Source organism: Melitaea cinxia, chromosome 10, assembly GCF_905220565.1.
Source record: "Melitaea cinxia chromosome 10, ilMelCinx1.1, whole genome shotgun sequence".
NCBI lineage: Eukaryota > Metazoa > Arthropoda > Insecta > Lepidoptera > Nymphalidae > Melitaea > Melitaea cinxia.
In genome coordinates this window covers 13418267-13544771 of record NC_059403.1, presented here as the reverse complement: position 1 = coordinate 13544771, position 126505 = coordinate 13418267, and the positions used below count along the sequence as shown (strand labels likewise).

The window sequence follows — 126505 nt, the reverse complement described above, 5'->3', positions numbered from 1 at the left end:
GTGATCTATGGACCGCGGAACCTGAGTGTGCAATTTTATCTATGAATCGCTTTTGTGTATCCGTCAAAATTGGAGGGATGTAAACACTTTCGACGTGATTGTATTTTTGTTGCATTAAAACGAACTTTGTTTTCTTAATACTTAAGGCGGTAATGTGTCGTACTCGATTTTTGAATCGTAACTGCAGCGGTATACCAACATGAGATTTGTTATTAGAGATATAAGATTCAATGTTGGCGGAGATACTTTTTAAATTAACTTGGAGGGTTCTGGTTTTATGGGAAAAGCAAATTCGGCACGTGTCAACCGATGGAATTAGCCCTAATACTTGCATTAATAAAGTGTGAAATTGCCACCGACGGACCGTGTTTGTTATAATTTTCTTATTGGTCTTTTTAAGCCCCCTCGGAATTTCCTCGAGCTGATTTAGTAGCATGGTTTAAATCTAATAAGATTGTTGAAGTGAGCTGTCATCTGAAATCACTTAGGTGAATCATATATCGTTGTTATCTTTTTATCAACAAATAATTACACCGTAGAATGCCTCGTACCGGAACGATAGACCGGCCTACAATGAACGTAACGCCGTATTTAATTCCGAAGCGGTTTTACGCTCCAGCATTTAACATTTTATTGATTGCCCCAACCAGTCAGCCGCGACGCGGGCTGGATAAACAAGGGCTAAAAAATAATAAAATAAAGATGGCCGTCCAAGCACCGCCCCCTGCTGGGCAGCCGGCTACCGTTTCTAAATGTCATTCTTCACTGTTCCACCTGATTGTAGCTATCGACTATCGATATCGATAAACTATAAATCATTTTCGTTTACGTAGCAAACTTCGTTTGTATAATGTGGAATAAGAGAATATGGGGACAAAATTAAACAGAAAACGCAACTTAATAAAAAAAAACTTAACGAGTCATCATATAATCTATCACTTTTTTAATCGATGAAAAGTCTTAATAAATTACTTCTCATATTTGTATTACTTAGTATACTTTTTAATTAAAGATCAAAGATCACATCACTACTGCCAATCATAGCCAGGAATCCAAGCAAAGCAATGAATCGTAAAAAGGTTTTTTAGTGGTGTCTTTTAATTCGAGCATTGGTAATATCAACTTATTCAATTTCGGGAGCTCATCGCACTGAAACCATTTCCTTTGGATTCCTACTTTTTATTCGATTGTCGATACCGTGACCGATTCGATACGCGCATTTCTACCGTTTCTTACAAAATATTCGAATTTAAAACAATATAATAGATTTTAATAGGATACCGGTTGATACTCGATAAGTATATATTCATAATAACTATCATACTCATATCGTGTCGTAGGATGGAGTAATAGACAGTCCGTCGTAGTCTTAAACAAACGATCAGTTCCAATTATGTCCTTATTTGTTCCACCTGTTCGTGGATGCTTTCACATTGTACTCGTATATACAAGATGGCACCTACTCTGCGAATTTAGCTATCCATCTAATACCTCCCCCCCCCCATTGATCAATCTGCTCTGGTAGCTCTGGTAGTATTTTTGCTTACCACTTGCTGACAGCAAAATCTTTTTGTTGTCAACTAAAATAGACACTCATAAGTGTAGATTGAAAGATATGGAGACTGGTCTCGGTAGCAAAACGACAATATATTTTTATCAGCACATATAAGGTGAATGAAAAAAAGCAAAATACAGCAGTGTAAAAGAAACGAAAACCATATAAAATTATCGTATTAGCAGAGGCTTGAAAGTCGGCAGCTAGATATTGCAAGAAAGATGATGTAGTTAAGAGACTGAGAAACGACGACTGATGTTTTTGTGTGTACAGCACAATAATTATGGTTGCTCGCAAACAAAAAAAAACTGACTTCAATTACTTGGACAAGTAATAAAACGTAGGTAAACGATACATATTCAAGTACTCGTGCATTACTAGAGATAATTCGAAAAGTACTTGTTAGATCTAGATTAAGTTTTAATGGGACCACATGACAAGTACCACCTCTTGATTTAAAAAAAAATCATCGAAATCGGTTTACCCAGTAAAAAGTTACGAGATACCACACATAAAAAATACAGTCGACTTGAGAACCTCCTATTTTTTTAAGTCTGTGAAAAAGTAAAACTACTACAGCAGATATTAAATTATTAAATATCATTCATGTAATATATTCTATAACATATCTCTTATCCAATAAGATTATAAATTAAATGATTTTATTTCTAAAGTTGAAAACAAAACACTATCAGTAGTAAGTAATATTAGAATTTTCTCTAGTGAAATTCACTTTTTAAACAATATATTATAATTAATTATATTCGCTTTAAGTAACCTGATAATTAATACAAAAAGTAATATTAAAATTTCAAAGAAATGCACAATAAAAAAAATCTCTAACCATTATTGGATTCTGTAAAAATCACAATCACAGACGCCGCGATGTCTAACAATTCCGCGTACGATTAGTACTGAGTCATTCGTATTGAAACTATTAATTAATATTCGAGATATCCGAGAGAGTGACTCGGATCCTTTACTCAGTATGGGGTCTAGCAGGAATCGACGAGTAACCCTGCTCGTATGGCAACCATCGCTTTTGATTTCGTAGGATAGTGAAATTCAAAATATTAAGCACTTTTAAGACAAATAAATAATCAACAAACAAGAATGGTACCTGACATCAAGTGACGCAGAAAAAGAAGAACTGCAAATGATTGACGAGGAAAATATATGCATAGGTACATAAATATAATAGCTACTCTAGCCTGACTTTCTGTAAAACTGGACTCTTGTCGACTCAGCTGTGTAAAATTACTACGCACTACTACAACATGCTAGCCATTACCAGAATCTATCTTATTTTAATATGCTATTAAGTGTTTTTTTTTAAATACTTCAAAGAACATAAAAGAAAAAGATATATAGATTATTTAAGAAAGAAAGAATTGGACAGCTACTGACACTACTTATTGAGAACTTGAAAAAACAACTTGTCCTATAAATTTATTTTCAGAAGTCCACCCTACCCAGGGTCGTTAAAAGATGTCTTTCCTAAATCCAACAAATTGATTTAAAATTTATTTGTCCGTATCGAATCAGGATTTGTGTGGATGACTAAAAGACATTCCTGATTCCAGTGTGTCATTCAAGTTGAGACTCTTTTCATTTATAAATAAATAGGAATCATTCCGTTTAGGAAAAGGAGATGAGATACTAATTGATTTTTTACACGTATATTTTTTTTTAATTTACTCTTAAGTAGTCAATAGATAAATGAGTTTTTTTTTTCTTAAATGTATCCGATCCATTTTGTAATTTATTTATATTTCTATTATCAAACTTTTGGTATGACGAATACCGTCCTCGTTGCACTATTTAAGACTATTTATATATTAAGTATAGTTCAAGTCATATATGTAATTCAAGTCATATATTGTTATAATGAATTAGAACCTACGTAATGCTTAATAACATAATTTTGTAGCAATTAAATAATCGTAAACTTTTTGGTAATTTAAAGTTTATAGATTACAAATAATTATAATAGTCTGGCTAGTGAACATTTTTTTTTAATTTTAGCAAAAATTATTATATCTTCCTTAAAAACTTTTTATATTTTTTTTAGTAATTATCATATGTACATGTATGTAGCCGTATTCGTCAGCATATTGGTTAGGTATGTGATAACCACATCTTCGTTATGGGATTTCAGGAAAAGTGAATTAAATAAGTTAACGTTGTCTATAATCGATAGTGTTTTAATAATTATGAATGAGTCGGTACTATCAAAGGCTGTCAGACCCGAGTCAATAGAACGGAAACATAAGGCAGGTCGTGACTCTAGAATAAAATAGGACACACACAACATGCACTAATATTCAACACTAGCAAGATATTTTAAGCCCTATATAGTTAAAATAAAGTTCGGAATCGATAAAAACAAGGAGTTGCAAATCAATTCAATATTCTATTAATTTATCTTATTACCATATCATAAGAGCGATTATTGAATAACATAAATGAAAGTTTATATCTGTTCCGCGGCGCTTTTGAGTTGTTGACAATGTGTAAATTAAGTTGTGAGTTATGAAATAGTTTGATATAATTTCGATGATAAAGATTAAGTGCAAAATACGAGCTTATTTATTGAATGATAAAATGTATTCAGTTGTTATTAATAGCTTTTATGAAATCACCAGTGATACAGAAACTAACAAGTCATGTTTACCAATACTAATATTTTTATAAGAAAGTTTATGAGGATGGATATTGTTTACTCCTTCACGCAAAAAGAACGATAACGATTGGACGATAATTTCATGAATAAAATAATACAAACTTTATAAAAATTTATACAGTAAACATGTCAAGTTGTCATATCAAACACAAAATTACCAAAAATCTAACATCTCGCTTGAGCTGAAATTATACATAAATTTGAATTGCTTAGTTTCAAGAAATATTTCTTATTTTATTTCACACTCTCAGAAGTGAAAAAAGGGTGAACAAAATGGATGTTAACTAGAAACAATATTTTTTTTGTTTAACAATGATAACTATGACATAGCAGTATAAAACTTTACCCACTTAAAGAAGAAATTTTCGAAAGACAACGTAACTTTTTCTTGTTGTAGTCTATACATATACATAATAATTGCAATGAGAATAAAAAAATGCTTATATTAAGGTTATTAATAAATATATATATATTCTACAGAAAAATATATGTTTTTATTAACAACCTTAATAGGTAATGGACCCAGGAGACTCTGGAAACAGTACAATTATGTATCTATGGAGTTTGGTTGTAACTGAGTGTTCTTGCGATTTACGTGTATAAGAAGAAATATATATTTTTCTGTAGAAAATATGGAGCAGCTCGACTGGGGTAGTACCTCGACCTTACAGAAGATCACAGCTAAATAATACTGTTTCCAAGCAGTATTGTGTTCCTGTTGGTGATTAAGGTGACCAAAGCTCCTGGGGGGATTGGGGATTTGGTCGACAACGCGCTTGCGATGCTTCTGGTGTTGCAGGCGTCTATAAGCTACGGTAATCTCTTACCATCAGGTGAGCCGTACGTTTGCTTGCCGACCTAGTGATATAAAAAAAAGACTATATATTTTTTATTAATAACCTTAATAGCTTAAATGTTTCTAGCGTCAAAATGAAAATGCCAGTTATTTCAGCCACTAAGAGATTTACGGGACAGATTTGACATATTATTTTATTTCGGCAGTAGATAGGAAAAAAAGTAATTGTGTCTCAAACAATAGGAGCAGTAGTAATGCATTTGAAATCGTGCGAAAATTCTAGTTTATCACAAAAATATCATCGGTAGCGACCATCATCAATCAACCCTTAATTAACTCATGCACCCAAAACACATTCGCACTGCCTCTCAATTAAAAGGAAGATCCATAAAGATGATATGCAAATTGTAAAGACCACAGCCATCTTTTATTTTACTCTCTCCCTCTCTTTTCGACACACCAAAATCGCATACGTCTATCTCTATCTTTCTTTTCGAGTATGACATCCTCCAAAACGAATTATTTTAACGTAATGACATCTCTCTCACACCTATCTACATATCACATATTTCTTTACTCTTTTTAAATAATTGAACGTTCGAATAAATAAAGTGTGAAGTTCACTCATTATTTATGTTACAATGCCGGTCATTTTTTGGCGGGAATTAATCGTTTCGGTTATTTTTTAATCTGTTGCTTATATTAACAACAAGCTGTTGAGATGTGTGATAAAAGAAAATTGATTCATAAATCATAAATGAAGCATGATATATTAAATATAATTTTTCACGCTATGCAAATTTCAATTGATATAACTATATTTCTTTACGCTTCCATTTTGAAAAATGTTGTGGTGTTATATCTGTACGCATTACGCAAAACTGATTTTGCTATTGTTATAAAAATAATAACTATAAATGTATGAAAAACAAAAACTAAATGTAAAGTCAAAAATAATTACTATTTTAGAATTTATTTTGAAGTTATTTGGAAAATGTTTATTGACGTTAGTAGTAAGTTGTACCTAAAATTTATTTTTCAAAAAAAAAATAAGTGTATAATTTAAGAATACGTAATTTCCACCAAAATTTTAACTATGTAGTTTAAACATGCCACCATGTGCCTAAATGTACCTACTTGAAAAAATGGTAGTTATAAAATTTTCCCTTTCCTAAACTTTTTCATTGGCAACATATTCAAAACGCAATTTCTCGCTCGGCGTCAAACAGTAAATGTACACCGATAAATATACCAAAACTGTTGAGGTGTTAGTCAATCCATGACGTGTTTTTTTTTTTTTGTTTTTATTTAAGAACTAGCGATCCCGGCTTTGCACGGGTGCATAAACTATCAGTGGTCCTCTACTATATTATGCATGTATTTTACATACAAACCTTCCTCTGGAATCAATATAGAGAAAACCGCATCAAAATCCGTAGCGTAGTTTTAAAGATGTAAGCATACAGACCGCGGAAAGCGACTTAGTATTATACTAACTAGTGATGAAACAAAAAGTCAATATATCCACACTTATTTTAATTTCACTATATAATAAAGAATCATATTCATTTACATTAAATAAAAGTAGCAAACAAGGATACAACATGTATGGTCTAATTACGTTTCCTAAAATATGCTACAGAAACCTTTAATACCTCCGAATTGCTATTACGTCTCAAAAAACCGAAAACTAGCCATTTTACAGTGATAGAAGTAGAATTCTAGGTCTTCAGTTTGCTAGACAATCCTGAATAATGAAATCTTTAAAATGTTCTTTTATTTTCCTTTTAGGCGCGACGGAAGTTGAGAGGGATAGAAGAGAAGAAGAAGAGAGGAGATGTAAGTTAGATGGAGCTAAAGAACTTTTACTTCAGTCATGTGGTCTAAAAAATACTCGTTTTTTTATTTATGTAAATTTATCACTTACTTCCTATCGCCAATATCGCTGCCTATAGCATTCCATTAAAAATGTTGCAAAAGAGAGGCCAGCCGGAGAAGTGTGTACAAATATGTAATCAACGTTTCTCCTGATTTCCTGCAGACGAAACTGCAGTGCGGAAAGCTAGTTAATTATAAAATGTACCACCTCCATTTTCTTTGCACAATTTCTACGACCTAAAGGTTGCCTCGAAGAGATCGCTAATTAGCGATAAGCTTTGTAAATCTGTACTTCAAATGATTGTTAGATTTAAAAATCTTTTCAAAGTGGTCTGTACTAAAGTATAATCTATTATATTCTAAAGATCTGTCTAAATTTGTCATATTTATTAAGTACCTATAAAATACACACTGCCATTAAATAACGCAGGCTAGTTCTAGAACACAATATTTAAATAACAATCTAGGTCGCAGCTCATTCAGCGAATGCAGTCTCAATGGACCGCGCTGATAACACAGATAACTAATAATGATGTTATTCAATGAACGTATTATAATAATTAATATTACACTATCGTCAGCATGCACAAATCGAATCGTGTTTATTGTCCAATTAAAACACATGGGACGTGTTTATGCAGTATAGTTTCTGTAATTTGTTTCATTTTTTTTTTTACTTTATTTCGGAAGTTAATATCGTTAGGTGTGTAAAGTTCTAATAGATTCGAGATATGGTTTAAAGTATATGCTATCTTTAATTTGTTCTTTTGATATTTTTATACAAATGAACCTTTGGGTGAGGTAAACGAGTAGAGCGCTCCACCTTATACACGTAGTAACTATTTAGTAATCTGTGCTTATGCTGTGTTACTACCGCACATGGATCGATCTGCATCACTAAAGGAGTTGAAGTCACCCGTGTTGCGTTGAAAAAATAATTAAGTTAAATTATTTGATTTCATATCTACACCGTATTATAAAATAATAGAAAAAGTAAGGAAATAGTAGGAAATAGGAGAAAATAGTAGGTATGTAATATTTTAAAAATAAATACATAAAGCATTCACTAGAGCTAAACTGTTTACCTACAACCAAAAATGATCGAATTTCTTAGCAAGACTTTTCTAAATCCGTGCACAGTACACGCCACTTACCCCCTAATATACCTTTGTGTATTTTCGTTTATTGTATATACTCGTACTATAATATGTTAATATTGCATAAAACCGTCCAGCGTGAATGTCAAAGGAACTTGTAGAGCCGCCATGTCATAATTTCGAAGACTTGCAAAAGGTTATCTCCGTGTTGCCAACATATACATCGGTATAACACCACATCCGTTTTGAATTGATATTACTATCAAATATTTTGACTATATTTAATTATAATAAACTAAATTCAATCCAATTTCTGTTTTTTTTTTGTTTTTTTTTTTTTTAACGACGTAATGAGAAAAATTATTAGATATCATTCCAATGTTTACTGATAAAATTTACCTCTTCTGATAGGCTATCAGAGATTTTTTTGAGCTAACAGCTGGCCTTTATAGTAGATGTTAACAGAGCTGTAAGACTATAAACTAGTATCAATTTTTAGTTTCACAGCTTGCGTATAGTAGATTACAGATCTTTATCAGAAAGTTCATCATGTTTCTACCCGCTTCAAATTTGATGTATCTTATGAATTAAGACAAACGAACAGTGTAGTCTGCGTGAAAGAGTTCTATTGACATCCTTTGATCCTAATAGACTATAATTTTAAACAATAATATATTGCTTGAGATATTTTTCTAAATCTTTAGTTACGTTTTACTATTGGAGTTTTACAATATTCAACTAAATGTTTTATTAAACAAGAAAGGTACATAGTTACAGAAGTATAAGTACATAAATCATTTGAAAACTGATCCTACTAAATCGAAATTCGATCGAAATTAAATACTCCATTTAAAGTTTTCATGTCAAATGCACATCTTACGATCAGACATATAATATTATTCGAATACTATGCATTTATTAATAAAAATACTATTAATGAAGGGTATTTCTACTTTTTTTTAGTTACTTAAATGTTACGTACCTACCTGTTGTTTTAACGTTATAAAAACGCATACACTTTTCTCTACCAAACAAAAACTCTTAGTTTATATCGTTGAATAATAAAATAAACAAGTGCCCGGTAATATTCCGACGTATCATACATTGAAGCTTCAATGGCCCTATAAAGTCGTAGGCCATTATTTTTCACTACAACCGAGTATCGTACTATCGCATAGCCTATATAAATCGCGCTGTCCATCGCCTCCGGCACTTTTGATCTGGCACGTCCGCTTAAGTTATGGGCCCCTGGTGGCTGTCCTGCCTTTTGGTGATACATGCTCTGTTTACATGCTTTGTCCGATCGACGAAAGCATTGCCTTTGTTACACAAGATGTATTTATTACCTTTAAATCTCTGTTCCATATATTGTGGAACTTTTTAATTACTTTTGAAGCAAATATACGCATTATTAATTTCCCTATTATGAGTTAACCGATTGTGTCGCAAATTATATCGATTGTATAAAGTAGTATTTTATCGTCTTATTGTATAGAGATAAAGAGGGAGAAATAAATACAATTTTAGAATTTACGTAGGTATCATTCGCCTTATATAACAAACAAAACAGTCACAATAAATAAATTTTCTGACAAATTAGTAATTGTACGGCAATTTATATATTTATTTTACAAGAATACCTTGAAAACAAAACGTAACTATCTTTTAATGAAATATTTTGTAATATAAACCCTATTTGGAACAATATACTACCGTCTTGAGACCTTACCGAGCGCTATATATCAGTGGATCGCCGAAATATACGGCGAAATGGTCCATAAAGATGACACATCGCGCTGGAATACACCAATAGTTTTAATATATTACTTAAGATCTGTTTTATGCGGTAAAGACATTTTATATGGCTATGAGTGGTGGGAAATAATTGCATAATCGTTTATCAATTTTTTTTGTTGTCATTTTTTTTATTTCACGTAATTTTGCTACAAATGCATTTAGGTACTAATACTGGCTGAAGACATACAAATGTGAATGTCAAATGTTTTTTTGTTTTTGTAAAATTGATCAATTTTTTATATATGCTATATATATTTTAGAAATGTGAGGATGCATTTGTAAAAAACTGGCAACATTACGATCATAAGACGAGATGAGCTGACCCGAGATGACTTTTAATCAAATGTATATTACGAGTATGAGGAACAACATCATAATGAATTACGATTTCATTGTATTTGCTTACATTATTAAAACAAGTTAGAGATAAGGAAACAGTTTTACAAGTAATCTGTAAAAATAATTAGCCGCTAAAATCAGTAAATACCTAACTACCTAGTACCTACTATGTATATTTTGATACGAGTAAAGCTTTTGAAATATAATTGTGTTTGCTCGCAAACGAAAAAAAAACCGACTTCAATTACATCGAACAGTAATACAACGTAGATCGACGAAAAAATTGTCAAGTAACTACGGGTTATCAAAGATTACTCAAAAAGTAGTTATCAGATTTCAATAAAATTTATATGTGACCATATGATAAACATCAGCTTTCGATTAAATTAAAAATTATCAAAATCGGTACACCCAGTAAAAAGTTATTGAGGATTTTCGGGAGTTTACCTCGATTTCTCTGGGATCCCATCATCAGATCCTGGTTTCCTTGTCATGGTACCAAACTAGGGATATCCCCTTTTCAACAAAAAAAGAATTATCAAAATCGGTACATCCAGTAGAAAGTTATGCGGTATAATACAACGTAGGTCGACAAAAAAAGCGTCAAGTAAAAACGCATTATTAGATATAACTCGAAAAGTAGTTGTTAGATCTCAAATACATTTAAATAGGACCAATTGACACACACCATCTTTCGATTAAAAAAAATTGTCGAAATCGGTCCACCTGGTCAAAAGTTCTGATGTAACATACATAAAAATAAAAAAACAGTCGAATTGAGAACCTCCTCCTTTTTTGGAAGTCGGTTAAAAAACAGTTAAATAAAAACAGTACATTAAGGTGAGGCATAGCAAAGGATAATCCGCTCAAAATCTGCAGCAGCACGACTGGAGCAGTAATTCAACTTTATAGAAGGTTACAAGCTAAATAATACTAAATTAAGGTAGCCAGATCTTCTCTGGATGTCACGATTGAGCCGCTACGGTGGACTCTGCCCAGCACACCCTCGAGGTGTGCTGGGTCGCTGGAGGGATCCTGTTGCCTGCAGATCCGGGACCCTCCAATTAAATCGGCTGAAGGCTCCCGCAGGGGTTATGGGGTCGGTATAGCACCCCCAAGTGCTGAAGCCGACATACGTTCTAGGAATGCCTACCCGGGCATCCTGGATATCACCCGTAAATGGGTTACCCTGCGATAACAAAAAAAAGAAAGGTAGCCAGATATTCTGAGGATGGTCAGGTGTAGAGTCGGCAACGGGCTTGCGATGCTTCTAGTGTTGCAGTCATCCATAAGGTACGATAACCGCTTGCCATTAGGTGAACCGTACGCATGTTTGTCTTCCTAATATTATAAAAATATAATTACTTATTTAAAAAATAAAGAATATGAAAAAATTCATATAACACAAAGATGGACTGATACAAAACGACTTTAATATACATAGGTAGGTACTAAATTTTCGTCACCCTAAAGCCTACAAGGGCCCGCGAAGATTTAATGACTTTGGTTGTTCCATTTTCAGCTTTTGACATTTTTATGTCATTTTTCCAGGTATTTTTTTAAAATAGATTCAATAGTTTTAAGGTTAACTCAATTAACCGGTACAATTACAACCGATACGATTAATCATTATAAACAAACAAACAACGAACCTAATCCTTTCTCTTTGTTATTTTAGTATATTTCAAATAATATTCAAAAAGGGAGCATTCTATTTTTATGCAACAAGACTGTGATAATGTAAGCCGACACCTTCGGTCATTCGGACGAATAGACGTCAAGAGGTCATATTATGATGAGCAAAGTCACACGCTATCGAGAATTTATTTCATCGACTTTTCGGCACTTTTTATGTCCCGACACGCATAGATAGGAGAAAATAATAAAAAATTGACGTTTAGCCCTTTGTAACATATTTTTTATCATTAATCTATATTTGTTTGTCAATAAAATTTAATTTTATTTCCGACATTTCTGAATTTACTTTTATGCAAAAACGCACAAACAACACAATTATTTGTATATTTTTACTAATCTTACTAAATCTTATTTACAATAAAACTTAATTAATTAAAAGTTTAATTAAAAATACCTGTTTGTCGCTTAAGTAACTTAACGTTCATAATCTGACCCATTTTAACTTCCAATTTACAACGTTTTTAATATACCAAATTAAGAACAAAATTAATAAATAAAAAAATAATTAAACGAATAACGATAGAAGTGACGATAAAAAAAACATCTTGTTCTATTAACATAACAACCGAAACAAGTTGAGTGCAAAGGTTCTAAGATAAAACATTTGTATTAATTTGCTAGTAGGTATGTACTCGTCTGTTTGTAAGCACAGATAAAAAGAAGTTACAAGTAATTTAAAAATAATGATGAGTTTAATAAGAATCGTATTGTTGGCAATTATAAAGAGTATTCTGGGCGTTGTATTTCAGTAATTTAGTTAATAGTTTCGACATAAAAATATGATTGTTATTGCTGTTGTAATTATGTGATACATCAATAAAATTATAAAATTAATTATTTTTTAAATGAAAGTTCACGTACGATTCACGTACTTGCCATAAGAAAAAATATTAAGTGAGAAATTACATTTTTAATTTGGTAATTTTTCACATCAAAATAATCTTTATTTATTGATTGCGGAAATTGGAAACAGTAACGCAGTCGACTCTGCCTATATTAATATAACAAGCGTTTTATCTTCTGACGTTTTACCACCTTTGGGTTTAATTATTGTGCACTTACTGGTTGACCCGGTTAACATCGTACCGCCATACACACACGTATATATATATATATATATATATATATATATATATATATATATATATATATATATATATATACTTAGTTACAGTTCAACATTAAGTCTTTTCTATTTCCAATAAACTACGGGTTTCATATTATTTATTTAACTTGTATTGAATTACACGCTAGAATGAATCTGAAAAAACCCGAACTCTATTATATTTGCCTCATTGTTTTAGACAGATTGTTTAATCACCGTATCTTATACATAAAAATTTCGTATCACAGAGATTGTTATCGAATTCCTCCTTAACAGAATTTTTGTGCATTTTTGGTAGATCTGAGAATAGATCGTAGGCTATTTTTTATACCCCTAGGTGATAATAATTATAATGGTATTACAATCCGTATAACATATCAACGTTTGACTGGATTTGATATCATTTTTATATTTTCTAATCTAGATTAGAAACTAAAAAAGTTAGCTTAAAACATAAAACAATATCATTTCAAACAACGAAGGGAACATAACTAGCTGGTTGGCGCATTTGCTAGTGACCCAGCATTCTGTTATAAGTACATCAGTCGATTCTTACGAGTACCAAAAATACGACATTTAAGGTGCCTATCTTAGAAACAAATGACCGTTTATATACCTATATATATTAAGCCTGTATATAAGAAAGTAGACACCTGATAACCTGATTCCGATATTATCTCCCACATATAGACGGTCTCCTCTCGTTCTTTCACTCTTCTTAATATAATTACGCAATTAACATCTTATATTAGAAATATATAATATGTTTAACAGCTAGATAGTTAAAGCGGTGACGTTTACTGCATACGTAGTCGCAACAGCGACGCGATAAGATTGAAAATCATTGGTTACATTTATTGTTAATTGTTAGTCATTTTTTTTTTCGGTCGTCTAAAATACAGGGGTTATCAGGAACGGCTAAATTATAACGCTTCGTTTTTTCAAGTCACCGCCTCTGATAATGTTTATTGAAATATGAATATTAATCTACAAACGCAATTAAAAATGAGGTTGGACGTTTTGTCAATAACGATAACGTTGTTGTTTTTCTATTCGTGTTGGTTTATTTTATTTCGAACATTAAAATGGGTATGTAATGTGGGAATGTAAAATAAAGTATATTAAATATGAATTATATTAAAAAATTTTTTTTTTTTTTGTTAATAATTTCATTACAATAAACATTACAAAATTATTTTTTTTACTGATATATGCAAAGTAGTTTTAATATTTCTAATCTTTAAAAAAATATATCTACACATTTTATATAACAAATGCAAAAAACCGCGTGTATCAGCTACTTCAAAACATAACCGAAAGCTTATATTCGTAAAATATACAAACAAGTCATCAGTACTTAAGTAAGAAATATGAAGGATAAAAAGAGCATGAATACAAATTGAACACGTTACCTAACAAGCTCGTTCACGTACTGCGGATGATTTGTTGCCCTATACTGTTATACTCCATTGTGAACCATTGTTGCTACTGACGGCCCTACGTCGTTCACGAACTAACATTATGAACGGTGACGATAGAATAACCACACGAATTACAACATAAAACATATTTGAACATTGTAGAAATGTGTTTATTTAACGTTAAGAATAAGAGGTTTACAAATTCATCTATTGAGTTAAGGCAAAGCAATATCTTGCTCCAAAGTTGGAGCAGCTCGACTAGATAAGTACATCAAAATTACAGAGGCTCACAGGTAAAATAAATATTACCGCTCTAAAGTGGTGTTGTCCTGTAGTGAATAAGATATCCAAAGCTTTTGCGGAGGTCAGTAATCCGCTGGCGATGATCCCTGTATTGCAGTATTGTAGTATATAAAAAAATATTTCGAGTCGGGTTTCGAAGAAAAATTTAAAAAAAGGAATTTTTAATTTTATTGTAAATTTGTCTTATTCATACAAAGTCGATTAAAAAAGGAAAAAAAAGCTTTTCTCTAAATAATTATAATGGATAATTTCATAATTTATGCAAAAATTATAGTTATTTGTAATTATCGTGGTGTAATATTTTGTTTTTTTTTTACTGAAGATAGTAGCTTATAAAGCGCGAACGATGGGAAAAAAAACTACGTCATCAAGCTATAAAGCAAATCAAATTCATGGGACGGATGTAATAATTGCTGAAAAGTCCATGTTGACATTACGCAAAATTTATCATCGAAGAAAAAATAATAATTGTACAATACAAAACCCTTCAATATAATCTCCTAATACCTAGTTTAATACAAGTTAGTACAATGTATCATAAAATTACGATAGGACAGAATTAAAGTCTGCAATATTTATGAACACGATATACCTACAATTGTTTATAAACATAATTTATTTGACTAAAAACTTATTTTAATCAAAAAGTGTGACTATAGCGTTTAAATTCCAAACGAACATTATGTATTATCTGTAGAAAAAAAAAAACTGAAAAAGGTTTTATAAATTATTTCCGTAAAATTTAAAAATAAACTATTTTCACAATACAATACAACAATGTATCGTAAGAATAATATTTTTAAATAAAGAATGTACATTGCAGAACATGCAGACGCTCAGAAGTGCCAACCAAATAAAAATAAATCACTCGTGATTTATCCTAGCGAAGTCGTTCCGGGCCGTTGCTGAAGCGCAATGTATGACGCCTCTGCATTTTATAATTCTACTATTACTACAAAATGTACAACTGGGTAGCGTGTCTTGAAACGAAAATGTACTGTTTTATAATAATAATAAGAAAACTTACTGAAAATTATAAAAAAAATTGTACCTTTGAAGTCTTTCTTCCATCGTTTCTTCCTGCATGTATTAAGAAAAAGTACTGCAATAAAGCTAAGCTCTATTTTTACTATATTATAAAGTTTCGGTTTGTAAAAGACAAAACTATTTTATTTTCTTTACAAGTTTCCCTGAAGTTGTGAAGTTCCGTCATTTGAAAGAAGTCTTATATAAAATTCATATAATGTGTGAAGTGACAAAAACTCAATAAATCAACATTTATTCTACTGTTTATAGACTACTTTATGACATCGCAATATTAAAATTTAAATCGTGTCGCATCCCATCCCCGGAAATTGAACTCCGTGACGGTCGCTTGACCGCGAACCTAGGACTGACATCTGTCAAAATGTTCAGCCATTTCGAAGGACGTGTTCAATCACGATGATGCCACTGTAATTTTTCTAACTATAAAACATTATTTTAATGTTCGTTGATTTTGGTGTTTACTATATATTTTTGTATAAAATTTTGAATCCTGTCCGTCTGTCCTAGTGTTATTAGTTTGTAATAGTTTAGTTACTATTAGCTTAGTTACGAATAGCTGCAGTCTTAGTTTATCATTAAATGTTTGTGCTATTATAGGTTAAGGTGTAACAATGATAATCTGACTATTTTGTCTATTTTCAAAATAAAATTGAGATTGTTATCTCAATCGCATTGATCAGTCGATCAATCTCATCCGTGTATTTGATTCTACGAGACATTGGCAGAATTAACCGTGCTCCACTGGCACAACGGAAACCATTACAACAGTTGTGATGATTGTGAAGTCCATCAAAATATCACAACACACAGCATAAAAATCCCACAACACACTGGGGAAATTACAGTCTGTGCTACTTTATCTGTGACCTAATGAAATATTTTTAAACATGTAAAATTTAAAGTGTTTAACAATTTTATACATAATTATGTAAAAATAGAGTATATTACACTCTATTCATGTATATTAAGTAATTATTTACAAATGGCATGTTACTAAGAACTCAAAAACGAATAAAACCAATATTTTATACGTTAATCATAGTTCAAACTTACAAGCACAACACAGATACTTAATACATAAGTGTGTGTGGCCAGATCGTAAAATAGTACCATAAAAATCAATTCATGACCCACGAGGTCAGTTTAAGCAGAGATCAAAGAAGATAGTGCTTAGACTATGGCTCGATGCTGGAAATACTCAGTAAATGCCCATCACGACTTCGTATCGATATTGCCGATAAATTCTTTGCTGTATTTCCCAGTGAGATAGTACCATCGGTTACCGCTATGTGTGCGCCACTATCGCGGCTAAATTGGAATGAATAGGAACCTTAATATAGAATTTTAAATTTTGCCAATTAACAAATAAACGTAGTGCTTATTCACTTTAATAGGTTTATAACAAGTAGTTCGCGATTATTGTATATGATGTAATCGCTCCTGGTAAATCTTAAATAAATGAATAAAATAAAATTTTACACACGCAGACTAATTACGTATTAATTTATTTTGTCTGATAGCACAGCGGTTTTTACCAATATTACTCTACGCGAAAAGACAAGGTGTTTAATCTTTGGCAGTGAAATTAATAAAATCAACAATTAATAACACCCCACTTACCCTCCATTACCCTTCGATTTATACAAGTACAAAATACTGACCATATTTTTTTTTTCATTTGTGTAAATGGTTTTCCTAGTGTCAAGATAGCGTGGATGATTCCGTTAATGTCACCAAAAATGACTATATTTTTACAAATAAAAATACAGTCTTGACATTGTTTTCTTTAAAAACTATAATTAATAATAGTAAGCACAACAACAAAGTGAAAAACCAGACAATATTTATGGGCATATGTCTATTAACAATGTTATAATAATTGAGAATTTATTTAAAATATGGAGATAAAATCTTTTAAATTTTACAACTAATGTTAAATTAGTTAAATTAACAACATACTTTGCTAATTATACAACTTATGCAGTTTTTTTTTTTTTTTTTTTTTAGTTTCACCAAGCAAGATAATTAAAAATACATATAAATTAGATATAATATATTTATTTATTTGTTTATTTATTTTTATTATTGTTGTTTCGACTTTGATATTAAAACATACCAATACTAGGTACATTAATTTACATAACAATTTAAAAAATGACATAATACTTAAGAAAACCATATTATAAAACTCCATTTCCATACAAAGCTATCGCTTTTAATGAAGACATAGCGCAGTGCACCACGCCTCCTCTAAGCGGATAATTGAGTCATTACACTGCGCGCGCGCATACTCGATCGAGATGACCGACCGATATTGATAGAGCCTCGGGAACTTGAATAGATGCTAGTTCTGTGATGTGATCGAGAGATGATATATTATTTATAATGGAAGAGAATTTCAGACATTTACTTTTATAGTTTTGTCGACAATGACGCCATGGTTTTATCCGTTTAGGTACCGATTCGACATGATATACATAAAGATATAATCTAATATGATGTCTAAATTAAAAATACGATTCCACGTTAAAATAATCTCATAGTCTATAGTTGTCGGTTGTCGATTTGTCGTGTTTGCTATCGGTTGTCGTTTGTCATGTCGGTTACTAATGTTGCCAACTCCATCCAATAACTACAGCAAGCGGTTATGGCTGTCAGCTGTTGGTTTGTCGTCTCAGTTCCTGGTGTCGTAAGTTACAATAACCGCTTTCCAATCCTTATTTAGAAATACGACATATTTCTCCTTACTTATAATTAAGCCTGGTCAAAAATAAAGATTTAAAATAATTCTCGATATGAAACAAAAACATATATTTGACATTTCATGAGGTCTATCAAAAACATTTAAACGGAGTAATTAAACATTGAAAAAGTACGAAAAAAATTATATTAGTATGTTACAAATAAATAAAAATGATAATGAAAAATATGAAACAATCGATCCTTATATTAGACAGACGCTAAAAGGTAATAATATAATTATAATATAAGTAATAATATAATAAAAATAGGTAATTATTATTACATTCCGCCAACACGCAGATGAATTACGTGGCGTATTAATATCCAAACTATTCTTTCGTGAGAGAAAAACCATGAGCTCGCTAATTGTACCAATTTTTACCATGTTTATTGTTGATCTTTTCGAGTTTCCAATATTTGGATACCGATTATATTATTATTTACTTATGAAAACGTAACTTTATATTATTTTTTGTTTAATGGCTATTCATCATTCATCATCATCATCATCATTTCAGCCTATTGCAGTCCACTGCTGGACATAGGCCTCCACAAGTTCGCGCCAAAAATGGCGTGAACTCATGCGGGTTGGTGACCGCAGGGCTAGCTTTGTCGCACCGAAGACGCTGCTGCCCGTCTTCGACCTGTGTATTTCAAAGCCAGCAGTTGAATGGTTATCCCGCTATCAGTCTGTCTTACAAGTTTCACGGTGGTAGTGGAACTGTGTTATCCCTTAGTCACCTCTTACGACACCCACGGGAAGAGAGGGGTTGGCTATATTCTTTAATGCCGTAGCTACACAGTTAATGTGGCTAATCGCTTTTAGTAGTACCGAATGAGCACAGAAAGTATCGCCGATTTCACTTAGAAACATCATAATCTTGATCCATTAAAGTTTAAAAACGTATTTCATTTATAGTAATAATTATAATTTTCGTAATAATTTTCTAGTTTTATTTCTGTTTGTTTAGACGTTGGTATTTTGGATTACCGTCACTACCAAGAAACCTCAGAAGGGGAACTCGAAACTCAGTATAAAGATTACGAAAACTCCCAATATGATGTGGACAAACTTCGCGATAAACGTCAGGCTGACGCACCAGGACAGCAGGAGGACACGCCAATTGTTTATGAGAAGTTTCTTACTCCGCTCTACGTCATCACAGCCTTATTCGCCGCCATGTTGATAATTGGCCCCTTTTTAGTGAAGAAAGGGCCTAATCGTGGGTAAGTTACTGTTTTAAATGGCTAACCCCTTGGCGCAGTTTGCAGTGAACCCGCTGTCTACTCCGGAAGTTGTGGATTAGATCCCTAATTTCAAGTATCAAATCTGTAACAAAAAGAAAAAAGCATCAATATCAGCCGACTTTTACCTAAATCACAGGCATAAAAAATTAAGTAACATTAAGATCAGACGACCATGTGTCTTTATCAAACATATTTATTTGTTTAAAAAATTGTCTCTCTATCTCTCTCTTTACTCGTCTCTCTTTATGGTGTGACGTTTAATTGACGTAGTAGTCATTGCCACTAGCTATAGCATTAGCGGTCATGAGTTCGGTGTCATGGACCCATAGTCAGGAATCTGGTCTGGTGTAAGGCTTGCTAATGACTATTCTTTGTTTGTATTTGAAATACAGGCATTTGTCGTGGTTTACATAGATTATGTGCTTGTTTCAACTCCTGTCACAGATTACTAATAACCTGTAATACCTACAGAATTAGAATTCTGGTATAAGAATGCCTCCAGCATTTAAGATTGAGGCATTAAAACATTGACTTAAGATAACTAAAGTTCAGAATTAAGAAGAAAAATTGTATCGTAAAATAAAGTGGCCAGCAGGCCTATGTGATTGTAAAGTTGATGGCATGCATTCTTGGTATTTACGATACGAAAATAGCTGAACATATACTTATTTATATTAGACTGACGCGATAGTTCGAAGGTTAAAATTTATCATTAATTTCGAATTATCAAGGAAAACCCAAAATAAATATCTTATTATAAAACAAATATAAACAAAATATATAATTAATAATAAAATATTCGAATATATAACTTTTTTCGTATCTTTATAGGATCGTGCAGGCGTGCATAATGCTTTCGGCGTTTTGTATGTGGATCTTGTAAGTAAAGCTAGGCGCTTACAATTATGTTTCTAATATATTTATTTTCTAATTTGACTCGAAAATGAATCATATCTTAGGTAGGTATCATGGTAAATTTGTAATCTATATAAGAAACTTATGTCAGTTTATTTTTAAAAAACTATTCACAAAATACAGGTCTTTTGACCTGGCGATTTTGCTCTTACATCAATTTTAAACTTTGTCTTATTTAATACCTTACTAAAAAGTTTCTTTTAATTTTATAAGCTGCCTGTTAGAATTTAAAAAAAAAATTAAAGTCTTTATAGATAGTGGTTTATTAAAAAGTCTCTGTTAGTATAATTGGCAGTATTTGCATATAAAATTATGCCAACACAAAGTCAGGAGGGTAGTTAGTATTAATATAAATGCAATAAAAATGTCGTTTACAGCTGGTTCACAATTTACTTCGGACAAATGAATCCTTTAATGGGTCCTCGCCTCGAGAACACTACTGTAGCTTGGATTGCATACAAATTAGTAAGCACTTTGTCATTTTTAATAGTTTCAGCACTAAACTACTGCTATAATATAATTTATCTCTTTCAGGGCAATCCTTTCGGGAATACTTCTTTATAAATAATCACATTAACCTAGTTTTTATGGAAAATTATTATTTTTTTTTTTTCGTTCAAAGTGGGTAACTTATCTACATAAATTACTTGCACTACATTAGTAACTAATGTGATATGATAGCGTGTGCCAATGATATTGAATGTTAAGAATAGAAATGTTTATTATTAATTATATAAGAATGAATCCTTTTTTTCAGTTCTCGAATTTGTAAAATATAAACGAAATAAAAACAATATTTTTTGACATTTATCAATTTTTTTCCTTGGGTTATATTTGACTACCATTTTGATTCTGATGTAGTGTTGATGAAGTATTTACTAACTCCAACAGTTGCAAGGTCCGATCGGAGTGCAAATTTGTATTTGTACTAATGTTTATTATCCTGGCCTGTATATGAGTGTGGCTCTATCAACCTAGGCCAAAAACCTGTTGGTCCCAGTTATCATAAAACCCTTATAAAGATGGTTAGTCTTGGTAGAAAATTATCCGCCAATAATGCTTCACTCATATAGGTGCTTTGGTCAGCAGTAAGTTTCACTGTTTAAGCTATTTTATATCTACTCCAAATATTATGGATCAAAAATATCGATTTTATTTCGTATATAACAAGGTTTAATAATAGCTTAGTTTTAAATATACACAAACACAGTAAAATATAGGCTTCAATACTACTAAAAGCTATAACCAATTCGGTAACACTCATTTCATATACGTAATTATTTCAATCACATAACAACAAATAATAAACGACTATTCCTTATAATGATCGTTAGCCATCAAAAAATATTCCACCTTTCAATAATAAAATTAATGACTGACTTCCCAAACTTAGTAGCGTTATACCAAAACGAAAATAGCAATTAATTGTCCGATCACGCCATAAACACAATGCAATCAAAAGCCGAGCAGTCTGAACGCCCCCGCACAAATCCCGCGGTATCGCTAAAGATCAAAATAACATTTGTTCCGAAATCATTTATCAGGACTGATTCTCTTTCCATTTGGCGTCCCCAACCGAACTCAGCCAAAAGCGATTATTAGAATTTGGTTTTATTCAATGAGCGTATGCGATTTGATGTTTTGGTAGGCTGGTTTAGTTTTGCTGGATATTGTAACACAAATCTTATAGTTATATTCTAGTTAAAATTGTAAAACTGAAATGGCTATTTAATTGCTTAAAATTACTTGTATTAGGATCTTTGTTCAATTTAAAAATTCTTTTGCTATTGTGTTAAAGGCTTAAAATATTATAATTAGAAAGTAATAGGTGTGTACAGAATAGAACAATTTACTAAAAATTGCGAAAACAGCAAAAGTACAAACTGCAAGTGCATCATAAAATATTACGGTAAATAATTTGAATATTTTGACAATAACAACGTATTGACAGCACACTATAGATTGATGTGAATATATATACAATTTTACGTGACATTGGTGAAATCATCTGGGCTAATTTGGCGCTATTGAAAGCCATTAACCCTAAAGAAGAAGAAATATATACAGAAATTTATTACACATAAATACATTACGTATTCAAATTTTGTATGCCTACATTATCAAACCTCGAAAAACTTTTATAAGTATACATTAACCAAATTTAAATGTTTAAAAAAACGCCGCTAATGAAGTTTTCACTTAAAAAAATATATAAACGTACAAAAAAAAGTATTTACCTGAATAAATACTTGTCGCTTCCGCTAACGGCTATAAACGTGACCACGGTACAATCGGACTAATGTGTTTCAGGGGAATAGCTTCTTTGTGGGGAGATTGTCATTAATACATGTTGGTGACGACACTTAGTTTAAAATTTAATATTCATATTAAATCCCGACACTTGCTATGAATACTCAACAAGCTAGAACTAACTATCATATTTATTAACGTTTACCCTTAACTTTTAATAAATTACGACGAAGTTTAAGAAAGAGTATCGCAAATAGTTCTTTTTTCGAGACACAACAAATATGCTATTTTATAGGTATAGGAGATTTCAAAAGCCAGAATACATTATTGTTCAATATTTATTCAAAGATCCATGTTTCCAATAAAGACAATCAACCATGATCCGTGTAAGTGCGGAGCAATTTCAGAAAACTAAAAAGGTCACCCTAACTGTCAGTTGACGCTGCGTCTATCTGTATTTTTTTGGCCCCGAAACTCGCGCCATATTGCGGACTACCCCATCTAAATGATAATTCGAGGGCGATCCTTACAATAAAAATTATTGCGGCCAGTTTATTTTATTACACTTTTTATTGTATTCAAATACCAGCCAGCAACGAATTTCTCCCTTTCGTAGATTTCTGAAATATAGACCCTGGAGATTTAGTAAAAAAAGTGGTATCTGAATTGAGGTGTTTTATCATTGGTTGTTTTTATTTCCACACCCTTTTCAGAAAAACTAGTGATTCGAAGACCTTTGTGTCCTTCGAACGATTTTCTCACAGTTTTTCTTTAACATCTTGTAAAATATCAAACCGTTTGTCAAACTAGGTTTTGATCAAGATTTTAATGTCATTGGATATTGCAGGTTTGTTAAACAACCTGCATTTTAGACGTGATTGGTGTGTTTACTTTAAACATTCTTTCACATCTTTTGGGAGATATTGTTTGACAAAAAAGTTAGTCAAACAAATGTAATTGTGTTATAATTTTTTTTTTAATTTCTTTTTCTAAGGCTTACAGGGTCAAAAAAAGAACAAAATTGGAACGAGGTTCTGGTTTTTTTTGTCACCTCTAAGTTAACGTCCAAACAACGAAAATGTCAAACAATTACACAGTCTGTTTGGATAAGGCTTCAAAATAAGCTGCATGATTTATAACTTTAGAGCTTGTTTCCTTAAAAATGTTAAAATGTTAAAATAATAAATATAAAAATGTTAAAGCTGTAAAGTTGTAAATCTTTAATTTAGCAAAACATTTTTTTATTTAAATAAATAATAATTGCACTAGAGAATTTTTATTTCTATATTATTATAAAATATTTTAATTATTTTTTTGACATTACACAGTATTATTCATTTTTACCAATGATATTTTTTAATTTTACTATTTATTCTAGAACTATGCCTTCGGTTGTAATGTATATTAAAGATTTTATTATATTGTGAACAAAAGTACTCGCTAATGAAATAACGATGCACACAAAAGCTTGCATGTTTTTCTCTTCATAAAAAGAAGTACATTAGCAATCAGTTAAACTCTCATAAGCTAACAGCTTTTGCTAATATTACGAGTTAATGACTGAGCCATAATTGCTAAGCCGCAATCAGCTAAATACACAACATTAACACCTACAAACTGTGCAAATAATCATTATAATAACAGCAGATGTTTGTTTATTATAAACCTACTGTTATAGTCATCAGGCGCAAGACAAAGCTAGCCACCCCATTCTTATCTCTATTTCAGATCGCAATCAGTGCCGCCATGTTTGATGCCATTATGAATCAAGTTCCCGCCTTTTTACTTTTTTCCATTCGCTAGGCACCGGCGTCAGATCTCACAGCCGATAAGTTCTTTATTATCCTGGATGATTTTTTAATCTGTTCCTACTGTTAGCGGTCATGTTTCACACATTTTACTATTGTGGCTTGTGAAATGTAATTTGCAGTTGCAACAATTAATACGACAGGATTGAAAGTAATGTGATTTGTCGCGCGGTTTCTAGTTTTTTTTTTTTTTTTTTAATATGTATATTTTTTGAATAAAGAGAAAGATATTCCTAGATATGAATTCCGTTTAACGAAAAGAAACATAATTATAGCACAGATAAGGAAGCTTCTTACGGATTTGTAGAGAAGAGAAAATTGGAAAAACAAGGGCGTGGAGGCGAGTTACGAAGTTGGTCTCTAAGTAGATTTTCCAATTTGAAACTCGTTACAGACGGAAAGGAGTTTTCAAAGACTACACTAAACGTTACACAATGAGATAACGATACGAGATGTGTCAATTATAATTGATTTCAATATAAACATATACGTGTAGATATGTTATATACAACTTATATTTATATTGTATAGGTATAATAAACTGCTATGTGGGTACGGCAGTAAAGAATATAGCCACATTCTCTCTTCTTGTGGGTGTCGTAAGAGGCGACTAAGGGATAAAACAGTTCCAAGGTGGTATTGGAACTGTTTTATCCATCATCGGTCATCATCGGTCGGCTTTATTTGTTATAAAGCTGACAGATGGCAGGGTAACCCATCCAACTGCTGGCTTTCAAATATACAGACAGCACGAAGCAGCGTCTTGGGTGCGACAACGCCAGCCCTTCGATCGCTAACCCGCCTGCCAAGCGTGGTGACTATGAGCAAAACACATGAGTTCGTGCCATAATGTCTGGCGCGAACTTGGGGAGGCCTAAGTCGAGCAGTGGACTGCGATAGGCTGAAGTGATGATGATGAGCTATAAACAAATTTTAAAACAAGTTTTTGTTTTTTGATAAACATTTTTTTTTTTAATATTTTTTAGCAAATCTAGTATACGTTGAGTTAGTTACCGATAGCTAACTTAACGTAATAAAACCTCTTTGAATGTCTATCTTCTTATATATAAAATTCTCGTGTCATAATGCTAGTTACCATACTCCTCCGAAACGGCTGGACCGATTTTTATGAAATTTTGTGTACATATCGGGTAAGTTTGAGAATCGGCCAATATCTATTTTTCATACCCCTAAGTTACAAGAGACGGTTAATAATATATATGGTAAAACAACTTTATACTAGCTGTATGTATATATTTTTATCAATAAAGTACATATTTATGTTAGAGTTTCACTTAAATGAAATGTGTACTCATACATGTAATGTGTGTAATGACATGTGTATGTGTAATCGTAGATTGTATCGTGTCGTATCCGTATCGTAACCGTTAAACCGGTGAATCTTTTTCACTTGAACTCAACCCGGGATTTATTGGTGAACTTCACTGAACTTTCAAAGAGAGACGGATGAAAATTGTCAGCGCAAGTTATTTATTGTGAACTTAGAAACTTTAAAACTGATCTGAAACATGTAACTGTAATAAAAAAGTAATCACAGAATAAATAAGTCTATATGGACACTTGGCAATAGATGAAAAAAAAAATACGTTTAAAATAATAATATAATAATTAATAGTAAACTTTTTGTAAGTATATATAATAATATCAATAATATGTTCATTCGTTACTCTTATTTTATTTTCTATACTTTATAAGCGTGTTTGTAATCACAACATAAAACACTTTATATCGTCGTGTTTTCCACTTCTGAAGTACGCAACCGATTTTAATCCATTTTTTTATTTACAAATAGAAATTATACAGTAAATAATATTGAATTTTTTTACTAACAATAACAATAGTTTTTGCTTTCTCCTTCAAAATTCTCTTATCCTCCTTATCCGCCTCCGATTTCCTTAGTAAGCGAAGAACGAAACTACTATCACTTACCTATAGTTAACTGTAAAATATTTAAAAAAAATAAAGATATTCGTAAATCTATTCTATCTATTAAATAAATTATTATTAGTTATTATAAATTCTTTTTAAACTTAGTCTTATTATGAATTCATTCAATTTAATAAATATGAAACTATATTTATGTCATTAATTGAAATAAATGTTTACGTATTTACCGCATATACCGCACTTAAAAATTACGCTTAGCCAAAAAAATTATACTAGAAAACTATAAGATCCAAAAGGAACTTCCCGATCCGACTTTGCCTATCCGTTCGCGACTTTTCTTTTAATATACTAAAGTAGATATAAAAGTAAAATAATTTATGGTAAAAAGACAATAGGTAAAAGTCGTTTCTAGTTCAGAATTTAGACTATTACAAGCTGTGCCACGCCAAGAGTGCTCACGACTATGTCCGTATACGGAATATTGACTTTGGACATCATTTTTTGGATAGGTATATCTTTTGGTTTATTTTGGATTATAAACACCGTCGTATTTTTATTTGCGTGTTCAACGTGATTCTTTGAATTGGCATAACTTTTTTATTTATAAACCGAATGACATGAAACAACTACTAAATGTTAATTTAAGCTTACCATAATATATTAGTGAAAACCACATCTAAATCGGATAAGACGTTTGTGAGATTAGCGTGCACGAATGAAATATGGACAAAAATTCTAACAAACATTGTTTTGGGTGCTATTTGCGTTGATAAAGATTTATGGTGGCCATACAGTGTAATGTATAGTCTTGTTATGACTGTTATTATTATTGTAGTTTGCTATTATTATTATATCATTCGATAATTAATATATATTTTTATAAATCATTGTAAATAAAATGAAGGTAAAGTAGTTTTTGGAATTATATCGATTAAAAAAAAATAAAAAACGTATATCCGAATAATTATTTTCTTAATACCTCGAGTGCTGTGTGGCTACGGCACTAAAGAATTTAGCCACCCCCTCTCTTACCGTGGGTGTGGGTGTGGTAGGTGTGTCGTAAGAGGCGACTAAGGGATAACAAGGTTCCACAACCATTTTGGAACTTAAGAAGCCGACTGATGGCGGGATAACCACCCAACTGCTGGCTTTGAAATACACAGGCCGAAGACGGGCAGCAGCGTCTTCGGTGCGACAAAGCCAATACTGCGGTCACCAACCCGCCTGCCCAGCGTGGAGACTATGGGCAAAACATATGAGTTCACGTTATTTTTGGCGTAAACTTGTGGAGGCCTATGTCCAGCAGTGGACTGTATAGGCTGTAATGATAATACCTCGAGTAGAACTTGAAATTAATATTTTATAATAAGGAACTTCGTTCTTATCTGGTGTCTCACAACACCACGAGGTTTTTCTCAATAGTAGACACAATATAATGCCGTCGTGGCCAACTTGTACCAAGTCCTTATGTGGACAGGCGAATACAGATTCAGAAGTTACACTGCGCAGCACTGCGCAAGAGTCAGTACTGCTGACTACTAAAATATTAAAATAACTGTTTTTTTTTTTTTAATTTGTTGTTGCGTAAATTATTCATTTTAATTTTATTGGTTTTCTCATGGTCATTACATGTTTGCATGAAAAGTTGTTTAGAAGTAGCATATCTGATCTGTGTCTAGTGAAAAGTAATTTTTACATCTCAAAACAGGTCATCTTTTCTTTTCTTTCTTTTGTAGTGAATGTTTTTGTATGTACTTACAGATTATGAAAGGAGTTAGATATATTATTTCATGAAAGATTAAAATCTAAACTTTAACAAAATAATGGATTAAGTTTTTTTCATAACCGTCATACTTATAAAAAAAATCTGAATGATTACAGCTTTGTACTATGATGTTTAAAAAAGTACTCAATGTTTACAAAAGATCGATATTTTTATCCGATACATCGAAAGACTTCGATGTACAGTTCCAATTTATCGAATCGAAAAAAACATCGATGTTTTTTCACAGTGGACACCCCTAGGCGTTTCTGTAGTCGATACTAAGGTCAATATAGTATTATTTGTCTATCTTTCTGTACCTTGGTTTTCTGTACATTACGCTGAAACAATTGAAAAAATTATATGAAACTAGGACACTTAATATCTACTTCTTACCCCGAAATTGGCGGTTCGGTTTTCTTGGATGACAGAACGAAAGTTAAAATAAAAAGTGAGCGAATAATGAAGAACGCAAAAAGCTTACAAAATATATTTAAAATACCTTGTATTTAAAAAAATACATATAAACCAGTATAATAAGTGCCTAAACCTAATAAAAACTTATCTATTTTTATTAAAGCTTAACGGCGTCCTAAATTAAGTGAACTTAATATCTGTTCTAGTGGCTTTACATTTGCAAAATAAAACTAAGTAATTATTTGATCATCACTAGGGCGTAATGGCGTCGCTTCCGGTGCGGTGGCCATTAGTGGCCATTTCCTGCCGGCTTCCGCTTAAACAGCGCCGCATTGTGGCATTTTCTAACAACTTTGAGTGTTAAGTGCATTTGTTAATGTCTCATTGGAAATACACTGATTGGGCTTTTTAAATTTTGTTGATGTAGTATGTCATGTAGATGTTTCATTATCCTTCATTCATTCCTCATCTGCTTTGCTTACTGCGGGCTGAACTTCATTAAATTAAACCTGTAGAGGATTATATATTGATTTTATATTTACCTTTATGCTTTTTTACTTTAAATGAAATATTTTGTAGATGTCAAACTCCTGGACAAAGACTGTATTTCTAAATAAGAGATCGTACGAGATCCATCTACTATGGAGCACCATTGCGGAATGATGAATATTTTCACAGCACTGGCTTGTGGCTGTTGCGCTGGCGGTTGCGGGGTCGATCCCCGCACATGACAAACATTCTGTTTTTATGTAGTCCTTGTGGGTCTCCCCACCGTGCCTCGGAGAACACGCTAAGAGGAAAGGGTACCTGAGAGATGTTTAAAAATAGGTATTTGAATAAAATGTTCCTATCTCGCTGTATGCCTCCGCCGCGCCCCGAGCCAAAAAGGGACAACTGCAGCTCAGACTGTTTTCGGTAGATAATTATTAACGAAAACAGCATTTCGCTGTCGACTATTTCCTCCCCAAACATGCCACTTTTTATGTAAACAAAAAAAAGTTTTAGCTATGTACTCGGTTTTTTGTAACAATGCGTAATTTTTTTCAAATGAGTATCTGAAAATTACAAAAAATTAAGCAATATTTCTAGTGTTTGAAGACTCTTTCACTACTCCCTATGATAATAAGAATATGAAAAAATCCAAGACATAGGGGCATGGCCATGGTAGTCAAGGGTTTTATGTTACAATAATATTTGATCTAGTATCATTATCCAGGGAGGAAACAGTCGACTACGTTTGTTAGGAGAAAGAGCCGGTATCCTTTCGTCTTAAGCCGTCGGTCCCGGTTGTTATCATGTACACCTAATAACAATCTGTACTCATAAAAACTCATAGTAGGGAATATATTGACCAAAACGCATTGGAGCAGCGTGTTAGATTAAGGCTCTGATCCTTTTCCTACATGGGGCGAGAGGACTATGTCCAGCATATATAGAGCAGTAGCATATTACAGGCTGAAGCGTATTTGTTGTGATTATAAACTGGACTTATTACTTTGCGTTCTCTTTGAGGAATATTGGAAATAAGCTAAGCCCGAAAAATGTGAGTAAAAATAGAAAAATCCTCTATGAGCGGACATCAAACTAGCACCAATTGGTGTTAGGTGAACGACACAATTATACCAAAATATCTTAAGTTATTTATATAACAATATCAAAATATTATTGTAAAAACTATCTAATAGTCTAAATACTATTGTAACTATATTTTAAAAATTTTAAATACATTAAAGCTAGTATAAAGCTACGATCTACTCAGAATTTTAATTCTATATAATATTAATTATGATATGTATCGAAAAATATTAAATTAATCATATTATCGTGATGAAGATTGACTACAGATAAAATACATTGATTACCTGTCAAATTATTATAAATCTATGTACATTGCCACATACAATGATGAAACATTCAACCCTAAGTAGATTAAGCCACTTCCTGCTTCTAATGGAGATATATAAACACGCTAAGTGGCGGAAGTCGACTTAGATCGATTGTCGATGACTTGTAACTTAGCTACAGCAAATCATATTAGATTGTCAATATACTTACAGGCTTTAGATTACGTAGCTGTATTAACAATACATAAATTCAAGTACTTCATGCTTAGTTACTGCGACAAATCAAATATGTTTTGTTCAAGCACGCATACACTAATGTATGGAATGATAGGTAGGGACAGTACTAGGTATATAAGAATTGTTTTTGCAATATAAATAATGCATTATAGGCTTAAAACTATTAAGTATTCGGTTAAATATATAAAAGAGGTGTAAATTCTAAATTTCCTCTCCATTCTCCCGGAAGACGCCCATGTAAATAACCTAATTTAACATAAAGATTTTAAAGGCGTAATAAAGTTATAATTAACTACAAATTTGTAATAAAAAGTACTGGACAAATAATAGCAAAAATTTATAGGTAGTTATGTAATAGTTTTGTTTTAAATAAATTGGAAATCTAGAAACTTAATCCTTCTCCTACATGGAGAAAGAAGCCTTTGTCCGCAGTCGGATGTTACAGGCTGAATCGTATAGAAACATAAACTAAAAACTTAAAGTTAAAGAGAGTAATGAAGGTACTATAAGAATGCGGTTTGAGTGTCCGATATTCTGAATTAGTAACCTACAATCAGAACGTTTAACATTGGTAGACCTTCAAATGCAACCTCCAAGGTGTATTAACAATCTGTAAAGATAGGTATAGTGACTGGTTTTTGAAATATAAATACAATACCTAAAATATTCGAAATATTTACGGAAGACGTACTTTGAAGAAAAAAAAAATGCCCTAGTCCTTAAATATAAAATTGTCGATTTTATTTGGGTGTTTGTTTTTTTTCATTACCAGCTATTTTTAATTTGTTTACAACAAAGATTGATTAATTCCGAACCAGGTTGAAGTATAGGGAGAGGAGAAACTTTTTAAAATTCCGCTGCGGATGATTGGGCCGCCCGAGGCAACTTTGGACTTTTTAAGTGTTGCTGAAAAATGGCAAGGACATCTCACCATACATAACAAATTATTGTTTATTATTCATTTCCATGCCCCAATATTTACTTAAAAATTGTATAAGTGTCTATAAATATTTTTCTAGAGTGAAACTATTGCTCAAATGTATGTTGAAATTATACTTATATTTTAAAATGCAATAAAGAATATGCCTATAAGTATGTGTATGCCTAGGAGTTAAGAAAAACAATAGACATTTGACAAAAACACACTAACAACCTTACAATGTTACGTAGTTATGAATCAACCGTTTGGATCCAAATATAAATTGGAAATGTTATTGAAAATTCGTAAGCGTAAAAACAAACAATATAATTATATTAATCGGCGCGCTCGGTTAAGCCCAATGATGTTAAATGAGCAAAACCACAAAATGCTAAAATGGCGCTGGCCGCTTCACCATTATATTGATTTCGACGCCATTAAAGCGAACCGGAAATTAAAAAGAAATAAAAACATATTGCTTTCCCGCGCGTTCCGAACTTACCCAATTTGTACATTGGAACTTCGGTATTTTTGGATAATCGAATACGTCCGACACGATTTAATCTCCACAAGCGATTTATAACCTTATTTTTTTATGATAAAGTTCAATTTATGTCACATTAAATTTGATAAAATTCGTACCCATTTCGATCGGAATATAGGGTAGGTAGATTTTATTTGGCATGCCATTATTGTCAGCGCGATATGATTATTATATTATCGGGCGATAAACGAGCATAAAAAAAGATATATCGGTAATCATCTCGCAGGGATTATGACGTCATTACACATGTTACGGAGTTTCGTATGTTTTTATAGACATACTAGCTAATTAGGTATCTGATGCGTTGGTAGACCATAAATCACGTGTTTTGAGTCTTAGCAGAACGATTGACTTATATTTGTGCAATTCGTAAATTATCTTTCATAATAATCAAGAAAGAAGAAGAAGAAGAAGAATCAAGTCGTGTGTCAGGATAAAATCATATTTATTTTTTCCTTTTGAATGTTAATTTTTTTGTTAAAGACATTATTCAACAAATGTTTTCAAAAATTGTTACCTGTTATTAAAGATGGACAGAAAACATTACATTTAAAAAAAAAATTATAGTTTCAAAGTAAGAAGACATATACGAGTGCATAGTAACTCTTTTTTTATAAATGATATCTGGCGAATAAATTAAAGGAAATCTTTAGGCTTCACGACAATTTTTAGGCACCTATTCAAATAATATATATAGGTACTCATTGTTTGTGTATCTGATTCCAAACCAAATAGAACTTTGTCTAAAGTCCGTTACTCCTGAAAATGAATTAAAACGAGCAACAGAATGTACATATTGTATAATAAAGTAAAAATATTTTAATTTTGCTTGCAATGTTTGATGTCAAACCTCCGACACTCAACGTCATAAATTAGCCAACATATACTCGTATTAACAATACTTTCACTAATCTCTAATGTCACCGTTAATACACGACACCTATAAAAATTATTAGTGTATTTACGCGTCAAAAAGATATAACATTTTTAACGCGACATGATTGTTTTACTCGCTGATTGTCGACAATTGATCGCTGAAGAGCTACATGCGAAACGCATTAGCTGATAAATAGCTAGCTAATGGATCACAAATATTTGTGCAAGCCCTCGATACCGCTAAGTACGGTAGATCTACTATGAAACTCGTTCATATCTCATCCATTTAACAATCCATTTGTTTCAGTAATCCTTTTAATAGATGATTGTTTTGGTTCCTATCTCCTATTATTTGCTGTAGGTATTAATGGTTTTTACATATAAAAAGCTATCTTATAAAGATTTATTTTAGATGCATCAATATATTTATTTTTGAGTAGCTTTTTCTCGCCACTTCGTCCGCGTGAAATAGTTACTTGAAAAAATACCCCCGATTTTGAAACATTCTTCATTGGTACTCCGCTCCTGTTGATCTTAGCGTGAGGATATATAGCCTATAGCCTTCCTCGATAAATGGGCTATTTATTATTTATTAATTCCTGAGATTAGCTTGTCAAACAAACAAACAAACAAACTATTCAGCTTTATAATATTAGTATTTATTTTTGATAAAGGCAACTTATGCATTTAATATTAAATATCTTTATTTTTCCCTGTGTGGCTACGGTAGTAAAGAATATAGCCACCCCCTCTCTTCCCGTGGGTGTCGTAAGAGGCGATTAAGGGATAACACAGTTCCACTACCACCTTGGAACTTAAAAAGCCGACTGGTGGCGGTATAACCATCCAACTGCTGGCTTTGAAATACACAGGCCGAAGACGGGCAGCAGCGTCTTCGGTGCGACAAAGCCAGTACTGCGGTCACCAACCCGCCTGCCCAGCGTGGTGACTATGGGCAAAACACCAGCAGTGGACTGTGATAGGCTGAAATGATGATGATGATGATGATGTTTATTTTATTAACTAAAGTATTTTAACGTTGATTACACGTTTCTATATATTGACATGTGGTGTTTAAATTAGAAATACTTTTTAAAATAATAAAAAAACATATGTTTTTTACATCTGATTTGTAAGAAGAAATTGTTTTATGAACTTAAAATAATTTATTACCTATGAAATAGAACTACCGAAACCACATTTCGCTAAACTTATCTTTTAAAATAAAAGGCGACGGTGCTTATGTTCATCAGTTCATGTACTACGAAAACAATTTCAACATACGGTTAATTTCCCGCTTCGTTCGAAGCGATGACTTCGCCGCCTGTGCCATATCATAGCATTCATAGCACACTTTTAGACTATTTTGTTTAGACCTCCATAGACTAAATTATACATAAATATATTTGCTACAATCTTGCCCGAACTCGAACTTTTAATCAAAAATCAAAACCTTAAAGTGAACAAAATTAGTCGCAGTTTAAAAAAAAACCTTAAAGAATATTACTTAAGGATTTAATTTTCCATTTCATTTTTTTTTATACCTCTGAGGTATTAACCCATACACGTATTTGTGTGCCATAACATATTTTGTTAAATGCATTAAAATTATTCTATAAACTTTGTTTTATGGTATTAAAATTTTTATTTATCATTATAATTTTTGTTGATACTTTTCTGCACAAATGATGACCTCGTTGAAATCATAAGAGATTTTAAATTATTAGAATCTAAAATTAAATAACGTACTCGTAAAAACAGCCGCCATCTAGCGGCAAAAAGTTAGAATATTACTTTTACTACTTGACAGCAGGTGGCATTACTATTGTTAATATACTGTGTTTTTAAGATAAAGTTCTACGTATAGACAGTAGATGGCTCTGATAGCCATAAACGAGGTCATTGATATTTATTGCAACTATGTTCACTGTGGTTTAGTCAGTATTCGTTTTTTTTCTCACGAATCAGGTGTACATATAAGTTCGTTGTAACCACAATAAACTTTGAATTGTCTACAATAACAGTATTTATATTTATTCAATTAAATAAATAATTTATTCGTAAACGAAATAATTGTATTGCAAGAAAATATTGTATTAAAAAATATCTATTTTTTGCAAAAATACAGAAAAAACTTCTGTTACTTAAATGAAATTTGTGATTAAAATAAAAATAAAGATAAAAATAATTGTGGAATAAAGTGTGACAAAGCAAAACTTTCTCGCATTATCAATTTTGCGGTATTTAACCAAGTTCTTGAAAATGAGTTGAACAAACTTGCCCAAGTTTTTTGAGAAGAATAAAAATACAGTGTAAAAAGGGCAAAATGACTACGGATAGGTTTCACAAGTAAGTACGTGGACAGTACCTAATTTAGGTATTTCGATTACTATTCCTATTATCTGACCAGTTGCAAAGATAAGATTGTATTATTCATCGATATGTCTAACAGGTATTGTAATCGAAATGATGAATTTTAGACCTCTATATGAAAAAGAAAATTGTATTCCCATTTGTAATATACAACAAAACCATAACTCAATGTAAATTAAGAGAGTGAACTCGTATATTGTTTCTATACGTTATTTTAAAATGCTCCAGCGCCTTAGTCGTATTACTTATTCATTGAATTAAATTAAGAAGATAGCTAATTAAAATAATTACTTCACGCTAGTTCACATGGCGCATGGAATTATTCATCTAAATTATTTAAAAATAAAGGAGGAAATCTTATTCCATACAAAAAGGCTTATCACTTCGCAACAAAATATTTAAATTTTTGTAAAACAACGATCTCGTTTATAAGGAAATTCCGTTCCTTATTTACCTTGAATCTAATATTATTATAATACTTATAAAGATATACAAATAGACAACAAATTATCAAACCACGACTAATTTCTAGACGTAATAAATCGAAGTGAATCTATTTTCTATCCAAAGATTTGTTTAGAAAGGCAGTTGTGATAAAAAAATGTAAACAACTAAAGTGTACTGGAACAAAAAGCTTGTTTCATACAAGAATAGGCCTTAAGTAGATGTGTTAAGAATAGTTCTCATTTAATCTCATATTTGAGTGCGTGCTAACTAGAAATCGGATAGTCTCTACTTCTCTAGCTAAGTACTGGAAGTGATATCCAATTTCTATAATGAACGGACTGTTCCGACAGGCTTCTTCCGGATGCGTGCGAAGAACGCAAGTGTAATTTGAAAAATTATAAAAGCATAATGATAATTAATTGATATTAAGTATTTTATAATAATTAATAGAACTAGACGTAACTCGCGGTTTTACGCGTCTATTACGTAAGATTGCTCAACACTTATGGTTACTACTCGCTCCCACTACTGCATTACCGCTAGTGAACGAAGTAGATCTTAGCTTTTACAAATTTAATGATAATCTTAGCTTTTAAATCCGTCACCCGAGTTAAAAAAAGTTAATGCTTTGACAACTTCTGATTAGTGTATAAGTACATTTCATCATCACCATCACTTCAGCCTATCGCAGTCCCCTGCTGGACATAGTCCTCCCCAAGTTCGCGCCAGACATCCCGGTTTTCCGCAATCCTCATCCAGCCTACTCCCGCAATCTTACGTAGATTGCCGGACCAGCAGCCGTGCGTTTGCCAAGACGCGGTCTCCACTCCAGGACACGTCTGCTCCAACGGCTATCGGTGCGACACAGAGGACCAGCCCACTGCTATTTCAATTTGCTAATTCTGTGGACTATGTCGGTTACTTTCGTTTTCTGGCAGATAGTCTCATTTCTAATCCTATCTTGAGAGAAACGCCAAGCATAACCCGTTCCATTGCACGTTGAGCGACTTTAAACTTGTGGACACTGACAAGGCGACTGCCCTTGTCAGTGGCCATGTCTCGGCTCCGTGTGGTAAAACAGGCAGGATGCATTGCTCCAAGACTTTTGTCTTCAAGCATTGGGGAATTTTCGAAGGGAAAACTCGAAGAAATTTGCCAAACGACGCCCAGCCCAACCGAATCCTCCTATCGGCGTTCTTCTCGAAATTTTTGCGGCCTAGATAGATAGTATGGCCTAAGTATAGACTGCTACGTTGATTTCGTCGGCGGAAAATGTCTGCGATCCAGTGTACACACCGTCTTTTTCACTATGTTGTGTTATATCTATATGCCTAATTTAGTTACTTTCGTTCGTTGTTCGCAACATCAAAAAATAAATACGAAAAGACAGTTATCATTTATTTTTGACTGATTTCAACAAAATTTTAAGTATTACTTATTGTTATTATATTTTAAAACAATTAACAATCATACCTATAAATCAAATGAGTGATAATCAATCCGGTTAGTTCGTCAGAAACAGGGCGTTGAACCTTTTGGGAGTGCGCGAACCGTGTTTCTTACAACCTTACATTTCCGTAAACGTCACTCATTGTGAACTACCGGCCAGAGAGCCCTGATCATGAAATGTATTTTTTTATATCATATTGTTAAAATATTAAAACGCTTATCAATAATTTAATATGAATAATTATAACATTTAAAGACATTTAAGGTTCTGCACGGATTAAATTAACGGATTCAACGGGTATTCCGATTAAACATGAAAATGATGCCAGTAATCTTGTCTTATCAATATTTTTCAATATTCGGACGTGAATTCTGCTTCCGTCAGCAATATTGAATTTTTCAAATAATCTATTTAGAGGGGTCTTCTAATAATAACGTGATGTTTTTAACAAAATTTAGCCCCCTATTACCTTGGTAGTATGTGGTGACATATTAGACTGAGACCCCAACCAAAAAAAAACACGTGTATTTTTTTGCAAACTAAATTGAAATTATCAGAATATTATCTTTAAATACAGGTATAATGTGACTAAATTTTGAAAAATTCGGCATTGTGGTACAAATAGAAATTTCAATATCATTTAATTAATTTTCAATTATTTCGTGATGTTTTTCCAAAACCCTTACGAGTCTCACGTGATTAATGGACGACCCCTTAGGTAGTTTTATTGAGGAAGAGCAGAGCAAGAAATACAAATGACTGCTCAAAATGTGGAGCAGCACACCTGAGTTTGCACCTCAACCTTAAGACGATCAGAGCTAAATGAGACTGATCTGTGTAGTGGACTGTATTCCTATGGTGAGTAATGTGGCGAGAGCCCCTGGGGAAGGTTGACCGTAAGGTTGGAAATGTGCTTGCGATGATCTGTTATTCCAGGTGTCTATAAGCTGCGGTAACCGCTTACCATGCAGGTAACAGTCAGGGATAAAATTTGTACCTCTAACAATGAAATAAAAAAAGCAACTTTGTCAAATCTTAACGGACAAAATCAACTTTTCAACGAAATATTACTTTATTTGGCTATCGGCTGCGCACGTTATATTACTCGTTAAGCAAAAACAATTATTAACAAATAAAATAACTTTTTCAAGTTCAAGTTCAGTACTACTTTTATTACACGTCAGAGTTAATATCTTATCGTTCTGACAATATATTAAACTTTTATCTATATATATTAGTCTTTTTTCGTAATATGGATTAAAATTCTTTATTGGTATGGTGTAATCTAATTTATCTATTTATTTATTTATTGGTACAAAAATCCACAGTTATATTTTATGTTTCTTAAACCAATACAGAGTATCCAAACAAAAGCCAATTTCGGATTTTACATTATTTAAATTACACAGTTGAGGTAGTCAAAGTTGAGTTGAGGCAGTAAAACACAGTTACAATAAAAATGAGAAATATATAAAATGTAAAATATCCGTGGTCAATAATGTGCAGATGTGTATGTGTAATTTTGTGAGTGTGTATACCTTTGTATTTGTATGTAAGTGGATGTGGGTATGGGTAAGTGACTGTGTAGATTATTCATACTTGCTAGCAAGTTTCTCTATTACAGCCCTTTTAGGCACTTCTAGATGTGGAAAAAAGGTCAATCTCAGAAAACAACTTGTTATACTGTCGTGACAGTCGACATCTTATTGAATTCCTGCTATAGTTTGAGCCACAAAGGGGAACATGAAAGAGATTCGTGAGCTTGGTACGTCTGCTTGGAGTATAAAACTGTAACATATCTGATGTTAACTGAATGCAATTAATAGAATTAGAACAGATGTCATGTAATAACATAATATCCGCTACGTTACGGCGATCTTCCAAGGTGGTCTTTTTATAATGAGCACACGAGGTTTCATTTCGAATCCCTATGTCTAATGCGAACATTTAAATATTGAACAAATTTACGTTGAATTTTTTCCAAAACCTGAACATATGTTACATACTGGGGATTCCATACGGCGGAAGAACAATAATCCAGGAGACTTTGAACATAGCAAAAATAAAGCAATTTTATTGTATTTATGTTATTAAATTCTCTCGAGACCCGCATCACAAATCCCAGGGCTTTATAGCTTTTATCTCGTGTGCGGTCTATGTGTGCAGAGAAAGTCATTTTTTGATCCAACGTGACGCCCAGGTCAACAACAGAAGAAACCTTCTTGATTGTAGCAGCTTTAAATTTGTAGGTACCACAATAGTCGGTTCTATTGCGTGAAAAAGTAATGTGAGTACATTTGCTTACATTTATAGTTATACGGATTTCCCTACAATATTTGCTTAGTCTATATAAATCATCTTGAAGTAATAAGCAGTCCTCGATTGACTGTATTCTTTTGTAAAATTTGGCGTCATCGGCATATAAAATGAATTTAGAGTTCTGGATACAATTGCCTAAATCATATATGTATATAGAGTACAACAAAGGCCCAAGCAACGATCCTTGAGGAACCCCAGAATCAATCGTAATATAATTAGATTTGCTACTGCCAACGACAACTGCTTGAGATCGATTGGTAATATAAGATTTGAACCACCGATCCAAGTCTCCACAAATACCTAAAGAAAATAGCTTCTGAAGAAGTATGACATGATCCACGCGATCGAAAGCCTTTTCAAAGTCTGTATAAATTACATCAACCTGAAAGCGATCACTCATAATTTTTAATATTTTATTTGTGAAGACCGATAGATTGGTGAGAGTAGAACGACCCTTAGTGAACCCGTGCTGTTCCTGCGGAATATCTGTTAAACAATAGGATACAAAGCCCTGTAAACAATTTTTTCTTGAACTTTACTAAACGTATTCAGGATCGAAATCGGTCTATAGTTTTCAATTTTAGTTTTTAACACTTAATTGTGTATTGGTACAATGTAAGCTTGTTTCCAAACAGACGGAACTATATATTCCTTAAAAGATTTGTTATAAAGTATACTTAATGGGTAGGCAAGAATATCTGCACATTTCACAATAAAAGATGATAAGTTAAATAAATAATAATAAAGAAGTCAATAACTAAAGTTCACATATTTATAAAATTATAAATATGTGAACTTTAGTTATTTATTTCTCAACTAATGTTATAGAGGAAGGATTTGTATTTTTGGATGTTTGTGACTGATAAATTGAAAAAGTACTAGAATGATTTACGACAAGCTATATTTTAACGAAAAAAAAAAAAAAAGGAACAGCCAATGTTGTGTAAACCAAGCGGTTGAAGATGCGAGCGGGAAGCTAGTACATTACTATACTACCCTCGGCGTCTCAAACGTTCGTTCTATCCCTACTTGTATAATTAAATATTTCCAAATTCATAGAAGTCATAATGTGACTGATGCTTGAAGCTTGAACTTCTAGATAAACAGACTTCCAAACAAAGACATATTTTGAAATCGGATTAGTAACTTTTAATGAGATGGCCGACAACGTGTTAAAAACGGTGTGTACACTGGGTCGCAGACACTTTACGCCGACGAAATCAACGTAGCAGTTCAAACTTTCTCCCGAGGTCTTGGATCTGATACGGTTGAGGCGCGAGTTACCCGCTGTTTAAGTAGCTTCGCCAGAACCGAGGGCTCTTTCCAAGAGCATACGGAAACTTGTACGCAGAGACCTCCGCTGCTCTAATACGAGAGACATTACTGCTCTTATAAAGCAGAATATAAGTATAAAGTTTTCCAAAGACCATTAGGGAGAAGCCTTCTTGCGATGCTCAAAACAGTGGATGGCAGAACCGTTTGCTCTCGCCCTCAGATCTGAGAAGAGGTCGAGAAATTGTATAGACAGCTATACTCCTCGAGCGCACGCAAGCCTAAAACTCGGGACACCGAAGATCCACGATCCACCGAAACTATTTACCACTGCGCTGGAGGATGTCTTTAAAACCTTGGATTGGGAAGAACGATGCATCAACGTCAACGGCAAATACATCTATCACCATTTTTAGGCAGATGATATCGTCATCTTTGCGGAGACGTTGGATGAGCTAGGCCAAATGCTGAGTGGCTTAAACGAGTCCTCCCGACGAGTCGGTCTCGTTATGAACTTGGATAAAACAAAAGTTATGTTTAACAACGAAGTCATACCGAGAACGATATCGGTCGATGGTATCTTTCTCGAAGTTGTTCAGGATTATGTGTACCTAGGCCATACCGCTTAACGTCTCACAACGTGCAATGGAACGGGCTATGCTTGAGATTTCTCTCGAAGATAGGACTAGAAATGAGACTATCCGCGAGAGCACAAAAGTAACCGACATAGCCTATAGCATGGCCGCTGGAGTAGACTTGTCCTGGAGTGGAGACTGTGTGTTGGCAAAGGCAATGTGGAACGTCCTCCGGCCCGCTGGACCGACGTTTTACGTAAGATTGCCGGTGGAGGCTGGATGAGGATTGCGGAAAACCAGGATATCTGGCACGAGCTTAGGATGACCAGCACTAGACTACGATAGGCTGAAAAGATGATGAACTCTTAATATGATATTTCTGTGACAGTGAACTAGACTTACTTATTTCCTCATACTTTCTATATGACTATTTTGTTTCTCTCTCTCTCTCTCTCTCTCTCTCTCTCTCTCTCTCTCTCTCTCTCTCTCTCCTTTGTTTTTCCCACCCTCATACCTTTCTTCATAAAATAGCTTTTTAAACCGAATGAAAAAAAAACACGCGTATAACATACAAATAAATACTATTTAAAAATTAGTATTTATCTGTATATATTTAATAATAACTTTAATATTTTTTCACACTGCAAGAATCTTCTCCAAAGTGTTTGAAAACATTGAAAAAATCGATTAGAATGGATCCAGTATTTCTCAAATTTAGAGCACAACTAATGTTTCATTTTAATTTACGTATATAAATTCACTTTTAAGTAAATATTATGTTAAAATATATACAGACACTCAAATTCCAATATGTTCCAAAGGTTCCAATAACTTTTTCGTTTATAAAAACATCGGTGGTATGAAACTTATCAGCGTATAACCACAATATTTCACCCTACTCTTGTACGCTTCAGTGAGTCCACTGTATGAGGGATAACATTTTATATAAACGATTTAAAACCTAACGTCATGAGAATTAGATGCATTTACGTGTAATGCCATTATGAGCTTATCGATTGCAGGTGTCGCGATACTATAGCAACTGTGACAGCTTTAAATGTAAATAATATGCACACAAATAGTTAATGAATGTTGAGTTACGTTTGTTTTATGTTCTTATCACATACCACAATATATGTAGTCATGTGAATTTGTATGTACCTAATTGTTCGTAACAATGAACTCCAATTTACCTATAAGTATGAAACAATGTGAATCTGCATGAACCGACAAGTAAAACTTTAATTAGAAAGAGCAAATTTGGGTTGCATCTAATACGCTTCTCGATATTTGCGTTTCTAGATTTTAGATGAAACAACCGCTTATTTTGTTATTAAATGTTTTAGCATGCATTGTCTGAAAAAAAAATCTTTTATCTGGCACACAATTCACCTCTAATAAATATTTTGGAAAAATCTGTGCAGTAACTACAACATTTTTTGACAACATATTTAAAAAAAAATAAAAAGCGACCGACCGCAATACACAGACGACAGACGACATAAAAATACGTAACTGTGAAATTGGTTCGATTTTTGTCAACATCACCGCGCTATAACCGTAGTACGGATTTGTATGATTATTCACGAGGTGAATAACCACTCATACCTATTAGTCATGTCTTTGATCTCATGTCAATCACAATTAAAATATTTTATAAAATAGGATATTTTTTTATTTTTAATAAAATAAAAAATAAATTCATTACAGCCTATACAGTCCACTGCTGGACATAGGCCTCCACAAGTTTACGCCAAAAATAACGTGAACTCATGTGTTTTGCCCATAGTCACCACGCTGGGCAGGCGGGTTGGTGACCGCAGTACTGGCTTTGTCGCACCGAAGACGCTGCTGCCCGTCTTCGGCCTGTGTATTTCAAAGCCAGCAGTTGGATGGTTATCCCGCCGTTGGTCGGCTTCTTAAGTTCCAAGGTGGTTGTGGAACCTTGTTATCCCTTAGTCGCCTCTTACGACACCCACGGGAAGAGAGGGGGTGGCTAAATTCTTTAGTGCCGTAGCCACACAGCACCAAAAATAAATTAACAGAAAATAATTAATATTTGACATTAAATATTAAGGACACAATGAAAAAGGATGATGAAACAGGACGTTAGAATGTTAAAATAGTAGGTATCATTACATAGTAAAATTAAACTAATCCAATCAAAAACATAAATGTGAAATGACAAGAGCTTAATTAAATATTGCATTATTCTCGTATTCGACTAAAGAATCGAGAACCAAGTTATGACTTCACTCGGGATATAATTCAGGTTCAAGATTTGACTTGGCTATTTTTCACGTACCGGTTATATGGGCTTCCAGAACCGGTCTGTTTTTGAGAACCGGAATTTTCGGTACTTTGTATTAATGGAACCGGGATTTCCCAGTACTTTCAGTTCTTTTCAGTTTTTACTTTATAAAATAAGTATTATTCTTTAAAAAATATACTAAAACCCTACATTTAAATAGTTGTCGTTCAATTTTAAGTAAGTTAACAAAAAAAAAAATTAAAATTAAACAAATTTAATCACTTAGACTTCTCATCGCCATTTTATTATTTCTCTATTCTCGATTTTAGTAGTAATAAATAAGTCAAAGATTAGTAAGAATCTTCGCACAGCTACATCTTTTAGGACAGCGGCACTGATTATCTGATATATATTAAGGGATATATTATCCCGAAGAAGAAATTCTAAAAAAGAAGTAATGTTTACTCTAAGTTTTGCAAGAAGTAAACTGCTGAGATAAATTTTAAATATTTATGCAGATTTGTCGTGCTACCATAGGCTTAGGTGTCTTTCCAAAGTAGTAGTAACCTAAGACACTAAGCAATGCAAAGTGGTAGTTTCCAATATTGCGTCGAATGAAACGATTAACAGTGACGGGAATGCTCACCCAATCATCCTCTTACAGAGTCATATTGCCGATGGTTCATAAAATTTCGCTTATCGTTTTACATTTGTGTTTCCGATATAATTATTTGCTACAACAATTACGTCGATCGATTACGTACAACCGATAAAATCCATTCTTATTAGTAATACACAGTTAATTTACGATAATCCTTAATAATGTCTGATAAGTTTATCAGTTAAAATACCAGTCAATTGCTATGAATAATAATAATAATTTCAACATATCGTTGACGTAATTTTACCATAATTTGCTATTAGGAAATTAACTTTCATAAATAAAACACTCATTTTTTGATTAGATGTGAATTAGGTTTTTTTTTATATCACTAGGTCGGCAAACAAGCGTACGGCTCACCTGATGGTAAGAGATTATCGTAGCTTAAAGACGCCTGCAACATCAGAAGTATCGCAAGCGCGTTGCCGATCAAATCCCCAATCCCCCCCAGGAGCTCTGGTCACCTTACTCACCAACAGGAACACAATACTGCTTGAAAACAGTATTATTTAGCTTTGATCTTCTGTAAGGTCGAGGTACTACCCCAGTCGGGCTGCTCCATATTTTGAGCAGGAAATTCCTGCTCTGCGCTACCTCAGTTAAGGTTTAGGTTTCAAACCTTAAACTCAAAATGCAAAGTTGCCTAAAAAGTACCAAGCAAGTTGACAATAATAATATTGTAATGCTAAAATGGAGATAAGATTTTGCGCTTATTTGTAACAGAATAATGGACTCTCGCGTTCTTGTTAGTGAACAATCGTGTTTTACGAAATCTAAGTAGTGTAATTAAAGCAAGTGATATTTTGCCTTAGTTTGAACTCTGCGTTACTAAGCTCGCACTGCTTGCTCGATCTCGCAATGTACATCATAATTACGTCTAGGAGCTGCGTAAGCAAACGTTGGGAGACTGTTCACACGGCGACATTGCCTCATCACGGTGAAAGTCATTATTAACTATTGTTACCTGGTCGTGACACGCTTCACTTTTCATTGCTTCCGGTCGTTTGCATTTATACTATTGTTATAATTTTATGCTTATTATAGTATGTTCTATTTAGCGGTACAATTGTTACATTATACTTTATTTTTTTAAACAAAGTTAAGAAGTCTAGTTTTTTGTTTTTGCTCATTTGGAAATTCTTCGCTATAAGTAGATATACTCGTCCAATTGGTTTTATGGATTATTCGATGCTCCTTGTCATGGTTAGATCTCTTGCACTAACCTCGATGAACATAAGATTTAAAGGAAAATGGGTTTTTCTATTTGGACGTGCGGTTAAACAACAAACCAACTGTTCAGGATTTTTATTGGCGCAGCGGTCATAGCACTAGCTGTTGCGCTAGCGGTCGCGGGTTCGATTCCCGCTCACGACAGACATTTGTATCGGCCATATAGATGTTTGTTGTGGTCCGGGAGTTGTGCTTGTGTATTGTGTCTTTCCACACCCCCAAAACAGGATAAAATCCTACTGGGGATCGATGAGTGTGAAGCGTTTATTATTATTATTATTATTATTATTATATTATTTTAGGATAAACACAATGACTCTACTCGTCTATCAGCCAACGGTTTCACTTTGAATGATCTATTAAACATTGTTCTTTATTCCTTCAGAGCTGCCAAAGATGGACTCCTGGACGTACTCCGCGAGGCGACGAGAAAAGAATGCAACAACAAAGATGAGTCGGGTATGACGCCGACCCTGTGGGCGGCTTTCGAGGGTCACATAGAAGCATTGAGACTGCTGTGCGGAAGAGGGTAAGAAGTACTCAATATCTTGGTTTCATTTAAATGTGCAAATAATACTCAACAATATTAACAACAAACGGAAATAATATAAAATAATGCTTATAACTTAAATGTTATCTTGTATTTCAACAATAAATACTGTGTTATCTATTATTTATAAATATATCTAAATACAGTCGTTTTTTTTTATCAATGATATTGATTTGGTTATAAGAAAGTGTCAATTATAATTTTAATATCAATAATTTTCTATTTGCTTTCTAATGTTGTAAAAATATTATAAAAGTAATAATGTATGTTCTTTATTGTACACCAAAATTCCAGCACACGATAATAATAATAAAAAGATGTAGAAAGGCCACATTATCGCTAAAAGAGCAACTTCTTTTCAAATAACTATTCTACATATGATGTTTTATAAATTTTCTCTTAATTACTAAGTACAAAGTAGTACCTACGTAGTACTAATATGGGTGAAATACAATATTGTATTTTAAAATCCACGTTAGGTTAGCAACTCAAACATTAAAAGAATAATAGAAAACTAGTTCGAATTGAATTAAAAAAAAGTTTTATTTTTGGTTAGCCCATATATTGAAGAAGTCTACGTACATATAGACTACATAATATCATGATGCAACCAATAAGAGTGGAGCATCAATGAAAAATGTTGCAAAAGTGACGCCAACCGTTAGCGTTACAGACATACAAACAATATTTTTTAACACATTTTACTAATAGTCCATTTAGGTTGTTCAATCTGGACTTTGAATATTTTTGTGTCCAAATTTTTGCATTCTTCTCCTATGGACAAATGGGCTTATGCCAGCAGTGACTTAAATAAAATGTTTTTCCTGGTTTCGAACTGACGTGGAAGGTAACGAACTCCAAACATAAAATGCAAACATAAAAGTCATAATACTATCTATAAAAACATTTGCCATATTAAAAGGGGTTCTTGTCTATGAAGATTAGTGCACAATCATTTCATCTAGACAACTCGTTTTAACTATTATCGCAACGTTACGGATAATGTATTACTAGCTAATGTATTTCTAGTTATTATTAGTTCACGTATAATGTATGTAGGTATATCTAATATACCTAAGCCTGGTTTAGTACCAAAAACTGATTTCTAATATTAACACGTGAACAAAAAACAGAAATCAAGAATTATAATGAACAACTTTTTCGGATTTTACGCGATTTATTAAGTTTTTAAAAGCCCGAAAGCGACGTTTTGGATATGGAATGAAATTCGCGTAAACATTAGAAAAGAAACCAAGAAATTTAAAAAAACCCTAAGAAAATAACATACTCATGATACGTTAAAAAGGCACACTTTATTAAATGCAATGTATTTTCAGAGGCGAACCTGACAAAGCCGATTATTTTGGTAACACGGCACTTCATCTCGCCGCGGCTAGGGGACATAAGGAATGTGTGACGTTCCTTGTAAACTTCGGAGCTAACTTGTATGCCATAGACGTAGACGGACATACGGCGCAGGAACTAGCTGGTATCAATGGAAGAGACGACATCTTACGTTTTCTTGATCAAGCGCAAGGGAAACTCGAGAATAGTGACAAGTACGTTTTTTATAACACCTAAAATTTAATGCTGTATTATTGTTATCAAATCAAGATGAGGATAGTCATAATTTGTTATAAAATAATAATGTAATATAAAAACATAGTTTTACATTTCGATCATTGAAATCAGAATCAGTCAAAAATATTTTCTACAAAAACGTTTGAAAATATTTAAAAATTTATTCAATTCAATTTAAAAAGAAATTTAAGTACTTAACAAAAAGTTTTTTTTAATTTACAGGAAGAAAGCAAAGTCACTGAAAGAAAAAGCAAAAAAGGAACATGAAAAATTACAAAAGCAGTACCTTAAAAGACAAAGTAAAGCAGAAGTAATGGCGGAAAAGGAATTGAAAAAATTGACTAAAGAATGGGAGACTGGTTACGACGACATACCAACGATGCCTCATAGACCCAGTAATGTGCTGATGGCTCTTAAGGCAAAAATGACTCGGTCTTCAAGTCAAGGTTTGTATAACTATATTTGATGTAAGATGCAATCATATGTAATATATAAATTAGATATACACACCCCGTCACACGAATAGGACCACCCTGTTTTTCTTTACTACCCAAAAAGGTAATACAAAATAAATATATATATATAACAATGGTATGTATAAACGCTAAGAAGGCAATAGAAGTTTTCAAGTATAAGCAATCGAACATCTTAAACATTAAGTCCCTGAGACAACGCATGTAGGTAATTTTGACGCGTCACTGGAATACGACCAATGAATTTCCTTCTCCTGCGCGCCCACAATTTTAAAACAAAATTCATTACTGTGCATTTGCTTTGCATTTATTTGAAATATTTAGTAGTGAACAATATAATAGTAACCCTGCAGTCACCAACCCGCCTGCCCAGCGTGTTGACTATGGGCAAAACACATAAGTTCACGCCATTTTTGGCGCGAACTTGTAGAGGCCTACGTTCAGCGGTAGACTGCCATAGACTGAATGAGTGAGTGAGTATAATTATAATAATATTTTTTTTTTTTTTTTTTATTAAATTAACACATAAATATAACCACACTAAATTCGTTACAACTATGACATGTTCATGTCACGAGATGTGTATATTTTTAAGTTGATCTTAAATTAATATTTAATCAAATATATACAACATAAACTTCAGGAAGTGTTTCTATAGTAGTTATTGATTATTTATAGTTAAGAATATCCCATGTTTATGGATTTGTGGTATGTGGTGTTTATGGGTCTATGGTTATTATTTGAAAACCCAAAAAAAAAATCTTAATGGGCGCAATATTTAAGGTACGATAACATAACTTTACTCAAACTGTAAAGTTATATGAAGTCTTATGTATCATTTTCCAGGAAATCTCTTAGATGAACAACCGCGACCTACGTACAGCGCCCTAGTGGGCACGGTGAACTCGGGCGCAAGGGGGCGCGGCGCGGTGTACAAGAAGGCTCTCGCCAGTAAACTGAAAAACGGTACCCTGGGCAAGAACACACCAGGGAAGGACGATTTTAAGGTTACTATCAAACTTTGAAATAAGTGTGATAATTATATTATCTATTTATATGTTTATAGTTAAGTGAAAGACATGTGAGGAAAGGAAACACCGAGCCCCTTTAAAAGTTACTCTGACATTTAATTTAAAAAAACAACCGCTCTGGTGTAGTGGTACGTATCGGCGCCTAAACACCGGTGGTTTGCGTGCTCGATTCCCGCTCGAAATCGATATTTGTATTTGTACAGAAGTACGACAACGGAAAAAAGCTTAAATTTTAACGATAGTTAAAATTTTAATTTGTAAAATGACGCTTCAAATGTGCTTTTGAAGCGTATTTGAATAAAGTTAAAAAAAAATTTAAGTATTAATTAATTGACAGGTAGGCGAGGTGGAGACGACGGGTCGTCGCTCGGTGACGTCACTGAGCGGGCTCCGACGTGACTCGGAAGTAATGTACGTGGGGACGTTCGGCGCCGGCCCGCAGCAACGCGGCGCCGTGGCTGACGTCTTCAGCGAAGCCGAGCCCAGGAAGCAGACCCTCACTAGGTACGACCTTATTTCTTTACCCATATAATAAAACGTAATGTTTTTTTCATGCGCCAACTATTGGCCATCATAGGGATTATTGATTAAATTGTAAGAAATAGTTTTGATGTTTAAATAAAAACATGGCAAAGAAAGCCCTGCTAGAGAGGTAGTGCCGACACGCCGAATGATAAGGCAGATAAAATGTACTTGACTATAGAAGTCGCCACTAAAGTCACTGTGTATTTACTCAATTGCAGCCCATTAGTACAATGCAAGATCGAACCACGTCAGACGCAGACACTTCTACACAAACAACTCTTATATAATTATGATTTATTAAAAAGCTTTATAAGTTGTACGTATTAATAATAATTTATTCTTCAGATCGGCCAGCCAACCCGATTTCTTAGCAGCACAAGCAGAAGACAGCGGTATTGGACAAGAAGTGCTATTGCAAGAGCCAGCTAGTATATTTGATAGACCGGGCTTCGGAAGTGTTGCATTCAGGTATACTACATAACAAATTTTAAACTATAAATGTAATGTTCTGCGTGACTCCTATTATAAAATGAGATAAAATTAAGTCTGGCATATGAAAGTAATCTAGTAATAGTCAGTAAATAGTTTACTAAATGTTTTTCATTAAAGAAATGTAATTTATTGATGATAATGGTCGATATTATATTAAAATTTTACAAAACCAAAATATTTACAATTTAACTTTAAAAAAAATAGTTGAATAAATTTAGTTCAAATAAAATTTTAACCGGCTTATAATGGATAGGTATATGTTTTAGTTCTATCAACGCTTTACGAGAAACTAAACTAAACTAAAATTAAATAAAATAAGTAATAAATATAACATATTATAACACCACACGTGGTTGTCTGTTCCTTAAGAGCCATTTCACAAAAATCGGTAACAATCCGCGAAATTGTAATATTTTGACGTCGTTAATCTCAGTGTTGGATGCAATAATGTAATTTATATTCTTGAAATATAATAGAGCAACCTTTGTTGTAGTCCATAGTCAGATCAGAATTTTGTTTTATATTATGTGTATAAAATTATTAACCTTTTCATCAGCCTCCTCCCTGGGTAAACGGTCGCAATGTATACTTTGAAGTCCTACTTTTCAATAACCTCTACGTTGAAACCATTTTTAAAAATTTCATAATATGTGGAATATAATTTTGTTGTCCACTATCATAGATTTTTATTCCATTTGTATCTCTGTTAAACGATAAAAAAAATTTAAAGTTACGAATATTTTCCAAATAAGTACAATTTTAAAAGCGATATTTCTCTTAGAAAACTAAGAAATTTTAACGAACTATCTTCATCAAAGTAAACTTACATCATTAGGGAATACAAAAAAAAAAAATAATTAAAAGATGTAATTATTTTTAATACATTTTATATTAAATAATAAAAAGATAGTATATATTGCCACGCATCAAGCCCGGTAAATCAGTCGAGCGCAAGCGCTCTTAGAGGTAAGGTCCACGCCAAATTCTGCGCAGCCGTCTCTTTCGCTCACACGCGCCAAGCGCCTGTTGTTATAGCGGATAAAACGCATTTGATACTTTCATAATAAAATATAAATAAAATAAACATATTACGAAAATGACTGTAAAATAATATAATGATAATTTCTGTAAACAAATGTATAATTTAATTTTCTTTTCTCACACTATCAATAGAAATAGGCATTTCAATCTGTTTGTCTTGTTATTTGTTAATTAATATGTTTGTCGGTGTCGATGTCATTAAATGCTTTTTTATTCATATCGTAAATATTAGATTCATTCGTAAACTGAAAAAAACTAAATCAATTTAAAAAAATTGTTTCATAAAATTGATTTTCTTATTTTATTTTAAATTTATTGACTGTTGTTATATAACATACTTGAAATTTTTAACAAATTAATTATGTAAAAAACATTTTATACCATAGTTATAATTTTTATTATACATCAGAAAATGATCACGATGGTCTTTTGGTTGTCACACTATACGTACTAGCACAAAGATCGCGCGGCTCGTACGACTCGCGCGATGCGACCAAATTTACCTAAACTTGCAGAGCGTAAAATTGTGAAATGGCTCTTAAAGTAAGCAACTTAATGCTTGTGATATAGGTAACTGCCGACTGCTATAGCTAAATATTTTTTTTTTATAAATGGTACAATGTACATAAAAAAATACATAAATTATATATATTTGTATATTACACCCAGACTCAGGCGGGAATCGTACCCAAAACCCGCGGATCAGAAAGTATGACCACTACAAACTACGCCAATGGGCTAGTCAATAACAATTTATTTATCATATTAGTTTAAAACTAACATGCTATAATAAAAGAATGATTATTAAAAATACTTAAGTAGTAAAGTAACTCTTTAGTATAATTGTATTGCGTTGTGTTCTTTTATTATTTCTTATCATACCACCTAGATCAATAATCTCCTTACATAAGTTATAATAATAAAACATATGGATACAAAATGAATGCTTGTTAGGTAACAACTATAAAAGTTCAAGGTTGCGTTTCTTTGCTTTAATTTTTTTTTTTTTTTTGTGAACTTAATAAAGTGTCTTCTAAATAGTGTATGCGATATAAATGATCGAGCTGTTATTATAAGCTGCTCTTGTGTTGATGGTCCTTGTGCCGTGTCGGAGGCGCCTAAACACCAGCGGTGGCGGGTTCGTTTACCATTCGGTGTGGATATTTGTGTTTATACAAATATTTATTTCTGGTCTGTTTGTCTGTTCTTGTTGGTGCCCATCGTGCCTCGGAGAACATGGAAGCTGTCGGTCTCTCATCATATACACCCGATAGCGATTGTCATTCTAGTTACTAGTAGGGAATATATCTGCCAACCCCCAGTAGAGCTGCATGCTACTTGGTGGAAGAGGCCTATGCCCAGCAGTGGGATGTTACGGGCTGAATCGTAAATATTTATAAGTATTACAATTCTGGTATTTGACCTGATAATTTTTATATTGGGGTTTATAATTACTAAAATAATACTAGAAGAAAAAGGTGAGACGTACCATTTTCACGAGTTGCATTATCCTGCACGACCTTACTACTAACTCACCTCAACGAGTTGTGATGTTTCAGACGGTCAATAACAGCGACGTTAAGCGCTCTGCCCGCCAGCGAGGAGTTGTCGATAGGTTCGGCGGGCTCCCTCGCCGCGAGGCACGCCTACCAGCCCGCCGAGTGGAACTCCACCCAGTCTGGTAAGGACCGCTTTTACTTATTATAGACCATATAATATACTCCGTAGTACTGGCTGTTGCACGGGCGGTTGTTTGTTCGATCCCTGCTCACAGCAAACATTTGTGTTGACCATACAGACAGTTGAGTGTAAGGCTTTTTTTGTATTATTATTTAGTTAGCAACTCAATCTACGTCGTACTATTTACGGATTGCCCTAATTTTTACACCCGATTTTTTTTGACCAACTCCAATAAGATGAAAACAAGAATGTATTTTCATTCTATGTACACGTAGAAGAATTAAGAAGAATTATTTTTATTATTTATTTTGGGGTTAATGATATTTAAGGAACAGGAAACAGTCCTCGGTTGATTTCCGAACGTTTTTTTGTACCAGTAATAGCGGATACACCGATATTGTTCTTGACACACTTGCACACGTACGACTTTTTATCGGATGTACGATTTTCAACACAAAAATTATTTTTATCGTCTGTTTTACTTTTATCCAACAAAAAATCTAATACCGATTGTCGGACGCAGTCGGAAGCAGTTATTTTGTAATTATTCTTTTATGAATACTTTTTATAGCTAGCTACATAAGTTCTTAATTTAAAATCTTAAGTTTATAATATTTATGCAAATTCAGGAAGTTCAACAATAACATCGGACGAAGAAGCCGAAGCTGAAGAATCTGCTTACTCTTCTCTCGAACGCTTCCTTACTGCTTGGGGTCTTTCACAGTACATACAGAAATTTAAAGACGAACAGATAGACTTGGACGCCCTGATGCTGCTCACTGAAAGCGATATGAAGTCATTAGGGCTTCCTCTAGGACCCTACAGAAAGTTAGTAACAGCCGTCCAAGAGAGAAAGCAAGCGTTATCACACCCGGGACCTATGATCGACACCGCCATATAAAGTACAATATGAGCTGGCGGACAAAATTGGTTTAATCCATTCATTCAGATTAATGGCTTCCAACAGTGCTAAAGTAGCACGGATGATTTCGCCAACGTCACGTAGCATGGACATGCTCCACTACGAATTTAAAAAATTCATATTTCCTTTAAAAGTTTTTTATTAAATTCATATTTTTGTCCCGCTTTTTTATCTATTACGAACAATACATTATTTTTTTTTGTATTTTATATAAGAGCCATTACAGTAAAATTTGTCTTTTGTGGCCCATTTCATAAAACTTTGTAATGCTTATGCATTATTTTGTATATTAATAAACGCATTTAATAGGGACCAGTGTGATTTAAAATATTCAAATCGATTTGTGTTGTGATTTTTTTAGAATAAATATTCTCGTGCACAAGAACTATCTTAATGTTTAAAAACGAATTGATGTGTCTTGATTTTGAAGAAATGTTGTTGAAAAATTTTATACACTATATTTTTATTTGTAATTAAGAAAGTACAATTAAAATATCACAATTAAATTTATAAACAACTTAATTTTTTGTACAAACTTTATATATATTGTAGTTGTTTCTTTGTATATTGAACTGTTTCATTGTTTGTTTGTGTCTAGAGTGATAATAAGACAAGTAAAAATCATTTCTGTAATATTAAGTCTTGTGATGTGATAGACTTCATTCCATCCATACGCCATAAATATTTTTATATAGAAAAAAATATACATTTAAAACGCAATGCATTGTTTTATTAACAAATCAAATTAAATGGATAAAATTAGATTAAAACCAATATTTCAATTTTATAAATTTTATTTTCGATATTTTAAATACAAATTCAAACGGAAAATATACTAAAATCTCCAATAATAATACGTAATACCAAAATACATCTAAGTTGATTAATTTACAGTGACACTTAACTAGACAAATATTTAAAGTGACTGAAATATAAAATACACAATATTCGACGATAATTACGAATACAAATGATTTCTTGTAAATGTCAAGGACGGATATTGAAATTTTCAGTCATATTCAAATATAAATTTTATTGGATTGTAATAAAAAATCTACAACTATAATTTTTTATTGATAATTGCTTTATAATATGATAAAAGACTCAAAAAAAACTACATAGTATAAGATATGTTTTATTCTTACATATAATATAGTGATAAGTATAATGAGCATTTCGAATTCGTAAGGCACTTTCTGTTACGAAAATACGCATTCAAACCGATCGAGGAATAATAATTACATCTTAAGACCTTACGCTAAAATATTTGTTTTCCGATACTTATGGCGGAGTCGTGAACGACTTACTCCTAAATTAAAGTACCTACATTCATCTAACAAGTACTCGATACATATTATAACTAAATTCGTAAGTTTGTTCGAAAAAAAATGTAGAAACTCGTTAAGTTTCGAAGTGACGGTGGTGTTAGAGTTTCGTAAAGCCGTGCTCAGAGGAGAAGCAAAAGTTCATTCGAAGCTGAACAAATAAAATAAATAAATATCTATAACATACCCACACTGCTGCTGTTCCTACAATCAGCAACTTAATGCTAGTGTTATAGGGAACAGCTGACTGATATATCTAATTTTTTTTATAAATATACATAGAAATAATACATATAAATAAATATAATTTAATACACCCAAACCCAGGCGGGAATCGAATCCATTAACTCAGAGCAGAAAGCAGGGCCACTATAAACTGCTCCAATGGACTAGTCAAAATATACGTTTAAAAAGGTTAAAAAGGCTATCGACTTAATCTATTGTTTGAAAACGACGCAATCAGGAAGTCACAGTGTGACTTTGTCAAGAACTCAATGTAACTGTGTTGGTACCACTATAACTCAATCTTCGAACAACTTTTGCTTCTGCTTTCATAAAACGTGCCAATAAGAACTAATTTCTCTCTACCAGATTCGGGTCACCCATTATAAAAGCAGTGTATGATTGTTTCTAAAGTCTAGGAAGCAACTTTTACAGAAAAAAATATATGGGTGTGGCGTCATACACTGTACGGCGTTCGTTCGAAACTCGTAACCATTGTTATATTATGACTCCGTGCACACATCCGCGCTAATACATGAATGCTAGGAACAAATTATTATTTTTGGAAGACTGATTCCTGGTCCAGTTCCGACTCAGGCGACAGGAGTCGTCGTGGTAGTAGGCGTACTCGGGATAGGGGATGTACGCTCCCGTGGCGGGATCTAACGGAACCATTATGGGTAGGTCCATCATTGAGGCCGGCCTTTCGTCAGACGAGCCAGAATCGTAGCCCCTGAGTTCAGCGTACTGCGGACTAGTGCCCTCGTGGAGAGCTACTTCCCGGCTCAGCTGGCTCAGCTGGCTCTGGTCGCACACGGGCATGCTGCGGCTGCTGTCGGCCGACACGTGCGTATGCGATCGAATCATAGGCCGCGTGGACGAGAAGTCCATCGAGTGCTGGAGGCTTTTAGACCGAGGCCGGCTCTGAGGCGGGGTCTCGTCTATCCTGGACAGAGTGTGCCTCCGGACCGGCCGGTACACCTTCCTATCGCCGAGCTTGGGCCGCTTTATCTTCCTGTGGGAGTTGTACGTTTCGATGGAGGGGGTCGAGGGGAGTCGGGGGGGCTGGGGGGTGTTGCGCGCGGGTGCCTGCGGGGCGGGGGCGTTGGCGAAGTGCGCCGCCACTATGTCCCTCATCTGGTCGCTTGCTCAGTAGTTGTAGGGGCCGTATTGCGAGCCGTGGTAGTAGGGCCCGGCGTAGGCTTGCGGTGGCGGGTACCCGGCGTAGGCGTACTGCTGCTTTTGTGGGTACACTGAACACGAAAAATATTGTTTGATAAAATATAAATATTTAATATACTTATATATTTGTTATTTGTGTATTAATTTTTAAATTCATATTGCATTTTAAAAAAAGCATTAAATTTGAAAAACAAAATCTAAAACAATTAAGACAAGTACATAAATAAATAAAGTCATATAATTATTTAAAATACATTACTTTTAAAAAAATACTTCAAATTATCAACGGGGTTATTTCAGTTTGTTACAAATAATTAAACAACATGCACCCAGAAATCAGAAAAACAGAATTCGAAATTTCCTTATGTACAACAGAATAGAATTTATGTGCAACTTGAAAAGTATTCCTGTCCATTCTGATGTATTTTCGTAAAAATCAACGTAAGCTTGCGAAGGCGATGAAAATGAATGAGGTAAGCGTTTACCCGGCATGAGGTACTGCATGTTAAGAGCCTCCTCTCTCTCCCTCTCTCCGCGCAGGCAAATGGCGGCCGAGGAGAACAAGATGGCGGACAGCAGGGACAGGCCCACGCCGCACCACGCCACCATGTACGACCAGTCGTACCACACGCGGACGTTATCTCGCAATATCTGGTTTATACCGCAGCGACGTCGCGATACGTGAGCGTGCATGCGTGTACGTGTTTGTGTAAATGTACGTGAATGAATGAATGAATGAATGAATGAATGAATGTGTGGAAAATTACGTGTGTGTAGCGAAACAGATTTATTGATATTGATGAATGCAAAAACGTGGTATAATGTTCCGGTTGTGTGTATTTTTAGTTTTTAATTTAATATTAATAATTTTGGTTTCGATAGCAATAAAAAAAAACAGATATTTTATGACATTTATGAAGAGATTAGAACGAATTTGGAAATAGATATTAAAAGCAATTTTATAGTCAAATCAACGCGTGTTTTTTTAATGATTCAATTTAATTTCAATAGTTTGAATGTACGAGTGTAAAAGTTGAGAGTAATTACAGAAGAACAAATTGGTGTTTAAAAAACAAATGTGCATAAACAAAAGTATAAAACGAAGAAAAACAGTGTAAGTGTATGGAAGAGTCAATTATGTTCATTATATACATTCCCATATGTTAATATTATTCGGTAAGCGAGTTAGTATGGCGTTGGCGTAAACCAGATATTATGATAGCGTTTTTATTATAGTATTATGCGTTATTTTCGGTCGCATTGTCGTCGTCCGTTATACGCGGTAGCCACGTTTCAGAGAAACATGAAAAGAAAAAGAAAGCATTTTGTTAGTATAATTACTTACCTGTGTTTAATACTTATTCTAGGTTAAATCGGCCTTCTTTATTCATGTTGTGATTTTGTGTCTGGTGTTTTCATGTACTTATCATAAATAATATAACATAGTTATTTGAAATAAAAATAAATAAATATACTACTTATATTGTATAGATATAAAAAAAATTTTGTTTACACAGTATGTAAACGTGTGTTAAAATATATCCTTCTATGTAATTGATTTTTGTATCGAGTGTTTGTTATGGGTATATACGATATTATATGATTTACTTGATACAATATTATAAATAAACTCAATACTCGTATTAATAGGTATAGTCTATAACGAAGGCACGTAAAGAAATTTACAAAAGTTCATCACAACCTAAACCTGAAATCCTTAACCGACAAGCGTTAATTCACCGCTCCACAAAATGGCGGACGCGCCATGGAATGGCGTCCAAGATGGCCGTCTAACCTGGCATTATGTACTGCACGTTATTCTGTTGTTCGCGACGCTTCTCTTTGTCGAGGCATATCGCCGCCGAGAAGAAAAGTATCGAGCTCGTGAAGGATACACCAACGGATAACCATGCCAGGATGTAGGACCAATCGTACCAAATCGAAGAGTAGTCTTTTAATACCTGTTTTGGAGTCGAGTCAAGTACTTTCAAATTTAACATCATAAAATAGTAGAATAATTGTAACATCTATTTTAGGAACAAGTTTTCCTTGTGCGTGGTACGGAAATCCTTTAAAACAATATGTTTATTGCGCATATTGTAAACAATTATAATTAATGTTCCATATATCGCAAATGAATTTTTCATTATTTAACATAATGCGACATGGTTTTTGTAGGTACCATTATGAATTATATTTATGGAAACCAATTTGTATGTAATTTGTATTGTAATTGTTATCGTTACAAAACTTTCGATTCTTAATTAAATGTAAAGTACAAACAAGCAAACAAAGCAACAAAGGTGAAGGACTTCACCTTTAAAACAAAATAGAAGCTACATACGACATACGGAGTTTCACTATATTCGGTTCAGTAGTATTTTCTTGAAAAAATTTCCAATTTACAATTTTAGTATATATTTTTGGTGACGATGTCTCATTTTCTTGGAATAAACTATTCTAAAAATAAATTAAAACATTTTATGTCTTAGTACTTACATTAGGCCACTGCTGATAAAATTCTTCGCCTACAACTTTTTCCTTCTCGTAGAACTCCACTCCATGCCATAATGCCATAGCTCCGGCCGATAATAAACCTGTAATTTTATCAATAAAAAATCAGTCACAAAATAAGTATTGTTACTTTTGACAACGCGTTGGCGAAGCATTTACAGCAATAGCTGTTGCGCTAGCGGTCGCGGGTTCCACCTTCGCAGATGACAAACATTTATATTTGCCATATAGATGTTTCTCGTGAACTGGGCGTTTGTGCTTATATATTGTGGATGTGTTTCCGGACCCCTTAGGCGAAAATGCTACTGAAGCCGTTGAGTGTGGAGTGTTTATTTATTGATAATGGTAGAAATTATTTTATTATTTTAAACCTTTAGTTACCCTCTGTTAATAATTAACAGTATGTAAATGGTTAGCTAATATTACATTCTAACAGAAAATCTTATTAAACGTTTTGTTGCCTGTTCGATTACTTAATATTTCCAAAAAAAACAGGAAAAATGTGCAACAAAAAACATACAACGATTTCGGGCAAACTTAATTTAATTAAGCTATTTTTTAACCTTTTGATAATAATAAGGTATACTCACATGTAACTAGCATCAGTATGGCGGTGGCGGTGATATTGCCCGGACTACGCTTCCAGCAACCAACGACTCCGGTCCAGAACGCGATGAACAGCGCCAGGAAGGCCACGATGAAAAGTGCTACCGTAGAGCGCGCCATGTGCAGTCTGGAATTAGAAGAAATTTTTTTCTTTTCAAAATGTAGATACAACCGAGTGAAGAAATATGTATGTCAGGGTAGTATTTCACGGGTCATTGATAGAACCGTTTCACTTTTAAAGAAAATAACATTTTTCGAATTTATTTATTTATTTTTTATTATATTCTACTTATAAACAAAGCTGAAGTATGATAATAGACTGTGTAGTACCGTGAACGCCCTTATGGTTATTCGGGCAAGCAAACTTAAATAGGAATAAATTATTTCATTACAAACAAAATACACGTAACAAATTACAAACAAAAAACACGCGTTGGCACAACGGCCACAGCACTGGTTTGGCGCTGGCTGTTGCACTGGCGGTTGCGGGTCCGATCCCCGCACATGACAAACATTTATATTGGCCATACAGATGTTTGCCGTGGTCTGGTGTTTGTGCAGTCCTTGTGGGTCTCCCCACCGTGCCTCGGAGAGCACGTTAAGCTGTCGGTCCCGGTTGTTATCATGTACACCTGATAACGATCGTTACTCATAGTAGAATATATCCGCCAACCCGAATTGGAGCAGCGTGGTGGATTAAGCTCTGATCCTTCTTCTACGTGTGGAAAGAGGCCTATGCCCAGCAGTGGGATATTATAGACTGTAGCTATAAACAAAATACATAATCTAACCTTTGGTACAGACCTAAGGAAAGTCTTAATATACTTCAGTTTTCTCTGAAATTTGCCATCCTTCCTAACAATCAATTTTAAATGAATTATAATCAAGTATTCATATCATAGAACTTTGACATTACAATGAATTAAGCACGCAAAGACAATAGTTCAATTGGACTTATTCAATTGATCAGATTTGTATCTGCGGCCCGCTTCGCTCGCAAGGTCTTATTGCGTCGTACGATATATTATGACCGTTACTTTCGTGCTGACAATTTGTTTAGCTAAGCTTGTTCACATTTACAATATTCGATTCTAATCTTACTAAGTAAGATGAGAGCATCTGTGTTTGTATGTTTCACTCTCAATAACTATTTTTTATTCAACTGGCGCAATTTTTGTCATATTTAATTATGTTTTAATATTTTCTTTCACTAATACACAAATCAGTCAAATAATATCATCATGAAACCAATATGACGTCGTCATGATATGATTACACGATTTTGGCTGTTCCGTTTCCTCGCGTTACAATATGGCCTATGTCACAAGGAGAAAAATAAATAAGTTTTAAAATGCGGTCATGTAGATTTTGAGTTTATCCATTCTAAACAAACAAACAATGAAATCTTAAGTTTAAATCTACAATACGAGTACGATCTGAATAAGCAATCCATCCGTCAAATAAGCAACAACGTTAGGCTATAAAACATCACGCACGCAGTATACAGCGAAATAATTTTTAATAGGCTTTAAAAGTAGACATTCTAAAACTAAAACAAATTATACACTAGACTAAAAAAGGTGATTTCGATGAAAAAGTTGTGGTCATACCTTAACATATTAGCATTTATTCCGGTTTTGTTAAGAACGGACACGATACAGTTGTCTGACCCATAGGAAAAATATTTAGATAAATATTTTGATTTTATTTCCTTTTAAAAGTTATAAATTCTTAAAAGATTGTCTATATACTCAATATACTTTTGTTAGTAAAAGATAAATATGAATGATTACATTTATATCAACGGAATGTAGGTTGTTTAACTACCGGTTTCAATAATTTATCTATCTGTGGTTTTATCTACTAGCGATCGATTTTTGACACGTTTTGTATAGAGCATCCATCAAAATTCTGTTTCTAATAAGCAAATTCAGAGATTAATAGCATTTTGATACTGACCGTAACACGTCGTGCTAGAGTAAAAATAATTTCAATTTCAATTATAGTGGCTGTTATTGAGACTACTCGTTATAAAAACTTAATGCTATAGTTATTTTTTAACATCGCTACCTGGCAGTAAAAATATATATAAATTATATTTATTTATTTATTCATTTATTCTCTTACATCTAATATTACAGGCATAACTCAATTCATTAGACATAGTAAAGGAGACAAAAAGCAAAAGGAAAAAAAATGTTCAACTACAATTAAAAGAATTAGCTGACTTAAACAATAATACTAAAAACAAAACAATGTAGCATTAATAAATATAAAAACATTAAATTCATTTCTCATAACATATTATATACAAAGTAACTTTTGCGAATTCACTCCACGAACAAGAAAAAAGATCTAGTATGTCAGCCACCAATAAAATATAAAACCCTAACTCTCATAGATGGCTAAATTCCAGTGTCACGGTATGCCCAGACCATGGCAAGCAACTAGAGAAAAACGGTTGACCGCTCGTTATGACAACTGCATAAACTCGTCCTCAAAGTTAATTTTTTTCGAAATAAATGGGAACACAAAAACTGAGAAACCATTTTTTTTAAATGTTTGACACTTTAAAACGAGTTATTTTAATAAAAAAAAAGTCGTTCATAAAACACCTGATAGACATCTAAACTAAAAACAAGTCTTGTGCATAAACTACTTTTGCTATTTGTCTGTTTTTTTGTGTTGTTGTCTAAATCGATATAAATTATTATAATAAAATAATTACCTATTCATCGCATCGTCTGATAGTCCCTTGGTCTCGTTGTTCTCATCTGGTATGAAGTAGTCCACATTGCTGCAGTGAGTTTCAACCGGTGATAGGTATATTTCAACTGGAAAGAAGAAACATCACTATGAACAATTTATAATAACACTACAATAATTGTGTTTGCTCACAAACGAAGAAAATCGTCTGCAATTACATCGAAATCGATCCACCCAATAAAGTATGAGATAAAATACAAGGTAGATCGACGAAAAACAGTCAAGTAAATACGCATTATTAGCGATAATTCAAAAAGTACTTGTCTTTGTAGATCTTAATTAAATTTAAATGGAACCACGTGACACGCAACACCTTTCGAGTTAAAAAAATTTATCGAAATCGGTCCACCTAGTCAAAAGTTCTGGGGTGACATACATAAAAAATACAGTCGAATGGTGAACCTCTCTTTTAAGTTTATGTTACATGGTTTTTAATATTATACCTACATCAAAAAGTTTCCGACACGTATGATTAAAAAGTTGTTTCATATATTTACATGTATAATATATATTATTTTAATAATTATTGATAGATATTTTTCAACAGCTGTTTCATTATACGTATGGAATTAAGCAGAAATGCCAAACGCATTGAGTCACCGTATTCGTTCATCGGTATCCGTTTGTGACTAAAACTTAAGAACACGTATATTTGCGACCTTTATAGTAGTTCGTAGTAAGATCTTTTAGTTTAGTAAGTTTATGTAAGTTTTATGTTACTTTTTTTGTAGGAGAAGGATTAAAACTTAATCAATCAATAAGGTTGGTGGATATGTTCCATACTATGAGTACCGATCGATAATATAAGAATTTATGATAACAACCGGAACCGACGTCCTAACGTGCTCCCCAAGGCACGATGGGGAGGCCTACTAGGACAGACATCCAAACCGGAAATATTTGTAAAAATACAAATATCCATCCCGAGCGGGAATCGAATCCGCAAAACGTCGGTGTTTTACGCGACTACTCGCACCACTACACCAGAGCGGTTTTTACTCTATATATTATCAATTAAACTCATAGTACTGTGTTCTTGTGCAAAATCGGCCAAGGTTAGGCTTTATAAAGTCAGGTAAGTTAGTTTACTTAATTAAAATTGGGTGCAATTCCGGATAGCCTATCCCTTCCATTGATGTTATCTATACCTACTATGAAAATGGCAAAAACGGCCGCATATTTCATTGTCAAGGTCTAACCTTGAAAAACCACGATTTTATCAAGTTTTTTTTTCTTTATTTTAAAAATAATATTTATTTTAAACCAAAACCATGTTAAAGGTTTATAGCGTTTAAAATGTGCATAAACAGATCGTAAGAAATACTTTTAGATATATTTCAACATCACTGTTAAATAAATATTGTTGAAATTAATTTGAAATTATATATGAAGACCGTATTCATACTGACAACTATATATGAATCATAGTTTTCAAATCGTGACCTCTAAAAGACCTCTGACACTAATCAGACAAAATTATATATACGTTTCTAACATAATTATATTTATTTGTAAAGCCAAAAAACCTAGATAACAATCACATAATGACACCAAAGAAGATTAATGCAATATACTATTGTTATTTGCTCGCTTCCGTTTTCTCAGCACTTCCCGTAGCTTCATGGGAATTCTTGTCGACTTCTTCGCGGAACGATAGTTATGTGTGTGTAAGGGTAACGTTGACTTATCGCTTTCTTTTAAGACAAAAAAAAAAACAATAGTTTCATACAATTTTAAATGGGTCGTATATTTCAATCTACAATGATTTTGCGGTTCAGACACGATTCCAGTATCTTAGGTACAATACTCATGGGTATAACGCGTATTCTTTCAATTTTGTGCCTTAATTTTTTTTCAAAAGTGTGTTCTTTTGTTGAAACGCAATTATTTATTACTCAAACTTCAGTAAATAATAAACTTCACTCAAATGTACATATGTTATATACGTTTACATATAAATGATAAAAACTCGAATGCAGTTAAGATATGTCGAAGATAAAACCTAATACTACATAGGTACAGGAAATCATATTAACATTAGAAGGTAAGAAATGTCCGTAACGATAAGATATCACTTCATCGCTTCAGCCTATCGCAGTCCACTGCTGGACATAGGACTCCTCAAGTTCGCGCCAAAAATGGCGTGAACTCATGTGTTTTGCTCATAGTCACCACGCTGGGCAGACGGGTTGGTGACCGCAAGGCTGGCTTTTGTCGCACCGAAGACGCTGTCGTCTTCGGTCTGTGTATTTCACACTGTGTGTATTGTACGATAAAATAGATAGAGACAAAAGGGTAAAAAACTATGAAGTAGAAACTACTATAATATTAACCAGACTGTAACGGATGGTTTAGACCTACCACAGACAACTTAATGATTTAATTTAATTATTAAGACTAATAAAGCGTTACAACTTTTTATTGATAACACAGATACAAGAATGTTGGCACGCAATATAACACGATCAGTTTAGTTGTAAATCATTCGCAAACAATTGTGCAATCTGCGAACAATTCGTATCAATAAAGAAAGCGGTGATTTATCAATTGCGGCCAATGATTGTGCCAACAGCCAATAATGTGAAAAATGTTTAAAAGTATATTATAGACTTAAATTTAAGAACTAACAATGATGTCAATAATAACAGTTAACTGCAAATAAAATTCTACTGTTGGACAAACATCTGTTCCAATTTTGATTAACTTAGTCGAATTCTTTTTTGTTTGTTTTAGAATGTTACTGCCAAAACATGTCAAAAAGAATAATTCTCGAAATAACATATTTCTGTTTATATAAATATACGTTGTTAAAGTAACTCATAGTGATGAGTCTAGAAGAGAAGTGATTACAACTTTATCTGCTAGTCAATTAGAAAGTAGAGTCTAAAAAAGTATGTCCAGTTTTAAGCGTTATTTGAACCTACCAATTTAAAATATCTTTTAGACTTGATCCAAAGACAATAGATATAAATTTGATATTTATAGACTAAATTAGCAAAACCTTAATTAACAAAAAAAAATATTGTGACACAACAAAAGGATATTTATTAAAAATTAATTCTTTGAAGAATTCGTTCTCATGATCTTATCGAAATTATATTATATCCAAATATAATATAAATTGCGACGTCACAGCTAAACGGACACAAGGCTGACAACAATTATCGCGGAGTATTTTAGAATGAATATTCAATGACCGTAAATAATAAACAATAATAAACGTAGCTGGCATTGTTCTACCTACACACACATCTGGTGCTAAAGAAACAATAATAAGGTGACACTAGTACTAATCTTAGGAATCTGCTGACATGCGGAGTTTGTATACAAATGTATATTTATCACAAGCTGTGCCCGCGACTTCATCCGCCTGGAATTTACAAAATAGTTGTTTTTCAGTTCTCAGAGTTATAAAATAAATACATTTCTATAATAAAAGTAACCTAAGTTACTCCTTATTACACCAGCTATCTGTCAGTGAAAGTCCCGTCAAAATTGGTCTCGTTAGCCAGAACAGACGGACAGACAAAAATTTTAAAAAATGTTATTTTAACATATGTACCGTGAATACATCCACATGCATTTAGTAAAATGTGGTTATTTTAATATCACAAACGGTCACTCCAATTTTATTTATTTGTATAGTTACGGAGTTTACTTTGCCTTAATATACTACTAAGGCAAAGTTCTTCTGAATAACCGTCCAATGAGTAAGCACGGCTATAATCATTACATAGTATAAAACAAAGTCGCTCCCCGCTCTCTGTATGCGCTCTCTGTATCTTTAAAACAACGCTACGGATTTTGATATGGTTTTCTTTAGTAAAACTAATGATTCCCGAGGAAGGTTTATATGTATAATACATGCATAATATAGTAGAGGAAAATTGATAGTTTTTGCAACCGTGCGAAGTCGGAGCGGGTCGCTAGTTTACAATTAATAATGTTCTACGACGAAAATAATTATTTCCAATACACAGTTCCTTACTTGTATTCGGTAGTTAGTAATAACTTCCCTTTTAAAGGCTTGTTTACGTGCTCACGAAAAGTGTCACGCAGTCATATCAAAGTCAAATTTAAAAAGGTCTAGAATTTTTTTTCCACCCGGAAAGTGATCTACACCTACAGAATCCCCCATTTGAAGTAACGTAGTAAGGAATCGAACACTGTATATAAATTGTATATAATTAAATATTAAAATAGTAGCTGTATTCCAAATTCACCAGCTAAACTCAGATGATGTGTAAGTAGCAAACTTATGAAAATTAAGACGAGTAGACCGAAGAAGGCATAAAATTATTTAATTATTTTTTTTATTTTAAAGTAAATTTTTTTATTATTTTAAATTGAAACAGATCATGGTCATATACTTGACGTGTATTAACACGATTTGTTTTGTCTACCAAAGTTGCAACAAAGTTATCGAGTACAAGTGATCTTTAAGCTAAATGACAATTTAAAATTGACTAAACCCGTTCAACATAATTATGATATTAATAATTAAAAATTCCTAGTGAAAAGGTATTAATATGAGAACTTGTCCATTTGTGGTTTATAATATTATTTATGCGAAGTACTATGAATAAGATTTTTGGTACAAGAAGTAAAAATTATAAATGCTCAGTGTTGGCACATAATCAAAAGGGAATTTAAAAAAAATCCATAGAATTATAAACTCGTTTTGCTAAAAGTAAAGACTGTAATTTAGTTTAGTGACCGTTATGATCAGTTTAAAAAAATAATTGATTCACACAAAATTTCTCCAATAAACTCTATTAAATTTAGTTTAGTGACCGTTATGATCAGTTTAAAAAAATAATTGATTCACACAAAATTTCTCCAATAAACTCTATTAAGAAATTTTTATTACGACGTTCGTAATATTATTAACATAAGCGAGCATGAAAGTCGATATTCGCAGAAAATAAAATAAAAAGCGAAATTCCAATAATGCAGAAATCCAAGACTTGTCAGAAGACAATCGATTCTTAATCGTGTACACTTATGCCAGTCATCAATTTCCTATCTATATTTACTCATCTCTTTAAGACAAGTTAATGGACTTTCTTGCGATAAATATTTACTTCCTTCTCAAAAAGCAGTGATTGGAGTTATTATGATGTTGCATAACCCTATATACAGTACCTGTTATTTAATATTAATATAATATTTTAGTTTTATAGAAGATATTTAAAAATTGCATTTGTCTAGCGTACAAAAATTAAATCAGAATACTCATATTAGCGCTGTTCTAATTTTGAAAAAAATCAGAATATATTTTTTTATCTGTATTCACTAATAGAAAAAAAAAAACAATGATTATATGTATTTAAAAACGCTTCACGTTCATCACTTGTCTCGTTTCCAAATATGATAAGTGGCATGCAACAAATGGGTAACCCGGTCCGACGACATTTCAGATGTGCGTGGGCTCGGTTAGAGAAAGTTGCAAATTCGTACGTCCTTGTGCGCGTGACTGTACAACAAAGCAAGTGTTAGACGCGCCATGATTAATCCATCGACACGAGCGCGATGCAAATTACAGCCAACATTTAATTCAAGCCTTGCGAGTATTCTGATTTTCCTCTACGCGTACTACTTTTAGAATTTAGCTCTGAAAGCGCAATGAACCATTTACCAATGAAGTCTTAAATCGCTATATTTCTTGCTGAAAGGGTGTACCAAGTGCTGACACTGGCTTGACGTTCATCCAAAAACAAAAAATCATCACGGATTATTTTAATTAGATATACAACATAAAAGTTGCATGGAACATACAAAGTGCTAATCAGTTTTTTTGCAAACTAACACTCATGTTTAAGCATCGGCAACAACTCAATACAATAGCGATGAAGAGTCATATTTTAATTCTATTCGTTATTATTTATCTTTTTATTTGTATTCACCCTGAATGGTTTTTAAATAAAAAGAAACGTATTATGCCTCCTAAGAAGAAAGAAGATTATGCCTCCAAGAAAGGAAGCATTGTAAGCACGTTGTCGACTATCTACGTCTCTGCCTCCGCTGTCAACTGTATTCCTGTGGTGAAAAGATAGACAGAGCTCTTAAGAGCTCTTAAAAGCTATCTCTTCACCACAGGAATAGAACACTACTTGGGTGCAATATTATGCTGGCTCTGAATTATTAAATGTTAAATTATCACCATTACCATCACTTCAGCCTATGTCAATCCACTGCTGGACATAGGTTGCATGTGTTTTGCTCATAGTCACCACGCTGGGCAGGCGGGTTGGTGACCGCGGGGCTGGCTTTGTCGCACCGAAGACGGCTCTTCGGACTGTGCGTATTTCAAAACCAGCAGTTGGATGGGTATCCCGCCATCGATCGGCCGATTTTATAAGTTTCAGGGCGGTAGTGGAACTATGTTATCCCTTAGTCGCCTCCCACGACACCCACGGGAAGAGAGGGGATGGCTATATTCTATACTGCCGTAGCCACACAGTAGTTAAATCATGCTGTGTAATAAATAGACTTAAAGATGGTGGTGATATATACGATACGTATACTAAATCGTAACTAAATCGATTATCAACTATTACCAACTAAATTTCTATCAAAATCGATATGTAGTTTAGGTAAAGGTAAATATAAAATAATTCAAGTAAAATTAAAAATAGATAAATTATTTAAATCGTATGTAGGACAGAAATTTTCCTAATTGCCATAAAGACAAAGAGCCATTGTCATAAAGACAATTACCTTTACGACAACTTTATATAACTATATTCTTATATAATTATATATTTATACAATTTTTTATTAGAATAAAAGGTGAGTAAAATAAAATTACAAGTACACCTATAACCATATAAAATTTGTTGTTTTCTTTATTTTATAGCAAAAATAATAATGATTGTGATTATACTATTTATTTAGATGGCACTTTACAAAGTTTTATATACAGTTCAGTCAGTAGGAGAGCTCAGCCACTATGAAATTCAATTTGATAATAAAATTACTATGTAATACTATTACTGTCTAATATTTAACAATTTATTGCTTAGAAACATTACATCATTTAAGTAAATTGTACGTGATTATGTGATTACGCACTTCATAACCCGTTAACACAAATAATTGAACAAATACTTGTACATCTACCGATCCTCGCCCACCGTTCGCACGATCGGTAATAAGGAAGCGACCCACCAACAATATACACTCCGCGTCTTATCCAATCGTTATATAAAATAATAATTCATTCAAAACAATAGAAAACACGTGAATCTCAAATAAGATAATAGATATAGATAATAGATATAAGTTATTATATCTCCCTCTCAACTTCGGTTCGCCTCGCCCGATCACATTTATCGTAACGCTTTCGTCACGCATTAATAATAATAAATATTCTTTATTGTACACCAAAGAAAAATACATTATAATAATTAGTGTTAGCTTCGTACAATAGGCGGCGCATTGACCAGCTTACTCCCAAGTCAAGCGTACGTAATGAAGTTTTACTTCAAAAATATAAATTTTTCCTAAAAGACATCTCACGTACCGACAGCTCACAATTTTATTATTTGTAAAGGCATTATTGGTTATTGTCTGTTGAAAGTTGTAGTCTAACTACATGCATGACTGTTTACAGTTCCGTAAACTGTAGTTAGCAATCTCAGTAATCATTGAAGTGAGAAATATTGTCGGTTACGAACGCGTAATTTCATTGTAATAATACAGTGTGTGGGTTGTAATATTTGTACTATTAAGCTGTCAACCGTGAAATAATTTTTCATGCTGCAACATCGGAGAACACATGTAACTAACAGACTAAGATCCCGCTGCAAAATTTCATCACGTAGATAATCACTCTACTCTACAAGCGTTTATGATACATTGATAACAAGGTACCAGTCAAAAAGTGCTCGCAAATACTTTTAATTAATTTTCCAAAAAGAATTTCCTTCACTTCTTGATTAAATAAAATATTATTCACATGCCAGACATGTAGACAATTTTGAAAAGCCATGGGTGCTGAAGCCCACTCGGCCGCAACTACTTAACAGCCAGGTGTAAACAGGTAAAATTATTTTGTTTTATTTTCACGTTCATGACGTGTTTTTTATATCAAACATTTTTTTAATATGGTGATATACCGCTGCCTGTTAGAAAATGAGGGCAAATATGGGTTACTAGTAATTAAAAATGCTAGGTATTAAAGATAAAGCGAAAGAGAGTTACTGCACAACGCAACTCGTTAAACGAGAATGATAAGCTTGTACCATTTTTAAATTAACGTTAACTGATTGTTTTTCTGAAAATAACAATGTCTTATAAGATATATAAATAAAAATGTTAAATGAGAATAATATAGTAAGTACATTAATTATGATATCAGAAACATCGCGGTAACGAAAAATAATTATTGTAATTAAAGCGTTAAAACCTCTTTGCTCAAAACTTGAAAACTTGAATATAAGGAAAGAAAACATAAGAAGGCGACCTCGCTCAACTTTTCCCGCCATCTATGACTGGCGTCACTTTCACTGCACTTTTCCGATGTTTCGAGCACCTGTTGCTAATTGCAATGACGCATTTGGCATATTGAACGTGTTGTCTATACATGGTGAGAAAATTGTTCGGAAACCAGCTTGTAATTTTTTTTATTCGTAAATTACATATGCTATAGATTTTTTTTTGTTAAATAACCGGAAATGCATATTTCAAATTCGCAGCACTGGAATTCATTAACCAGTAATAAAATAAAATTAATGTAAAACAAGCAAACATTGAAGTACAAAACACGTTTTACCGTTTTGTTGCATTCCTTCAACAATAAGGTTAAATTAGACGCATAGACGGACATACATTCCAAAGTAAATCAAAAATTTGTACTCTAAGACACGAGTGTGTATATTTGCATTAAAGGCGCAGCTGATTACAATTTGTGACTTTTACCGCAATGTTTAGTATTCTTTTCGTTAATTACATACTTTCTCGACTTTTACGTTTCAGTATACAAAGGTCCCTATCACTGTATACCAATTCGCATACATACATACAGACTACTATAATTATAGTCGCTATATAAAATAGTAATGTTTGCCAATGTAACATATATGTAACAATACTTGACGACGCATTAGCGGAACGGCTATTGCGCTGGCGCTTGCAGTTTTGATCCCCACACTTGGCATGTATTTATATTGACCATACAGAGGTGCCGTGGTCTGGGCGTTTGTGCTTGTGTTCTGTTTTTGCGGACCCCCGACATAGGAGTAAATCCTATTGTGGGCCCTTGAGAGTGAGGCATTTTAAATAAATATATACACACACTATACATAGTCATATAAAGTAAAGCATTGCCTATAAACTCATAGTATAAATAATAGAAATAATACTTTAAAGGTTCCATTGTGCCGGGATAACTAACTAAAACTGCAGGCTTACAGATATACATAATAATAAATAATAAAATTTACAATCTATTAATTGCATTTTATTCGTATGTTCATAGACAAGAAAAATTCCTTATTATGATCGTTTTACAAAAGCACTAGCTGACCCTGCCGTTGTTTTGCCATTTATGTTATTAACCTCTTTAATCCCCCCTCCCCGCCCTTTATAGCTTAGGGGTATGAAATATAGATATTGGCCGATTTTCAGACCTACCCGATATGAACTCAAAATTTAATAAAATCGGTTCAGCCGTTTCGGAGGAGTGTGGTAAGTAACATTGTGACACGAGAATTTTATATATCAGATATCTATACCATTTTTATGGACAGACTTATATATTTTGTATAATAAAACAAGTCGCAATATACCGTTTTATTATTTAAATAAGCTTAAATATATATCGTGTTTGCGGTCAAGCAACGGTATTTATATAAGCATGCGCTTATCATATCACTGTTTGAAGAGGAACTAATACCTACTTGCTAATGAGGCCTATTCATTTACATAGTACTTACTGATTATTATTATTACACGAGTAAACAAAACTAACGTAGATATTAGACGGATTAAGTTATATAAGACATAGTGATTTATTATAGCCTTGGACGAGGCATTGGCGCAACGGTCACAGCACTGGTTTGTGACTGTTGCGCTAGCGGTTGCGGGTGCGATCCCCGCACATGACAAACATTTGTATTGGCCATACAGATGTTTACCGTGGTCTGAGTGTTTGTGCAGTCATTGTAGGTCTCCCCACCATGCCTCGGAGAGCACGTTAAGCCGTCGGTCCCGTTGTTATCATGTACACCTAATAGCGATCGTTACTCAGAGAATATATCCCGCCAACCCGCATTGGAGCAGCGTGGTGGATTAAACTCTGATCCTTCTCTTACATGGGTAAAGAGGCCTATGTCTAGCAGTGGGATATTACAGGCTGAAGCGATACACTTTTTTAATATACAAGCTATTTAATACTCCTACTTCGCTTATTTTTATATGAGTAATAAAGACGCGTCATCAGCTATGCATATATTTGAGAGATACAATCAATAAAATTAAATATATAATAGCTAAGTCTTTATAAAATAATCATTAAAATATATGTATGTCGTTTTTATTTTATAATTATAATATTCAAATTTTAGGAAGCGACCGAGAAAGTCTTTATTGTAAAAGAATTTACGTAACGATATAAAGATACACAATGGTAGTTACTTCTAAATTACATTTATTTACACATTTCTAAAATTAAGTTTTTTTATAAACTTATTTTATAATATATTCAAAAAACTTTTTAACTAAATATTTGATTATTGATTGATTGGATAAAGTTAATATCGTTATACTATAAGCATATGTTTACTAAGCACGTAAACATTATGTAAAGACTAAAGAGAAAAAAAGTAGATTTATTTTAATGTAATGTAAAGATGTCCTTGACAATTTACGATGAACGAAAACAACAAGCCGAAACGGTATTATATTATTAAATATTTTATTACATTGTTGAATATTATAGTATACACGGTATTTATACGTTTTGCGTACATTGTTTTTGTACAAACCATTTCTTGTACATATCCAAGGTTAGCTGGTTGAAAATACAAAGCCCAATATTAAACCCGCCTCTTATGTTTATAAGAGGTCTAATATGTTTATATATATGCAAAAAAGAATTATAAATAAGTAGATAACCGCTAGACCGACGACCTACGAAGATGCAGGTGGAGGCTGGTTGAGGATTGCGGAAAACCGGAATGTTTGGCGCAAACTTGGGGTGACCTACATTGTCCAGCTGTAAACTGCGATAGGCTGAAGAGATATCTAGAAAGAGAGCTAACCCTGCGATTTTCACTGAGCTTATTTTTTTAGATAATATGTCTATTTTTTTTTCAATTTCTCTAACGCAAACCTTGTCTTGACTATTAATAGAACACAAAAAAATAAACAATATATTTACAAAGACATTTGCCTGTGTAAAAAAAATGTGTGTTGCATAATCACGGTATTTAACAAGCGTAGTCGTTTCTTCTTCGTGATCGTCGGATTAGAATATCAAATAATATTACTGCGATTACATTTCAATGGACGATTATTTGAATAACATAAGACGAGTGGAGGCTCGATACGTACAAGAGATATGAAGTCACGCTACGTTCTTCAATGATTACTTAATGTCTTATATTAATATAATAATGTTCATGATATTAATGTTACTCTTATAGTCTGGAATATTTTTTCAATTTGAAACAATCTTTTTGGGTTTAAGAGTCTGCTTCGGAGGCACTTTTAGGCTTTTAACATCGGGCAATGTCTAAATTGAGATTGATTGGATTCGATTATTAACTTTAGAGATTTTAAAGGGTTATTTAGCGAATTTAATTTGAATAATTATAATTGTCATATCAGAATACGTAATGACATATTTTTAAAAACTGTTTATGATTTTCCTTGGAACCATTGAAAAATGCATGTAAAAGCTTTTTTGTATCTATTTCAGTGAGAATGCTATTTAACTGAGCAAGAATTATTAAAAATACTAATTCCTTTTATTTCTCTAACTAATAAATTAACTATAGTTGCAAAACATGTTCAACAAATTTTTTACTTAAAAAAACGAAGTTTACAATAAAACAATAAAAATTATTGTATAAAATTACACGTGCATACAAAGCCCGAGGTCTCACCTATCGCACATCCTAAGCATGAGTTGTATGAGGCCAGCATTCCTTCACGGTACGTTGGTCGGTTACAAAACGCCTGATATGGGTTCAGATTTGCCAGGGCCAGACTGTCGAAAGTATCGCCACACTCCTTAGTCAATCTTTGACACGAGATATTTAAACGTACTACTGTGTTAGTAATGTTTGGGAAATTGAACTGATAATAAAATTAAATTTCAACAATACAGCAATTGGAATTTGTTAATTGTTAGAACCGGTTGGATTTACGTAAGATGTTATTTATATAGGCTGTTTGACTCCGTAACTACATTCCTTCAAATGGGGGGTTTTGTAGGTGTCAATAGTTCACGTACCACGTGAAAAAAATCCTGACTATTTTTAAATTTTACTTTGTCTTAATATACTAGCTACTATGGGAACGTACTTTTGTATTACCGTCCAATACTATTTTTCTCAGCCCTTTAAAACGTCTATAAAGTGAAATATATATTAACTGCCGCATATATCTAAACAACCACATATGGAATCGAATTCTTTTTCTCGTAGATTGTTTTCCATTGTGATAGCCGTGTTTACGCGCTCACGCAAGGTGTCATGCGGAACGAGGCTCGTTCGAGGTTTCGAGTCGAAAGAATCGTTTATTTAAATAGAATTTAAAAATGGGCTAGGAATTTTTTTTTTTTTCGGAGCGTAATCTATTACACCAGAACCACCCATTTTAAGGAACGCAGTTAGGAGTCATGTTTATGTTTTTAAACTGTTATCTATTAATGAGTAGAAAAATTAAACAACAACATGTTACGTAACGTTACAAAAGTAATATGAGAAAAACAATTAATAACGTATTAGAAAAGACGATATATTACTATCGCGTGTAGTACTAATAAACGCAGTTCTGTGCTTATTACATGTTAAATTTAAAAATTCTGTCATTATTAATTCCATATTATGTTTCAAAAATATTAATTTCCGACTTGCGTTTTTAAATAAAACTACCCATAGCTTTATTTAACCGTCAATTAAACAAAGTACTTGTACCTATAAAATTACTTCGGCTCTTACCAATGGATCTTTTGTAATAAATATATAAATAATATAATATAATGCAAAAGTAACTTTAAAATAGGATTGACACGTCTAGAGATTAACGTGTACAAACTAACAAACTACGGCTTAATTATAGTTGTAAAGATAAGCATGACGCGGACAACGGATCATGACATCACGAAATAATTACTAATGTGTAGGTAAAACACGCACTTTACAAAGGATATTACTAATTTAATACGACCTTGCTTCAATGTTATCAAAAATATTAACATCATCAAAGCAAAAACTATTAATAAATAAATTAAAATACTTTATTAATAAAATAAAAATAAAATGCGATTTCGAAGTTTATTTAAAGAAAGTCGAGAAGATTTAAAGAGAAACTATGATCGCCGTTATCTAATTTTGAAAGTGAATTTGTCTTTATAATTTTTATTTCTTAATTTTTTTTTTTCAATTTTACAAAACAGTGTTACAGATTATATTACAGAGAATAAAGTTTTATAGATAGTAATATAATATTCAAGTATTATGTTCATTTATTGGTACTTATATATGAGGAAAATATAATTTATAATTCAATTAATTTCTTGGAATAATATTTCCTCACCACGGTTTTACAAGAAAAAAGCGTCATCTCTTATACATTTGTATATTTCACGTAATATGTATATTCACTCCTATATTTTAAAGCGTCATTACTTCTTTTAAAATCCTCATAAATATATGAATAGCATATATTTATTAAAAACTGGCTGCCCGGACAGACTTCGTTCTGTCCAAAGTTAATAGTAATTTTTTTTTAATTTTTCAGTATTATTTTTTTCACAATTTTTTGACAAAAAAGTTCGCTCTACTGTTATTAATTCCAAACCCTGTTTTTTATACATACACATATACTAAAAGGTCAGCAACAATGCGTACGTAAGTAATGGGAAGTGGCTAACGTAGCCTATAGACGCCTGCAATACCACAAGCATCGCAAACACGTTCCTACCCCTGACCCTCTCCAGAAGCTCTGGCCACTTAATCACCACAGGAAAACAATACTTATCGAGAACAGTATTATTTAGCTGTGAACTTCATATATCTGCCATTTATCGTGCGTTTTTTCAACTGATAAAAGTAGTAGGTTCTATGCAACATTATTACCTCAATAAAGTTGTAAAGCTTAATTTTAGGATCTTGTCAAAAGAGGATTAGTTTAAGATTTAGCCTCGGAATACTCGTATATCTTTATTTGAAAATACTAATCTAGCTATGACCTTAATTTTATTGGTTTGCTATTTCAGTCTCTAATGATTTGGCTATAAAGGTTACGATTGCTTAGATGTAATGAAGTATATTAAAGCTACGGATTTATATTATGCTTAGCCAACATATTTTAGATTAAGGAATACCTAATGTTAGGATAAATTAACTCTAATTTCATCAAGTACGTACCTTAATGTATGAATTACTACACAAATATAAAAGGTCATTAATTTAGTTAAATTAAAAGATAAAAGTGAACGTTTATCTTCAAAGCTATTCTTTTTTTTAAAACAGGATATTTTTTTTATTAAATAGACGCCTACGAATATTCTACAACAAAAAAAAAAATTAGTATTTATTAATGTTGTACTTTGATAAAAAAATAGTACGAAATATAATTGTGTTTCCTCGCAAACGAAAAAAAAAACCGACTTCAATTACATCGACGAGTAGTACAACGTAGATTGACGAAAAAATAGTCAAGTAACTGCGCGTTATCAAAGATTACTCAAAAAGTAGTTATCAGATCTCAATAAAATTTATATGTGACAACATGACAAACATCAGCTTTCGATTAAATTAAAAATTATTAAAATCGGTACATCCAGTAAAAAGTTATTGCGGATTTTCAAGAAGTTCCCTCGCTTTCTCTGGGATCCCATCATCAGATCCTGGTTTCCTTATCATGGTACCAAACCAGGGATATCCCCTTTCCAACAAAAAAAGAATTATCAAAATCGGTACACCCAGTAAAAATTTATTGCGGATTTTCAAGAATTTCCCTCAATTTCTCTGGGATCCCATCATCAGATTCCTTATCATGGTACTAAACTTGGGATATCTCCTTTCCAACAAAAAAAGAATTATCAAAATCGGTATATCCAGTAGAAAGTTATGCGGTATAAATACAACGTAGGTCGACGAAAAAAGCGTCAAGTAAAAACGCATTATTAGATATAGCTCGAAAAGTAGTTGTTAGATCTCAAATAAATTTAAATGGGACCAATTGGCACACACCAGCTTTCGATTAAAAGAAAATTCGTCGAAATCGCTCCACCCAGTCAAAAGTTCTGATGCAACATACATAAAAAAAAAAAAAAAACAGTCGAATTGAGAACCTCCTCCTTTTTTGGAAGTCGGTTGAAAATTCCAAAATAGAGATACAGTCTTCTATTTCTAAAATAAAACCATTGTATTGTAAATAATATATAAAATAATACAGGTATGTATTACCGTGTATTTTGTAAAACCTTCCATGTCAAAATGCTTATCTTTTAATGCATGTATTTTAATGCGTTCGGCGTTCCAAATACCAATCGTTTTACAAACAAAACGGCCTAAAGGTCCGATTAACTAAATACCTTACTGGAGCTAATGCGTTCCAAATTCTTCCACCATAATTCGTTAAAACTTAATTTTAAAGAATTTAGCAAGGACGTCGATTAACTGAACTTTAATACAATGTTATTTGGTACACAAATTAAGTGTGACGAAGTTATGAATGAAATAAACTAAGGTCAAACATTTGTCGAGTTGATTGAAAAAATATACATACTTATTTCAAGATTTTATTTGAGGATGTTAGTTAGCTTTACAATGGGTTAATAGCAACAAATGAGTGCTAAGGTTCTAAGGCCAGGTATTAATTGTTAACTATCATATTTGCGCGTATGTTTAGTATGTTTATCTCTATATGTTAATTTGATTTAAGATAATCATCATTATTATAGGACGTTCACTGCTTAACGTAGACCTCGTCCGAGTCGAGTGACGATTCATAATTGTTCTTTGAAAATAAACTGACAAATATATACTTTTTAAGTAAACGAAAGATTTTAAAGTTTCTCCATGACATTTTAACAAATAAATTTATCTTAAAATCTCTCTTATCTCATCTCTTCTCTCATACGAGCAAGAGGTGTGTCATATTAATCTCTCTCACGTAGGACCGGTCCACAGTCGGTTTGTGGAACGAAGATTTCACCTGTGATACTGGTGAGACGTAAAGATGTTTAAACTTAGTCATCCAGCGCATGCGTTAACTGTAAACGTTTAGCATTTTACTGTTGGTAACGCAATAGAACAATATATTTAAATATCGTATTGTCTATGTCTTGTTTTACTGAATACTGTTTCTTAAATATAATAGTTTGTTCGGTCTATTAAAAAAAAAAGATGCAATGAAGATTTAAATCTACATTAGTATTATATAAAGCTGATAAGTTTAGGTTTTTTTTTAACGCGCTAATCTCATAAACTACACGGTCGAATTGAAAAATTCTTATTGTGTTGAATAGCCCATTTACCGTGGAAGGCTATAGGCTATTTTTTCTAAAATTAACGCGGGTGAAACCGCGTGGCACGGCTGGTTAAATATAATTAGAAATTGGAACACGTAATTTTTTTTTAAAGTTATGAAGGTGAGAAACTTGTCTAAAGTGAATTAGTTTTTGTGTTCGTTTACATAATGCTTGAGAAAATACATAACAAATGCTACAAAAAAAATTACAATTTAAAAAGGTTACCCTTCTGATAATAAACAGATATTAACAATATTGATAGCAAATAGATAAGGTTGCATTTACAACTTGTCTAATAACGTACGAAGTTGTAAACATAGGTATACGAACCATATGTATAGCAAGTCCAGAGCGACAACAGTGGACGGCGAGCATGAGACGTAGTCTCCGATTATTATCGAGAAAGTAACGCGTCAATATATTTGTAACCGAGAATCACGCCGTTTTGCGATATTTACGATTAGTTTATTCTTGCTAATAAGAGTATATTGTCAAAACTTTCTTCCCTCGTCTTAATTTCCTTTTCAAATTGCTTCTTAACTATAACTTATGTTCATTTTTAACCGACTTCCAAAAAAGGAGGAGGTTCTCAATTCGACTGTATTTTTTTTTTTTAATGTATGTTACATCAGAACTTTTGACCGGGTAGACCGATTTCGACAAATTTTGTTTTAATCGAAAGGTTTTGTGTGCCAATTGGTCCCATTTAAATTTATTTGAGATCTAACAACTACTTTTCGAGTTATATCTAATAATGCGTTTTTACTTGACGCTTTTTTCGTCGACCTACGTTGTATTATACCACATAACTTTCTACTGGATGTACCGATTTTGATAATTCTTTTTTTGTTGGAAAGGGGATATCCTTAGTTTGGTACCATGATAAGGAAACCAGGATCTGATGATGGGATTCTAGACAAATCGAGGGAAACTCTCGAAAATCCGCAATAACTTTTTACTGGGTGTACCGATTTTGATAATTTTTAATTTAATCGAAAGCGGGTGTTTATCATGTGGTCACATATAAATTTTATCGAAATCTGATAACTACTTTTTGAGTAATCTTTGATAACGCGTAGTTGCTTGACTATTTTTTCGTCGATCTACGTTGTATTACTTGTCGATGTAATTGAAGTCGGTTTTTTTTCGTTTGCGAGCAAACACAATTATTTCTTTTATCTTGTAAGGTACATACTTAAAACTAAGAACAATTTAAAAAAAACCACCTGATGTTTTTAAAAAAATTTTTGTACACAATATATTTAGGTATAGTGCCAGTCTGGACTCTTAAATCTTTAAGTAACCCTTAAGTTAGTTAGCATTTAATATTAGAATACTGTCAAATTAAACTTAGAAATCTATATAATTATTAATACGTGAAGCAAAAACTTCGTACCCATTTTTAAGAAAATTGCGCTGTCGGAGGAGTGTGAAATTTCGTATATTTATAGTTTATATAGAAAAGGAGTGCGGAATCCTAATCAACCTATTATGTACTCTTAGGTTGATTGTCAGTCTTTAATCAAATTAAAAATTAAAAAAAAAAAAGTTCTTTATTTTCATAATTTTTTAGTTTTCTTTAATTTAAATTTTTAATTATGGTCGAATTTCGACCTTTGGGCGACCACTAGTTAGTAATTATTATGTTAAAACGAATAATGTCTCAAGACACAATCAGTATGTCGCGTTTTTATCTCTCGTGCGACGCGTTTCTTAATTCTACACTTACGCATGTTTCTTGTTTTTACATTATTCAATAATCACACGTTCCATTCAAGATCATTGCATGACTCGGTTGAATTATTTATGCCTTGCAACGAAATTGACGTCTTACACAACACGTTCGATTTGTCGCGAAATTGTACATTAATCAAGTACTTGAAAGGCTGTTATTGTTTCTACATTGGAGTAGTATTAATGATGAAACAAATATAGCCTAGTCTTATAAACCAAAATAAGAATATATTTTAGGAAGATAATTTTACGAATGTTTTTGAATCGTCATAAACTTGACTGGAATCTAAGAAGAGACGACAGCCAAACGCGCAATGAACAAAAGAAATGAAAATGAAATGAAAGAAATGAAAGAAAAAAAAAAAAAGAAATGAAACAACAATAAACAATTCTTAAACCTATATTATCCGTTAAATACTACTGTTTTGACATATATACATATAGTAAAATATACCAAAACGAAAAAGGTTTAATTTTTGCCTTTGAGAAGCAACCGTTATAATTGTTCATAGCAATTAAGAACATAGACAGGAAAACAGAATTTCATGAAAAGTATGTAAGGAAAATCAAGTATGTACGGAAAATTTCATGAAAAGGAATTTAACAAAGTAAAATGTCTCTCCTAAATCAACGCTACGTATCAAACGTATACGTTAAAATATTAATTTTCAATACTTCATATTAGCAGCGGAAATTCATGAAATCACATCCCGTGTCATGAAATAAAGTGGAACAACGAAGAAAGAGAAAATAATAATTTGTCAAACGATAAATCACAAACCAAAGCGAAATTTATTGAAATAAAAACTAAACCACAAAACAAATTGCTAGAAATCTATTATTATTTAACTTTTCCAGTGACTAACTAAAAAAAAATTAAACAAAATTTCAAAAAAAAATATTAAAAGGTCGTGTTAAATTCCTTAAACTTAAATTATAATTTTTTAATGACACAAAATATTTTTTCTTACAGTAATTAAATCTCAATCTTTCACATGATACTACTCGTATACCTTTATAGGAGACATAAGAGTAACAAGTATTAAATTATACATAGACCTTTTTTAAGATCAAATAAAAGCGCGAACTAAATATGAAAGAAAAAAGCTCTTTTTGTGAATTTACTACACTTTAGAAATTTAAAAATCATTGTAATATTTTTTATACGAGTATCATTTTAATCAATATAATAAGAATATACTACGTCCCATAAAGAATCATTGCCTTACATGCCTTTTTTTACAGATCAATGTTTACATGTCTAAGCAGATAGAATAAAAACGATGATGATATAGAGTCAGTAAATATTTTTAAGAATGTATCTATATATAACATATACACTGTATTATATTTGTGTGTATGTATCGTATGATGTATGAATATTATATTACATTTGCGCTCTCTTCCCACCACTTTTTCCTAAACTACCATCATTAAAGGTTGCCTGGAAGAGATCGCTATAAGCGATAATGCCGCCTTTACATACATTATTTGTTTTGTATCAATTATTTATTATATATTTATTTCTAATTATTTGTTATTGATTTAACAAATAATTAAAAATAAATATATACATTATACACAATGATAAACAATATCGATTATATTATTTCTTTCATCTAAATTGGAAACTTTGTCAAAGTGTGGTAACGCGTGGGGTTCAAGGCTTGACGCCTCGCGGTTCGGAAACCGTGAGCGAAGGTCTTAATATTTCCTTGCATTGTTAACCAACTTAACATAATCAATTTGGCGATAGCATTGATTCTCATAATAGGAACATTCTTCATACCACATAGTATTATTATAGATGCGTTAATTTGAATGTACGGATTTTTGTTAATCAACAACACCTAATCAACTATACGGATCGTAATGAATTTGCAACAAAGACAGGTTAAAGTCTAGAATAGGACAAGATTACTTATTTATCGTAGAAAATATACAATTCCACGCGAATGAACATCGAACACGAGTTGTATGAGTGTATGTCTAAACTAAGTATAAAAAATAAATCATCAATTTTCAGTCCAACAATTATTCAATTAATAAACTGAATAATGCACCTGTTTCAACGATTATATAACTTATAATTTTTTACCTTTGTATTTATAAAGGTTAGTTGCCTACATATCTTATATGTATAAAATACTGCTGAAAACATTTCAATGATAACAATATATTATAAAATGTATATATTTCTTAAACAAAATTGAGACAGGTTCGCCTGCAATATATCTATGTAATCACATTTTAATAACTCATAACGACCTCAAAAATAATGGAGGAAGCAATTATCAATAATAAATCTTACAAAACGTTCACATTCTTATAATGATATCAACCTTGATAGTAAAGTATGAAGACATGTGTCTTATCACTTAGCGTGGTAGCGACGATTTGAACGTGACCAATCTTTAAGCTGTTGCCTTGATAGAAAACGGTATAGACCTAGCACGTACCTAGTTGATACAGGTTTAGTTCTAAGGCTGCCAAATCACTAACTCTAAATCATATTTTCTGACTTTAAACGTTACACCTTTATAATTCCAATCAGTTCTTTTAGCGTTATTATACCAACGTCATTTAATTAATATATCTTCTGAAAATATTGAGTACGCACAGTAATGTGAGAGGATTGAATGTTACGTAATTTTATTTATATTTTAATTTTTTCAATCTTGGGATAGTTATACGAGTGAGATGACTAAGTAAATAAAATACGTAAATCGTTATAGACAGTCGCATTCAAATTCGAGCTAGTACCGTTGAGTTATACAATATTAAATTAGTTTAAAATTTATTCGCATTAAACATTGGATAGTGAAACATTACACTGTGAACTTTTTCGCTTCAGGAGAAATAATAAAGTATACTGTTTAAATTTCACTCCTCAAGAGTCGGTTGCCTAGCAATTAATTAATTCGCTTCAGCCTGAAATATCCCACTACTGGGCATAGGCCTCTTTCCCCATGCAGGAGAAGGATCAGAGCTTAATCCACCACGCTGCTCCAATGCGGGGTGGCGGATATATTCCCTACTAGGAGTAACGATCGCTATCACGAGTACATGACAACAACCGGGACCGACGGCTTAACGTGCTCTCCGAGGCACGGTGGTGAGACCTACTAGGACTACACAAACACTCAGACCACGGCAAATCCTGTATGGCCAATACAAATGTTTGTCATTTGCAGGGATCGAACCCGCAACCGCCAGCGCAACAGCTACAATCCATGGCTGTGACCGCTGCGCCAACGCGGCGACGTTAAATTAATTTATTTACGGGCTGTTACCAAGATTTAAACGTACACAAAATTTTTACATCATAATATGAAATAAAATTTTAAAACTTTGTTGGTTAACGATTTTGTAATATGAAGAGTAATAATAATTGTGAGACGTGTCTTATGTCATATTTAAATTGCAAAATTTATGTGAAAGTACGATTTAAAAAATGTGACGTAATTTCTTTTTTGCGTTTATGAAATGTCAACAACCCTAATATGATAGTATGACATAAAATAACGTTTTATGGCAAATAGTTCAAGCAACGTTGATCCTTCAATAGTAAGTCACGATTGTCGCGTGCAACGCTATATATCAATTTAATTTAAATTACTGTTATATCTTTGAAGTTAAACTTCTTTACGAACGCTTGACTTTGGGAGCTGGTGAATACGTGACGAGATCGTTATGAATAGTGTGATCGGGCGAGGCGAACGGAAGTTGAGAGGGAGATATAAGTTAGTGAGATAGAAAGATAGGGAGTTACGTTTCGTTAGTTTTACTTCAGTCGTGTGATCTTTAAGCACACTCGTTTTTTTTTCATATATTTGTCTTTTTATATACATTTTTTAATTCTCATACTGTAAATTAGTCAGCAGAACCTTTTTTTTACTATCAACACTACAATTTCTATACAACATACTTTATATTATACTAGCTTCTGCCCACGACTTCATTCGCGTGGAATAGCATGAATTCTGTCATTTTTGCGAAAGTTTTGTTTACGCAGTGGAAGCTCTCAAAAGGGACAAAAAACCCCATTTTAAAACATTCTTCATTCGTGCTCAGCTCCTGTAGGTCTTAGCGTGATTATATATAGCCTTCCTCGATAAATGGGCTATATAACACTGAAAGAATTTTTCAAATCGGACCAGTTGTTCCCGAGATTAGCGCGTTCAAACAAACAAACAAACAAACAAACTCTTCAGTTTTATAATATTAGAATAAATCAGCACATCATAATAAAGTCAAGGCAAAATCAAATAAACTAGCTCATCGGAACCGAAAGTTAAACGATTACTAAAATAACTATTTGTTTCTACTTTAATCAGAATAATTAATTTGTTACCAAACATAAAAATAATTTAATTTTAAATATGACCTCATTGTCTAGAATTAATTGTTATACAAACCACGTACAACCGCGTCCTAGACCTTCGAATTAACATTATATTCACACCGTCCTAAATACTTGACGGGTCTTGTATCGCTTCTTGTAAGGCGTGTCACTCAAACTGAATGTATGATGGGAAATTAGAGCCGTACTTTCGAAGAAACCTTCATTTGACCCGGAGGAAATGTCTGCTACGTTGTAAAAGGTCGCCTAGTATATAAAGGACGTAAGTCAATTAATAATATCATTAAATAATGCTCTTTATTTTATTAAAGTATACAAAGGCTACAAGGTTTTCGTGTGTAAAAAAAAATATTAAATTAATATATTATATAATATTAGGTTCTTTATCTGTTGACCGTGAATTAAAAAAAATGTTTTAATATAATATTGCGATCACCTTCCTCTTTTTTATACTTTTATCTTTATACATACGTATAAACGAGCTATATTTATTAAATAAATAAATATCCATAGAATACCCACACGGTCGTTTGTTCCTAAAGTAAGCAACTTAATGCTTGTGTTATAGGTAACAGCCGACTGGTATATAGCTACTTTTTTTTCGATAAACCTACTTGTAAATAATACATATATAAATATATAAATAAATATTTATATTACACCCAGACTCGGGGTGGGAATCGAACCCACAACCCTCGGAGCAGAAAGCAGAGTCACTACAATCTGCGCCAACGGGCTAGTCAAGTTATTATATACCTAAATTTCCTCTTTATTTAATACTGATACAACGATTTATGTATATTGATTTTCATTGAACTAATTAATTACTTAGGAATTAAGTAGTTATAATTTTTAATTGAGATGAAACATTAACAACATTGTTACAAACACAAGTTAAAAACAACACAAATAAAACAACTTGCACAACTACACTATCCAAAAAAATAAAAATTAAACTCGATGTCAATTTAATGTTTATAAAACAACAATCAATTAAATACAAACATGTCATTAGTGCAAAATTTTGCATATTGTACGTCTTACAAAACAATCATATTTGTCCTGTCAACTCACAAAGAAGATAAAATCAAAGATTGATGCCTAAAGAAACTTCGTCCATGGAAAGTAAAATTAATGATAAATAATTGTAGTGGCGATCTATTATCTATTCGTAATGCGTAACTTTCTAGGCTAAAGAGTCAACAGTGGAGCGCAGGTTAAATTCTCGAGAATGCCTTTCACACTGGTTTTCTGGGGTGATTATTTTACTCAACGCGCATCTAATTTTACTATTAATTTTAAATATTAATAGTCGACGATTTTGGATATTACATTTGATGTTTAAAAGTTTAGATGGTAATGATAATTTAATGTCTTATAGAGTTATGAAATAAATTGTTAGTGATACAAACAATTTCGGTGATAACTACATTATTAGTAACAGCTAATGAATAACTAAGGAAAAAACTTTAAAACGTTACATTTCGATGACTAAATTTTAAAATTCCTTAAGTACTTAAATCGGCCTAAAATTTCAAGAAAAATCATCACTGTGTGGCGTCGATATTCCTGTATTATCCGTTAAATTTTAGAAAATACTGTAACCCGGTTTCACGACGAATATTGAAAGTACAAAATTTAGTTTATAGACATATTTATTTGTGTATTTAATTGGAATACAAATAAAATAGATAATAATGTGCAATGAAAAGTATTAAAATAAGTTAAAACGAAATGAATAATTAAATTAGCACACATACAAACGTAGCCATACTTTTTCTATTAAAGATTCCATAGAAGAAGATAGCGAAAATAATGGTCTAAGATGATTTGAAAACGTAATGGTTACGCAGTTATACACCTTGGTACCGTACACTACACTACTATGCTACACTACTTCAACCAAACTATGCTTATAGACAAGCTAAATTAACCTATGTACGTAGGTGTTTTAGGGTCATAATTGCTAAGCTTTTACTTGTTTGCGCTCCAATAGCCTCTAATCATTACCATGAAACTGTGTGTAATTAGGATAAACACGATGATTAATACATTGTACTCAATTTTAATGTAGTGGTGAGTATTTGACGTCTCATTACTAGGATTGATTAAATTGAAACGTTTTTTTTTTTAAAACAAAAACAAGCTTTTGTAAAAAAAATATTTTAGTCTTTTTAGTGATGATATGTGCTATGGTTATTTAAATAAGTTTATTGAACAAAATTATTCTAAAAACCTGAGTAAATTTCTTTAACAGTTCCATGAATATTTATTAATTATTTATATAGCGTGAGGCAATTTTTATATAACGATTTGCAAAAAGCGTAATTCCATAGAACTGCATACCATGAATTGAGTTAATTATAGGATAAGTAAAGATAATTTACCGCTAAATAGTTCGTGATCATTTGAAAGAGTTTAAGCATGTTTAACATGAATTTCTCTTTATTTGCATTAATAAAAATAGACATTTCAAAACAGAAGAAAGTACATATGAAAAGTAATGCCAAATCACTTCCTATAAATATCTATGTACAAGGGAAAATGGAATCACGAATTGTAAGCCACAATATATCTTGGAGAGAAAAAAGAAATAAGAAGAACTTGGCAAGACTGTCCTTTATTCCTGTTTAAACAAACACCAAACTTGATATAAAATGGGACCTTAAAATGATTTTAGGAGAACTTATAGTTATTACTTGGTATATGTTACAATGTACTTTAGTAAAATTGCTTACCTGTAGGCGGTCGCTCCTTGGGATAACAGATTCGGAACAATCCCCGCGTCCTCGTGTAGAAGTAGTACTTGCTATTTAGGCTCTCTAGTATGGACTGCGAGTTTACATCTGTGTGATCCGTCACATAAGTCTGAAACAACAGAAGAGAGACTTAAATACAGTTTCTTCATGAACAATTCTGCTTAATCGTGACACACGCGTCTTCGTAATTTTTAACCGACTTCCTAAAAAGGAGGAGGTTCTCAATTCGAATGTATGTTACATCAGAACTTTTGACTGGGTGGAGCGATTTCGACAAATTTTCTTTTAATCGAAAGGTGGTGTGTGCCAATTGGTCCCATTTAAATTTATATGAGATCTAACAACTACTTTTCGAGCTATATCTAATAATGCGTTTTTACTTGACGCTTTTTTCGTCGACCTGCGTTGTATTATACCGCATAACTTTCTACTGGATGTACAGATTTGAATAATTCTTTTTTTGTTAGAAAGGGGATATACCTAGTTTAGTACCATGATATGGAAACCAGGATCTGATGATGGGATCCCAGAGAAATCGAGGGAAACTCTTGAAAATCCGCAATAACTTTTTACTGGGTGTACCGATTTTGATAATTATTTTTTTGTTGAAAAGGGGATATCCCTAGTTTGGTACCATGATATGGAAACCAGGATCTGATGATGGGATCTCAGAGAAATCGAGGGAAACTCTTGAAAATCCGCAATAACTTTTTACTGGGTGTACCGATTTTAATAATTTTTAATTTAATCGAAAGCTGATGTTTGTCATGTGGTCACATATAAATTTCATTAAGATCTGATAACTTCTTTTTGAGTAATCTTTGATAACGCGCAGTTACTTGAGTATTTTTGCGTCGATCTACGTTGTATTACTCGTCGATGTAATTGAAGTCGGTTTTTTTTCGTTTGCGAGCAAACACAATTATTATATTTGTTTTGAATTTCAAACAAGTTATTTCAAATATATTTCGTAAAATTATATGATGCTCATAAAATTAAAATAATAATTTAATGTAGCGGCTATGTTTTTTGTCAAAAGAACAGAGTAAAATTGTAGGTTAATAATAAGACTTATACCTATAGTCTATAAAAACAGACACAAAAAATGTACACTTCGCATGTGTTTAAATGTTTTTTACTATACATTAACACACCACACCTTGACTTGCCACACATTATATATACATAGATATGTAACTCGAATTTGTGCTTATTAATAAAATACCCACTCCTAATTCCAACAAGTAACTACGGAAAGATTTATATGAAAAGGTCAAAAAATTCAAGACAAGAACAAAATGAGAAATAAATAATGATGAATGAGACTATCCGCGAGAACGAAAGTAACCGACATAGCCCACAGAATTAGCAAGTTGAAGTGGCAGTGGGCTGGTCACCTGTGTCGAAATTTGTTTACAATGTCAAAAATTCACAACTAAAGCTCTGTTGTTTTCAATACAAGCCGAACTATCAAAGGTAATTTAATATCAAAGGTTTATGTGTGTGATCTTAAGTGAAGGCTACAAAACGAAAATAATACAAAAATTGAATATGAAGTTCGGGTACGACAACGCACGCCGCTGCACGATCTCCTTACCATGATAATACACTTTTCGCAGTTTGCGCTTCTTTATTTGGCGCCAAAACAAAAATAAATTTAAGTAATAAAATAACTAGTTGTCAGTTTGGACGGAAATCGTAAATTACACAGAAGTAAATAACATCACACACACGATAATATGATATACAAGATCGCCCCAAAAAGGTAACTGGTAACTTAGTTTCAATTAAATCAAAACTTTTTTTTTTTTATTAGATAAAATATATCTATACTAATATTACAAAGCTGAAAAGTTTGTTTAAACTAGTTAATCTAAGGATCTACTGGTTCGAATTGAAAAATATTTTTGTGTTGGAGAGCCCATTTACCAAGGAAACCTATTTCTACTATAGGCTTTACTACTCTGGCTATTTTTATGATCAAATGGAACCGCGGGGCACAGCTAGTTACATATAATTTAATAAAGAAACTATTTGTATTCACGGCACATCGGTCACTAGCGGTTGTACATAAAACTTAAAAATATTCTTTTATTTTTGTCATGATCTGGTGGAGATAGAGGCGGCGAACCGGTCTCATTCCTGACCATCACTTAGGGGCGGAGATAATTGATTATACACAAGATCAACCTGCGCACTAGAGGGAAAGGTAACTTATTCTACATTTAATAAGCAAAGGAATCTTTTACATTTACTTATGTTATTTCATAGTTTTGTGGTTTAATAATGTATAATTAAAATAGCTTAGCCGGGGAACTTCGTACAGTAAAATAATTTTTACTATTTGATGAAGTCGTTCGAAAGTTATGCGCGTACATAAATTTCGGCTGTTTTTTTTTTTTTTGTATACGTTTTAGCGGACCCGGCAGACGTTGTCCTGCCCGGAACACAGCTACCAAATTAGATTGCTGACATACCGATAGCAGCGCCATCTACCTGGTCGAATTGTGTTTTCATTTTTTCAAACCATCCATGAACACAAAAAATATACGTAAAATTGTTTAACCAAATCGGTTCAACTTTTTAGGAGGAGTACAGTCACAAACACACGCACAGAAGAAATAATTATATATATATTAGGCATAGGTGAACATAGATTTGTCACTTCTATAAAAAGTAAACCGAAATGAAACAGCGTATATCCACATGTATCCTCTTTACTTTCATATTAGGAATGTTACTTAATCCACTACACTGCTCCACTCCCTACTGAGATAAGTTATATTTAACGAAAATATCGGTACCAGGTGTCTATGACAAAAACCGGGACAACGGCAGAGACGAGTACTTGAACACGACCTACGATTACAAAAAACCAGAGAAGCAAATAATATTTAAACAAATATACGAGCTTACTGTAGTAGTAAGTATTGCTCTTACAAACAACATGTCAAAAACATTTAAGTAGAACATAATACATGCTTTTCCTAGATGAAAGCTATTTTATTAGATTCTTAATTATTGTTCATTTTTTCGTCTATTTTTCTTTATTTATTTATTTATTGTTTCGATTAAAGAAAAATATGAATAGTTATATAATAACAGTAACTAAAAACCCTTATCCTCTGTTCCCCAGGAGCTCTGGTCACCTTACCCACCAACGGGAACACAACACTGCTTGAAAACAATATTATTTAGCTGTGATCGTCTGTAAGATCGAGGGTTAAGATCTGCTCCATATCTGAGCAGGAAATTTCCTACTATACCTCAGTTAGTGATACAGTTTTAGTTCGTATTAAGGAAGTTCTTGCGGGACAATAAATTGATTTCATAGTAAACATGATTATTGTTTTATAGTACTATAAATAAATAATAATAAGTCGCAAATTTTCCGCTAGTGGAATTATTATTTCAGTGTTGCAAAGGGACTTTTAAACAACTACTTCTGTCTTACTATTAAATAAAATAGTTGGAATAAAAAGCGATTTAATGCCTAGTAGCATTATCTCCTAATTCAACCTTTATTCCAAACAGTAAAAAATATAAATTATTATCATAAACATCTAATAACGACCATTACGCTTGGTAGAGAACTTATCCAATAACAACATTTAGCGTTTAGAAGCGCTTTCAGTTTCGTTAAGCTCAAACAAACAATTCGATTGTAAAAGCTCTGTTTTTTCTAAACCTCTGGACAAACTTATCGTATAATCAATTCTATTATTTTTCACCTTGCACGCAATAAAGGTTATTTCCACCGGAAATTTAGATTTTGAGACTTTAACGGAATAACCGTTTGGAGTAAACCTTGTAACCATTTAGATTAGCAATGAAGCTAGCTAAGAATTTGAACAATATAGACAGCGTACACCGTCCATTCACACGATGGCAATTATTTACCGTCGCTTAAACAGTGGTTAAATTACATCAGTTGAAGCCACAGAGAAGCCGTATTAGTATGTTGGTGGATGAAGGGATAAAGGAGAGAGAGAGATGAAAAAGGAAGGGAATGTAGTGACTTCCGGATTTGTTATATACTGTACGAAAGTTAGATTATTCGCAACGAATTTCATTAGAAACCACATGGATGCAAGTCATTTGTATATAAGCTAAGTCATAGGTTATAAGATACAGTGAAATTCTTGTCATATTTAAAACAATTTTACAAGGAAATAAAATGTTTCAACACAAATTTGATCTTTATCATAGTATATATCTCGTATTTCCAGTTTTATATAGAACAAATTTATAACAAAGAATTAAATATATCGAAATATTTAAAAATTAATTTTATTATAAATTATAATGAAAATTGGTTATAGTTTCAACATTCCATAGATACAAACAGTTAGTTACAAAGTGAAATAACAAGAAAGAAGAAAAATGAAAGGGAAGTGATTGTAGGCTTAGATTAAATATTTAAATGAAATAAAACATGTTAGTTTTATTCATAGCTATGGCATTTAGGAGTCATAGTGACAAATTATATCCTTAAATGAAATTTGATTTCGATACATACTAATATAATAAAATAAAAATATATATTCATTTTATAACCGCTCAACCAATATCAACCGCTCTGGTGTAGTGCGTATGTCAAGTAATCACTTAAACAGCGGCGTTTTGCGGGTTCTATTCCCGCTCATCGAGGATATTTTTATTTCTGATATGGACGTCTATCCTTATACCCATAAACAGTACGTTAAGCTGTCGGTCTCGTTGTTGTCATAAATACATTATAGTGATCGTTACTCACAGTAAGGAATATATCCACCAACCAGCAGTGGAGCAGCGTGGTGGATTACGCTCCTACATTCCTACATAGAAGAAGCCTTATGCCCAGCAGTCAAGTGGTACAAACTGAATCGTGTTTATTTAAAATTGAGTCAGTTTAATTTTATATTTAGTACCTAAAGACCTTACTTATCTAAATCATAATAAGTCTATACTTATGAATGATTAATACAACAAAGTATAAGCGTCTCTAGCATCTCTAATTAAAAACTTATTTCATCATCCTCGATATTGAGATCAGTTTAAGTATATATCATGTATAGATAGCATTGTTTGCGCCGGAATTCCGTCAGATAGCTTTGTCATCGGCATTTGTGGAACGTAACAAACGAGTATTAATCGTGAGAAACCGGTAATACGAACGATTAGAAATTCTAGCAAATACCGACATCGACTTTGAATCATTTTCATTTAATGAACAGTTGTATAAAGGCAAAATATATCAATATTGAAAGCGAAATAGTTTTAATTAATATGAGATTTTCTGACTTCAATAGTAACAAAAATTTACGTACACGTTCAGTTAACTAACAGGTACACACATACACAAATGTGTTGTTTAGTTTAGTAAATAAGTATTTTGATAGTCAAAATACTTATTTAAGTTTTATTTTTAATATAGTATTTTTTATATAATTAGGTCGACAAACATGCGTTCAGCTCATCTGATGGTAAGCGATTACCGTAGCTTAAAGACTTCTGCAACATCAGAAGCATCGCAAGAGCGTTGCCGACAACTCCCTATCCCCCTAGGAGCTTTGGTCACCCTACTCTGCACAGGTACACAATACTGCTTGAAAGCAGTATTATTTAGCTCTGATCTTCGTGAAGATCGAGGGTACTGTCCCAGTCGGGTCGCTCTATATTTTGATCAGGAAATTTCCTCCTATTCCATAACTCAAGTTAAGTATAACCAAACATACAATATGCATAATTTACAAAAGGCGCATTAAAAGCGTGGTGCAAACAGACAAGTTAGACATGACACAACATATTTTATGTATAAATCTTTCCAAAGCATTCACTTAATACGGAAAAGAAAATATGGACGTGACTGAAAATATAAATGTAATAGTATCATCATATAATAATTGATTTTGGTTATCACACGATTCCAAGCTAACATTTGTCACGATCGGTAAACATACGTATTATGTATGCTGTCACGGCTTTTACTTGGAAAAGAAAGTGGCTGGCACGCGGCGACAGGTAGTCGACTGCTTGAGTTTTTAAATATTCATGTATACACTATAGCGACCCGACTTGACTCTATTCAGCGTTGTATTTGACTTCCCATCTTTACTTGTTTAAAATACTATTATTCGAACGCCGTAATTCCTAAGATAATGATAAGTTTACCCTTAGAGAATTTTACTATAGAATAATAGTCCTAAAAAAATACATTATCGTATGAAACAAAAATAAAAAACAAAAAGTCGTCTAAAATATACTCGAAATGGCTTTTAAGACTTTACTGATCAAAATTCTATGAATATTTTTGTAATTCTTTTCAACATAGGACTAGCCCGTTGGCGCAGTTTGTAGTGCCTTTTTGCTCCGGTTTGGGTTCGATTCCCACCCCTAATCTGAGTGTAATATATATTTATTTATATATGTATTATTTATATACGTATGTTTATTAAAAAAAGTAGCTATACCAGTCAGCTGTCACCTATAACACAAGCATTAAGTTGCTTACTTTAGGAACAGATGACCGTGTGTGTATGTGGTAAATATTTATTTATTATTATTTATTAGTATTTTTTAAACAAGTACTAGTATGAAACGCTATATTTATCTATATAGTAATATTTATTTTGGCTTGAACTTCTGGAGGCCTATGTCCAGTAGTGGACTGCGAAAGATGTGATGATGATGATGATGATGTGAATATTTATTAAAAAATACAATAAGTACTAAGCTTCAAGGTAATACTACTACGTTGTGGATCAACAGGTTTATAATAAGAATATCTACAGGTGCGTCTGAGAAGACGTAAACAGATGATTCGTTTAAAATTATAAATGCAAACATTCGTAGTTTACTCAAAAATTATATTATTCATGCTACGTACAATTACTTCAATACACGAAATATGAGATTGTCTTTCAGTATGAAACTTTTGTTAATCCAACATACAAAATAAATTGAGGTTTTTTTTAAATAATTTTTTTATCGGATTAATATATTTTTTGTTATTTTAAAATAATTTACCTCTAAATATAATTAAGTAATTTGTACACGGAAACTTTACTGATATATTTAAGATTTTATTGTGATTACTTTTAAATCTTTAATATTTTATTTATAAACATAGAATGAAACTAAATAATTTTTATTAGGTATTTCCTACGGTAAATGAAATTAAATAATTATATATCAGGTATTTCCTACAACAATAAGTTAAAGTATCAAGGTCAACTTGATAATATAACGATAAAGGCAATTTTAAAGGTATTTGAATATAATATAATTGAAAATAAATATAATCCGCAGGGACGAGTAAGTTTTATTAATTTTAATTAAATAAATTGATTTTATATAAAAAAAACTTTTTAATATTTTCTGAAGTACATCCACTTTCTTATCACGCAAGGATTGATTGAGCAATAATTTCGAACCTTATGTAGTGAACTGTGTATACAGATTAAAGGAAAGATGTTAACGAAAACGTACGAAGCAATCATGTCAGAAAAGAACAGCTAATGATAGAATTAAAACTAATTTCATCAGATTTATACCATACTAGCTGGTACACGCGACTTCCATCCACGCGGCTTACCATCAGGTTAGCCGTACGCTTGTTTGCCGACCTAGTTGTATAAAAAAAGTACCTAATATAGGGTCATTGCGCCTGTTCGCGTCCACCGCCCAATTCGCGTCCATTTTACGGATCTCAGTTTCAAAAGTCTCGAAATTAAGTATACTAAGACACCAATAAGTCGAAAAGTAATTACCGGCAATACCTCAATGTATAAGAGGCACGCACGCATAGACAAAAGTTCTGTGCGACCAAGCAATCCCGGGTAAAAAAAATAGTTGTTCAACAAGAGAGCGCGAAGGCACGGAATAATGAGAAGAAAATAGTGGGCAGCGGTTCGTTTGAAGGTAAGTCTTTTATTATTTTATGTCTATTTTGAATACATAGCTGTTTCTAGGCGTTGGTTATGATAAAAGGAATTATAATAATTATGAATTTGCTTATTTTTTTTATAGTTAACAGTTAAAATAAGGTGGACGCGAACTACTACACCGAATTTATAAAACTTCCACTTTGCGTCCGCAATGGACGCAAACTATACCTAAAGGGATTAATAATAAAACTAAATCGCGTCCATTTCTTAAATTAATTCTATAAGTTTAATACATAAAACTAATAACTACAAGTTAATACCTATTCTACTTTGAATGAAATAAGTAATTTCTTTCTTATTTTTTTTCTGTTTAAGATGAGTTCTTTGCAGATAAGAAGAAGAAAAAAAGAACATACACAGAGGAAGATTTAAGGGAAGTTTTGCATGACATTCAAGAGAAGAGGAAATCGGTAAGACAAGCACCTATGCAAAAAATATGCTATTCCGATATTGGACAAAATCAGTGGGTGCAGACCAAGAGGGTACAAAACTTATCTACACAAATAAATAAAATTGGAGTGTCTGTTTGTAATATTAAAGTAACAGCTTTTTACTAAATGCATATTGATTTATACACGGTACATATACCAAAATAAGCAATCTCTTTACTGTATGATGCCCTAATAAGAAGTCAGCTTGAGTATAATGCGGTAGTATGGTCTCCACATGAAGTCAAATACAGTCTCATGCTGGAACATATTCAAAATAAATTCACCAGGTTTCTTTACCTTAGGCTTAATGGCGTGTATCCCTTGTATCCCTTGATGTATTCAACATTGTTTGTATTGGGCATGGTTCGATACAACAAGTTGGAGACTAGGAGAGAGCTGGCTCTGGCAACTTATATTTTAAAATTATTCCGCGGTGTTGTCAATAATCCAGGGTTACTGCAGTGGATAGATTTGAGCGTACCCGATAGGTATCTACAACGAAAGCGGCGACCGAGCTTATTTGCAGTACCCCACGGCAGAACCGAGCTAGTTCGCAACGGACCCCTTGCTCGTTCAGTCAGAACGCTGAACTTGGTGGCTGACACACTAGACCTTTTTTCTTGTTCGTGGAGTGAATTCGCAAAAGTTACTTTGTATATAATATGTTATGAGAATTGAATTTAATGTTTTTATATTTATTAATGTTACATTGTTTTGTTTTTAGTATTATGCTTAAGTCAGCTAATTCTTTTTTAATTATAGTTTAACTTTTTTTTTTCCTTTTGCTTTTTGTCTCCTTTACTATGTCTAATGAATTGGGTTATGCCTGTAATAATAGATGTGAGAAAATAAAATAAATAAATAAATAAAAACATTTTAAGAATGTTTGTCTGTCTGTCTGTTTGCTCCGGCTAATCACTGAAACCACTGGACTGATTTTGAAGGGACTTTCACTGGCAGATAGCTAATGTAATAAGGAGTAACTTAGGGTACTTTTATTTTAGAAATTTATTTATTTTTTAATTTTACTAACAGAACAATATTTTTTTTAATTCCACGCGGATGAAGTCGCGAGCACAGCTAGTATCAAATAAAACCAAGTAACGAAGAAGAAAACATAACGGTATTATTAATATTTAATGCGAATGGAGATATGTGTCCACCTCGTATTTTGTTTCCATAATTATTAATCTAGGCTGATCTTTGTGGTTCTGTGTGCTTACGGCATCAAAGAATATAGCCACCCCCTCTCTTCCCGTGGGTGTCGTAAGAGGCGACTAAGGGATAACATAGTTCCACTACCACCTTGGAACTCATAAAGCCGACCGATGGCGGGATAACCATCCAACTGCTGGCTTTGAAATACACAGGCCGAAGACGGGCAGCAGCATCTTCAGTACGACAATGCCAGCCCTGCGGTCACCAACCTGTCTGCCCAGCGTTGTGACTATGGGCAAAACACAGGAGTGAACTTGTCGAGGCCTATGTCCAGTAGTCGACTGCGAAAGGCTGCTGTGATTGTAATTGCAGGCTGATCCTTTAGATTGCTTACATTCCTTTAAAATTCCTTTTATAGGTGGAATTATTATTTACTTACTAAATACATGGGTACCTAATTTGTTTTTTAATTTTAAGTTCTATCAATGTTTAGAAGAATAAATAGGTGTTTTATTTTCTTTATAGTGATTTATTAATGTTAATATGTTGATTTTTAAATAACTATAATTCTTCAATAAATAAATTATTAAAATCCAACCTCTCTTTACATTATCATAAAAATATCACCTCTTTATTTTTTTTCTAAGCTGGTGGACGCGAAGTGGTCCAGCGGGTGGACGCAAATTGGATTTTATGGACGCAAACTGGGTAAATCGCCTAATTCTGAAGTTTGTATTTAAATAAAATAATAACAAGACGTTTCGAGCAAAACTGAAAATTAATCTTTAAATAGACTATATAACGAACACAGTAAATAAATTTTTCATAGAAATTAGTGCGGGGACATTTTTATTTTCTTCTTCAAACTTGCCAACTGCACTAAGTGGACGCGAACAGGCGCAATAACCCTAGTTTACCGTACGCACAACAGCAGATACCGATCATTTTATTACTACACCTCGATATATCGACATGTAATTTGTAATTACCGATTCCCACGAGCAAGCATTTGTTTGTACTAGATTAACGTAAGTCTAACCCTTGTTGTACTCGTAGGCGACGTTTTTATATCACATTGTCGACAGTGATCGACCATCCGAGCGAGACGTTCCTTCAACTCGAGTTCATCGCTCGTCTCGATGATGTTTATTGAAATAATTGCCGAGAAAATATTCGAATCTTAGAAGTTTTACGATAGATTTATTGATAATAGTTATAATATGTATTAACTTCAAATTGTTAATAAATCAGATCGTGTATTTTTTAAGTGAATTTTGTAAATAAAGTTTTAATTAATTGGGAAACGCATAAAGCCTTAAATGCAATAGAAAGGTTAAGGAAAATTTCATGATAAGGTACAAAATAATTACAACGTTTATATACTGTGTAGAGCAGAAAAAAATAAATAAACATTTATAAACTAAACGTAAGGTCTAAACCAGGGATATTCCGGTATGGGTTATTTACCTTTATAAAACGGTACTTATCGAATCAAAATAACGGTAAGAGAATCATTCGGTAACCGAATCATATCGGTAATACAGTATCGAAATAAACCGGTAGTAGGCATAACGTTCGCGTCGTAAGTTTAAGCGGGCAATTCCCGTTCTTGTAGCTGCGCTGCGCTAGCTCGGATTGCAGTCCGAACGTACATCATATCTCTATCTCATTCGCTCCCGTGTGTTGCGTGATTTTACTTAAATCTTATTTATTTGTGATAGACGACAGGCCCCGGGCGTGGTGCGAGCAAGTTTTCATCTCTTTTTCGCGTTAATGTTTACATTGCATATAACGAATAATTCAAAACAAAAAACTTAATTACTTTCATAGTTAAAGAAGCCAGTCTTATGAAAAACCAAGCATTATCAATAAAAGCAAAACATTATAGAAAAAACATTACAGATTCTTCATTTTAAACGATGGCTAACAGATTTTGTCGCTCTCTGTTACTTCTCCGAATCACTTAAAACCGAAATACATAACGTTATATTTCGGTATTACAGTTTAATCGGTAACCGTTTTATTACGGTTTTGGAACCGAAATGAAACGGTAACCTTTTCAATCGGTAACTGATTCATACGGTAACCGTTTCAAACGGTTACCTTTATGAATCGGTTTGGCGAACCCTGGTCTAAACATCTAAATTGTTATACTTATGTAATGTTGAACAGCGTAATTTTCTACTATTGTATTTCGCACTGCATTTCATAACAAATAACAATGAAAAGATTTTTTTTTTAACATATCATAATGTAAAAATAAATACGTCTGTTTTACTCTAATTGTCAACAAAGTACCACCTCATCAGCAATTAGCCTCGACGAGGAAACCGAACAAAAACTACCTGTTCAAAATGTGCTCGACGATCTGACGTAATTTTCTGTCAGTCAAATAGGAATAAAAAACGAGTGTGCTAGAACACACGACTGAAGTAAAACTTCTTTAGCAATAGGCCTGCACTGTGTCTTAGATATACGAAACGTAATTGGCTATGAGAGAAAGAGAGAAAGAAAGTATGTGCTCGCACCTCTCTCTCTTACTCCGTTCGCCTCGCCTGATCACACTTTTCGTGACGCTCTCGTCACGCATTCACCAGCTTGACTTTTGACAGCTTGATAGCTCCCCAAGTCAAGCGTACGTAAAGAAGTTTTACTTCAAAAATACATAAATGTAACATACGACAAAAAACACATGTTATGTGCAGCGCACACTACTCTATTAAGATAGGAAATCAGATGGCAGCGCAAAAAACTGCCACTTCAAGTTATCGTACGTGCAAGCTAATCGCGTCTGTGAGCCGACGTTGGCGTCTGCTCGTCGTAGCCGATAAAAAGCTTGACATGTAAGCAACATTACTACTCGGTACTATTTTTAACTCAGGTTGTGATGTCTTAAAAAAAATAATAGTTACTCGTCTGTTTTATAAAAAGTACAGCGACTTTAAATTTAATAGTTTTTAAGGTTAGGATTACATTTTATATTATTGATCATATTCGCCTTTGGATATGTTTGAAGTAGTAATTATCTAATCCTAGTCATTCGATAGAACAGACATTCGATTTTATAAATTCATTTCTTGTTAGCAATTATTATATGCGCTAGTTATGAAAGATTGCAAAATATAACACGTTTCTTCAATATTAATTAATAATGAAAAATCCTCTCACTAAATTCTTTATTTTTATAATTTATATATCAAACGGGACTTGCCGTGTTTGTTGTTGGTCACTTTGAGTTGACGATATTTCGGTACTATCGCAACGTCATGAGTGTACTCATAGTGCACTTAGCGCCATATTTATGCGTACACTCAAAGTACACCGCTTTACATATAAATCATAGTTTTAGTGAGCATGAAAGTTTAAAAAACTAAAATCTATCTTTTTATTCAAATCATCTATAATAGAATATAAAATAATTAATAAATCATGATTTACATGTTAAAATAGGCGCATCACAGAACTCAAAGACGATAGTTTGACTTTCGCCTACGTCGTACGCAATTAAAACCGCCTGACCATTGTCTACCGAACTTTCGCTCGGGCTCACACGTCTGCCGTCCCGTTTACGTACAACAAAAATATTTGGCTATGGTGCGAACAGATTCATTAATGTGCCTATCGCTGTATGACTCCATACTTAACTTTTGCAACGACTTTTAAATTTGTTACATTTATAAATTAAATAAAAAACAGATTGTTTATTTTTAAAAAAAATGTAAACAAATCTGTTAATATTGCCATACTAAAATGAAATCTAAACATATTGAAACATCCCAAAATACCTATAAGAACTCGTTGATATCTTTTGTACCGTAGATAAAGATACAAGTTTTTTTTACAAACTAAACAATGAAAACGTCACTAAACAGATTGCTAAATTCTAATAGTACATAATATATAATATTGTTATTATTTTACGATCTTTAGACATTTTTATATTCGTAATTCTAGCGTACAAGGTGTAGGACAGAAAAAAGTATTTTTACAAAACGTTTTTTTTTTTTAACTCATTGGAGTACTATCTATAATAGTTAAGTAAATATACAATAATAATTTGAGATAAGAGTCCGCAAATTGTTATATGATTGAGCACGTCGGAATGTCGCTCAGATAGTTCTTTGGTATCTGCAATTGTATTGCAGGCCTATTCCTTTTATCTCATGTTAGCTTTGTTAAATAGAAGTTTGATAAATATCTTTTCTGTTTTTAGATTACTAAATGTTAGTTCTTAATTTAGTTCTTTGATTGCGTAACTCGATTTTTTAAAACTAGTGTTATAATTGTTACTTTATTGCCTTCTATTACTGTTATTTTTGTGGTCTTTTTACTGTGATTAAAAATTTAAATTGAATATCTTAACTTGTATTCTTATTCTATAAAACAAATTTGTATCTGTGGATAGAAATACATACTTTTTTATTTATATCATCCATCGTTTCAAGGCTTAAAATACTTATAAAAAGTTTCTGCTCAATAGCACACGTGTGGTTTCATACCGTCGTTTAACCTGTATCGGAACAATGGCCTGGGGTCGAGTACGCTGCGCGTGCGCAGGACTCGTCCCGATCACCTTGCAATGTCGACGTTCTTCCTTTACGCACACATCCATTGTCCGCACTCACACAGGCCACGGTAGACTAGCATACAGATAGAGCGTTTGTCGCTTTACAATATCGTACTTGCTTTAGATCCAAAATTTTAATATATACCTATAGTTCAATAATAATAAACAAAGGTGTATAATTATATGCGTGTGTGTTAAATACATGATAGTGTGTGATTTTTTTATTGATTGATTGTATTTTTATGCATAATTTAAAAAATATATTAGCAGTCTGCACTCCTTCTCTAAATAAACTATAAGTGTGCGAAATTTTATACTCCTCCGTCCGCGCAATTTTCGTAAAAAGGGGTACAAAGTTTTTGCTTCACCTTTTCTAATGCATATAGTATAGATATTTAAAGTAAACTATTAATGAAAAATTACACATAATATATAAATGATAACCGATAACTTTAATATGTATCATTTAAACGAAAAAAAAAAAAAAAACTTTGACTATACTTTTTGTTTCTTGTATTGAACATCACTGACTGATCTGGAGACTCATTTTGCATAAACCATGAGTGCGGCCAAGTAACGAACAATGTTATTTATCTTCATATAATACCGACTTCCTCACATTGTATTTAGATTAGAATAGTCAACTTTTAACAACCAATATAATACTCGAAGAAAAATTAATTAACATTTTTTATATAGGTACTAGGCCCTTGTGTTCTTTTTCAAATGACAAAATTGTATATAATGAATCTGTTCCTAACATCTTTTAACGGCTCCATTATATTTATCTATTTATTACGACATCAATACATTAGTACTTATTATCACATAGTACGTATTTATGAATTATTTTTTCTGGCTGTTTATTTCGTTATTGTACACCAAATTAAAGTAATACACGACAAAATCAAAAAAGGATATACTAAAGCGATGTTATTGCTGTAAGAACGATTTTTTCCAACAACTAGAGCCTAGGACAAGATATATAAGCAGTGGTTGTGAATTGTATAAACATTAAAGAAGATAAAAAAGGATTCATTCATTCATTACAGCCTATACAGTCCACTGCTGGACATAGGCCTCCACAAGTTTACGCCAAAAATAACGTGAACTCATGTGTTTTGCCCATAGTCACCACGCTGGGCAGGCGGGTTGGTGACCGCAGTACTGACTTTGTCGCACCGAAGACGCTGCTGCCCGTCTTCGGCCTGTGTATTTCAAAGCCAGCAGTTGGATGGTTATCCCGCCATCGGTCGGCTTCTTAAGTCCCAAGGTGGTTGTGGAACCTTGTTATCCCTTATTCGCCTCTTACGACACCCACGGGAAGAGAGGGGGTGGCTAAATTCTTTAGTGCCGTAGCCACACAGCACAAAAAAGAATGATGTTAGTGAATATGAAACAACAAATTAGTACGAATAATAGGATATTTTAATGGAATCTTTTTAGTTTCAAAGTGTATACAATAGTGAGTTATGTTACACATAAACACTTGCACCCCTTTGTGCAAGTATAAAAATAGAACCACCTGTGGTCGAGTTCAAGACGCATCCGCTAGTAATTTAATCTTCGACAACAGAAGGGACAACGGAAATGTTAACTATTACCTATTCTAAAAGAGATATGATAGCATTATTGTAGGACTAATTTATAGGACCTTAGAATTTGCAATATCAAATGTGTTAAGGTACATACAAATTTACGATTAGTCGTATTAAATTTTTTTACAATATTACACTTGTTTATAATGCACAAATTAAGAATTATTTGCAAACAATTATGTAAAGATTATGTCCGCATCTCTATATTAACTGAGGTAGGGTATTTTAACTGAGGTAGGGTATTTTAACTAAGGTAGGGTATTTTAACTGAGGTAGGGCGGAGTAGGAAATTTCCTGCTCAAAATATGGAGCAGCAAACTGGGGTAGTACCTCGACCTTATAAAAGATCACATCTAAATAATACTGTTTTCAAGCAGTGTTTTGTTCTATCACAAACTTATCTTTACTTAAAGGATAATAGTATTTATATATTTATAAATTATTATAATAAAAATTAGCTTCTACAAAACAAACAAAACATCATGTCAGATAAAATGACAAATTTCACTTCGTGAATGAGATGTGATCACGCAATAATTGTAATCGAAAGTTTTCCGTTAGTATATCGTAATGAACTATAAATGTAGATTTAATTACATATATATTTATTACTACTGCCTTAATACACAAAATAAGACATTTAGTTTATGCTTACAATTGACATATTAAACAATAGCTAACAGTACGCTGTCATATTGTTTAGATGGGGATACATAAAAACAGAAGAGTAACTCGACAATTATATGTTTTTATAACGTTTTAGGTCTATTATTAGAACAAACTATGGTTAAAATTAGAAGCCCTTAATTTTCAATACTATTTAATTCAATCCCACTTCATCATTACAGCCTATACAGTCCACTGCTGGACATAGACCTCCACAAGTTTACGCCAAAAATAACGTGAACTCATGTGTTTTGCCCATAGTCACCACGCTGGGCAGGCGGGTTGGTGACCGCAGTACTGGCTTTGTCGCACCGAAGACGCTGCTGGATGATCCTACTTAAGGTAGTATTAATATTATTTAATTTGTATAAGCAAACGTAATTTGGCAGAAGTCTGAGAATAATTTTGTAACACAGACATCACGTAATAGTTCAAAATTTTTAAAGAAAAAAGTAAGTAATAACAAAAAGTTTATATTATATTATGTATAAGAAAACTTTGGTTGCAATTTTTATTACCTGCCTTAAATTAAATTGTATTTTAGCAACTTAATATTACGAAAGTAGTCCGAAATAGCGAACGAACAATCATGGGAGAGTTATGTGTGAATGCAGAGATTAGTTAATAGTGTGGCAAGAAGCCGTTAGCTCTTCAGATTTTGTTATTATCAAGACTACTTGGGCTTAAAACTAGTACTACGAGATTAGTTTAATAAACATACTTCCGGAGTCATAATAGTATTATGAAATTATTTTGATAAATTAAATGGAATGTATTTTATACGTGTTCAAAACTTTGTTACGTGATTAAAATCTAAGCAAATTGAATAAGACATACTTACATGTCTATATTATTTGATTGTTCATTTGAATTATATTGTAAACATATAGAAAAACTTTAGAACGAAGTGAATTATTATTATATTACTGCGGATGTGTAGTTTCACAAAGCACTTGATTCAACGTTGCACAAGATATCCTCAATTCGGCGTAGAGTTGGCTAATAGAGAAGGGATAGCCAGTCTATATTAGAAATTCAAGAATCCTTCCGCACAATAATCGTCCGTTTAACGAATATTCATTGATAATAATTAAGCGTCATCATTAGCAACCGGTCTGTGTCGAAACGCGATTCAGGTGACCCTATTGTAACGAAGTCAAGCATGATTACACAAATTAGCGACTTTCGTAATTCGCTAGCAATATATCGGATTGGTGAGAAAGTGTGGTATCATTTTTATTGCAATTTTTCTATCACATTCTAACAACTAACCTAGTATTTAAATTATTTTATAAAAAGCGTGAATTCTGTTCTCATAATTGACTTCTTTAATTTCTACCCATTGTTTTGAAATGAGCATTAGTGAGGAAGGTTTAATTTTATTTTTAGGTGGATTTTGTTTTCATTCGATATCGATACCCACTTGACACGGGATATTCATTAAATAATTATTTGAAGTAAAGTGTAACCTAGTACATTTTTGATTACTGGTGTAACGTTTCGCGTCTTAAAACAAAAAATAACACCGCTTCGGTTTCTTTATTTTCTTTTATTGAACTTCTCTCAGACGAGTCTTTCATGTTTGTGCATTAAAGGTATGTTGTCGTGTTTAATTATTAAAAGTAATACAACCTAATATTTCTATATATTAAGTTGTATGTGCCTATAGGCTTATTAGCACTTATTCTGCCCTTCGTCTTAAATTTATTTAGACATGTATTTTTTTTTCTTTTATGTCTTTGTTCTGTTTTTCTTGTTCGTTTTTTCAGTTCCTACCATCACGTTTACTAGGCCAAGCGTACCAAATTCGAAGAAGTATCTGTTACGCAATTAATAAACAAACGACCAACTCTCGGAAACCTTGTCGGGGGTCCGGAAGCACACAATAAGAACATCCGTGATCTAAACGAATATTCCTTAAAATGGGGAACCAGATCCATTATCGAAAGCGCCAAGACCAAACCAATATTTACAGTTGAAACAACCATACTATGTTGGTTAGCTAGACTTAAAAAGAAGTTTATGGGCTATGTTCCCATAAATTTCCTATGTATAAAATAAATAATCCAGACAGTGATCAATGGACTAACCATTTCATATCTTCTCAGTATATCCACTTCTTCAAAATTCCAAATCATTCGAAGGCTTTTCCGTGGAATTATACAATTTACGGAAGTGTCATTAATGACCAAAGATATAGTGAAAGGTCGTAAAACAGTAAATATTAGTTTTATAGAAGCAAACGTGAAAGGCAATTACAATGGACTTTGGAAAATTAGTCACACTTTGGAATATCGGAATTTTACGGCATTTCTGTTTGAATAAAGGTAAATATTACGTAAGAAACGGGTTCTTAAAACTGCAGCTGCACATCTTCGTCTATATGAACGGAAATATTACCTACATTTATGATATAGTGCTAAGATGGCTTAAACATTGTCTGATAATGAGTTGACATTTAACACTAAGGGAGTTTTGGCAAATAATAAGCAAAGTGATAAAGCAAATATTTGTTATGCTCAATTTTATGTCATACACAAATAGCTTTTACGCTTCAGCTTAATTTAGTTCTATATTTTAATACCTAGTTACACATAAATGTGTTAAGATTTCTACGTTGCATTCAATATAACTTCCATTGTTGAATTCATTACAACGTAAGAAAAGCACAAAATATGCTAATTTAATTTCTCAAAATTATTTTTTGTTACATCAAGATTAACAAAATAAATATTTTATGCAAATATATTATCAATTGAATCTCAAGTAAATCTATTTGGTTTTGGTGTATGGGACGTGTTAACGCATCAAGAAAGCGGAATAAAATAAACATCCCGAGTCGCAAGTCGTGAGAAGTGGGCGCAACAAGAAAGCAGTTTCTTGCAGTATAATGTCATTGTTGACGCATTTACGTTTTAAGTCACTTTAAACGTCTTTAAAGTAAATTAAATTACTTGAACAATTAAAAGAATAGTTTTACAGTGTTCGTAATGTCCTAGAAAAGTGGCATTATTATATTCTTTTACCATTTTTATATAGAAATTGAATCCTCTAAAAATGTTTAACAAATAGATAAGTCTGCGATTTCATCGACCAAATGATGAAAAGTTATTTAAACCTAACTACTACTAAAATTTTGTAAGATGTTAAGTATATTTAGTTAGATAACAATAATGAATGACAATAGTAAAGTGTAGTCACTGTCTTGACAACGGAAATTTATTGTTAGCGATCAAATTCGTTATTTTTAACGCCAAAATAAATTAAAAATAATTGGCTCTAGGTCACTATTTATAGGATTAATAACAATATAAATTCCGAATCGATTAAATATATCGATTTAGATATGATGATTTTAAAATTAACTGTTTTATTGCAGAATTGATTAATGAAAAAGTTTTTAGTGTGACTTCTAGTTTAGGAAACTAGTTTCTCAATTTTAACCGAATTGATATTTTGTTTAACATAGCAAAATTGATATACATATGAGTGGAACTTCAGAAAAGTCAAAGGAAGGTAGGCCGTTGCTATATTTGTCCTATCGACGATGATCACGGTCTCGTAAAAAAGGTCGTAAGCGCTATGTGAAACGCGTCGCTTACGCGTTTTTATCAGTATTGTATTCTATTTCATTCTCTCCTATACATTTATGTGTTTCTTTCTATATCGTGACGTATTTTCGTTTTATCGAGTTTCAAATCACGATTCTTTTTATTTTGGATTTTAAAATTTCACGGTCACTATGAACACTGGATTCTATGGGACTCACCGCGACTAATATTCCGAAACTCCCCGCATCTCGGCATAGTTGCAGGTGAGTGACTCCTCTCCCATGACCATTTCGCCTGAAATATCTAAGTCTCAAAATACCAATCGCAGCAAGTGCCGTAGAATCCTAAGTGGTCTTATTATGTATATTACACACTCCATTTCATAGCTGTCAGTATTTCACAGGCCTGGACCCCGCACCAGTCCTGACCATCTTAAACAAAGCCATAGACGTGCCGCGCTTGCATACTTGACAACGACGTTTTTTACATAACTGTCTTTTGTCTCGTAGGGATGTAACCCCTCAAACGAATAGTGTGTGATATTTTTACTCAGAATTATGTATTCTTCTCTTTAGCTCTAAGTGTAAATGACAAATAAAGGAAAGGGGAAAAAAAAAGTAACCATAATAATCTTATACAACATCCGGTACCTGCATCAGGTAGATAATAAAGGCTTCGTTCCCAAACCCGTAAGTCGCAACCTCTTCTCGAAGTTTCGTTTATCTCTTCTTACATAAAAAAAAAAATAGTAATACGATACTCCTAATACAAAATAATAGATATTTATAAAATTTTAACGTAAATTCAACACACGGAAAATGGAAAGTATTGTGCATCAAATAACAGATAACATTTTTTAAACTTTCGTGATTAAAATGTTAATTACGTTATTATTTTTACAAATGATATTATAATATTGCATCAGTGAAAAAAAGTTTTTAGAGAAAATAAAAAAAAAAATACTCGAACACATTATTTAATACACTAAATTTAAGTTATCTAATAAATAATCGGTAACACATCGTTCAAATTACATTTTCTCTCGTCTCTTTTACTTTCTAAAGCGGAAAGTAGATATTATTAAAAATTTAAATCCGTTACCATTAGAAATTCAAAGGTTTTAATTCTGGCCGGATGTTAGATGCGAATGTGATACGAGCTTCGCACTAGAGTATAGTCTAAAGGTTTCGAGTGAGGAGCTTTTGTGTTAACAAAAAACATTAATTAGGGTTACTTTTTAAGGAATGTTTGAATCCTTACTTTAGTTTATGTTCCAAATAACGTATTTACTAACGTACTTTAAGAAACTTAACTAACGTTTTGTAAACATAATATAGTAATAATTATTCATGATTACGTTTTATTTATGACCGTTATTTGGTATCTTCTCAAACGGTGAAATTTTATACGAAAATAAAAAGTATATTCGGGTAGAAAGTTTACCTCGCAGGTATAAGGCGATGCGTACAAAGCTAAAAACGATCTTCAAATGAAGACGTATTGTAAATAGCAGTCAAGTTTTGTATTGATTTTTACTTAAATAATACTTCTTTCATTCAGACTATACAATAGTAGACATTCTTATGTATGTGTTTATTAGAATATAGAATACATTTATTGTAATCTAATCTTATATATAAAATTCTCGTGTCACAATGTTAGTTACCATACTCATCTGAAACGGCTGGACCGATTATTATGAAATGTGTTGTGTTTAATTGGTATGTCTGAGACTATTCTCGTAGGCTATATTTATTTAACCTTTAAGTGATAATTGTTTCCGTATCCATATGGCAAAACAACGTTTGCCGGGTCAACTCGAATTACATATAAAACGCTGAAAATGTTACGTATTTTCGTAAACGCTAATAAGTAGTAGGGGGAATGCACGTTGAGCAATATTAACGAGTATCTATTAATCATTCTCATTTCTTTAATTAACATAGACTAACGAGTTAATGACATTTTTTTACATAATCATTACATAGCATAAAACAAAGTCGCTTCCCGCTGTCTGTTTGCTTAGATTTTTAAAAATACGCAAAGGATTTTGATGCGGTTTTCTTAAGTATATAGAGTGATTCCCGAGGAATGTTTATATGTATAATACATGCATAATATAGCAGAGGAACACTGATAGTTTTTGCAACCGTGCGAAGCCAGGGCGGGCTGCTAGTTATTTTATAATTAGCATAGTCGTTCTAAGACTTAAACTCATTTAAAAAAAATAACATGAGTTTACGATAAAACTTCCACCATTCCAATGTTTCTTTATCTGCACGAATGGATGCGCAGGAGTCGCTCACGGAATAGTACAGTTAGCCACACATGTTCATGCTATTAAATGCTTGCATATTTATGCGTAACGTGTCTTCTGTAACGGTGCCCAGGCAAGGACTAAAAAACGTGTTCCACCTAATATTCATCGTGACAACTTGAATGTGTGTCAAGTTTTGTTAAAAAATTGAAACATCTATTTATAAATTAAATTTTAAAGTTTGTTGCGATTCATTATTTATCGAGTGCCATTTTAATATAATGTAGTTGAGTAACGTTTCATATTATAGTAGTTACTGATGTTACAATACAAATTTTTCCTTTTAAGTTCACGCAATGACTTTTATTTATCATATTATGTAGGTATTCACTTGATTTCATTTTTTTCCCGTACGTTAGGAACTTCGCGCTACATTTTTTTATCATATTTTGAAGACATTATATTGAAGTTAGTTTATATATCCCTTTAAATAAGATGCTTTTACATCAAACTACCCTCATTATTAATCTTAGATGGCTAGAAAAATAATTTATAATGAAAATTTTTTTTGTTTCTCTATTTTATTCTGATAATTTTATCAGATTCAACATACCTACCTACCTTAATTAAAGTTGCATGTATTTTTTGTTTCTTTTTCAACATTTAATTTCTTTTGGATTTTAAATTCTATAAAAATAAAACGGCAGCTTTATCGCAATAAAACCGTTATATATAAAAAAATGTGTTCTTAGTTTTACCTGTATACTACTGCGCTTAACTTCGATATATAGCCAGTTGTCTGTGGAAAATGCTATTGCCATTAAAGCTGCAGCCACGATTGCTGTAATGGTCGCTATAGACAAAGTTACCGCTGAGCAAGGCATTTTTACAACCTTCAAGAGACAGTAAAAGATAGAAGATATAGGGTATGTTCACAATCACAACACTATGTTTAATCGAAAAGTTCACCTATGCAGCATTTTCGTAAACACTTAACGGGACGGGGAACACGACAGCACTCTCACAATTTAATAAAAACTCATATGAATGCGGTCATCGCCTGCAGCGTACCAAGTTCGCGCGCGAGACTACTTTGCCTACTTCGTTCTGTCTTGCCTTGCCGAATTGCCGCTCTCTTACGGATGTGAAACTTTCGAAAGCGACCCAACTCCACCAAGTGGCGGGAATGTTAATTAAATAACATGTTTTGTGATACTAGTTAAAATATTGAATTTGTTATAGATCAAATAAAATTAATAATTTGTAAATTTTTAATTTATGCTATAATGTCAAAATTATAATAAACTATTTCCTATAAGTTGTATTAATTAATTATTTTTTTAAATAATATTCACCTAGAGGCCAAATTACTATAATCCAAGTCAAGACAGTACGTAAAAATTAGTTTAGTATTGCTAGGTTTATTATCATTACTCAATTTATAGGAAACAAAACCAAAGTTACTTAAAAAAACAATTACAAATAATACCGAATTGCATATTTTTTAATAAATAGATATTATTATTTAACTTTTCTTATGTTTTTACTGCATCGTGTAGTCTTTAAAAACTTAATTAAAAGTATATTATTACAAAGCAAAAACTTTTCCATTATAAATATTATTTAGACTTGGTATGTAATCAACTGATTATTTATTTATTTATTTAAACTTTTTGTGCACCAATACATAATTAACAAAGTATAGAATTATATTCGTAAGTAAGACAGTTGCATTCCAGTTGATTACGTTTATTTGGTTACATAGAAAGTACAATTTCTACTTCTTCGAAAGAAGCTTCGATCTTATAAATATATCCATATAAATTATCTATATTTTAGTAACTCCGTGTCTTAAAAATAAAAATGTTAATAAAAAATCGATTAAAAATAAAGATATTTTAAAAACCTAAATTGAAAAAAAGATTATAGTATAGTTCTATAATTTTTTTTACAGAATGAGGTTATGAATGTTTGAAATATTTATATAATTATAGTACATATAATACAATACTTGTTTTCATTAAGCATACTTCGAGGAGTATTGTTAACTTGTAATAGAAACACTGCAGATATGTCACAAACCTTTATTATTATTGAATTTGTACTATTTGGAGTTTGGACTGTTTTGATTCACAAGAAGCTTTCTAACACAACTGTAACCTTTTAAAACAATCTATCAATCAAAAAAATTGTACTAAAATGGTAGATAATTTGGGATACACGAAATACGATGAAGTTTTTACATCTATTTTAGAAAATGAAAAATCCATTTTAGGTTTTCTTTCAGCGATATTTAACTTTCTAGCAAGACGGTATGGTATATTATCCTATGTTTTGTAAAAGATATTTAGAATTTAAATTGATTGAATACTATTTACAGTACTGACTTTTATTATGTCCACGATGGCACGCACACGGATATGGGTTTTCCTCCAGGAGTGGCTGAAGAATTGGTTATTAAAGTATTAAGAAAATGCGACCCGAAGAATTGGAAACTAGATGAGGATAATCAAACAGATATAAATAATGAGATCATGTGTTCCACAGTCGCTCAGGAAGTGGAAGTTGTTTCTCAGGAAGATGAACAAGAAGTTGAAACTGATATGGATGTGTCAAAACCAATGGAAGGAATAAATTTAAATGAAGATACTAACATCAAAGAGAGATCCATCTTTCCCGAAGATTATGAGCCTCCTGTAATAGTTACACAAAAAAATAGTGAGTCTTATAATGGTGCAATTAGAGAGAAATATTCCTGGTCACAAACCATCATGGATTTAGGTAAGCATAATATAAAAATTGTACAATAGTTTTGTAAATTAATATATCTTGTATTATGTTGTTATTTGTTGTTGCTGTTAAAATATTAATTTATATAGCTTTGACTTTGCAACAGGACAAAATCAAAATTTAATACATATGACATATAAATAAATATAACAATGTAAATTATGTATTAAAACTTTGATGGCATATAACAAAATTATCACTATGCCATGTGTTTTGTCATTTAATATATTTTTAAAATGATTATTTATTTGATGATTATGATTGTATACTAGAGCAATAGTTGTTCCTACCGTTTGTCAGTCACAATCAATAGCCTGTTAGATAAATCTGTAGCTCGAAATAAAAAAAACAGACTTCAATAACATCAACCAGTAATACAATGTAGGTGAACAAATTTTATTAGAGACTAGCTGTGCCCACAACTTAGTTCACGTGGAATAGTGTCTCTGGACATCATTTATGGAAAATCTTTTGATCTATTTTGGATTATAAACACTGTATTTTGGGTATTTACATGTTCAATGTGATTCTTTAAATTGGCCTTACTTTTTTATTTATGAACCAATTGACATGAAACAAACAATAAATGTTAAGTGAAGCTTACCACAATATACTAGTGAAAATCACATCTAAATAGGTTATGCCATTTCTGAGATTAGCGTACACAAACGCACAGACAAACAGACAAAAATTCTAACAATCTTTGTTTCGGGTGCTATTTGCCTTGATAAAGGTCCCAATAATTTTTTTCTTATATATTTTCCATGTACAGACAGCAATCCGTTACATTTTTATTTTATGTAATGATTACTGAAAATGTTTGTCAGATCTCAATTAATTTTAATGGACCACATGAAAAGCACTGGCCTTAAATAATAAAAAAAGATTATCAAAATTGGTACTTCCACAAAAAGTTATGAGGTAACACAGTAAAATTAAGAACCTCCTCCTTTTTCGAAGTCGGTTAAAAATAGTTTCCATTAATATGACAAGTAATCCTCTTGACTATTTGATCAAAGATCAGATACTTGGACTTGACAACTTACTGCTACCTTACAGTGGCAGATCCACCATTGTGGGGGGTACGGTAGGCATGCTCACAACCTTAAGCCCAAACAAATTTTCTTTTGACTCGATTATTTGAATAAAATTATGGTAAAATGGCATAAAAAAGGTCAGTGAAAAAACTTGCATTTCTTTTTCCCTTAATTTATTGGAATTTTCAAAATTAAATTGAGACTTATCTCTACTGCACCGACCAATCAATCTCCTTCGTGTGTTCTTTACTCTGCGCGACATTCGCGGAATCAATTGTGCTCCTCTGGCACAACTGAAAGCCATTAAACCAACCAATCAATCAATTATTTTATTGGGCGGCAAATCAAAACCGCCCGGGATACATAATCTTAAAATACTCCACTGCCCATAACTCTAAATCAGGTCTGGCTTCTTCCAATTACTATTTCCATACCTTAGGCATCCAGGTACGCAGAAACATTGTTTTGAGGGCTGAGTCTGCGCCTGTCTTACTACCTACTACGGGGTGACTTAAGCCTGAACCAGTTACTGGATGTAAAACTATTTTATTTAAAATGTGTTATATATAATAAATTGAGAATTTATGGTTTTTATTTTTTCTCCAGATGTAACAATAAAACTTCCGCCTGATATAAAATCTTCAAAAGATCTCAAAGTCACAATAAATCCTGGTGATGTATGTGTAGCACGTAGTAACGGAGATATCATCATCAAAGACACGTTGCCATTTAAAATTAAAACAATCGAGAGCTTCTGGAGCATCAGTGAAAATAGACTGTTGATACATTTAGGTAAAACATATATATTTTTAAAGTTGTAAATAATAAATAGTATGTGTAAACTGCACTCAAATTTAAATATTTTATCACATAAGTAATTTGATACCATGATATGTTGTGATGTTGATGGTTTTCGTTAAAAAAATAGATAACTTTATATATCTGCATATTTTATATCAAACTATATATAATATGGGTAAATAGACTGAAAAAAAAATATATTGAAAAACAACTTGATAATAAACCAATATATTATAACAAACAAAACAACTGTATAAATATTTCATTGTCAATATGCAACAAAAAATTCAAATTATATTTCATTTAAAATTTAAAAATTATTCTTAATTTAAAATTATTTATGGCGTATTGTTTTTATTTAATTTTTATTATTGCATTATTGTAAGTGTATTACTAACTTTGTACTAGTTTATATATTATTTTCAAAAGAATAACTGTGGAATCATTGGTAGCTTTACTTTTACAAAAATAATAAAGACCTTAAAATTTCAATTTGTAAAATGACGATTCGAAAGTGCTTATGTGCCTATTTGAAAGTTAAAAGTCTAAAGTTATTTTTGATTTTTATTTTGTAGAAAAACTCAAAGAGCGATGGTGGAACAAATTTTTAAATGAAGAAGAAGAAATAGATCTTTCTAAAATAGACTGTTCAAGACCTTTAGATGAATTACCAGAAGATAGTATAGCCAAGGTAAGCCGTGTTTAAATAGTTCTGTAACTTTTTTTTCTTAGCAATTACCATAGCTTATAGACCTCTGGAACACCAATAACATCGTACTGTGCCCTACCCCAGTTATTATAGAGCGGTACATTAAAACCTTACTTTCTTCCTACTGTTTCTGCTTTTATAAAACAATTACATATTTTTATTTTTATTTTTTAAGTGTGTTTTTCTAATTTAATATTTTAAATTTAAGGTAAGGGAGTTGCAATGGAATCAAGAACAAAAATTAAAAGGACTCCCAACAAGTGATGAAATAAGAAATATCGAAATTTTAAAAAAGGCATGGAATGCAGAAGGTTCCCCATTCAAAGGCAAAGAGTTTGACCCAAATATTCTTAAAAAATAAACACAAAATAAGGCACATTATAAGCATAATCCAAATTAATTCTTATTGATATTGACACAATGTATATTGTTATAATATTTTCAATGCAATTAAAACCCTGTAAGAACCAATTTTCCAATGTTTCTCTTTTCCTCTATAATTTTATGAGCTTGTTTTAAATGTTCTGCATTAAAAGGTGATAAAACTCTTGTCAGTGTACATCTTAACAGACCATTATCTAACATTTTTGAAACTTCCGTCAACATCTCATGGTGTTTAAACAAGTCTTCAGTATTGTACTTAATCTTGGTCATCATAGATTCAGAAGCTAAGGTGATACTTTTGTCTTTTAATGGCCGCAAGTCCACCAAATCACTGCTGTCTACTATTAAACATATTTTGCCCTGTGGCTTGATTACTTTCATTAATGTATCCCAGTATGGATATGGATCATAATTAACTAGAATGTAATCAACTCCATTTCCAAAGCCATTAGCGGCTAGTTGAGGAATCAAATCCTTACTGTGGTTAAGAACTATACTTGCACCATTTATAATAGAAAATTCATAAGTCTCGTGTCTTGAGGCAGTTCCAATTACTTGAAGACCTAAATTGTTAGCAAGTTGTGATGCAACTGAGCCAACTCCACCTCCACTATTAATTATTAAAATAGATTTGCCTGCATCCTTATCAGTCAGTAATAATCGCTCATAGAGAGATTCATATGCAGTAACAGCAGTAAGAGGCATTGCAGCAGCTTGTTCAAAAGTAAGATTTTTTGGCTTTGGACCTACTAAATATTCATGCAGTGCAACATATTGAGCATTACAGCCATTTCTGCCTAAATTACCAGTAAAGATTACTTCATCTCCTACATTAAAAAGTTTGGACTCTTCACCTTTTTGAACAATTATGCCGACACCATCCCAGCCTAAAATTCGTGGCGTCGTTTCAATATCAGGTTTTGGGGCCCGTTGCTTCGTGTCGATAGGATTCACTGACACCGCCTTTACTTCGACTAACACATCGTTCTTCTGTAATGTAGGTAAATTAACTTCTACATCTAATAAACTATTTGGATCCGCTATAGGTAAATACTTATAAAGGGCCACAGCCTTCATCATTTTTGGTAAGTTTTTTGCCATTGTTTTCGCTGATGTAAATATAAATTTGTCACCTTAAACAATTTTGTAAAAAGCAAAATTAAATTCTTATATGATTATCTCCTTATCGGAATTCTTATCACAACGTTATACAATGAATGACAAAATAAGACTAACTGGTCTATACGACGATATGAAACGTAGTGTTTATTAACAATTATAATTAAGATAATTAGACTTTTAAAGTACTTTACCAACACGTGATTATTTTATTCTCCTGTATAGGCAACATAAGCAAGTAATTTTACTCTTTAGTATTATTTAACTTTGTAATCAGAGACATGCACGACCCGCGTTTTGTCCTTGAATTATTATTTAAATTAGAGAATTTGGTATTGAAATAAAAGGTCAAGTTGAGGTTATGCATAACTAAATATAATATAATACGTTGTAACAAAGAGTAGATTTGTACGTTGTAAAACAAGCCACTGAAGTGTTGCCACTTGTACACAACTGCTCTTGCCGTTAATCAAGAATTAACAAATGATATGATATTTTAATTAAGGAATTGATTGGTTTAACCATGAAGCTTGGAGAGAGGCAGAGCTGGGCACCGTTAATCAAATGGTTAGCTTCGTTAATCGCTATTCCGCTAATACAAAAATTAGTTTCGTTAAACGTTAAAACGCTACATTTTAGAAGATTTAACGCAAGTTAAAGTTAATCGTTAATCGTTAACATATGACTAAAAAAGCATTATATTAATTGCTGATTATTTAATACCGATAAAGAATGAAGTATAAAAGCAAATTTTTTAATTTGCTTAATGGAAGTTCTCCCTAGTATGTAAAATATTATTGTAAGCTCTAGTTAAAGAAATAAACTTTATTTTACTTTTTATTTATTAATTATTTTTATAAAACAATAAAATACAGAATGCAAATTTAATTAAATCAATTGATGCGGTGCTAAAATATCTTTTCCCGTTGAAAAAAGACGTTCAACTGCTGCGCTTGAAGGTATTGCCGTGTTATATTTGATAAAAAGATTAATCAAAATCTGGTCTCCAAAGAATGCAGCGTCGTCAAGTGAGTCCTTGGATGGTGTATCTAGCTACATTTTGACTATGCTTTGAGCTTTTGTCTTCAAAGAGTTCTGCCTCGTTGGCCTTTCCTTGCACTGGGTAGTTACCGACTTAAAAAAGTCTTCCTCGTTATCACTACTCCCTCCATTACTTCCTCCGCCACTAACACTGTCCTTGGAGTTTTCCTAAAAATTATTCAGAAAAATAAACAATTATTCCATACAAAATTCCGCCCTACAGAGCAGTTTCTTGGCGGTTTAATTCAGAAAAAAAATTACCTGCACTTCTTGTCGTAAAGCCTCTTCTACTTTACTTTCCATGGATTTTTTTACGGCATTCACCCTACCGCTGTCGTAAGTTTCAAGCCAAATTAATCTAAAGTTTGGGTGAAACCCAGCAGCAAGTTGGCAATGCTCGTCATTGAGCAGTGGGCCAAACCTTTTTTCAATGCCATTGATTAAGGCATTGGCTAAGGCTGTGCAGTGTATAAGCCCCTTGGTCTTGATGTGTTTTAATTTAAGAATTGTTGCTGCTATTATCGGCAGTAGCGACCCGAGATAGGCTTAGGTTTCTCCTTGGATTCGATCCAGGGCAATAGCGACAGGTGCCATAACCTGTGAAAAAGAATAAGTTATTAATTTTATTTGATGAATTCCGTCATTCATTAGTTATAATTATAATATAATAGAAGGATTAGTAGATTGTTTTTGTTTAAGTTTTTTATACATAGTATAGGTATTTTAAATTAACGTCATTTTATGTATATAAATAAAAATGAATTTCCGTTCGTTAGTCTCGCTAAAATTCGAGAACGGCTGAACCGATTTGGCTAAATTTGGTCTTGAAATGTTCGTAAAAGTCCAGAGAAGGTTTGAACGATGAGAAAATATAACATTTTTTTAATTGACCTTAGGCAGAACAGAGTTCGCCGGGTCAGCTATAAAAGATAAAATAAAAATAATATAGTTAAACATTTAATCAACACACAACACAAAATATTTAAACAATTAACCCACGCATTTCACTTTTACCTTTACCATGCATGGGAATTAAATATTTTCCCGTGGTAAAAGAAGCCTATGTTATTCAGCGTGAAACAAGCTTTCCAATGGTGAAAGATTTTATTTAAATCGGACCAGCAGTTTAAGTTAAGTTTGTAATGATAAGTTTTTTTGTGGATTTCTGAATTTTTTTATGGCTCTATTTACTCAGTTCATCGGGTACATTAACCCCCTTGCGGATGTATATACCCTTTCTGTTACATCCTGTATAGTGTAGTTATAAAGAGCCTCTTCATAATATAGTTTAGAAACTGTAGAGTGTAGATGAATAAACCAACCAAATAAAAATAAGTATGGACAAACAGAATACTTACGTATTTTAATTACTTACTTAATCAGGTGGTGCTTCAATTGAGCGTGTTCGTCAGCAATACGTCTGCCCAAAGTTCTTCTTGACATTGTTTTTTTGCTGGGGTTTAATGTTTTTATCAACATATCAAATGTTTCGCTTTGGACAACATGTAACGGAATCATGTTAGAAATAAAAAAGTTTACTATACATTTGTCCACTTTGGTTTGAGGTACACCACTACCGGTAGATGCAATACCGAAAGATTCTCCAATGCTCCTCTGACGTATTTTTTTACCTGGATTACTGGTACTTGCAGCGCTATCATCGTCATTTTTATTTTCAGCTTCAACGATTTTCCTCTTAGGCTTGCCCCGATTAGATCCCGCCCTGATAATCTCTTCAAACCGTATGTATTGGGACTCGTGAACTCTCCTCATGTGTTGTTTTAAATTGTTGAGGCTCGATGCATGAACTTTTATTTTTGTTTCTTTAGGCAAGCATCTTTTACGCACAAAGAGTATTTGTTGTCCCGATTTGGATACAAAATCAACATACTCACTCAAATGTGGCCATGGATTTTCTTCAGTCTCACTGGAATCTGAATCCATGATATTTTTTTAATGATCACACACTTTATTTATAAACTTATACCACACCAACTGCACTCCTCATATAAATACGCAATTTAGCAGGAAAAGACAAGAAAACAAAACAAACACTCGTTAGCTCTTGACCGTAACCGCCGATAGTAAGTAATGAAACCAAAACAAAAACAATGTGAAGTGAATTTCATACAGTGCAGTTTTCCCGCTCGCACGCGCCACACCTAAGCTATATTTGTTTCACTCACACCGCGGCACGCGCTCCGCGCTGCAAGTGCCGGCGCGCTCGACCAAACTTGTCGAAACCTGTTTTTCCCGCCGCGCGCGGTGCGTACTTCCATTGGGTTAACTGTTAACGGGTCCGTTAACCATTTTATAAGTTAGCTTAAAAGTTAATCCGTTACTCGAAGTGTTAATTTCGTTAATTAACTGTTAACGGATTAACGAGTTAATGCCCAGCTCTGGAGAGAGGTTTAACTTTAAGTGCTCCCGCACACATACAATTAAGTTGGACGACTACCGAACAACTAAATTGCGTACGTGACTACGTGTGCGTACGTTTACAATTTAGTTGATCAACTTTATTGTAATATCTGACAGTCACCTCTCGTGGACACATCAACTAAGTGAGTTAAGTCGCAAGTTATTCGCAGCTATCGGATCCCTCCGCCGGCTTCAACACTTCCTTCCTATGTCTACCAAAATTGCGTTAGCACAGTCACTCCTACTACCAATTCTTGACTATGCTGATATTTGTTACCTAGATCTTAACGAGGAGCAGCTAAATAAGCTTGAGCGTCTCCAGAATCTCTGCATACGGTTCATATTTGGTCTTCGCAAATATGACCATGTATCCGATTTTCGTAATCAACTCAAGTGGCTGCCTATCCGCTTTCGCAGGAATACTCACATCCTCTCTTTGCTTTATTGTGTGCTTTTCCACCCAGATACTCCTCTTTACCTAAAAAATCGCTTCGAGTTTCTCTGTGACACTCATGAGCGTTCACTCAGGTCATCTTCAACCTTAATACTCAAAACTCCTTCCCATACTACTTCCTTTTATTCGAACTCCTTCTCTGTTAAAGCTGTACAGCTTTGGAACAATCTTCCTCTTTCTATTAGGCAAGCTCAATCTCTATTCTGTTTTAAAAAATATCTAAAGGCTCATTTTTTGTCCCTAAATAACTGTTAAATATCATCTTCGCAATATATTATGTAGTATTTGTGTATGTAGTATATATGGTGTATGTATGAAGTAATGTATATGTAGTGTTTATATAAATTTATAATTATGTGTATATATATATATATATATATATATGTATTATATGTGTATATATATGTATTATATGTGTATATGTATTGCATGTGTTATATGTAGTATATTTACTAATTTTTATATCATATAGCTTGTAAACTCCATGCCAATTCTTTATCAACTATTTGTACACTTCCCTACCGCTTCTCATTTTATATGCCCTGTCCTATACCCTAAGGTTGTCTGGAAGAAATCGCTCTTAGCGATAAGACCGCCTTTGTACATCTTTCTTCGTATGTATCCCTTTTTGTAACATTTCTTTGTAGTGTACAATAAAGAGTGTTTATTATTATTATTATTATTATTATTATTATTATTATTATTTATTTTGTTGGTTGGTTAGCCGCAGACTATTCGATTTAATCAGTGATAGTGTTGCTAGCGCGGTGGGTGTGCGTGAAAATTTGGAAAAAAAAACGCACTAATTGCTCTAATAATAAAAAGAAGACGAAAACAAAAAAGAAAATTTTGGGTGCACCTATATTAAGTAATAGATTAGAATATGCATAAGGAAGCATCGTACATTGCATTCTAAATTCAGATGTTATCGAGATAATTTTTTTTTTTCATACTACTGAATGAGTATTTCGTCTTTTGATGAACTCGTATATCTAATTGGGCCAGCAATAATCAAACAGGACACACCTTTCCGACTCGCTATAGCCGTTGAAGAAATATTTTTTTTAAATATAATTAATATATATCCACGGGCTTTTGAAACCCATGTCCTTTTTTATTTCTAAAACATGCTATTTTTTTTTTAATTAAGGTTCATCTATATATCTTCTACTTTTTCGTTTGCAACAACTGATCGGGACGCAGACGTCGTACCCGTCGACGAAGATCCGGGCGTAGGGAAATCACGCGAACGCGCGTAGTCGTCTTCAATCTTGCCGTGCGACTGACCAACTAAGTTGGATAGTCAGCGAGCTTGTATAAGGTGCCCGTGCTAACGAACAATTGGACAACTTTTTAATTGTACCTCGATCGGAAGTGACTTTCGATTCTGATCCGATCGGTATCCAATTAATTAGTTGGACAATTTAGTTGGAGAAGATGTGCGGGCTTCCATATGTCACTATACCTATTAGTATACTCTGCGATTTAGTCGGCCAACTTACAATTGTGTGCCTGCGGGAGCACTAACGGATGGTAAATTCAAATATTTTTAATTAACCGCAGCTTAAGCGGCTTAACCCACTATTGTACTGTCAAAAACGGGCCCTGTTTCCGAACTTCAATACACTTTCAGTACTTGTCATTGGCAAAAATCATCGGCGAAAAGCTGATGGAGCTATAGTCTTTAAAGTAGAAGAAGAAGAAAACTTTCTTTGTGCGCGCTAAACGCGAAACTAATCTAAAAAAAACAACAAAAGTGAGATGAAATACTTCTAAACAATGATAAAGTATGAAGCTTAAAAACTGATTACTAAAAATGAAATACATGTATTAGGTGCCCATACATTAAAAAACTGCTGAGTGGCTACGGCACCTCTGTGTGGCTACGGCACCAAAGAATATAGCCACCCTCTCTTCCCGTGGGTGTCTTAAGAGGCGACTAAGGGATAACAGGGTTCCACTACCACCTTGGAACTTAAGAAGCCGACCAATGGCGGGATAAACTTCTAACCACTGGCTTTGAAACACACAGGCCGAAGACGGGGCAGCAGCGTCTTAGGTGCGACAAAGTCAGCACTGCGGTCACCAATCCGCCTGCCCAGCATGGTGACTATGGGCAACACACATGAGTTCACGCATTTTTAGCGCAAACTTTGTTGAGGCCTATGTCCAGCAGTAGACTGCAATAGGCTGGAATGATGATGATAATGATGATGATGATGATGACATTGAAAAAACGATTTTACTTTAGACCACACGACTAAAGTAAAACTTACGAAACGTAACTCTTTCACTCTCTTTCTATCATCACTAACTTCCATCTCAATCTCAATTTCCGTTCGCCTCACCCGATCACATTTTTCGTAACGCTCTCACGCATTCATAAATAAGGGTTCAAAGTAGAATCTTAATTAACTATATTCTAATAAAAGACTATTTTTTTGACGAACTTTGTCAATGAAAAATGCTCATAGCGAGGTAGAATAACTTAATAAATCACAAATTACTTTACTTTAACTTTGATGCCACTATTTTTCACTGATTGTGCGTTGCCTTGAAATCTAAATAAAAAGAGAAATAATGCCGTTATCATACATTTAATAATAGAAGATATGACTATGTTTTACAATGTAGATATTTCACTTAACTTTTTAAAAGCAGATCAATAAATATCACAGAATATGCATAATTAACTATTCACTGTGTGCGGAAAAATCTAAACAACAAAGATGATATTACAATAGGTATATACTTAATTTTGAGATACAATAATGATCATATACTAAATAAAACAAAGCGTTATTTGTTACACAAGAATTAATAGCAGGAACTCAACACAAAACTGTATTAATAATTTCTTACATAAATACCAATAGCTTAAATTAGTAACAGCAAGTTTGAAAGCTAATTAATTAGATACTTATTATTTGATATAGCATCTGTTTTTAAAACTTATAACACTTGTTAACATCTTTTTTTAGCAGTTTTAAAATTCCGTTAAGATATCGTTCCATTACAATCACTAGACGTAACTAATATTGGAATACCAATAGATTGTAGTTACTTAGTAAGTACTTACATTATTATTTGTACATCCGTTTAAAATTTATTTAAATGTACAAAATTACGAAAACGAATTTTCTGTTAAATACATCAACATTAAGAAGGTACTAACTACTTAGGGCTGCCAACCAACCCTATGGAAAAAATCTCATAAAACATGGACAAAAGCAGACTAAATTCTCATACCGAATTGTAAGATTCTATGAGATTCCCAGATTTATTTTGAGAATTTGGTCTGCATTTGTCCATGTTTTATGGGATTATTTCCATAGGAAAACGAATTCACATCAATTCATCATGTCCAAAATTAAAACATTTTGCTATATTAATATAAAAATTTTGTGCCTATTTTCCCCTTTTATATTCGAATCAAACAAAGGTTTTTCACTCAATAGATTTTGAGTTTCGGTATCACTTTCTCAAACGTTGGCGGCTCTAAATACAAAACGCGTAAAAACAATTAACTATTTGATCTTTTAATTCAATTGTATTTTAAAGTTTGTTTCTCATTGTTTTTGTAACTCCCCACATAAATACGTATCATATTTAAACCATTTTTTAAAATATACTTTTTTCTTTCATTACTATCTCATACATTTGTTTCAATCATAATAGTCGTCATAGGATTTGTCCGTTCGAACCCATGTACCTAAACACATACAATAGATAATGTATCTTTATTCTTTGACAAGTACAATTTTATACCATAAATGCAATTTTATACTCTTTTTTTTTTCGAATATGTATGGAACACACCGTTGATTTTAGTGATATGTTCTCTCTAATACACAAGTAGATTAAATTCGCAAATTAAAACACGTGTCTATTGGAACGAAGTTCCTTACGGCAGGCTTGACATTTGGCTGGGCGACCAAACTGAAAAAAATGTGATACTAAAACCATAAGAAAAATATATAACGGAAGTGACGTAATATCAGTCACACGACTGTATAATATGACTTTTGTAAAACTAAAATATTACTTGTAAACTTTTTTTTTAAATTATTTATGTAATTTTATACTGTCGACAAAAAGAAATAAAGACATATGTTTTTTTACGACGACGATATTGTCATCTTTGCGGAGACGCTGGATGAGTTAGGCCAAATGCTGGCCGGCCTAAACGAGTCCTCCCGACGTGTCGGTCTCTGTATGAACTTGGATAAGACGAAAGTTATGTTTAACAACCAAGTCATACCGATACCGGTATCGGTCGATGGTACCCTTCTCGAAGTTGTTCAGGATTATATTTACCTAGGCCATACTATCCAACTAGGCCGCAACAACTTCGAGAAGGAGGCCGATAGGAGGATTCGGTTGGGCTGGGCGGCGTTTGGCAGACTCCGTCGAGTCTTCACTTCGAAGATTCCGCAATGCTTGAAGACAAAAGTTTTCGAGCAATGCGTCCTGCCTGTGTTAACATACGGAGCCGAGACGTGGACACTGACCAAGGGACTGGTCCACAAGTTTAAAGTCGCTCAACGTGCAATGGAACGGGCTATGCTTGGGGTCTCTCTCAAAGACAGGATTAGAAATGAGACTATCCGCGAGAGAACGAAGGTAACCGACATAGCCCACAGAATTAGCAAGTTGAAGTGGCAGTGGGCTGGTCATCTGTGTCGCAGGACCGATGGCCGTTGGAGTAGACGGGTCCTAGAGTGGAGACCGCGTCTTGGCAAACGCAGTGTGGGACGTCCTCCGGCCCGTTGGACCGACGATCTACGTAAGATTGCCGGTGTAGGCTGGATGAGGATTGCGGAAGACCGGGATGTGTGGCGCGAACTTGGGGAGGCCTATGTCCAGCAGTGGACTGCGGTAGGCTGAAGTGTGTGTTTTTTTATTTCACTTAATAGTTTGAATTATTATTACTATTATTATTTCGTTTGATTTATTTTATTTTACGGTATTTGTTATTTTCTAAAATACTAAATTTCCTAAATACTTTTATGTACTTAATTAAAACCAATCAACAAAAATTAAAAAAAAATCAAGAACTAGAAAATATATATAAAATTCAACATTTTTTTTTTTCAAATTGTGTTGCTTCTATACTATCCGAAGGAACTTCGTTCCTACCTGTTTCAACTGCGCAAGGCTTAAAATTTTATGTGGAATTTTTTAAAATATAAACTTTTAAGCCAGTTTATAAGAGTATATAAATGTATTACTTATTTGTGTTTAAATTATAAAAATACGACACAATGTAACGCACTATTATTATTTAATACTGAACAATTTTTGTTTTATCTATTTGTAATAAACATGTAACTTTGTTTATTGATTACA

General features: G+C 32.7%; 5 protein-coding genes across 5 annotated transcripts; 2 read left to right on the top strand and 3 right to left on the bottom strand.

The window, feature by feature from the left end:
- The first annotated feature begins 35331 nt into the window (after positions 1-35331).
- LOC123657001 (Usher syndrome type-1G protein homolog) lies at positions 35332-54782 on the top strand. The gene is made up of 9 exons (XM_045592605.1): positions 35332-35538; positions 46153-46296; positions 47655-47876; positions 48121-48344; positions 49218-49378; positions 49740-49906; positions 50273-50395; positions 53020-53141; positions 53770-54782. Exons 1-9 carry the CDS (start codon positions 35516-35518, stop codon positions 54039-54041), a joined length of 1458 nt encoding a protein of 485 aa, XP_045448561.1. The 5' UTR covers positions 35332-35515; the 3' UTR covers positions 54042-54782.
- Positions 54783-56104: 1322 nt separating this feature from the next.
- On the bottom strand, positions 56105-56660 carry LOC123657387. Its single transcript, XM_045592940.1, has one exon. The coding sequence runs from the start codon at positions 56498-56500 to the stop codon at positions 56138-56140; it is 363 nt and encodes a 120-aa protein (XP_045448896.1). The 5' UTR covers positions 56501-56660; the 3' UTR covers positions 56105-56137.
- A 98-nt stretch (positions 56661-56758) lies between these two features.
- On the bottom strand, positions 56759-111611 carry LOC123657386. The gene is made up of 8 exons (XM_045592939.1): positions 111159-111611; positions 88224-88353; positions 73723-73728; positions 62640-62745; positions 59896-60038; positions 59291-59388; positions 57277-57442; positions 56759-56862 (listed from the first exon to the last, which is right to left on the bottom strand). The coding sequence occupies exons 1-8, from the start codon at positions 111282-111284 to the stop codon at positions 56759-56761; spliced, it is 879 nt and encodes a 292-aa protein (XP_045448895.1). The 5' UTR covers positions 111285-111611.
- An 866-nt stretch (positions 111612-112477) lies between these two features.
- On the top strand, positions 112478-116208 carry LOC123657031 (nudC domain-containing protein 3). The gene is made up of 5 exons (XM_045592631.1): positions 112478-112712; positions 112781-113181; positions 114834-115019; positions 115604-115719; positions 115946-116208. Exons 1-5 carry the CDS (start codon positions 112600-112602, stop codon positions 116096-116098), a joined length of 969 nt encoding a protein of 322 aa, XP_045448587.1. The 5' UTR covers positions 112478-112599; the 3' UTR covers positions 116099-116208.
- Positions 116119-117776, bottom strand: LOC123657030 (zinc-type alcohol dehydrogenase-like protein SERP1785). Its single transcript, XM_045592630.1, has one exon. It carries the CDS (start codon positions 117220-117222, stop codon positions 116188-116190), a length of 1035 nt encoding a protein of 344 aa, XP_045448586.1. The 5' UTR covers positions 117223-117776; the 3' UTR covers positions 116119-116187.
- Between the last annotated feature and the right edge of the window lie 8729 nt (positions 117777-126505).

What these genes read in the sequence shown, in the direction of transcription:
- LOC123657386 (XM_045592939.1), bottom strand. Translation starts at nt 111,284, where the DNA reads ATGCCTTGCTCAGCGGTAACTTTGTCTATAGCGACCATTACAGCAATC. An exon ending in TCAGACGATGCGATGAATAG is followed by an intron (nt 60,039 to 62,639) that starts GTAATTATTTTA and finishes TTCTAATTCCAG; the next exon opens with ACTGCACATGGCGCGCTCTA. An exon ending in CATGCAGTACCTCATGCCGG is followed by an intron (nt 56,863 to 57,276) that starts GTAAACGCTTAC and finishes TTTCGTGTTCAG; the next exon opens with TGTACCCACAAAAGCAGCAG.
- LOC123657031 (XM_045592631.1), top strand. Translation starts at nt 112,600, where the DNA reads ATGGTAGATAATTTGGGATACACGAAATACGATGAAGTTTTTACATCT. An exon ending in TTTAACTTTCTAGCAAGACG is followed by an intron (nt 112,713 to 112,780) that starts GTATGGTATATT and finishes TACTATTTACAG; the next exon opens with TACTGACTTTTATTATGTCC. An exon ending in CAGAAGATAGTATAGCCAAG is followed by an intron (nt 115,720 to 115,945) that starts GTAAGCCGTGTT and finishes TTTAAATTTAAG; the next exon opens with GTAAGGGAGTTGCAATGGAA.
- LOC123657001 (XM_045592605.1), top strand. Translation starts at nt 35,516, where the DNA reads ATGACTACGGATAGGTTTCACAA. An exon ending in GACTCGGTCTTCAAGTCAAG is followed by an intron (nt 48,345 to 49,217) that starts GTTTGTATAACT and finishes ATCATTTTCCAG; the next exon opens with GAAATCTCTTAGATGAACAA. An exon ending in GTGGAACTCCACCCAGTCTG is followed by an intron (nt 53,142 to 53,769) that starts GTAAGGACCGCT and finishes ATGCAAATTCAG; the next exon opens with GAAGTTCAACAATAACATCG.
- LOC123657030 (XM_045592630.1), bottom strand. Translation starts at nt 117,222, where the DNA reads ATGGCAAAAAACTTACCAAAAATGATGAAGGCTGTGGCCCTTTATAAG.
- LOC123657387 (XM_045592940.1), bottom strand. Translation starts at nt 56,500, where the DNA reads ATGGACTTCTCGTCCACGCGGCCTATGATTCGATCGCATACGCACGTG.